Genomic DNA, 126349 nt, shown 5'->3' with positions numbered 1-126349 from the left:
CTCAAACCTATTTTCTGTATATATTGTCATTCCCTTCTCTTATTCATCCTTCCACCTTCTCCACTATGGTTTCTGCTGATTAATTCTACCAAACAAGCTGTCACTAAGCGGCCAATGCCATCTCTTTTCACAATGGAGGAGCACTTTCCATCTACATTTTCACGAATGCGTTGAATCTTCTAAGCATTTTCAGTCTTTCAAACATGGTCTTCTCAACTTTCTCTCTTGTCCTGTTAACATATGGTCATTCCCCTTGCTTTCCTTTGTAGCGTTCCCTCCCTTTTAACGTTAAGGTCTTAGTATTCAATTTTCAGTCCTTTTCTCATTTGATACTCTCCTCCTATTTGATCACTTCTTCTGTTCCATGCTTTACACTTCATGGAATTGCTTATAAGTTGCCATCTCCAGTATCCAATGGACATTTGCACTGAAATGTCTACTAGTTAACTATAGGTAATATCTACTGCTATAATTTCTATATGCTCGCATGACATGATCCACCTTCTGCTGGGGGAATTCCATTTTCCCACCTTCTCACTGTAGCACTAAATTTAACTGATAGTAATTTCTACTACAAATTAGTACTATTTTAAAAATAATTAAATTTAATTGTGAATTAACTGATTTTTTAAAAATATTTATTTATTTATTTGGCTGTGTCAGGTCTTAGTTGTGGCACACGGGTTCTTCATTGCTGCGTGCAGGATCTTCATCGCGGCATTCGCGATCTTTGGTTGCAGCATTCAGGATCTTTTAGTTGTTTGCGGCATGTGGGCTCTTAGTTGTGGCATGCAGGATCTAGTTCCCTGACCAGGGATGGAATCCGGGCCCCCTGTATTGGGAGAGCAGAGTCTTAAACACTGTACCACCAAGGAAGTTCCTGTATTAACTGATTATTGTTTTTAGGTTACTTTCTTTTAAAAAAAAAAATCAAAGTTACCCAAAGCAGAATTGGATTAGTTATGTACACCTCTAGGTCCTGAGGGCAACACACGACCTGGCTAGAAGAAGTCTATTTTTGTTTCTAATGTGAAAATCGTAATGATGGGTCAAGGAATTGTAACATGCATTCTTTAATCAGGTTGCACATTCAGGCTTGGTGTGTGTTTCTTTTTTTTTTTTTTAGTGGTGCGCGGGCCTCTCACTGTTTTGGCCTCTCCCATTGCAGAGCACAGGCTCCGGAGGCGCAGGCTCAGCAGCCATGGCTCACGGGCCCAGCCGCTCCGCGGCATGTGGGATCTTCCCGGACCGGGGCACGAACCTGTGTCCCCTGCATCAGCAGGCGGACTCTCAACCACTGCGCTACCAGGGAAGCCCCTTGGTGTTTCTTTTTTAAAGAAAAAAAACAAAACAGGAAGTTTTCTCTAGTAAGAATTTAATGAACGAAGAAAACTCACAAACTGAGTTAATACAAAGTATATATTTTTTCTCTTAACCACATTGTATACATGCACATAATATTATGTAAATAAAAATAATTTAAATCTTTATAAATAGTAAAATAAATATTAAAATAGATAAATAAATATTTAAGTAGGTAAGTAAGTAGATAGATCAGCATGGGCATCTATGAGGGACGAGTGCCTGTAGAGTAGAACATCATGTTGCTTAATATTCCTGAAAACACTTGACAAATTAATTCAATTCAGGGCATGAGGAGAGCAGAAATGAGAGTCTTTGACACGGCAGCACAGGTGGAAGTGTGGTCTCGTTAGTGAGAATCATTTCCGTGTTGAACCAGGTGTGTGTCATTCCTTCCTCCTGAGTCTTTCTTGCAAGTTTGTTGATGAAGAGAAGGATCTCATGACTTCTGCTCTGACAATCTCCCAGGCACAAGGGCTGTATTTCTTCTCTTGCAGATAGACAGTGATTCTGTGGAAGTATTTCCTCACAGCCAGGATGGAGTCCTCCTTCAGCAGGGGAGTCCCTTCCAGCCCCGCCTCCTGCATCAGACAGGCTTGCAGGTCAGTGAGCTGCTGATAAAGTGCAGTGCAGAACTTGTCCAGGAGGGTCTCATCCCAAGCGGCAGCCGAGCCCTCTGTGCTGAAGAGCTGGAAGGTCTGCTGGATCATCTCATGGACGACAGCGATGGCTTGAGCCTTCTGGAACTGGTTGCCTCCAAACGCCTCCTGGGGGAATCCAAAGTCATTTCTGTCCTTCAGGCAGGAGAAGGGGGAGATTCTCCTCATTTGTTGCAGGAGCATCAGGGCCCTCGTGTTAGCCAGGCTGTGGGTCTGAGGCAGGTCGCAGCCCAGAGAGCAGTTGGAGTTGCAGCTGAGCAGCACCAGGGCCAGGAGTAAAGACAAGGTTGGGGCCATCGGGGACCCTGAAGATGCTGCCGGCCTGGCAGAGGTGGGGGGACTCTGTGAACCCTGCTCTCTAGGTTCTCTGAAGACTTTCCTTCAGGCCTGGGTCTTAAATGGGAATGAATTGGTTTCCATTTTCTGAATGTTCCCTCTTACTTTCTACTTCTGTTTTTGCTTTTCATTTTGCACTCTCCAGATAGGTTAGGGCAGCGTTTCTCAACCACTGTTTTTTATCCTTGCCTCCCCTTCTCCTGCCCACAGAACCTTTCTAGATATTTTTTTTCCATATGGCCCCCCTATGAAATTTTGATACACAGATATACGGTGTACATCGATATGTACTCCATGCATATCTCTACTTTATAAATAGAAAAAGAAAGTGAAAAGTTTTTTCTTTTTATTCGATGCAGGGGTGAGTATGACAAAAAAAATTAGGCTAAAAATTAGCTGTAAAAGCTACTGCAATTAATTTAACATTTTGGTTAAGGGTGCAGAATGACTTTTAATGTAATACATTTACTTAATAAATAGGAATGTATCAAATTACATATTCAATAAAAATTTATACAAATACTTCATAAGAATACCAATGTATAGATATATTTAAAAATCTATCAAAACTGCTAAAACCATTGAAAATTTAAATGATTTTCTTAACATTTATTTTTAAGTAATTATTAGTTTTGATTCATATCATAAAATGATTTCTAACTTCACTAGCTGCTAGATATTCCTCTAGATATTGTCAACAACTTTTTCTCTTTAGGACTAGACGTAATTATTGATCTCCTAGATAACTTTTTTAGAATTAAATAATAAAATACAACCTATTTGTGCTTAATTCCCGATGCCCACATCACACTGAGGCTCAAACATAAGCAAAATCCACAAGACAGACAAGGACAGCTCATAAGTAAGCAGAGGCCACCTCTCACATTATGACTTTGTGTTCAAGCATATGATGGAGAGAAAGTCCTCTAATGAAACATCAAGCCACCGTAGCTTGTAGCACTGATCCTGCATATTGTGTATCTTCCATGCACTCAATGTCATACTCATGCCTCTCATCTCATACACAAGAAAACCCAAAGAGAAAAATGAATACAAAGGAATGAGATTTTGCTGGATAGGGTTGAGCTTTGGAGTGCCACCCACCATTGTAGTAGCTAAGATTTGTTCGCACCCCTAAGAACTAATGTTTGCACCCGTGGGAGCGATCTGCTCCCAGATCACTGGGAGCAGCGATCTGCTCCCAGATGATTTAGGAATCATCATCGATTTGAATCTTTCTCTGTATTTTTGCATTGAATTTCAGATTCCCCAAAGGACTGTCAGAGGTTCCAATCCAAGCCTATTCTTTTCAAACAAAAGAAAACCATCTTTGTAATTAATTGAGAACTGGATAAATATTGATTGGTATCATGGAAAGAATTAACTTTCAACTCTGATCATGAATTCTTTTATTTTGCAGTGGATGTTCTGTGGCCTCAGCCCTCTGTAATTCCGATCTTTCAATAAATAATAGGTATGTGACTGTCTTTGGCAAATCAGCTCTGTAGCAACTGGACTCTTTCGTATTCTCTGTGGTATCCTCAGCACCAGGCCCAGTTTAATCACGCAACAGGTACTTTTAACTAAAGCAGTTTCTCAGATGTTCTCCTCCCACTGGAAGGCAGTTACGAATGACCAAGCTATTTTCCTTTATCACGGTCGTATTTGCTGGGATTATAATAGACAGTGGCTAGTATTCCCACTCTACTCCTACTGGTATCAGTCATGCCTACTGAGTTTGTTGCTAAAACCACTAGGATTCTCTTTCCTTCACGGTGCATATGGCTCTGGGGATTCAAGTTGTAAGAGCAGCACAATTTTCAGCCTTTGCCCGGCACTCTATTAAACTCAGGAGGATGGCCTCGTCGCTAATTTGTCCTGTACTAGGGCATGACAGAAAATAACCAGCTTGGTGTCACATACAGAGCCACGTATCTGAACTCAAACTCTCCCTGATTCACACAGGTCACAGCAACCAGACAATTAACCAGGTTACTCTTTGGTGGATCTTTACGGATGGGGCAATGACTACCTATATACGGAGATTCTTTGGAGACTCCTCACAAAGACTGATGAATGATCATTTTCATCCTGTGTCTTCATTCCCTTTCAAGGGACGATGGGGTCCATTTCAGTTTGATTTCCAAATTTTGACACATAATAATTAAAGCATTACTGCAGGTTGAAAATCAAGAGTTTGGATTCTGAGTCCTCGGTCTGCTCTTTTGGCCTGATAAATGGCTCATTCTTCTTTATTTACATGAATATATTCTGTCTTCTGGTTGCCAAGACATGTAGCCTTCAATGCCCTTTCTGGTCTGAATGTTTCCGTCCCCACAGAATTCGTATTTGGAAGTCCTAACCCCCAAAGTGATGGTATCAGGTGGCTGGCCCTTTGGGACTTGATTAAGGTGTGAAGATGGAGGCCTCACGAATGGAATTAGTGCCCTCATCAAAGAGTTCAGAGGTAAATGCCGCCCTCTCCTGCTGTATGATGATACAAGGAGAACTCTGCAGTGTGAGACCTGAAGCAGGCTCTCACCGGAACTGGACCACGCGGACACCCAGATCTTGGATTTCCAGACTCTAGAACTGTGAGCAATACATTTCTGCTCTTTACAAACTACCCAGTCTATGCTCTTTTGTTGAAGAAGCCCAAATAGTAAGACATGACCTGACCTATTGTGTCCTCAGAATACCTCGCAGAGGTCTGTAAAATACCTAAAGCGAGAGGCACCATCTTACCCAACCCCGTTTCCTAGACAGCTAGTCCAGTCCCTGTCATTTCAGGAGCTCAATCCATACTCATGAAGGGACCAGTGATGATAGTAATAGGAGAAGGAACAATACCAGCATATATTAGTTAGATATGATATGAGAGGACGATAATCTACAGAGACTTTGGAAATTCTTCATGGTTCTACAAGGGAAGTGATAATGGAATATTGTGTGAGATATTTTTTTAAAGATCATTTGCAGGAATATTTTCTTCTTCAAGTTTGCATTTTCAATACTTAGAAGATCAGGATGAGAGCCATGGGCCTGGACGCAAATGGAAGAGTTGCTCTCCATTTTTTCTTCAGTCATCCTCAAGTACTTGCAAGGAGCTGCCTGATCATACTTTCCTCGTCTCCCTCAGGCAATAAGGAAACAACTTGTGTCTACATTTGTGGATATTTTCCTCATAGGCTATGCCTTTGGGCATCAATTTGAATGCTCCTTTCCAACAGTCTATGATGCTGTGAACTCTTGAGTGACATCCGTGTCATCTTCCCCAAGCTGAACTTGTGGAATGAGAATTTGGGTCTGATTGTGGGTTTCTTTGTTTTTTTAAAATTTCTTTATTTCAGCAAATGAACAATAAAAATACATGAAATCATAATACCACTGAGTCTGAGAATAAATATCCAAACTTGACTGTTTTCTTTCTTTTAAGGCAGAACTACAGGATGAGATTTTTTTAACTTTTTATTTCATACTGGAGTATATTTGATTAACAATGCTGTGCTAGCCTCAGGTGTACAGCAAAGTGATTCAGCCATACACATTCATGCATCCATTCTTTCTCAAACTCTCCTCCCATCTAGGTTGCCACATAATATTGAGCAGAGTTCCCTGTGCTACACAGTAAGTCCCTGTTGGCCATCCATCCCAAATATAGCAGTGTGTACATGTCAATCCCAAACTCCCCAACTATCCCTCCCCCACCCTTCCCCCCTGGTAACCATAAGTTTCTTCTGTTAGTCTGTGGGTCCATTTCTGTATTGTAAATAAGTTCATTTGTATCATTTTTTTAAGATTCCACATATAAATGATATTTCTCTTTCTCTGTGGGTCAGATTGTTTTTTAATGAAGTGTGTGCAAGCAAGAACATTAGTTGTTCCCCTCCACCCCACCCAGAACTTCATTAGGACAAATAGTGTAAAGATGAAAAGTGGTCTTAGGCACTGAACTTGTCTCCTCGTCTATTAATCATCCAATAATTTGCCAACTTCTTTGCAGTGAGATTTCCACGAGGATAAAATCCAGGCCATGTAATGTGAGCAGAAGTGCTCTTGCCCTGTATAGTCCTGGCCCTTGAAAACGTCCCATGTGATGCACCAGACTTTTTCCCTTTACCACTGAGTGGAATAGACTCAAATACTGCAGAAAAATTTGCAGTCACCTGTTGATGATGGAAAAATCCACAAAACGGGGGGTACCCATGTCCCCGAATCACTCTTTGGAGAGCAACCTAGAACATCCATCTGATCAGGAATGCCTGCCTTGTGTTCTTATACCAGGGAAAGATAAGATTCTATTATGATCAAATTCCTGACAGCATTCTGTTTACCCGTTACAGCAGTCAGCATTAAGTTAACTGACAAATATCTTTAACACCACACTATCCAGAAAACCTTTCTATACTTCATGTGTTGAAAATAGCAAATACCTCTGCCAAAACTTAAAGTGATCTGTTAAATTACGTTATAAAATTATTTATACAGGAAAAGAGATTGTGTTCTGTCAAAACCTTCTTTAAAATCATGATTTTCATTTCAGACATTTTTCAGCCTGTGAGGAAACACAAGTCGAGATTGCTTTGGACTTGAACACTAATGTAATTGAATGAGAAGTGTCACGAGTATAAAAAATATTCTGTATTTGTTGACATTTCTTTGAGGATTCTTACATAAGGGAAAGGCACCTTTTAATTTCCACTCTGACAACCTCCCAGGCACAGGGGCTGTATTCCTTTGCCTTCAGATAGACATGGATTCCATGGAAATACTCCCGGGCAGCACGTCCCAAATCTCGACAATCCAGATGGTCTTTTTTCATCTGCTCCAGTCGGTGCAGCCTCAGATGAAGGCTAGAGAGAAGTTTATCGAGGAGGGTGTTGCTCCAGGCAGCACGGCTGTCCTCCGTGGTGAAGAGGTTGAAGATCTGCTGGAGCATCAGACGGTGGTGACAGGTGCCTTGAGTCACCTGGATTGGGGTGATATTCTCTCTTTTCCAAGGAAATTTGAAGTCGGTTCTGTCCTTTAGGCACCACTGAGAGGGGATCCTTTGCATCTGTTCCAAATGTTGGAAGACGTCCTTGTTTTCCTGGCTATGGCTTCTAGGCAAGTTCCAGCCAAGAGAGTAAGCAGGGATAGAGCAGAGCATCACTCCTGCCACTAGCAAATAGATCTGGGCCATTAAGAATGAGTGATTCACTAGACGGCCGCCAGGAGACGCGTGGGCACCGCCAAACAATTAGTGGGAAGCTTCCTTCCCTGGAACTGTGGACAGCGTCCTTCCCTAGGCGGCCGGTAGAGGGCGCAGGGCTTGTTTGGGAAACGCCGACTATTCAGTTTGCCTTCTGCAGCTCGAGAGACAGGGCGAAAAGTAGTCAGAGGCTGCTTTAATAATCAGCATAGGGCGCGAAACACCGTTTTCTCGGCGCTGAGTGTTGAAGAGGAAGCCTTGTCGCGGCCTCGCCACAGACATTTTTGTCTGGCTGGGAACAAGAACCTTGCATTTTCAGGCTTCCCCTGAGTTTTGCGCCTTATTTTCTCACAGAAAGTTGAGCGAGGCAATTTTTGGGAAAGAAGCCTTTTTCTGAGCGGTCTGAGGTGGGGAATCAGAGCGATTCCTAGCCTCAGAGAAAGGGGAGCCGATTTTTCAGATTCGGGCTCGTTTCTGGCGCGAGACAGCGAAGGCCCATTGAAAGGGGAACGCGGCGGCGGCGGCGATGGGACGACAGGACGGTGTTGGGGACGCCCTGAGGGGTGAGTCGGAGCGCGGCCACCACCGGGGCCGAGGACGCGGGAGCTGAGCGCCCGTGTAGATTCTCTGGGACTTCATGGTGTTTTTCAAGGATACAGCGTTAAAGTGAGGGAGAAAGTATTGAATATGTGAAAAGTAGGAATATTAAAAAAACTCACAGCCTTTTATTTTTTACATTTTAAAATTAATTTTATATTTAACTTAATTCATATCATATTTAAATTAAATATTTTAAATGTTTCATATTTTTATAAATTTATGTTAAAATATTTTCAATATTAAGCATAGAATATTAAAATGTATTTTCATATTAAAATATAGCATTTTATTAAACTTTATTTAAACTGTATTGTCTTTATACTAAAGTAAGTATTTAATATAATTAATTATTTGTTTATTTATTTTAGGCTGGGTTTATTTATTTTAGGCTGGGTTCAGTCTTCATTGCGGTGGCTTCTCTTGTTGAGGAGCACAGGCTCAGTAGTAGCAGCACATGGACTCAGTTGCTCCACGGCATGTGGGATCTTCCTAGACCAGGGCTCGAACCCGTGTCCCCTGAGTTGGCAGGCGGATTCTTAACCACTGCACCACCAGGGAAGCCCCAAGCATTGGGAAGCCCCAAGTATTTAATATAGTTTTACTTTTCTATCTTTAATGGAAGGCAACTCATTAATATTTTCAAGATTACTTTTTCACTTGTTTTTAATTGAGGGAATTACCATGTGTGACAATTTCTAATGACCCCGTGATAGCCTTAACTGATTTCTAACTCATGTTCCTGAAATGTCTTTCCCAGGACCTCACCTTGACTATAAGGTTAGAAAGAAGAGTTGGGGTGTACAAGCAGATTTCATTTACATCATGAAGGCTTACTTTGTAAGACTGTCAGGGCCATGCAAATGGAGGTCAACTTCATTTCTTTACTTAAAATTTTTATATTTTGTTCCTCGTGCATATTTTGGTATTAATTTTCATTTTAAAATATTGCATTAAAACATCCTTTATCTTAATGACTTAGATTTGGTGCCTTCTTACCATTCGTGCTTTAGAGAAGTACTAGCTTAACGTTGCCCTAATGCTAACCCAGGAAATAGCTTTTGAATTAGAGTATTGTGCTGTTCCATGGCTGAAAATCTAGGAATGCTTTAATTCTCATCATCTCTCCCCCATATATATATTTCTTACCATTTTCCTGGTCTCTACAACATTATTTTAATGTCTTTTTTTAAAGGAAGAAAAAACCCTTTTGACTGCCTTCTTCTCATTTTCTCAACTCACACCCCGTTGGCTATGGTAACCACAAATCTGATCTTTTTCTCTGAGGTTATGTGTTTGTTTTTAAGGTACAATTTAATCTGTGTCTTAAAAATTAACACCAGAGGTGGTCTGAAACAAAATAAGGTGAGGAAAAGGACTATTTATCTCATTTATACTAGTCACAGAGCAGCCTTTTTTTTTTTTTTTCTTGGGGGCAGGAGGTCAAAACACTTTCTTAGATGCTGCAAAGAGCTTCAGCTGCTGTAGGATTTCTCTCTTTAATGTACGGGGCACTGCTCTAAGGGTGGAGACTAGGTCTCTACTCCTTCACAGGCCTACAGGCAATCCCTCTCCTAGAGTTTGCATTTGGGGGCCTCAACATGCAGACCCCTGAGTGTTAAGGAACCTGTAGTCAGAGCTTCTCTTGGCTGGGCTGAGGGTGGACTATACAGGTTACCATTTGTTATATTAATACAAAAGGCTGCTATCATTCACTCTGTTCCAATTCTCAGCCTGTACTTTGCAAACTTTATTTTATTTGATCTAGGCAATGTCTTGTGTGACCACAACTAAAGGTGTCTCCATTTCTTAAAAGAGGAAATGAAAATCTGATGTCATTTAAATTCAGGAGCCCCAGATTTTTGTCAGAGTGGAGCCTTCTGCTGCTCCCAGGCCCTCCTCTTCATCAGCTCTGAGCACTGGCCCTCAGCTGCACTGAGCACGTGGTGCTTCCTTCATCCTAATCCTGCCTCTAAAGTCTGTCCTCCCTGCTCCCTGGAGGGCAGTCACCATCCCTGCCTCACTTTCCTGGAATCCACATTGCCAAGCGCATTGTCACATATATATGCAGTCAAAACATTTCTGGTGACAGAATGAAGAGAACTGCATGGATTCACCCTTGCTGTTCATTTTTATGTCACCATTATCTGTAAACTGTCAGAAAATGTGAGCTATGGTCCTGTAAAGAAATGTGGAAGAATTTAAATCTAATGTACGAGTCCCTTTAGAGGAGAATGCAGAGAGGTGAGGCTAGTTGTATTTTGGTGCAATTTAAGAAGTGGCAAAATAGAGTACAGGGTCAAAACTCTAAGTATTCGTATTAGAACTGAAAAAGAGATATATTGAGACTCAGGTTTTTATTTCAACCTTGGGTCTCATTTAGATGAATACATCCTATTGGACTGATACTCTTTCATGTTCCAGGAGTGTGTTTAATGTCCAGTGTAATAAAAGAATTGAAGTTGTGACATTCCATGTTGCCCATAAATGGCTTATTTAAGAATCTCATTTGCAGGCAGGTACTCAGAGCAGCTGGATACAGGCTCCCACAGCCAGACACCTGCATCACCAGGCTCACCGGGGCCTGCCACCCTCCTCACTGAGGACACCCAGGATGATGTTCTCCAGCTCTGTGTACACCCTTAGCTGTCACCTGGCCCAGAACCACAGCCTGCCAAAGCAGGAGACCCTCACAGTCCTGCCCCTAACAGGGAGAATCTTCTTTGTTTTCCTGCCTGAAGGACAAGAAGGTTTTCAGGTTCCATCAGCACCAGCTGGCTGACAGCCAGTTCCAAAACGCTCAGGCCGCCTCATTCTCCATGAGACGATACAGCACTTCTCCATCGTCTTCAGCACAAACAGCTGAAATTCCTCAGTGGGCTTGATCAACAGTGGGCAGATCTGGAGACTAGTTTGGTGCAGGAGATGGAGAGGAAAAGACCCTGCTGGGCAATGAGGACTCCAGCCTGACTTTGAAGAACTTCCAAAGGAGCAGGCTCGATCTGAAAAGAAAGTCCACAGCCGCTGTGCCCAGGACAATATGAGAGTGGCAGTTAAGGCGTGAAAATCAGAGTGTGCTTTCCCTGTATGTTCAACCTCAGAGAACCCAGGAGTGGGAAAAGGAGACCTGGACCCAATCTTCTACAATGGAGTCTTCTCTGCTTAAAGGTGGCCTCTAGCGTGTCAATATTCACTCAGATCAATGACTTTTCTTCTGATTCAGCTGTAAATGCATCGAGTCATCTCAGCACATTGTTTTTCAACAGTAAGTGGAAACAATACTTTTGAATGGGGAGAAAATTTATTTTTAATTTGTAATGATTAGAATTTATTTCTCTATGATGATTTTTATATTTACCACATTTATTCTTCATATTATGATATGGTCAGCTTTGTGTCTTGTTTTCCTTTGCTTTGGGGGTGCAAAAGGTATATTTTAAGTGTTAGGTTTAACTCATACTCTTAAAGAAAATCAGAGTGTCCTTAAACCTTTAATCTGCCTAAAAATCCAAAAGGAACATAAATAGTTTTATTCATTTCATTGGTTCTTAAAATATTTTGAAGTATCTCTGCTTTCGGGATTTTACTTGTGTTTTTTAATATATTGGTAGATAAGACAAAGATATTACTTTCTTAATGGAGCACTCTGTCAGAGAAGACAGGCCTTAAAGAGTAAAAAATTAGCTTGAAACCCTTTCTAGGTTATGAAGGAGATGCACAAGGCATTATGACAGGTTATAGCAGCTGGAGCTATTCTCTTTTACTTGTTCTTTCTTGGAGAAAGCATGTCTAATGGTTGCTGATTCAGTTTCAGCAGTTGCATGATCAATGAACTGTGAAATATATTATAGAGTCATGGAATTTAAACTTCAACAAAGAAGTGTGACTATCCCTTTTATTGTTGGCACTGTGGTGGGTGCCAGGTGCAATGAAAATAGTAGACACATTGCCCGCTGTCACAGAGCTTGCAGTCTGGCGGGGATATGGGTAACTAGGTGTTCAATGAAAGGAATGCTAATGCTGTGACAGGGAAAGTACAGGTTCTTGGGAGTATGTGGGCTTGCATGGATCAGGGAAAGCTTCTGCAAGAGCAGTTGGTAAGCTGGCGTCCCAGGGGCCTGCAGGGGTTTGCCAGGTAATTGCATGATGGTCAAGTTTGGCCATGTATGGAGATCATCTAGGGTAGCAGGTAAATATGAGGGTTTGGAGCTAATGACATATGTTTGGAGATGTGACTCTGGGTAAAGACATGCATATGGAAGTCAACAGTCATAGAGAGGACGTTTGGAACTATTTGGGGGGTTGAGACTATATGTGCAGAGAGGATGAAGTGCGGGACTAGCATAGATCTTTGAGGAACACCAATTCCCTAAGATGAGAGTGTGGAGTCAACAAAGGAAGGAGAGAAGGAGGGGCAGAAAAGCAGAGGATGGTGGTGACACGGAGACCAGATGAGCGTCAGACTTTAAAATGGCGGGTATAATAACAAGTATCTGATGCTTCGGACATGTCAGCCAAGGCTGCTTCACGTTGATCTCTAACCTCAGTAAGATGTAGCTTATTGGCAATATCTTATGACCTAGTAAGTATCTTAAGAAATTAATCTCAATTTTCAAGATATCTTTTTCCTCTCATTTGTTTTAAGCAAGGGTGTTAGAAGACCCTTAAGGCTTCATAGATTAAGCATTCAGCTTTATGTATATAATCAGTGGTTTTCATTGGACAGTTTTATTCACTACTTGAAAATGTCATTTTATATGGATAAGTTGCATAAAAATTTGTAATCTGCATCAAAATGCTTTTAATTTCAGCATGGTGTAAATTTAAACTTAATATATTACTTTCTACTTAATATTGGTAAATATCTTCTGTGCCAATGCACTGACTGCATTTTCTTTTGATGCCCACTAGAGATCCATAGGTATTTGTAATCTAGTGTTTGGTACATCTGTGGAATATTGCATTTGCTAGTAGAATTTAAAAATGTGTTTGTATGCTTTGCACAATACTTAAAATGATGATCCTGTTTTAATTCACAGAGGTAGAATTTTTGCATAACAAAATTATGAGCTCAGTAAAGCACAAATATGGCATTATATCAATATCTTTTGGGGACTTCCCTGGCGGTCCAGTGGTTAAGACTTCTCCTTCCAGTGCAGGGGGTGTGACTTCTATCCCTCGTTGGGGAGCTAAGATCCCACATGCCTCAGGGCCAAAGAACGAAAACATAAAAAAAACAGAAGCAATATTGTAACAAATTCAATAAAGACTTTAAAAATGGTCCACATCAAAGAAAATCTTAAAACAATATGTATCTTTTGAGTGGACATGAAATAATGGCTTTTACTCCTTTGTGCATACCTGTCACAATAACAACTATCATTGCTATGTTTAATATGTCCCTGGTGCTTAAAATAATCTGCTCACTTAAGATAACTTTATGACTTGTTATATTCTCATGATATAGAGCATATAACATGCGATGGTATGTTGAATGGAATATAGTAGTCTCATTATCCCTATTCTAAAGCTGAGAAAAGTGTACTATAGGAAAAAGAAAACAATTGCCCTAAATCATGCATGAAGCCGAAGGAAGGCTAAGGAGATGCCGAGCTAACAAATCTACTGGTCACCTGAGAAGACAAGAGTAACCCACAAGAGAAGATGCAGCAAGACTGTCATTTTCAAACAGTTTTACTGGCACAACTATGTTAAGCTTATTACACTTATCACTTTTATTCACAACTCTGAGGACCAATGATGTCCCTAACAGTGTGCAGGTTACTGGGTGGGAATAAGAAGTGTAGCTGGAGAGTGAGCTGAGTGCTATGGTACCTGATGTGGATGGAGATCTCTTTCCTAAGCCTGATAAGACTATGCTGTTCCACTCCCAGGTTTGCGAAGACCCTATACTGCACTGCCTCCCCTTTGGCCTCCTCTTGTCCCTGCTTGCTCAACCACAAACATGGCCAGGAGTTCTGCATCCCTGCTGCTCCAGAGCCTGTCCCATGAGAAAGGAAAGGCGAAAAGTCCTCAGCTGTACACTTTCATTAAGGCTAAATTGAGAACTGGGGAGCTGAGCTGCTTTGCCCAGCCTTCCTCAGGACGCAAGAAGGCCTTGGAGTTAGTTGAAAGTTATTCTCCATCAAAATATTTGGAGTCCTCTGGTTTGTTCCATTTCCTTCTGAACTTGAGACCTCAGGAATGCCAAATTCCAGTGCTGTTTTGGGGAATATGTGAAGTTTCTTGTCTCTGTTCCTAGAGGCTGATTGGGACATTTGGGAATCTATGTGCCTGAGTAACCCCAAACATTCCCACCCACGGCTGTTTACAGATCAGTATCATGCTGGAGAAGGGGAAGGACTGGGAAGTCCAGTTCCTGAGACTCGTTCTTTAATGGATTTTCTCAATTTTTAAAGCCCCTCAGCATTTGTCAAGTTCCTATGCTTTTGTATTTGCTTTGTGAAGGGCTGTATTCATCATGACACAAATGAAGGCGGCTGAGATGGTAGAGGGTGTGCCAGGCCACTGTCAGACTCCCTCCCTAACCTTCTTCTGCCTCAAACACTCAAAGTCAGCTCTCAATCAGAACTGGAGAGCCTCTTCTTTTCTCTAAACCCAGCTCCTGGACTACTGCATCCTTCCCCCAAATGCAGCAGAGACAAAAGAAAACACTCTTTTTTAGAAGAAACAATTTACTTGTGAAGAATGAACTTTGCTGTTTTTGAGAGAGACCATTTTGTTTTCAGAAGATGCCTTACCCCAAGGCTTCCTTCCATATTCTGTTCCCAATGGGACTCCCTCGTGTCAACCTCTTGCTGGACTAGGACCCTGGAATTCCACAGGGCCAGCTAGCAAGAGGGATGCCTGAGATAACAGAAGATATGAATCACCTTTCTGAAGAGAGGGTGGGGCTGGTGTCACATGAGTGCCTTTCAGGTGAGCTCTGCAAACCAAAAATAGGAGCCTGGGTGTGTCTAGTGAGAGTGGAAGCAAAGAGAGAGTGGAACGTGCTGAGTAGACTGTTCTACTGGGAAGAGATTCTTTCGAGATTAATGTGCAGGAACTAGAATTCGAGGTCGGAGGTTCATTGACATTAATAGTAGGGTCCATGTGTGTAGAGCGGTGTCATTTCAAAGCTCTTTCACACACATTGCCCCAGGCCATCATCACAACAATCCTGGACTCTCCCAGACACAGACTATGACACTCAGGGAGGTTAAGTTGTCTGAGTCATTACCCAAAATTTTGCCACCAAAACAGTCATTGTTCCACCACGTCTCACACTGTCACTTGACGGGTAAGTGCCATGGCCCAGCTTTCACATGGACGAGCAGAGCGTGGGTTAGAAGTGTCCCAGGTCCTGACTTCTTTGCTTTCTAGCTCTGAGTCTCTCCTCTGGGGGGCCATCATTTTCTGAGAGTACAGGCTCTAGGAGGTGACATTGCCAGCAATTATAGACCTGGGACTGTATGGAGAAGAGAACTAAGATCAAACCCGGGAGAGCCCAGGATTAGAGAGCAGAACCTTACCTTTCATAGCTCCTGCTTTTTTCTTCCTGATTCTGTGTTGCTGCTGAAAGCCCAAAAAATGAAAGAGTTCAGAAGCTATTTTGTGCCTATCTCATACTAAAGAAGCAACAAACATTATTAATGAAAAATGTTTGTGACTTTTTACATTATTTGAGGTCTCTGTTATTTCCATATTATTCATTTTTAAAGTAGATCTAAGTATTTTCTACTGATCCCTCTTTCTCAAAGAATTTTTACTAATTCCCAGAAAATCTTTCAGAAGTATAATACACAAGGACTTCCCTGGTGGCAGAGTGGTTAAGAATCCACCTGCCAATGCAGGGGACACGAGTTCAAGCCGTGGTCCGGGAAGATCCCACAAGTCGCGGAGCAACTAAGCCCGTGTGCCACAACTACTGAAGCCCGCGTGCCTAGAGTCCATGCTTCGTGACAAGAGAAGCCACCGCAGTGAGAAGCCTGCGCACCGCAAGGAAGAGTAGCCCCCACGAAGTAGCCGCAACGAAGACCCAATGCAGCCAAAAATAAAATGTAAATAAATAAATAAATTTATTTTTTTAAAAAAGAAGTATAATACACAGAAATTGCAAGTATCTTCAACATACAGCACAGGGAAATTTCACACACTGAATACATTGTGAAAGTAGCACCCAAGTTAAACGTAATAGATTTTGCCCAGGACCTAGCATGTTTCTTATGTTGCCTTCCAGTCGCTACCTCAGAGCAGCTCTCCTTCTCCTCCCCGATGGTAGCCACTCTGTGACTCTAACCGTCCTGATTATTTCTGACAGACACACTTGTATGCCTCTTGTGTATATTTACTCATTGAATCCTGAGAATAATCCTATGAAAAAATACTACTATTGTCCCCATATTAAAGATGAGGAAAGTAGGGAGCTTAGTGTTTGTGTTATTTGTCAAGGTCACACTGCTATTAACAGCAGAGCTGGGATCCAGTGCCATGAACCCTGGCTCCTTCTCAGAGGTTTTGAAAATCCTAGAGCTCTCCTTTCACTTGTGCTCTCTTCCTGTGGCTTTCACTCTAACAGAAACCTTGAAGCTGGAAACCTGCACAGAACCAGAGCAGCTGTGTGGCTGGTCAGTGAGTTGGAGGGACTGAAGGTATGTGTAAGGGATGAATGGTTCAGTAAAGCAGGGCCGGGGAGAAGGTGGGAGGAAGGTGCCAGGATTGGCCAGTCAACACCATATGTCACCAGCTTCCCTCGAGGAGATGACTCCTTCCCACAGGTATTTGCACCGACCACTCTTTCCTGGTGGTATAAATCAGTTACACCTATGACATCAGGACTAACCATTCTCCATAATTTCCAGGACTTCCCTCAATTCCATGGAATTCCACCTTTTGACAAGCATTTCCTGCAATGAAAGTGGTAGGACTGTTCCAAAGGACAAAATGGACAAATACTAGTCTGAAATAAATTTACATAGAAAAAAATCAGAATGTAGGTTTCAGAACTTACAAAACTCAAGATGTTTTCTCTCATAAGAATTTAATAAATAAAACAAAATGCAAATTTAATGAAATGGAAAGGTGAATATTTTCTAAATTTTAATACAATGTAAGTATAAATATATTTATATGAAAATATAAAAATAAGATACATAAATAAATAAATAAACAAATAAACAGAATAAATAAATAACAGGGTAGTCATTGCTTAGGGACTGATGCCCCTGAAGCGGAATAATTTTAACATATACTTGCTTATTACTACTGACAAAGTATTAGCTGAATTAATACAATAAATTCTGTGATTAAAATTGAAATAAGAGCCTTCTGAAATGACTAAAGACATGTGTGCAAGGGTGATAGGGCATCTTAGTCAATGAGAAACATTTCAAGGTGACCCCAGGTCTCCATCCATAGTTCTTATCCTTTCTTGCAAGTTGGTTGATGAAGACAGGGATCTCATGATTTCCACTCTGACAATTTCCCAGGCACAGTCACTGTATTTCTTCTCCTTCAGGTAGAGATGGATTCCCTGGAAGTACCTCTTCACGGCCAGTGTAGGGCCTGTCACTCCCAGGGCAGTTTCTTCATCTCGCATCGCCTGCACCAAGCAGCCGTCCAGGTCCTCCAGCTGCTGATGGAGTTCAGTGCGGAGTTTGTCCAGGAGGGAGGTGTCCCAGGCAGCAGGGGAGCGCTCTGTGTGGAAGAGGCGGAAGGTCTGCTGGAGCATCTCGTGGAGGACAGAGGTGGCCTGGGCCTTCGGGAGCTGGCTGTCATCCACCATGTCCTGGGGGAAACCGAAGTCTTTTCTGTCCTTCAGACAGAAGCGAGGGGAGATTCTCCGCATCTGGCCCAGAAGCATGAAGTTCTTCTTGCTGACCCACACGTGGTTCTGAGACAGGTCGCAACCCAGAGATCCACCAGGGCCGTAGCTGAACATCACCAGGGCGGTCAGTAGAGAGAGCACGAAGGCCATGGGGCAAATGAGGCTGCTGCTGGCCTGGCTGAGACGGGCGTCTGGGGGAGCCTTGGGGGTAGGTTCTCTGATGACATTCTTTCTAAGCAAGGCCATTAAGTAGGGAACACAGTAATTTTCATTTTCTAAACATTTCTATACACTTTTACTTCCTTTTTTTGATTTTCACATATCTTCTCGGTATGGTCTATGAAGATGTCATCATTGTAAACCATTGATTTTGCAAGAAGTTTAATTTTCCCAGTAATTTCAGATGTGCCCATCTAAATGGATATTTATTAATCAAATGAGAAAGGTTTTCGTCTTAAAGTCAGAAGAGATGTAGGTTTGTAAATACGCACATTCTATATCTCTTTCATGCATAAATGTTGGTCTTCTCTGTTCCAGGAACAAATTTTTAACCCTGATCTTAGGTTCCATTTTTACGTCTTACTTTACATAGGAAGGCAGCTCTCTCAGCCCTATTGTTTCTGTATTTGCATAGAGATTTACCAGATCACTCTGGCATAAGCTCTTTGAAACAAAAGATGGGTTTTGTTTAGTGTTTGATTTAGAGAAGAGGCTGATTATTATGAGTCCATGAGCTTCTCCCATGTTTCCTTTCCTTCTAGAACATGTTCCTTCATGTCCATGTGGTCATGCTTCAGGGGACCACGAGGTGAGGACTATTATAGATATTGTCCTTTCTTTCCACCATTTTCTTACTGGAGACCTATAGTCCTCCACAGGCTGGGCCAATACCCCCACCAGGAATCCTGGTTCTTTTCAGGAGAACATGGGTGTGGAGATCCTAATTCCAAGACAATTGTATTTCCCCAGCAGCACCTCAGTCACAAGGGAGAGATCACATGTAGTCACACCCTGTCCTCTAGAGTGACAGAGTCCCCTTCCTAACCTGGACTCCCACCCTGAGGGCAGGCTCACCACATCCCGAGGACTTTACAATCTCCTATCTGTGGAGGGGCTTGTTTATTTGTTGGGAAAATAATTCATCTTCCAGGACCCTCACGCTTGCCCCTGGAGTGTTTGTGTGAAGGACCCTAGTCCTCAGTGGTGACCTTCTCCCCTCCTGACCCACGTCCTCAGGTATCAGAAGTGTCAGCAGCCCTCCGATGCTAAGAGCAAAACTGTGTTTTCTCTAAGGTGGTGGAGGAGTTACCCAATTCTAATCATTTTATCCTGAGTAGACACATAATTTTTATTTTGCCAAACACAAATTTTATTATTCAACTCTTTTACTAAAACTAGTCAACACTTGTTATGCTCAAAGTTTCTGAGCTGGGGCCAGAGAATTCAGCGATGGTGTTGTCTCTCGTTAAAGCTTATGTCACAGAAACCAGTGAGGTTCAGTTGTTCATTCAGTCAGTTGATGCCAGTGGGCTTCTCCCTTCCTCTGTCTCTGTCTCCCTCTGAGAATGCAGGGCAGCGAGGCCCAGGATTAGGTCAGAGAGAAATCGCCTTCTTTCCTTTACTTGTGTGTAATGTTTCATTTAAAGTTTTTGTAACTAATATTCACTTAGTGACTTATTGGACAAGATTTGTCTCGCTGCTCCTGCATTAGTTCTGATTCATGATGAGGTAAGAGCAATAAAGGGAGGTAACGAAAGGCAAAGGGGCTCCAGTCTCTATCATATTCAAACTTTAAATTTTTTGTTTATCACTGCAACTGTCCTAGAAAGTAAAAGTCGACAGCTGTCTTGTGGGCCTAAAGAAAACAAATGTGAGTCTGAATGTCATGAATGTGAAAGAAGGGAAGTGATTTCCCCCTGACACAATGCCAGATTCTAAGTTAGCTAACTTCAGTGCAGCACAGTTGGGGACGAGGCTACGTCAGAGGAGAAGGATGAGGCCAATGTGAAAAACAGAAAGACAGGAACATGGTTGCTTCTGCCAGAAGCTCAGAAGAGACCAAGTCCTTGTTCAGTTGACGGCCTTCAGCTTCGCAAGACCAGCTCCCTCATCTTTCTTTCCTTTAATCCATGAATGATCAGTTTTGAGGAGAGAAGGAAGAAGTCACACCCACCAGCTCACAAGTGACTGGCAACCAGAACCCCAGTTGCCAGAACACTAACCCTGTCTGGGAGGATCAGCAAGATCAGTCTTGCTGAGCATCTGTCTAGGTGATAAATCCATTCCGGCAATGAGAAGGGTACTTTAAGAAAACTAGAATTAAAGGAAGGGAATTAGACGATTCCAAAAGATCCTGATCTTATCTGGTTAATAGTAATCGTGATATTAAAAAGTAAGAACTGAATGTTATTGCTTGCTACTAATGGACTAGCCACTCTCTAAGTTCTTTAAAATTTAGGGACTTCCCTGGCAGTCCAGTAGTTAAGACACCGAGCTTCCACTTCTGGGGGCACAGGTTCGATCCCTGGTCGGGGAACTAAGATCTCGCATGCCCCATGGCGCAGCCAAAAAATAGAAAAAAAAATTAACTCAACACTCTCAATAACCCTATTGGATCAAACTCACTTATACAACTGGAGAGAAATATAAGTCTGGACGAATGACCTGTTCCAAATGTACCAAAGATACAAGGGCAAACCTTAGGGTGCTTACAATGATTTGTCTGAAAGCACCCATTAAAGAAAGCGAAGGCTGCACGTGAACATGATATTTAGGAACCAACGAAATAAGCAGACAGAGGACAGTGAGATGACAAAGGACCCTTATTCCACTTAAGATGCCACAGGGTTACTGTCTATGGCTTTGTAGGACTACATGGGGTGTGGTTTGAGTCAACTGAACTGACTTTAAGTTCTAATCAAAATAGAGAAAATCACTATTAAGTAGTTAGAAGGGAATAGATTTTTATGCCTATTAAAAAAAAAAAAAAAAAAAAGGGAGTTTCCTACTGGCCTAGTGGTTACGATCCGGCACTCTCACTGCCGTGGCCCCGATTCAATCCCCAGTGAGGGAACTGAGATCACACAAGCCACGCAACGCCAAGTCTAAGATTTCGTGAGTGATTTCTTCAATGAAATATAGTAAAATAACTTTATTAACCCTAGAAGAGCTGACCCCTGGAATCTATGTATTTTTAACGCTTGAGTTTTCTTGTGAGTTTAAGAAAAAAAAAAGCACCTAACAATTTCTAGCCATGTGAGCTCTGACGTTTCTCCTTCAGGATGACAACTAAAAAGTCACTCACCATCTGGTTCTACAAGAATAAAGTCATTAGCCACAGCAGTCCCTTACCCCAACACGCCCTGACAGGAGTTCAGGAATGGGGCACCTTCTGCTCTGGGAAAACTGACAGAATAGGCCTGCAGGTAGTTAGATAATTTCCTGAGAAAATTCTATGAATTCAATTTTTTGCAACTTCTCATACTTAGAAAAGCACTAAAATCATTAAGAGTGACAAATGCTCCTCATGACTAGCAGCAACCTTCTACCAAGATGTGTCCTTGATTGCATGTATCCTCTTCACCACAATCACGTATATACTGACGTCCCCATTATGTGCTTGGAGAAATTCATCAGAGCTGACTGAGAGGCTGTCCTCCAGGCTATAGTCCTCAGTAAGTCCTCCCAAAAAACTAAACTCCCCGCTCTTATGTTGTTGTTTGTTTCCAGTCAACAAGGACCTCACTGATTTCCCAGGAGACCTCCTCAGGTCAGCCTGCTGTTCTCAATCTCAATGAAGACACCTCCATTTCTCACGTACAGTCCAGGCTGGACATCCATTTGTTTACTGATAGAGTCCAAATAAGAATCTCTACTCTTTATTGTTCCAACTGTTGGTTAAGACGTGGGTACCGAAGAGGCCTTATGTATGACCAAGACGGAAGAGCATACGCGCTTCTTAGACAGAAGCAGTGAAGGTTTTTAATGGGCTCCTTAGCAGGGAGAGTCTGGCTTGAACTCCAGAGTCACCCTCATGGCCTTGTATAGTTGTCTTTATTTAAATTTCTAGCCTCAGCCCATTAAAACATCATAATACTGAAGAATTGAAATAAAAAGTATTATTTAAAAAATCATTTGTTAATAAAATGATATTTTTAGCCGTAATATAGGAATGGTTTCTGCTTGTTTTAGGACCCTAATCCTTAGGAAGGTTTCCAAACCTCTAAATGTACTTTAAATGTCCGTCTGACTTTAAAAGTACCTACTCAGGGCTGTATGCACCAACTGGAAAGAACAGAAAGATGATTGATCCATCAGTGTCCCCTTTCCAAAGTGCCTAAATTAAATAAATGAATTTCCACTTCGCTCTTTGTTGCTTTTAGAAATTGTGACCTTCCAGTGTGCATGTTACTGATACATGCCCTGCTGGAAAGGCTCTGCCCCAGTTGTTGCTAAATATATTAAAATCCCTGCCTGTGTCCCTTCTATTCAAGCATGTTTTATTTTGTTTGTCTTTCAAAGGGGCAAAGACATCATGATGGAATGTAAGAAATTCCTTGGATTGCATTGTCCCCAGGAATATCCTTCCCTGCTCTGTGATTACTTGCTGGGTCCTAAGGACAAAACCAGTTTGCAGCTGGCACTGAGGTAACCCTCGTCCCTTCCAAGACTCCGCAGGCTGCTGTGGTATCAGTGCTGAGGACACTGCTAGTGGCCACATCCTTCTGGGAGAACTCTGTGCTATCGCATGCACCTCACTCTTTTCTTCTCTGAAAAGGAATGTTCTGGAGAAACACTTGCCTCAGTGCAGCTCATCTGTGTTCTTCCGTGTCCTGAGGACCTACCGCTGTTGCAGTGAACGCTTTAAATATCTCTGTTCTCCTTCTAAGTTCTCAAGCTGCTGCTGCCTTTCAATTTCATGTTTCCTGCCCTTTGGGCTTTTTGAGTCCTGAACCAGGTGAGCTCCTCCTAGTGCAGTCAGCACGTGGAAGTGTGCAAATAGAGGCACAGGTGGGCTCCTGGATTCTCCACCATTGTTCAGTGTTGGGCAGGGTGCCATCTATTTACTGTGTTTCTCTGGGAGTCTGGACAGTCTGGACCTGCAGTGCTTGGCAGGCGGAGAGTGTGGAGTCATATGAGAGTTTCTGACAAACCTAGAACTTTCACTCAGCTTCTGCTTTCCATTGGTGGCTTTGTAGTCTTAAGGGGAAATTGACAGCCAGAAACCCTAATGGAGAAGGAAACAGCTGTATGAAAGGGCAGTACAGCTTAATGCAGAGTGAATGGGGAGAGTACACTGGATTTCTACACTGGGAGGAACTGAATGATTGTGATATTTTAGTGAAAGAATGGGATCCAGGAAAACAGAGAGGAAGCGGAATTGTGCCATGTATCAGAATCAGCAGATAGATATATGGTATATTTTATATGTAGCATATTTTATACTATGTATTCATATATATGTACCATATATATATGTTACTGTATATAAAATTACATGCAATTGATGACACACTTTCTCCCAGTTCTGTTTTCTAGGCTGTCATTGTTTTGCAGTCAGTGACAGAGAGAGGGGGAGGAGAATTCATTATTCCCATTTAGACCTATATGAAAAATATAGGAAACACACTACCTGTTTAGCCCTCACTCTGTGGATGATACTCTGCTAAGTGTTCTTAAATATTCTAGTTGGTCTAATATTCAATACAACTCTAGGAATATTTTCCGTACTTTATATTTGAGGAAAATGAGACTCAGGGAAGTTAAGTGATTCCCCAGCATCACACGTCTGTCCTGGCAGAATCTAGACTCAATGCAGAAACCCATATCACATATAAATAATTATTTAACTTCCATCCTCTGTAATTCTCAGGCTCTTTGTTTTCTTCTTTGGTGCTTTCTGAAGATCATTTTTCCCTGGTTGACTCCTAAGTGCACTGGCTACTCCACCTTTGTGCCCTCTTCAGACTCTCCTTCTCTTTCTCACTCTTAAAAGTTGAAGGTCCTCATGAGCTTTCGGTCATCATCTCGTTCTACACTCCACTCCTAAGGAACGATATCCACATATGCTGCTTCCAATGGGAAGTCTGTCTTTAGATGTTTCTTGGCCACTTTATGCAGTCCATGTGCTTTCTCCCCTTCTTGAGATGCCTCATTCCAGATTCTGGTGAGAGAATCCCCTTTTCCCTATCTCTCATTGTAATAGGAAACTTAATTGAAATAATTTAGCATGATTACTGTTTTTATATCTTTTATGTCTTCCAAACTGAACTCTCCAGAAGAATAGGTTTGGCATTTTCTCTTTTCACCTCTGTATTCTCAGAACTATCATATATCTGATATAGAAATATGAAGTTTTAAAATATAACCTGGGACTTCCCTGCTGGTGCAGTGGTTAAGAATCCGCCTGCCATCGCAGGAGACACGGGTTCAATCCCTGGTCCGGGAAGATCCCACATGCCGCGGAGCAACTAAGCCCGTGGGCCACAACTACTGAGCCTGTGCTCTACAGCCCGCGAGCCACAACTACTGAGCCCACGTGCCGCAACTACTGAAGCCCGCACGCCTAGAGCCCGTGCTCCACAAGAGAAGCCATTGCAATGAGAAGCCCGGGCATCACAACGAAGAGTAGCCCCTGCTCGCCACAACTAGAGAAAGCCTGCGCACAGCAACTAAGACCCAGCAGGGCAAAAAATAATTAAATTTTTAAAAATAAAATAAAATATAAACCACTGAAATAAATGAATGATGAGTAGAATTTATCATCCATGTTTCAGTATGCCTTGCACATTAAAGCTACTTCTTTTTGTAAGACTAAAAAAATCCAAGATGTCATCTGGGGGAGAGTTTCATAAATTCAACAAGAAAATAATTTGAAACAATATAGAGGTAAGCATATTTTATTATATTGAATACACTATAAAGTTGAACATGATATTATATGAACAAAACTATTTTAAATACCATACATAGTATGACTGAGATAAAGTAGAAGAATAAATAGATGACTACATTAGAGCCCTTTGCACTTTAATCACTATCATTTTGACTCCTGGTCTGATCATTTCTAAATCTCTCCTGTATATGAGCCTAGTTCTGATACTTGCTCTGTCTCATCAAACTGTGTTTTTCACCTTTTAGTATGGTAAGTTTCTGTTCAAAGTTGAACATGATGTATGGGGTAAAAGGAACTGAGGTAAATTGGCCTTTAGGGTGAGGATTTACATTTATCTTGCTAAGAGGTTGGCTATGTTTACTTCTAGTCCTTGGCTCTGTTTCTGCCCTCTTTATTTTCCATATCAGCCAAGCTGGCTTATCCTTTGGGATTGGTCTTCTTGAAAATAGATTTATTAGACCTGTTTGACAAGTAACCACCATAGGTGACAGGTCTATATCTTGTTCACCATTTTATCATTAGTACAGAGTTCATAATAATTACTCCAAATAATTATTAACAAAGAGTATTCTTAGATTTTCCATTAGACCTCCCATCAGAAGCTTCTACTGACCTCGCATCAGAACCTTATATTGAAGTAATTATTAAGCATCATTAGATGATTCAGTACATTTCTACTGAGCCTCTTGGTTCATCATTCTCCATCTCACGGTGAAGACGTAGGGTGGTGAAAATGTAGGGCATAGGATGCTAGATAAAATTAGCCTTCTCTGCTTTCCTGGTGTCAGAGTCTTTGTAATGTTATATGTTCTTTTTCATTTAGTATTTTTCTGGGCGGGGTTTGTCTTGCTACTACTGAATTACTTCCTTTATCATCTTGAGTTGAGTATCTTAAGAGGGAAGCAAAAATGGAAACATAAAGGGCCCATACCATGATTTTCCATAATGTTCAATACATCACTGATGCTTCTCCTTTCAACTTTCTTGGAAAGCTGTCCTTGCATTTGATGTACTGAGGTAAAAGGAAAACAAATGCAAATCTGACTATGATGAGAGTGAAAGAAGTAAAGTGACTCCCCAGGTGAAATAATGACAATGGAAGTTCTTCCCTTGTTACCCTTCCACTTGCTCCAGTATGGGTTCTGCTGATTAATTTCAGCAAATCAGCTCTCACTAAGGTCAGTTCTATCTGTTTCCCTTGTAGTGGATGGTTTCAAGCGCAGAGCAGCTTACTGACATTCAACATCATATTCATCAAAATAATGATACATTATCACTGTAAGTGATTAAATGTCAGGATTTAAAGTAAATCAAATCTTGAACACTGATACGAGTTTTCAGTACATCAAATCCATGAAATCTCTTCAGAAGCAAAAAATATTTCAAAAAAGGAAAACAATGCAGAGAAAAAAATAATCCACATCCATTCTAGGTTCCACCCTATGTCTCTCCTGCAAATCAGACGGCAAATATCTCAAACCTATTTTCTGTATATATTGTCATTCCCTTCTCTTATTCATCCTTCCACCTTCTCCACTATGGTTTCTGCTGATTAATTCTACCAAACAAGCTGTCACTAAGCGGCCAATGCCATCTCTTTTCACAATGGAGGAGCACTTTCCATCTACATTTTCACGAATGCGTTGAATCTTCTAAGCATTTTCCGTCTTTCAAACATGGTCTTCTCAACTTTCTCTCTTGTCCTGTTAACATATGGTCATTCCCCTTGCTTTCCTTTGTAGCGTTCCCTCCCTTTTAACGTTAAGGTCTTAGTATTCAATTTTCAGTCCTTTTCTCATTTGATACTCTCCTCCTATTTGATCACTTCTTCTGTTCCATGCTTTACACTTCATGGAATTGCTTATAAGTTGCCATCTCCAGTATCCAATGGACATTTGCACTGAAATGTCTACTAGTTAACTATAGGTAATATCTACTGCTATAATTTCTATATGCTCGCATGACATGATCCACCTTCTGCTGGGGGAATTCCATTTTCCCACCTTCTCACTGTAGCACTAAATTTAACTGATAGTAATTTCTACTACAAATTAGTACTATTTTAAAAATAATTAAATTTAATTGTGAATTAACTGATTTTTAAAAAATATTTATTTATTTATTTGGCTGTGTCAGGGCTTAGTTGTGGCACACGGGTTCTTCATTGCTGCGTGCAGGATCTTCATCGCGGCATTCGCGATCTTTGGTTGCAGCATTCAGGATCTTTTAGTTGTTTGCGGCATGTGGGCTCTTAGTTGTGGCATGCAGGATCTAGTTCCCTGACCAGGGATGGAATCCGGGCCCCCTGTATTGGGAGAGCAGAGTCTTAAACACTGTACCACCAAGGAAGTTCCTGTATTAACTGATTATTGTTTTTAGGTTACTTTCCTTTAAAAAAAAAAATCAAAGTTACCCAAAGCAGAATTGGATTAGTTATGTACACCTCTAGGTCCTGAGGGCAACACACGACCTGGCTAGAAGAAGTCTATTTTTGTTTCTAATGTGAAAATCGTAATGATGGGTCAAGGAATTGTAACATGCATTCTTTAATCAGGTTGCACATTCAGGCTTGGTGTTTCTTTCTTTTTTTTTTTTTTAGTGGTACGCGGGCCTCTCACTGTTTTGGCCTCTCCCATTGCAGAGCACAGGCTCCGGAGGCGCAGGCTCAGCAGCCATGGCTCACGGGCCCAGCCGCTCCGCGGCATGTGGGATCTTCCCGGACCGGGGCACGAACCTGTGTCCCCTGCATCAGCAGGCGGACTCTCAACCACTGCGCTACCAGGGAAGCCCCTTGGTGTTTCTTTTTTAAAGAAAAAAAACAAAACAGGAAGTTTTCTCTAGTAAGAATTTAATGAACGAAGAAAACTCACAAACTGAGTTAATACAAAGTATATATTTTTTCTCTTAACCACATTGTATACATGCACATAATATTATGTAAATAAAAATAATTTAAATCTTTATAAATAGTAAAATAAATATTAAAATAGATAAATAAATATTTAAGTAGGTAAGTAAGTAGATAGATCAGCATGGGCATCTATGAGGGACGAGTGCCTGTAGAGTAGAACATCATGTTGCTTAATATTCCTGAAAACACTTGACAAATTAATTCAATTCAGGGCATGAGGAGAGCAGAAATGAGAGTCTTTGACACGGCAGCACAGGTGGAAGTGTGGTCTCGTTAGTGAGAATCATTTCCGTGTTGAACCAGGTGTGTGTCATTCCTTCCTCCTGAGTCTTTCTTGCAAGTTTGTTGATGAAGAGAAGGATCTCATGACTTCTGCTCTGACAATCTCCCAGGCACAAGGGCTGTATTTCTTCTCTTGCAGATAGACAGTGATTCTGTGGAAGTATTTCCTCACAGCCAGGATGGAGTCCTCCTTCAGCAGGGGAGTCCCTTCCAGCCCCGCCTCCTGCATCAGACAGGCTTGCAGGTCAGTGAGCTGCTGATAAAGTGCAGTGCAGAACTTGTCCAGGAGGGTCTCATCCCAAGCGGCAGCCGAGCCCTCTGTGCTGAAGAGCTGGAAGGTCTGCTGGATCATCTCATGGACGACAGCGATGGCTTGAGCCTTCTGGAACTGGTTGCCTCCAAACGCCTCCTGGGGGAATCCAAAGTCATTTCTGTCCTTCAGGCAGGAGAAGGGGGAGATTCTCCTCATTTGTTGCAGGAGCATCAGGGCCCTCGTGTTAGCCAGGCTGTGGGTCTGAGGCAGGTCGCAGCCCAGAGAGCAGTTGGAGTTGCAGCTGAGCAGCACCAGGGCCAGGAGTAAAGACAAGGTTGGGGCCATCGGGGACCCTGAAGATGCTGCCGGCCTGGCAGAGGTGGGGGGACTCTGTGAACCCTGCTCTCTAGGTTCTCTGAAGACTTTCCTTCAGGCCTGGGTCTTAAATGGGAATGAATTGGTTTCCATTTTCTGAATGTTCCCTCTTACTTTCTACTTCTGTTTTTGCTTTTCATTTTGCACTCTCCAGATAGGTTAGGGCAGCGTTTCTCAACCACTGTTTTTTATCCTTGCCTCCCCTTCTCCTGCCCACAGAACCTTTCTAGATATTTTTTTTCCATATGGCCCCCCTATGAAATTTTGATACACAGATATACGGTGTACATCGATATGTACTCCATGCATATCTCTACTTTATAAATAGAAAAAGAAAGTGAAAAGTTTTTTCTTTTTATTCGATGCAGGGGTGAGTATGACAAAAAAAATTAGGCTAAAAATTAGCTGTAAAAGCTACTGCAATTAATTTAACATTTTGGTTAAGGGTGCAGAATGACTTTTAATGTAATACATTTACTTAATAAATAGGAATGTATCAAATTACATATTCAATAAAAATTTATACAAATACTTCATAAGAATACCAATGTATAGATATATTTAAAAATCTATCAAAACTGCTAAAACCATTGAAAATTTAAATGATTTTCTTAACATTTATTTTTAAGTAATTATTAGTTTTGATTCATATCATAAAATGATTTCTAACTTCACTAGCTGCTAGATATTCCTCTAGATATTGTCAACAACTTTTTCTCTTTAGGACTAGACGTAATTATTGATCTCCTAGATAACTTTTTTAGAATTAAATAATAAAATACAACCTATTTGTGCTTAATTCCCGATGCCCACATCACACTGAGGCTCAAACATAAGCAAAATCCACAAGACAGACAAGGACAGCTCATAAGTAAGCAGAGGCCACCTCTCACATTATGACTTTGTGTTCAAGCATATGATGGAGAGAAAGTCCTCTAATGAAACATCAAGCCACCGTAGCTTGTAGCACTGATCCTGCATATTGTGTATCTTCCATGCACTCAATGTCATACTCATGCCTCTCATCTCATACACAAGAAAACCCAAAGAGAAAAATGAATACAAAGGAATGAGATTTTGCTGGATAGGGTTGAGCTTTGGAGTGCCACCCACCATTGTAGTAGCTAAGATTTGTTCGCACCCCTAAGAACTAATGTTTGCACCCGTGGGAGCGATCTGCTCCCAGATCACTGGGAGCAGCGATCTGCTCCCAGATGATTTAGGAATCATCATCGATTTGAATCTTTCTCTGTATTTTTGCATTGAATTTCAGATTCCCCAAAGGACTGTCAGAGGTTCCAATCCAAGCCTATTCTTTTCAAACAAAAGAAAACCATCTTTGTAATTAATTGAGAACTGGATAAATATTGATTGGTATCATGGAAAGAATTAACTTTCAACTCTGATCATGAATTCTTTTATTTTGCAGTGGATGTTCTGTGGCCTCAGCCCTCTGTAATTCCGATCTTTCAATAAATAATAGGTATGTGACTGTCTTTGGCAAATCAGCTCTGTAGCAACTGGACTCTTTCGTATTCTCTGTGGTATCCTCAGCACCAGGCCCAGTTTAATCACGCAACAGGTACTTTTAACTAAAGCAGTTTCTCAGATGTTCTCCTCCCACTGGAAGGCAGTTACGAATGACCAAGCTATTTTCCTTTATCACGGTCGTATTTGCTGGGATTATAATAGACAGTGGCTAGTATTCCCACTCTACTCCTACTGGTATCAGTCATGCCTACTGAGTTTGTTGCTAAAACCACTAGGATTCTCTTTCCTTCACGGTGCATATGGCTCTGGGGATTCAAGTTGTAAGAGCAGCACAATTTTCAGCCTTTGCCCGGCACTCTATTAAACTCAGGAGGATGGCCTCGTCGCTAATTTGTCCTGTACTAGGGCATGACAGAAAATAACCAGCTTGGTGTCACATACAGAGCCACGTATCTGAACTCAAACTCTCCCTGATTCACACAGGTCACAGCAACCAGACAATTAACCAGGTTACTCTTTGGTGGATCTTTACGGATGGGGCAATGACTACCTATATACGGAGATTCTTTGGAGACTCCTCACAAAGACTGATGAATGATCATTTTCATCCTGTGTCTTCATTCCCTTTCAAGGGACGATGGGGTCCATTTCAGTTTGATTTCCAAATTTTGACACATAATAATTAAAGCATTACTGCAGGTTGAAAATCAAGAGTTTGGATTCTGAGTCCTCGGTCTGCTCTTTTGGCCTGATAAATGGCTCATTCTTCTTTATTTACATGAATATATTCTGTCTTCTGGTTGCCAAGACATGTAGCCTTCAATGCCCTTTCTGGTCTGAATGTTTCCGTCCCCACAGAATTCGTATTTGGAAGTCCTAACCCCCAAAGTGATGGTATCAGGTGGCTGGCCCTTTGGGACTTGATTAAGGTGTGAAGATGGAGGCCTCACGAATGGAATTAGTGCCCTCATCAAAGAGTTCAGAGGTAAATGCCGCCCTCTCCTGCTGTATGATGATACAAGGAGAACTCTGCAGTGTGAGACCTGAAGCAGGCTCTCACCGGAACTGGACCACGCGGACACCCAGATCTTGGATTTCCAGACTCTAGAACTGTGAGCAATACATTTCTGCTCTTTACAAACTACCCAGTCTATGCTCTTTTGTTGAAGAAGCCCAAATAGTAAGACATGACCTGACCTATTGTGTCCTCAGAATACCTCGCAGAGGTCTGTAAAATACCTAAAGCGAGAGGCACCATCTTACCCAACCCCGTTTCCTAGACAGCTAGTCCAGTCCCTGTCATTTCAGGAGCTCAATCCATACTCATGAAGGGACCAGTGATGATAGTAATAGGAGAAGGAACAATACCAGCATATATTAGTTAGATATGATATGAGAGGACGATAATCTACAGAGACTTTGGAAATTCTTCATGGTTCTACAAGGGAAGTGATAATGGAATATTGTGTGAGATATTTTTTTAAAGATCATTTGCAGGAATATTTTCTTCTTCAAGTTTGCATTTTCAATACTTAGAAGATCAGGATGAGAGCCATGGGCCTGGACGCAAATGGAAGAGTTGCTCTCCATTTTTTCTTCAGTCATCCTCAAGTACTTGCAAGGAGCTGCCTGATCATACTTTCCTCGTCTCCCTCAGGCAATAAGGAAACAACTTGTGTCTACATTTGTGGATATTTTCCTCATAGGCTATGCCTTTGGGCATCAATTTGAATGCTCCTTTCCAACAGTCTATGATGCTGTGAACTCTTGAGTGACATCCGTGTCATCTTCCCCAAGCTGAACTTGTGGAATGCGAATTTGGGTCTGATTGTGGGTTTCTTTGTTTTTTTAAAATTTCTTTATTTCAGCAAATGAACAATAAAAATACATGAAATCATAATACCACTGAGTCTGAGAATAAATATCCAAACTTGACTGTTTTCTTTCTTTTAAGGCAGAACTACAGGATGAGATTTTTTTAACTTTTTATTTCATACTGGAGTATATTTGATTAACAATGCTGTGCTAGCCTCAGGTGTACAGCAAAGTGATTCAGCCATACACATTCATGCATCCATTCTTTCTCAAACTCTCCTCCCATCTAGGTTGCCACATAATATTGAGCAGAGTTCCCTGTGCTACACAGTAAGTCCCTGTTGGCCATCCATCCCAAATATAGCAGTGTGTACATGTCAATCCCAAACTCCCCAACTATCCCTCCCCCACCCTTCCCCCCTGGTAACGATAAGTTTCTTCTGTTAGTCTGTGGGTCCATTTCTGTATTGTAAATAAGTTCATTTGTATCATTTTTTTAAGATTCCACATATAAATGATATTTCTCTTTCTCTGTGGGTCAGATTGTTTTTTAATGAAGTGTGTGCAAGCAAGAACATTAGTTGTTCCCCTCCACCCCACCCAGAACTTCATTAGGACAAATAGTGTAAAGATGAAAAGTGGTCTTAGGCACTGAACTTGTCTCCTCGTCTATTAATCATCCAATAATTTGCCAACTTCTTTGCAGTGAGATTTCCACGAGGATAAAATCCAGGCCATGTAATGTGAGCAGAAGTGCTCTTGCCCTGTATAGTCCTGGCCCTTGAAAACGTCCCATGTGATGCACCAGACTTTTTCCCTTTACCACTGAGTGGAATAGACTCAAATACTGCAGAAAAATTTGCAGTCACCTGTTGATGATGGAAAAATCCACAAAACGGGGGGTACCCATGTCCCCGAATCACTCTTTGGAGAGCAACCTAGAACATCCATCTGATCAGGAATGCCTGCCTTGTGTTCTTATACCAGGGAAAGATAAGATTCTATTATGATCAAATTCCTGACAGCATTCTGTTTACCCGTTACAGCAGTCAGCATTAAGTTAACTGACAAATATCTTTAACACCACACCATCCAGAAAACCTTTCTATACTTCATGTGTTGAAAATAGCAAATACCTCTGCCAAAACTTAAAGTGATCTGTTAAATTACGTTATAAAATTATTTATACAGGAAAAGAGATTGTGTTCTGTCAAAACCTTCTTTAAAATCATGATTTTCATTTCAGACATTTTTCATCCTGTGAGGAAACACAAGTCGAGATTGCTTTGGACTTGAACACTAATGTAATTGAATGAGAAGTGTCACGAGTATAAAAAATATTCTGTATTTGTTGACATTTCTTTGAGGATTCTTACATAAGGGAAAGGCACCTTTTAATTTCCACTCTGACAACCTCCCAGGCACAGGGGCTGTATTCCTTTGCCTTCAGATAGACATGGATTCCATGGAAATACTCCCGGGCAGCACGTCCCAAATCTCGACAATCCAGATGGTCTTTTTTCATCTGCTCCAGTCGGTGCAGCCTCAGATGAAGGCTAGAGAGAAGTTTATCGAGGAGGGTGTTGCTCCAGGCAGCACGGCTGTCCTCCGTGGTGAAGAGGTTGAAGATCTGCTGGAGCATCAGACGGTGGTGACAGGTGCCTTGAGTCACCTGGATTGGGGTGATATTCTCTCTTTTCCAAGGAAATTTGAAGTCGGTTCTGTCCTTTAGGCACCACTGAGAGGGGATCCTTTGCATCTGTTCCAAATGTTGGAAGACGTCCTTGTTTTCCTGGCTATGGCTTCTAGGCAAGTTCCAGCCAAGAGAGTAAGCAGGGATAGAGCAGAGCATCACTCCTGCCACTAGCAAATAGATCTGGGCCATTAAGAATGAGTGATTCACTAGACGGCCGCCAGGAGACGCGTGGGCACCGCCAAACAATTAGTGGGAAGCTTCCTTCCCTGGAACTGTGGACAGCGTCCTTCCCTAGGCGGCCGGTAGAGGGCGCAGGGCTTGTTTGGGAAACGCCGACTATTCAGTTTGCCTTCTGCAGCTCGAGAGACAGGGCGAAAAGTAGTCAGAGGCTGCTTTAATAATCAGCATAGGGCGCGAAACACCGTTTTCTCGGCGCTGAGTGTTGAAGAGGAAGCCTTGTCGCGGCCTCGCCACAGACATTTTTGTCTGGCTGGGAACAAGAACCTTGCATTTTCAGGCTTCCCCTGAGTTTTGCGCCTTATTTTCTCACAGAAAGTTGAGCGAGGCAATTTTTGGGAAAGAAGCCTTTTTCTGAGCGGTCTGAGGTGGGGAATCAGAGCGATTCCTAGCCTCAGAGAAAGGGGAGCCGATTTTTCAGATTCGGGCTCGTTTCTGGCGCGAGACAGCGAAGGCCCATTGAAAGGGGAACGCGGCGGCGGCGGCGATGGGACGACAGGACGGTGTTGGGGACGCCCTGAGGGGTGAGTCGGAGCGCGGCCACCACCGGGGCCGAGGACGCGGGAGCTGAGCGCCCGTGTAGATTCTCTGGGACTTCATGGTGTTTTTCAAGGATACAGCGTTAAAGTGAGGGAGAAAGTATTGAATATGTGAAAAGTAGGAATATTAAAAAAACTCACAGCCTTTTATTTTTTACATTTTAAAATTAATTTTATATTTAACTTAATTCATATCATATTTAAATTAAATATTTTAAATGTTTCATATTTTTATAAATTTATGTTAAAATATTTTCAATATTAAGCATAGAATATTAAAATGTATTTTCATATTAAAATATAGCATTTTATTAAACTTTATTTAAACTGTATTGTCTTTATACTAAAGTAAGTATTTAATATAATTAATTATTTGTTTATTTATTTTAGGCTGGGTTTATTTATTTTAGGCTGGGTTCAGTCTTCATTGCGGTGGCTTCTCTTGTTGAGGAGCACAGGCTCAGTAGTAGCAGCACATGGACTCAGTTGCTCCACGGCATGTGGGATCTTCCTAGACCAGGGCTCGAACCCGTGTCCCCTGAGTTGGCAGGCGGATTCTTAACCACTGCACCACCAGGGAAGCCCCAAGCATTGGGAAGCCCCAAGTATTTAATATAGTTTTACTTTTCTATCTTTAATGGAAGGCAACTCATTAATATTTTCAAGATTACTTTTTCACTTGTTTTTAATTGAGGGAATTACCATGTGTGACAATTTCTAATGACCCCGTGATAGCCTTAACTGATTTCTAACTCATGTTCCTGAAATGTCTTTCCCAGGACCTCACCTTGACTATAAGGTTAGAAAGAAGAGTTGGGGTGTACAAGCAGATTTCATTTACATCATGAAGGCTTACTTTGTAAGACTGTCAGGGCCATGCAAATGGAGGTCAACTTCATTTCTTTACTTAAAATTTTTATATTTTGTTCCTCGTGCATATTTTGGTATTAATTTTCATTTTAAAATATTGCATTAAAACATCCTTTATCTTAATGACTTAGATTTGGTGCCTTCTTACCATTCGTGCTTTAGAGAAGTACTAGCTTAACGTTGCCCTAATGCTAACCCAGGAAATAGCTTTTGAATTAGAGTATTGTGCTGTTCCATGGCTGAAAATCTAGGAATGCTTTAATTCTCATCATCTCTCCCCCATATATATATTTCTTACCATTTTCCTGGTCTCTACAACATTATTTTAATGTCTTTTTTTAAAGGAAGAAAAAACCCTTTTGACTGCCTTCTTCTCATTTTCTCAACTCACACCCCGTTGGCTATGGTAACCACAAATCTGATCTTTTTCTCTGAGGTTATGTGTTTGTTTTTAAGGTACAATTTAATCTGTGTCTTAAAAATTAACACCAGAGGTGGTCTGAAACAAAATAAGGTGAGGAAAAGGACTATTTATCTCATTTATACTAGTCACAGAGCAGCCTTTTTTTTTTTTTTTTCTTGGGGGCAGGAGGTCAAAACACTTTCTTAGATGCTGCAAAGAGCTTCAGCTGCTGTAGGATTTCTCTCTTTAATGTACGGGGCACTGCTCTAAGGGTGGAGACTAGGTCTCTACTCCTTCACAGGCCTACAGGCAATCCCTCTCCTAGAGTTTGCATTTGGGGGCCTCAACATGCAGACCCCTGAGTGTTAAGGAACCTGTAGTCAGAGCTTCTCTTGGCTGGGCTGAGGGTGGACTATACAGGTTACCATTTGTTATATTAATACAAAAGGCTGCTATCATTCACTCTGTTCCAATTCTCAGCCTGTACTTTGCAAACTTTATTTTATTTGATCTAGGCAATGTCTTGTGTGACCACAACTAAAGGTGTCTCCATTTCTTAAAAGAGGAAATGAAAATCTGATGTCATTTAAATTCAGGAGCCCCAGATTTTTGTCAGAGTGGAGCCTTCTGCTGCTCCCAGGCCCTCCTCTTCATCAGCTCTGAGCACTGGCCCTCAGCTGCACTGAGCACGTGGTGCTTCCTTCATCCTAATCCTGCCTCTAAAGTCTGTCCTCCCTGCTCCCTGGAGGGCAGTCACCATCCCTGCCTCACTTTCCTGGAATCCACATTGCCAAGCGCATTGTCACATATATATGCAGTCAAAACATTTCTGGTGACAGAATGAAGAGAACTGCATGGATTCACCCTTGCTGTTCATTTTTATGTCACCATTATCTGTAAACTGTCAGAAAATGTGAGCTATGGTCCTGTAAAGAAATGTGGAAGAATTTAAATCTAATGTACGAGTCCCTTTAGAGGAGAATGCAGAGAGGTGAGGCTAGTTGTATTTTGGTGCAATTTAAGAAGTGGCAAAATAGAGTACAGGGTCAAAACTCTAAGTATTCGTATTAGAACTGAAAAAGAGATATATTGAGACTCAGGTTTTTATTTCAACCTTGGGTCTCATTTAGATGAATACATCCTATTGGACTGATACTCTTTCATGTTCCAGGAGTGTGTTTAATGTCCAGTGTAATAAAAGAATTGAAGTTGTGACATTCCATGTTGCCCATAAATGGCTTATTTAAGAATCTCATTTGCAGGCAGGTACTCAGAGCAGCTGGATACAGGCTCCCACAGCCAGACACCTGCATCACCAGGCTCACCGGGGCCTGCCACCCTCCTCACTGAGGACACCCAGGATGATGTTCTCCAGCTCTGTGTACACCCTTAGCTGTCACCTGGCCCAGAACCACAGCCTGCCAAAGCAGGAGACCCTCACAGTCCTGCCCCTAACAGGGAGAATCTTCTTTGTTTTCCTGCCTGAAGGACAAGAAGGTTTTCAGGTTCCATCAGCACCAGCTGGCTGACAGCCAGTTCCAAAACGCTCAGGCCGCCTCATTCTCCATGAGACGATACAGCACTTCTCCATCGTCTTCAGCACAAACAGCTGAAATTCCTCAGTGGGCTTGATCAACAGTGGGCAGATCTGGAGACTAGTTTGGTGCAGGAGATGGAGAGGAAAAGACCCTGCTGGGCAATGAGGACTCCAGCCTGACTTTGAAGAACTTCCAAAGGAGCAGGCTCGATCTGAAAAGAAAGTCCACAGCCGCTGTGCCCAGGACAATATGAGAGTGGCAGTTAAGGCGTGAAAATCAGAGTGTGCTTTCCCTGTATGTTCAACCTCAGAGAACCCAGGAGTGGGAAAAGGAGACCTGGACCCAATCTTCTACAATGGAGTCTTCTCTGCTTAAAGGTGGCCTCTAGCGTGTCAATATTCACTCAGATCAATGACTTTTCTTCTGATTCAGCTGTAAATGCATCGAGTCATCTCAGCACATTGTTTTTCAACAGTAAGTGGAAACAATACTTTTGAATGGGGAGAAAATTTATTTTTAATTTGTAATGATTAGAATTTATTTCTCTATGATGATTTTTATATTTACCACATTTATTCTTCATATTATGATATGGTCAGCTTTGTGTCTTGTTTTCCTTTGCTTTGGGGGTGCAAAAGGTATATTTTAAGTGTTAGGTTTAACTCATACTCTTAAAGAAAATCAGAGTGTCCTTAAACCTTTAATCTGCCTAAAAATCCAAAAGGAACATAAATAGTTTTATTCATTTCATTGGTTCTTAAAATATTTTGAAGTATCTCTGCTTTCGGGATTTTACTTGTGTTTTTTAATATATTGGTAGATAAGACAAAGATATTACTTTCTTAATGGAGCACTCTGTCAGAGAAGACAGGCCTTAAAGAGTAAAAAATTAGCTTGAAACCCTTTCTAGGTTATGAAGGAGATGCACAAGGCATTATGACAGGTTATAGCAGCTGGAGCTATTCTCTTTTACTTGTTCTTTCTTGGAGAAAGCATGTCTAATGGTTGCTGATTCAGTTTCAGCAGTTGCATGATCAATGAACTGTGAAATATATTATAGAGTCATGGAATTTAAACTTCAACAAAGAAGTGTGACTATCCCTTTTATTGTTGGCACTGTGGTGGGTGCCAGGTGCAATGAAAATAGTAGACACATTGCCCGCTGTCACAGAGCTTGCAGTCTGGCGGGGATATGGGTAACTAGGTGTTCAATGAAAGGAATGCTAATGCTGTGACAGGGAAAGTACAGGTTCTTGGGAGTATGTGGGCTTGCATGGATCAGGGAAAGCTTCTGCAAGAGCAGTTGGTAAGCTGGCGTCCCAGGGGCCTGCAGGGGTTTGCCAGGTAATTGCATGATGGTCAAGTTTGGCCATGTATGGAGATCATCTAGGGTAGCAGGTAAATATGAGGGTTTGGAGCTAATGACATATGTTTGGAGATGTGACTCTGGGTAAAGACATGCATATGGAAGTCAACAGTCATAGAGAGGACGTTTGGAACTATTTGGGGGGTTGAGACTATATGTGCAGAGAGGATGAAGTGCGGGACTAGCATAGATCTTTGAGGAACACCAATTCCCTAAGATGAGAGTGTGGAGTCAACAAAGGAAGGAGAGAAGGAGGGGCAGAAAAGCAGAGGATGGTGGTGACACGGAGACCAGATGAGCGTCAGACTTTAAAATGGCGGGTATAATAACAAGTATCTGATGCTTCGGACATGTCAGCCAAGGCTGCTTCACGTTGATCTCTAACCTCAGTAAGATGTAGCTTATTGGCAATATCTTATGACCTAGTAAGTATCTTAAGAAATTAATCTCAATTTTCAAGATATCTTTTTCCTCTCATTTGTTTTAAGCAAGGGTGTTAGAAGACCCTTAAGGCTTCATAGATTAAGCATTCAGCTTTATGTATATAATCAGTGGTTTTCATTGGACAGTTTTATTCACTACTTGAAAATGTCATTTTATATGGATAAGTTGCATAAAAATTTGTAATCTGCATCAAAATGCTTTTAATTTCAGCATGGTGTAAATTTAAACTTAATATATTACTTTCTACTTAATATTGGTAAATATCTTCTGTGCCAATGCACTGACTGCATTTTCTTTTGATGCCCACTAGAGATCCATAGGTATTTGTAATCTAGTGTTTGGTACATCTGTGGAATATTGCATTTGCTAGTAGAATTTAAAAATGTGTTTGTATGCTTTGCACAATACTTAAAATGATGATCCTGTTTTAATTCACAGAGGTAGAATTTTTGCATAACAAAATTATGAGCTCAGTAAAGCACAAATATGGCATTATATCAATATCTTTTGGGGACTTCCCTGGCGGTCCAGTGGTTAAGACTTCTCCTTCCAGTGCAGGGGGTGTGACTTCTATCCCTCGTTGGGGAGCTAAGATCCCACATGCCTCAGGGCCAAAGAACGAAAACATAAAAAAAACAGAAGCAATATTGTAACAAATTCAATAAAGACTTTAAAAATGGTCCACATCAAAGAAAATCTTAAAACAATATGTATCTTTTGAGTGGACATGAAATAATGGCTTTTACTCCTTTGTGCATACCTGTCACAATAACAACTATCATTGCTATGTTTAATATGTCCCTGGTGCTTAAAATAATCTGCTCACTTAAGATAACTTTATGACTTGTTATATTCTCATGATATAGAGCATATAACATGCGATGGTATGTTGAATGGAATATAGTAGTCTCATTATCCCTATTCTAAAGCTGAGAAAAGTGTACTATAGGAAAAAGAAAACAATTGCCCTAAATCATGCATGAAGCCGAAGGAAGGCTAAGGAGATGCCGAGCTAACAAATCTACTGGTCACCTGAGAAGACAAGAGTAACCCACAAGAGAAGATGCAGCAAGACTGTCATTTTCAAACAGTTTTACTGGCACAACTATGTTAAGCTTATTACACTTATCACTTTTATTCACAACTCTGAGGACCAATGATGTCCCTAACAGTGTGCAGGTTACTGGGTGGGAATAAGAAGTGTAGCTGGAGAGTGAGCTGAGTGCTATGGTACCTGATGTGGATGGAGATCTCTTTCCTAAGCCTGATAAGACTATGCTGTTCCACTCCCAGGTTTGCGAAGACCCTATACTGCACTGCCTCCCCTTTGGCCTCCTCTTGTCCCTGCTTGCTCAACCACAAACATGGCCAGGAGTTCTGCATCCCTGCTGCTCCAGAGCCTGTCCCATGAGAAAGGAAAGGCGAAAAGTCCTCAGCTGTACACTTTCATTAAGGCTAAATTGAGAACTGGGGAGCTGAGCTGCTTTGCCCAGCCTTCCTCAGGACGCAAGAAGGCCTTGGAGTTAGTTGAAAGTTATTCTCCATCAAAATATTTGGAGTCCTCTGGTTTGTTCCATTTCCTTCTGAACTTGAGACCTCAGGAATGCCAAATTCCAGTGCTGTTTTGGGGAATATGTGAAGTTTCTTGTCTCTGTTCCTAGAGGCTGATTGGGACATTTGGGAATCTATGTGCCTGAGTAACCCCAAACATTCCCACCCACGGCTGTTTACAGATCAGTATCATGCTGGAGAAGGGGAAGGACTGGGAAGTCCAGTTCCTGAGACTCGTTCTTTAATGGATTTTCTCAATTTTTAAAGCCCCTCAGCATTTGTCAAGTTCCTATGCTTTTGTATTTGCTTTGTGAAGGGCTGTATTCATCATGACACAAATGAAGGCGGCTGAGATGGTAGAGGGTGTGCCAGGCCACTGTCAGACTCCCTCCCTAACCTTCTTCTGCCTCAAACACTCAAAGTCAGCTCTCAATCAGAACTGGAGAGCCTCTTCTTTTCTCTAAACCCAGCTCCTGGACTACTGCATCCTTCCCCCAAATGCAGCAGAGACAAAAGAAAACACTCTTTTTTAGAAGAAACAATTTACTTGTGAAGAATGAACTTTGCTGTTTTTGAGAGAGACCATTTTGTTTTCAGAAGATGCCTTACCCCAAGGCTTCCTTCCATATTCTGTTCCCAATGGGACTCCCTCGTGTCAACCTCTTGCTGGACTAGGACCCTGGAATTCCACAGGGCCAGCTAGCAAGAGGGATGCCTGAGATAACAGAAGATATGAATCACCTTTCTGAAGAGAGGGTGGGGCTGGTGTCACATGAGTGCCTTTCAGGTGAGCTCTGCAAACCAAAAATAGGAGCCTGGGTGTGTCTAGTGAGAGTGGAAGCAAAGAGAGAGTGGAACGTGCTGAGTAGACTGTTCTACTGGGAAGAGATTCTTTCGAGATTAATGTGCAGGAACTAGAATTCGAGGTCGGAGGTTCATTGACATTAATAGTAGGGTCCATGTGTGTAGAGCGGTGTCATTTCAAAGCTCTTTCACACACATTGCCCCAGGCCATCATCACAACAATCCTGGACTCTCCCAGACACAGACTATGACACTCAGGGAGGTTAAGTTGTCTGAGTCATTACCCAAAATTTTGCCACCAAAACAGTCATTGTTCCACCACGTCTCACACTGTCACTTGACGGGTAAGTGCCATGGCCCAGCTTTCACATGGACGAGCAGAGCGTGGGTTAGAAGTGTCCCAGGTCCTGACTTCTTTGCTTTCTAGCTCTGAGTCTCTCCTCTGGGGGGCCATCATTTTCTGAGAGTACAGGCTCTAGGAGGTGACATTGCCAGCAATTATAGACCTGGGACTGTATGGAGAAGAGAACTAAGATCAAACCCGGGAGAGCCCAGGATTAGAGAGCAGAACCTTACCTTTCATAGCTCCTGCTTTTTTCTTCCTGATTCTGTGTTGCTGCTGAAAGCCCAAAAAATGAAAGAGTTCAGAAGCTATTTTGTGCCTATCTCATACTAAAGAAGCAACAAACATTATTAATGAAAAATGTTTGTGACTTTTTACATTATTTGAGGTCTCTGTTATTTCCATATTATTCATTTTTAAAGTAGATCTAAGTATTTTCTACTGATCCCTCTTTCTCAAAGAATTTTTACTAATTCCCAGAAAATCTTTCAGAAGTATAATACACAAGGACTTCCCTGGTGGCAGAGTGGTTAAGAATCCACCTGCCAATGCAGGGGACACGAGTTCAAGCCGTGGTCCGGGAAGATCCCACAAGTCGCGGAGCAACTAAGCCCGTGTGCCACAACTACTGAAGCCCGCGTGCCTAGAGTCCATGCTTCGTGACAAGAGAAGCCACCGCAGTGAGAAGCCTGCGCACCGCAAGGAAGAGTAGCCCCCACGAAGTAGCCGCAACGAAGACCCAATGCAGCCAAAAATAAAATGTAAATAAATAAATAAATTTATTTTTTTAAAAAAGAAGTATAATACACAGAAATTGCAAGTATCTTCAACATACAGCACAGGGAAATTTCACACACTGAATACATTGTGAAAGTAGCACCCAAGTTAAACGTAATAGATTTTGCCCAGGACCTAGCATGTTTCTTATGTTGCCTTCCAGTCGCTACCTCAGAGCAGCTCTCCTTCTCCTCCCCGATGGTAGCCACTCTGTGACTCTAACCGTCCTGATTATTTCTGACAGACACACTTGTATGCCTCTTGTGTATATTTACTCATTGAATCCTGAGAATAATCCTATGAAAAAATACTACTATTGTCCCCATATTAAAGATGAGGAAAGTAGGGAGCTTAGTGTTTGTGTTATTTGTCAAGGTCACACTGCTATTAACAGCAGAGCTGGGATCCAGTGCCATGAACCCTGGCTCCTTCTCAGAGGTTTTGAAAATCCTAGAGCTCTCCTTTCACTTGTGCTCTCTTCCTGTGGCTTTCACTCTAACAGAAACCTTGAAGCTGGAAACCTGCACAGAACCAGAGCAGCTGTGTGGCTGGTCAGTGAGTTGGAGGGACTGAAGGTATGTGTAAGGGATGAATGGTTCAGTAAAGCAGGGCCGGGGAGAAGGTGGGAGGAAGGTGCCAGGATTGGCCAGTCAACACCATATGTCACCAGCTTCCCTCGAGGAGATGACTCCTTCCCACAGGTATTTGCACCGACCACTCTTTCCTGGTGGTATAAATCAGTTACACCTATGACATCAGGACTAACCATTCTCCATAATTTCCAGGACTTCCCTCAATTCCATGGAATTCCACCTTTTGACAAGCATTTCCTGCAATGAAAGTGGTAGGACTGTTCCAAAGGACAAAATGGACAAATACTAGTCTGAAATAAATTTACATAGAAAAAAATCAGAATGTAGGTTTCAGAACTTACAAAACTCAAGATGTTTTCTCTCATAAGAATTTAATAAATAAAACAAAATGCAAATTTAATGAAATGGAAAGGTGAATATTTTCTAAATTTTAATACAATGTAAGTATAAATATATTTATATGAAAATATAAAAATAAGATACATAAATAAATAAATAAACAAATAAACAGAATAAATAAATAACAGGGTAGTCATTGCTTAGGGACTGATGCCCCTGAAGCGGAATAATTTTAACATATACTTGCTTATTACTACTGACAAAGTATTAGCTGAATTAATACAATAAATTCTGTGATTAAAATTGAAATAAGAGCCTTCTGAAATGACTAAAGACATGTGTGCAAGGGTGATAGGGCATCTTAGTCAATGAGAAACATTTCAAGGTGACCCCAGGTCTCCATCCATAGTTCTTATCCTTTCTTGCAAGTTGGTTGATGAAGACAGGGATCTCATGATTTCCACTCTGACAATTTCCCAGGCACAGTCACTGTATTTCTTCTCCTTCAGGTAGAGATGGATTCCCTGGAAGTACCTCTTCACGGCCAGTGTAGGGCCTGTCACTCCCAGGGCAGTTTCTTCATCTCGCATCGCCTGCACCAAGCAGCCGTCCAGGTCCTCCAGCTGCTGATGGAGTTCAGTGCGGAGTTTGTCCAGGAGGGAGGTGTCCCAGGCAGCAGGGGAGCGCTCTGTGTGGAAGAGGCGGAAGGTCTGCTGGAGCATCTCGTGGAGGACAGAGGTGGCCTGGGCCTTCGGGAGCTGGCTGTCATCCACCATGTCCTGGGGGAAACCGAAGTCTTTTCTGTCCTTCAGACAGAAGCGAGGGGAGATTCTCCGCATCTGGCCCAGAAGCATGAAGTTCTTCTTGCTGACCCACACGTGGTTCTGAGACAGGTCGCAACCCAGAGATCCACCAGGGCCGTAGCTGAACATCACCAGGGCGGTCAGTAGAGAGAGCACGAAGGCCATGGGGCAAATGAGGCTGCTGCTGGCCTGGCTGAGACGGGCGTCTGGGGGAGCCTTGGGGGTAGGTTCTCTGATGACATTCTTTCTAAGCAAGGCCATTAAGTAGGGAACACAGTAATTTTCATTTTCTAAACATTTCTATACACTTTTACTTCCTTTTTTTGATTTTCACATATCTTCTCGGTATGGTCTATGAAGATGTCATCATTGTAAACCATTGATTTTGCAAGAAGTTTAATTTTCCCAGTAATTTCAGATGTGCCCATCTAAATGGATATTTATTAATCAAATGAGAAAGGTTTTCGTCTTAAAGTCAGAAGAGATGTAGGTTTGTAAATACGCACATTCTATATCTCTTTCATGCATAAATGTTGGTCTTCTCTGTTCCAGGAACAAATTTTTAACCCTGATCTTAGGTTCCATTTTTACGTCTTACTTTACATAGGAAGGCAGCTCTCTCAGCCCTATTGTTTCTGTATTTGCATAGAGATTTACCAGATCACTCTGGCATAAGCTCTTTGAAACAAAAGATGGGTTTTGTTTAGTGTTTGATTTAGAGAAGAGGCTGATTATTATGAGTCCATGAGCTTCTCCCATGTTTCCTTTCCTTCTAGAACATGTTCCTTCATGTCCATGTGGTCATGCTTCAGGGGACCACGAGGTGAGGACTATTATAGATATTGTCCTTTCTTTCCACCATTTTCTTACTGGAGACCTATAGTCCTCCACAGGCTGGGCCAATACCCCCACCAGGAATCCTGGTTCTTTTCAGGAGAACATGGGTGTGGAGATCCTAATTCCAAGACAATTGTATTTCCCCAGCAGCACCTCAGTCACAAGGGAGAGATCACATGTAGTCACACCCTGTCCTCTAGAGTGACAGAGTCCCCTTCCTAACCTGGACTCCCACCCTGAGGGCAGGCTCACCACATCCCGAGGACTTTACAATCTCCTATCTGTGGAGGGGCTTGTTTATTTGTTGGGAAAATAATTCATCTTCCAGGACCCTCACCCTTGCCCCTGGAGTGTTTGTGTGAAGGACCCTAGTCCTCAGTGGTGACCTTCTCCCCTCCTGACCCACGTCCTCAGGTATCAGAAGTGTCAGCAGCCCTCCGATGCTAAGAGCAAAACTGTGTTTTCTCTAAGGTGGTGGAGGAGTTACCCAATTCTAATCATTTTATCCTGAGTAGACACATAATTTTTATTTTGCCAAACACAAATTTTATTATTCAACTCTTTTACTAAAACTAGTCAACACTTGTTATGCTCAAAGTTTCTGAGCTGGGGCCAGAGAATTCAGCGATGGTGTTGTCTCTCGTTAAAGCTTATGTCACAGAAACCAGTGAGGTTCAGTTGTTCATTCAGTCAGTTGATGCCAGTGGGCTTCTCCCTTCCTCTGTCTCTGTCTCCCTCTGAGAATGCAGGGCAGCGAGGCCCAGGATTAGGTCAGAGAGAAATCGCCTTCTTTCCTTTACTTGTGTGTAATGTTTCATTTAAAGTTTTTGTAACTAATATTCACTTAGTGACTTATTGGACAAGATTTGTCTCGCTGCTCCTGCATTAGTTCTGATTCATGATGAGGTAAGAGCAATAAAGGGAGGTAACGAAAGGCAAAGGGGCTCCAGTCTCTATCATATTCAAACTTTAAATTTTTTGTTTATCACTGCAACTGTCCTAGAAAGTAAAAGTCGACAGCTGTCTTGTGGGCCTAAAGAAAACAAATGTGAGTCTGAATGTCATGAATGTGAAAGAAGGGAAGTGATTTCCCCCTGACACAATGCCAGATTCTAAGTTAGCTAACTTCAGTGCAGCACAGTTGGGGACGAGGCTACGTCAGAGGAGAAGGATGAGGCCAATGTGAAAAACAGAAAGACAGGAACATGGTTGCTTCTGCCAGAAGCTCAGAAGAGACCAAGTCCTTGTTCAGTTGACGGCCTTCAGCTTCGCAAGACCAGCTCCCTCATCTTTCTTTCCTTTAATCCATGAATGATCAGTTTTGAGGAGAGAAGGAAGAAGTCACACCCACCAGCTCACAAGTGACTGGCAACCAGAACCCCAGTTGCCAGAACACTAACCCTGTCTGGGAGGATCAGCAAGATCAGTCTTGCTGAGCATCTGTCTAGGTGATAAATCCATTCCGGCAATGAGAAGGGTACTTTAAGAAAACTAGAATTAAAGGAAGGGAATTAGACGATTCCAAAAGATCCTGATCTTATCTGGTTAATAGTAATCGTGATATTAAAAAGTAAGAACTGAATGTTATTGCTTGCTACTAATGGACTAGCCACTCTCTAAGTTCTTTAAAATTTAGGGACTTCCCTGGCAGTCCAGTAGTTAAGACACCGAGCTTCCACTTCTGGGGGCACAGGTTCGATCCCTGGTCGGGGAACTAAGATCTCGCATGCCCCGTGGCGCAGCCAAAAAATAGAAAAAAAAATTAACTCAACACTCTCAATAACCCTATTGGATCAAACTCACTTATACAACTGGAGAGAAATATAAGTCTGGACGAATGACCTGTTCCAAATGTACCAAAGATACAAGGGCAAACCTTAGGGTGCTTACAATGATTTGTCTGAAAGCACCCATTAAAGAAAGCGAAGGCTGCACGTGAACATGATATTTAGGAACCAACGAAATAAGCAGACAGAGGACAGTGAGATGACAAAGGACCCTTATTCCACTTAAGATGCCACAGGGTTACTGTCTATGGCTTTGTAGGACTACATGGGGTGTGGTTTGAGTCAACTGAACTGACTTTAAGTTCTAATCAAAATAGAGAAAATCACTATTAAGTAGTTAGAAGGGAATAGATTTTTATGCCTATTAAAAAAAAAAAGGAAGTTTCCTACTGGCCTAGTGGTTACGATCCGGCACTCTCACTGCCGTGGCCCCGATTCAATCCCCAGTGAGGGAACTGAGATCACACAAGCCACGCAACGCCAAGTCTAAGATTTCGTGAGTGATTTCTTCAATGAAATATAGTAAAATAACTTTATTAACCCTAGAAGAGCTGACCCCTGGAATCTATGTATTTTTAACGCTTGAGTTTTCTTGTGAGTTTAAGAAAAAAAAAAGCACCTAACAATTTCTAGCCATGTGAGCTCTGACGTTTCTCCTTCAGGATGACAACTAAAAAGTCACTCACCATCTGGTTCTACAAGAATAAAGTCATTAGCCACAGCAGTCCCTTACCCCAACACGCCCTGACAGGAGTTCAGGAATGGGGCACCTTCTGCTCTGGGAAAACTGACAGAATAGGCCTGCAGGTAGTTAGATAATTTCCTGAGAAAATTCTATGAATTCAATTTTTTGCAACTTCTCATACTTAGAAAAGCACTAAAATCATTAAGAGTGACAAATGCTCCTCATGACTAGCAGCAACCTTCTACCAAGATGTGTCCTTGATTGCATGTATCCTCTTCACCACAATCACGTATATACTGACGTCCCCATTATGTGCTTGGAGAAATTCATCAGAGCTGACTGAGAGGCTGTCCTCCAGGCTATAGTCCTCAGTAAGTCCTCCCAAAAAAACTAAACTCCCCGCTCTTATGTTGTTGTTTGTTTCCAGTCAACAAGGACCTCACTGATTTCCCAGGAGACCTCCTCAGGTCAGCCTGCTGTTCTCAATCTCAATGAAGACACCTCCATTTCTCACGTACAGTCCAGGCTGGACATCCATTTGTTTACTGATAGAGTCCAAATAAGAATCTCTACTCTTTATTGTTCCAACTGTTGGTTAAGACGTGGGTACCGAAGAGGCCTTATGTATGACCAAGACGGCAGAGCATACGCGCTTCTTAGACAGAAGCAGTGAAGGTTTTTAATGGGCTCCTTAGCAGGGAGAGTCTGGCTTGAACTCCAGAGTCACCCTCATGGCCTTGTATAGTTGTCTTTATTTAAATTTCTAGCCTCAGCCCATTAAAACATCATAATACTGAAGAATTGAAATAAAAAGTATTATTTAAAAAATCATTTGTTAATAAAATGATATTTTTAGCCGTAATATAGGAATGGTTTCTGCTTGTTTTAGGACCCTAATCCTTAGGAAGGTTTCCAAACCTCTAAATGTACTTTAAATGTCCGTCTGACTTTAAAAGTACCTACTCAGGGCTGTATGCACCAACTGGAAAGAACAGAAAGATGATTGATCCATCAGTGTCCCCTTTCCAAAGTGCCTAAATTAAATAAATGAATTTCCACTTCGCTCTTTGTTGCTTTTAGAAATTGTGACCTTCCAGTGTGCATGTTACTGATACATGCCCTGCTGGAAAGGCTCTGCCCCAGTTGTTGCTAAATATATTAAAATCCCTGCCTGTGTCCCTTCTATTCAAGCATGTTTTATTTTGTTTGTCTTTCAAAGGGGCAAAGACATCATGATGGAATGTAAGAAATTCCTTGGATTGCATTGTCCCCAGGAATATCCTTCCCTGCTCTGTGATTACTTGCTGGGTCCTAAGGACAAAACCAGTTTGCAGCTGGCACTGAGGTAACCCTCGTCCCTTCCAAGACTCCGCAGGCTGCTGTGGTATCAGTGCTGGGGACACTGCTAGTGGCCACATCCTTCTGGGAGAACTCTGTGCTATCGCATGCACCTCACTCTTTTCTTCTCTGAAAAGGAATGTTCTGGAGAAACACTTGCCTCAGTGCAGCTCATCTGTGTTCTTCCGTGTCCTGAGGACCTACCGCTGTTGCAGTGAACGCTTTAAATATCTCTGTTCTCCTTCTAAGTTCTCAAGCTGCTGCTGCCTTTCAATTTCATGTTTCCTGCCCTTTGGGCTTTTTGAGTCCTGAACCAGGTGAGCTCCTCCTAGTGCAGTCAGCACGTGGAAGTGTGCAAATAGAGGCACAGGTGGGCTCCTGGATTCTCCACCATTGTTCAGTGTTGGGCAGGGTGCCATCTATTTACTGTGTTTCTCTGGGAGTCTGGACAGTCTGGACCTGCAGTGCTTGGCAGGCGGAGAGTGTGGAGTCATATGAGAGTTTCTGACAAACCTAGAACTTTCACTCAGCTTCTGCTTTCCATTGGTGGCTTTGTAGTCTTAAGGGGAAATTGACAGCCAGAAACCCTAATGGAGAAGGAAACAGCTGTATGAAAGGGCAGTACAGCTTAATGCAGAGTGAATGGGGAGAGTACACTGGATTTCTACACTGGGAGGAACTGAATGATTGTGATATTTTAGTGAAAGAATGGGATCCAGGAAAACAGAGAGGAAGCGGAATTGTGCCATGTATCAGAATCAGCAGATAGATATATGGTATATTTTATATGTAGCATATTTTATACTATGTATTCATATATATGTACCATATATATATGTTACTGTATATAAAATTACATGCAATTGATGACACACTTTCTCCCAGTTCTGTTTTCTAGGCTGTCATTGTTTTGCAGTCAGTGACAGAGAGAGGGGGAGGAGAATTCATTATTCCCATTTAGACCTATATGAAAAATATAGGAAACACACTACCTGTTTAGCCCTCACTCTGTGGATGATACTCTGCTAAGTGTTCTTAAATATTCTAGTTGGTCTAATATTCAATACAACTCTAGGAATATTTTCCGTACTTTATATTTGAGGAAAATGAGACTCAGGGAAGTTAAGTGATTCCCCAGCATCACACGTCTGTCCTGGCAGAATCTAGACTCAATGCAGAAACCCATATCACATATAAATAATTATTTAACTTCCATCCTCTGTAATTCTCAGGCTCTTTGTTTTCTTCTTTGGTGCTTTCTGAAGATCATTTTTCCCTGGTTGACTCCTAAGTGCACTGGCTACTCCACCTTTGTGCCCTCTTCAGACTCTCCTTCTCTTTCTCACTCTTAAAAGTTGAAGGTCCTCATGAGCTTTCGGTCATCATCTCGTTCTACACTCCACTCCTAAGGAACGATATCCACATATGCTGCTTCCAATGGGAAGTCTGTCTTTAGATGTTTCTTGGCCACTTTATGCAGTCCATGTGCTTTCTCCCCTTCTTGAGATGCCTCATTCCAGATTCTGGTGAGAGAATCCCCTTTTCCCTATCTCTCATTGTAATAGGAAACTTAATTGAAATAATTTAGCATGATTACTGTTTTTATATCTTTTATGTCTTCCAAACTGAACTCTCCAGAAGAATAGGTTTGGCATTTTCTCTTTTCACCTCTGTATTCTCAGAACTATCATATATCTGATATAGAAATATGAAGTTTTAAAATATAACCTGGGACTTCCCTGCTGGTGCAGTGGTTAAGAATCCGCCTGCCATCGCAGGAGACACGGGTTCAATCCCTGGTCCGGGAAGATCCCACATGCCGCGGAGCAACTAAGCCCGTGGGCCACAACTACTGAGCCTGTGCTCTACAGCCCGCGAGCCACAACTACTGAGCCCACGTGCCGCAACTACTGAAGCCCGCACGCCTAGAGCCCGTGCTCCACAAGAGAAGCCATTGCAATGAGAAGCCCGGGCATCACAACGAAGAGTAGCCCCTGCTCGCCACAACTAGAGAAAGCCTGCGCACAGCAACTAAGACCCAGCAGGGCGAAAAATAATTAAATTTTTAAAAATAAAATAAAATATAAACCACTGAAATAAATGAATGATGAGTAGAATTTATCATCCATGTTTCAGTATGCCTTGCACATTAAAGCTACTTCTTTTTGTAAGACTAAAAAAATCCAAGATGTCATCTGGGGGAGAGTTTCATAAATTCAACAAGAAAATAATTTGAAACAATATAGAGGTAAGCATATTTTATTATATTGAATACACTATAAAGTTGAACATGATATTATATGAACAAAACTATTTTAAATACCATACATAGTATGACTGAGATAAAGTAGAAGAATAAATAGATGACTACATTAGAGCCCTTTGCACTTTAATCACTATCATTTTGACTCCTGGTCTGATCATTTCTAAATCTCTCCTGTATATGAGCCTAGTTCTGATACTTGCTCTGTCTCATCAAACTGTGTTTTTCACCTTTTAGTATGGTAAGTTTCTGTTCAAAGTTGAACATGATGTATGGGGTAAAAGGAACTGAGGTAAATTGGCCTTTAGGGTGAGGATTTACATTTATCTTGCTAAGAGGTTGGCTATGTTTACTTCTAGTCCTTGGCTCTGTTTCTGCCCTCTTTATTTTCCATATCAGCCAAGCTGGCTTATCCTTTGGGATTGGTCTTCTTGAAAATAGATTTATTAGACCTGTTTGACAAGTAACCACCATAGGTGACAGGTCTATATCTTGTTCACCATTTTATCATTAGTACAGAGTTCATAATAATTACTCCAAATAATTATTAACAAAGAGTATTCTTAGATTTTCCATTAGACCTCCCATCAGAAGCTTCTACTGACCTCGCATCAGAACCTTATATTGAAGTAATTATTAAGCATCATTAGATGATTCAGTACATTTCTACTGAGCCTCTTGGTTCATCATTCTCCATCTCACGGTGAAGACGTAGGGTGGTGAAAATGTAGGGCATAGGATGCTAGATAAAATTAGCCTTCTCTGCTTTCCTGGTGTCAGAGTCTTTGTAATGTTATATGTTCTTTTTCATTTAGTATTTTTCTGGGCGGGGTTTGTCTTGCTACTACTGAATTACTTCCTTTATCATCTTGAGTTGAGTATCTTAAGAGGGAAGCAAAAATGGAAACATAAAGGGCCCATACCATGATTTTCCATAATGTTCAATACATCACTGATGCTTCTCCTTTCAACTTTCTTGGAAAGCTGTCCTTGCATTTGATGTACTGAGGTAAAAGGAAAACAAATGCAAATCTGACTATGATGAGAGTGAAAGAAGTAAAGTGACTCCCCAGGTGAAATAATGACAATGGAAGTTCTTCCCTTGTTACCCTTCCACTTGCTCCAGTATGGGTTCTGCTGATTAATTTCAGCAAATCAGCTCTCACTAAGGTCAGTTCTATCTGTTTCCCTTGTAGTGGATGGTTTCAAGCGCAGAGCAGCTTACTGACATTCAACATCATATTCATCAAAATAATGATACATTATCACTGTAAGTGATTAAATGTCAGGATTTAAAGTAAATCAAATCTTGAACACTGATACGAGTTTTCAGTACATCAAATCCATGAAATCTCTTCAGAAGCAAAAAATATTTCAAAAAAGGAAAACAATGCAGAGAAAAAAATAATCCACATCCATTCTAGGTTCCACCCTATGTCTCTCCTCCAATTCAGACGGCAAATATCTCAAACCTATTTTCTGTATATATTGTCATTCCCTTCTCTTATTCATCCTTCCACCTTCTCCACTATGGTTTCTGCTGATTAATTCTACCAAACAAGCTGTCACTAAGCGGCCAATGCCATCTCTTTTCACAATGGAGGAGCACTTTCCATCTACATTTTCACGAATGCATTGAATCTTCTAAGCATTTTCAGTCTTTCAAACATGGTCTTCTCAACTTTCTCTCTTGTCCTGTTAACATATGGTCATTCCCCTTGCTTTCCTTTGTAGCGTTCCCTCCCTTTTAACGTTAAGGTCTTAGTATTCAATTTTCAGTCCTTTTCTCATTTGATACTCTCCTCCTATTTGATCACTTCTTCTGTTCCATGCTTTACACTTCATGGAATTGCTTATAAGTTGCCATCTCCAGTATCCAATGGACATTTGCACTGAAATGTCTACTAGTTAACTATAGGTAATATCTACTGCTATAATTTCTATATGCTCGCATGACATGACCCACCTTCTGCTGGGGGAATTCCATTTTCCCACCTTCTCACTGTAGCACTAAATTTAACTGATAGTAATTTCTACTACAAATTAGTACTATTTTAAAAATAATTAAATTTAATTGTGAATTAACTGATTTTTAAAAAATATTTATTTATTTATTTGGCTGTGTCAGGTCTTAGTTGTGGCACACGGGTTCTTCATTGCTGCGTGCAGGATCTTCATCACGGCATTCGCGATCTTTGGTTGCAGCATTCAGGATCTTTTAGTTGTTTGTGGCATGTGGGCTCTTAGTTGTGGCATGCAGGATCTAGTTCCCTGACCAGGGATGGAATCCGGGCCCCCTGTATTGGGAGAGCAGAGTCTTAAACACTGTACCACCAAGGAAGTTCCTGTATTAACTGATTATTGTTTTTAGGTTACTTTCCTTTAAAAAAAAAATCAAAGTTACCCAAAGCAGAATTGGATTAGTTATGTACACCTCTAGGTCCTGAGGGCAACACACGACCTGGCTAGAAGAAGTCTATTTTTGTTTCTAATGTGAAAATCGTAATGATGGGTCAAGGAATTGTAACATGCATTCTTTAATCAGGTTGCACATTCAGGCTTGGTGTTTCTTTCTTTTTTTTTTTTTTAGTGGTACGCGGGCCTCTCACTGTTTTGGCCTCTCCCATTGCAGAGCACAGGCTCCGGAGGCACAGGCTCAGCAGCCATGGCTCACGGGCCCAGCCGCTCCGCGGCATGTGGGATCTTCCCGGACCGGGGCACGAACCTGTGTCCCCTGCATCAGCAGGCGGACTCTCAACCACTGCGCTACCAGGGAAGCCCCTTGGTGTTTCTTTTTTAAAGAAAAAAAACAAAACAGGAAGTTTTCTCTAGTAAGAATTTAATGAACGAAGAAAACTCACAAACTGAGTTAATACAAAGTATATATTTTTTCTCTTAACCACATTGTATACATGCACATAATATTATGTAAATAAAAATAATTTAAATCTTTATAAATAGTAAAATAAATATTAAAATAGATAAATAAATATTTAAGTAGGTAAGTAAGTAGATAGATCAGCATGGGCATCTATGAGGGACGAGTGCCTGTAGAGTAGAACATCATGTTGCTTAATATTCCTGAAAACACTTGACAAATTAATTCAATTCAGGGCATGAGGAGAGCAGAAATGAGAGTCTTTGACACGGCAGCACAGGTGGAAGTGTGGTCTCGTTAGTGAGAATCATTTCCGTGTTGAACCAGGTGTGTGTCATTCCTTCCTCCTGAGTCTTTCTTGCAAGTTTGTTGATGAAGAGAAGGATCTCATGACTTCTGCTCTGACAATCTCCCAGGCACAAGGGCTGTATTTCTTCTCTTGCAGATAGACAGTGATTCTGTGGAAGTATTTCCTCACAGCCAGGATGGAGTCCTCCTTCAGCAGGGGAGTCCCTTCCAGCCCCGCCTCCTGCATCAGACAGGCTTGCAGGTCAGAGAGCTGCTGATAAAGTGCAGTGCAGAACTTGTCCAGGAGGGTCTCATCCCAAGCGGCAGCCGAGCCTTCTGTGCTGAAGAGCTGGAAGGTCTGCTGGATCATCTCATGGACGACAGCGATGGCTTGAGCCTTCTGGAACTGGTTGCCTCCAAACGCCTCCTGGGGGAATCCAAAGTCATTTCTGTCCTTCAGGCAGGAGAAGGGGGAGATTCTCCTCATTTGTTGCAGGAGCATCAGGGCCCTCGTGTTAGCCAGGCTGTGGGTCTGAGGCAGGTCGCAGCCCAGAGAGCAGTTGGAGTTGCAGCTGAGCAGCACCAGGGCCAGGAGTAAAGACAAGGTTGGGCCCATCGGGGACCCTGAAGATGCTGCCGGCCTGGCAGAGGTGGGGGGACTCTGTGAACCCTGCTCTCTAGGTTCTCTGAAGACTTTCCTTCAGGCCTGGGTCTTAAATGGGAATGAATTGGTTTCCATTTTCTGAATGTTCCCTCTTACTTTCTACTTCTGTTTTTGCTTTTCATTTTGCACTCTCCAGATAGGTTAGGGCAGCGTTTCTCAACCACTGTTTTTTATCCTTGCCTCCCCTTCTCCTGCCCACAGAACCTTTCTAGATATTTTTTTTCCATATGGCCCCCCTATGAAATTTTGATACACAGATATACGGTGTACATCGATATGTACTCCATGCATATCTCTACTTTATAAATAGAAAAAGAAAGTGAAAAGTTTTTTCTTTTTATTCGATGCAGGGGTGAGTATGACAAAAAAAATTAGGCTAAAAATTAGCTGTAAAAGCTACTGCAATTAATTTAACATTTTGGTTAAGGGTGCAGAATGACTTTTAATGTAATACATTTACTTAATAAATAGGAATGTATCAAATTACATATTCAATAAAAATTTATACAAATACTTCATAAGAATACCAATGTATAGATATATTTAAAAATCTATCAAAACTGCTAAAACCATTGAAAATTTAAATGATTTTCTTAACATTTATTTTTAAGTAATTATTAGTTTTGATTCATATCATAAAATGATTTCTAACTTCACTAGCTGCTAGATATTCCTCTAGATATTGTCAACAACTTTTTCTCTTTAGGACTAGACGTAATTATTGATCTCCTAGATAACTTTTTTAGAATTAAATAATAAAATACAACCTATTTGTGCTTAATTCCCGATGCCCACATCACACTGAGGCTCAAACATAAGCAAAATCCACAAGACAGACAAGGACAGCTCATAAGTAAGCAGAGGCCACCTCTCACATTATGACTTTGTGTTCAAGCATATGATGGAGAGAAAGTCCTCTAATGAAACATCAAGCCACCGTAGCTTGTAGCACTGATCCTGCATATTGTGTATCTTCCATGCACTCAATGTCATACTCACGCCTCTCATCTCATACACAAGAAAACCCAAAGAGAAAAATGAATACAAAGGAATGAGATTTTGCTGGATAGGGTTGAGCTTTGGAGTGCCACCCACCATTGTAGTAGCTAAGATTTGTTCGCACCCCTAAGAACTAATGTTTGCACCCGTGGGAGCGATCTGCTCCCAGATCACTGGGAGCAGCGATCTGCTCCCAGATGATTTAGGAATCATCATCGATTTGAATCTTTCTCTGTATTTTTGCATTGAATTTCAGATTCCCCAAAGGACTGTCAGAGGTTCCAATCCAAGCCTATTCTTTTCAAACAAAAGAAAACCATCTTTGTAATTAATTGAGAACTGGATAAATATTGATTGGTATCATGGAAAGAATTAACTTTCAACTCTGATCATGAATTCTTTTATTTTGCAGTGGATGTTCTGTGGCCTCAGCCCTCTGTAATTCCGATCTTTCAATAAATAATAGGTATGTGACTGTCTTTGGCAAATCAGCTCTGTAGCAACTGGACTCTTTCGTATTCTCTGTGGTATCCTCAGCACCAGGCCCAGTTTAATCACGCAACAGGTACTTTTAACTAAAGCAGTTTCTCAGATGTTCTCCTCCCACTGGAAGGCAGTTACGAATGACCAAGCTATTTTCCTTTATCACGGTCGTATTTGCTGGGATTATAATAGACAGTGGCTAGTATTCCCACTCTACTCCTACTGGTATCAGTCATGCCTACTGAGTTTGTTGCTAAAACCACTAGGATTCTCTTTCCTTCACGGTGCATATGGCTCTGGGGATTCAAGTTGTAAGAGCAGCACAATTTTCAGCCTTTGCCCGGCACTCTATTAAACTCAGGAGGATGGCCTCGTCGCTAATTTGTCCTGTACTAGGGCATGACAGAAAATAACCAGCTTGGTGTCACATACAGAGCCACGTATCTGAACTCAAACTCTCCCTGATTCACACAGGTCACAGCAACCAGACAATTAACCAGGTTACTCTTTGGTGGATCTTTACGGATGGGGCAATGACTACCTATATACGGAGATTCTTTGGAGACTCCTCACAAAGACTGATGAATGATCATTTTCATCCTGTGTCTTCATTCCCTTTCAAGGGACGATGGGGTCCATTTCAGTTTGATTTCCAAATTTTGACACATAATAATTAAAGCATTACTGCAGGTTGAAAATCAAGAGTTTGGATTCTGAGTCCTCGGTCTGCTCTTTTGGCCTGATAAATGGCTCATTCTTCTTTATTTACATGAATATATTCTGTCTTCTGGTTGCCAAGACATGTAGCCTTCAATGCCCTTTCTGGTCTGAATGTTTCCGTCCCCACAGAATTCGTATTTGGAAGTCCTAACCCCCAAAGTGATGGTATCAGGTGGCTGGCCCTTTGGGACTTGATTAAGGTGTGAAGATGGAGGCCTCACGAATGGAATTAGTGCCCTCATCAAAGAGTTCAGAGGTAAATGCCGCCCTCTCCTGCTGTATGATGATACAAGGAGAACTCTGCAGTGTGAGACCTGAAGCAGGCTCTCACCGGAACTGGACCACGCGGACACCCAGATCTTGGATTTCCAGACTCTAGAACTGTGAGCAATACATTTCTGCTCTTTACAAACTACCCAGTCTATGCTCTTTTGTTGAAGAAGCCCAAATAGTAAGACATGACCTGACCTATTGTGTCCTCAGAATACCTCGCAGAGGTCTGTAAAATACCTAAAGCGAGAGGCATCATCTTACCCAACCCCGTTTCCTAGACAGCTAGTCCAGTCCCTGTCATTTCAGGAGCTCAATCCATACTCATGAAGGGACCAGTGATGATAGTAATAGGAGAAGGAACAATACCAGCATATATTAGTTAGATATGATATGAGAGGACGATAATCTACAGAGACTTTGGAAATTCTTCATGGTTCTACAAGGGAAGTGATAATGGAATATTGTGTGAGATATTTTTTTAAAGATCATTTGCAGGAATATTTTCTTCTTCAAGTTTGCATTTTCAATACTTAGAAGATCAGGATGAGAGCCATGGGCCTGGACGCAAATGGAAGAGTTGCTCTCCATTTTTTCTTCAGTCATCCTCAAGTACTTGCAAGGAGCTGCCTGATCATACTTTCCTCGTCTCCCTCAGGCAATAAGGAAACAACTTGTGTCTACATTTGTGGATATTTTCCTCATAGGCTATGCCTTTGGGCATCAATTTGAATGCTCCTTTCCAACAGTCTATGATGCTGTGAACTCTGAGTGACATCCGTGTCATCTTCCCCAAGCTGAACTTGTGGAATGAGAATTTGGGTCTGATTGTGGGTTTCTTTGTTTTTTTTAATTTTCTTTATTTCAGCAAATGAACAATAAAAATACATGAAATCATAATACCACTGAGTCTGAGAATAAATATCCAAACTTGACTGTTTTCTTTCTTTTAAGGCAGAACTACAGGATGAGATTTTTTTAACTTTTTATTTCATACTGGAGTATATTTGATTAACAATGCTGTGCTAGCCTCAGGTGTACAGCAAAGTGATTCAGCCATACACATTCATGCATCCATTCTTTCTCAAACTCTCCTCCCATCTAGGTTGCCACATAATATTGAGCAGAGTTCCCTGTGCTACACAGTAAGTCCCTGTTGGCCATCCATCCCAAATATAGCAGTGTGTACATGTCAATCCCAAACTCCCCAACTATCCCTCCCCCACCCTTCCCCCCTGGTAACCATAAGTTTCTTCTGTTAGTCTGTGGGTCCATTTCTGTATTGTAAATAAGTTCATTTGTATCATTTTTTTAAGATTCCACATATAAATGATATTTCTCTTTCTCTGTGGGTCAGATTGTTTTTTAATGAAGTGTGTGCAAGCAAGAACATTAGTTGTTCCCCTCCACCCCACCCAGAACTTCATTAGGACAAATAGTGTAAAGATGAAAAGTGGTCTTAGGCACTGAACTTGTCTCCTCGTCTACTAATCATCCAATAATTTGCCAACTTCTTTGCAGTGAGATTTCCACGAGGATAAATCCAGGCCATGTAATGTGAGCAGAAGTGCTCTTGCCCTGTATAGTCCTGGCCCTTGAAAACGTCCCATGTGATGCACCAGACTTTTTCCCTTTACCACTGAGTGGAATAGACTCAAATACTGCAGAAAAATTTGCAGTCACCTGTTGATGATGGAAAAATCCACAAAACGGGGGGTACCCATGTCCCCGAATCACTCTTTGGAGAGCAACCTAGAACATCCATCTGATCAGGAATGCCTGCCTTGTGTTCTTATACCAGGGAAAGATAAGATTCTATTATGATCAAATTCCTGACAGCATTCTGTTTACCCGTTACAGCAGTCAGCATTAAGTTAACTGACAAATATCTTTAACACCACACTATCCAGAAAACCTTTCTATACTTCATGTGTTGAAAATAGCAAATACCTCTGCCAAAACTTAAAGTGATCTGTTAAATTACGTTATAAAATTATTTATACAGGAAAAGAGATTATGTTCTGTCAAAACCCTCTTTAAAATCATGATTTTCATTTCAGACATTTTTCAGCCTGTGAGGAAACACAAGTCGAGATTGCTTTGGACTTGAACACTAATGTAATTGAATGAGAAGTGTCACGAGTATAAAAAATATTCTGTATTTGTTGACATTTCTTTGAGGATTCTTACATAAGGGAAAGGCACCTTTTAATTTCCACTCTGACAACCTCCCAGGCACAGGGGCTGTATTCCTTTGCCTTCAGATAGACATGGATTCCATGGAAATACTCCCGGGCAGCACGTCCCAAATCTCGACAATCCAGATGGTCTTTTTTCATCTGCTCCAGTCGGTGCAGCCTCAGATGAAGGCTAGAGAGAAGTTTATCGAGGAGGGTGTTGCTCCAGGCAGCACGGCTGTCCTCCGTGGTGAAGAGGTTGAAGATCTGCTGGAGCATCAGACGGTGGTGACAGGTGCCTTGAGTCACCTGGATTGGGGTGATATTCTCTCTTTTCCAAGGAAATTTGAAGTCGGTTCTGTCCTTTAGGCACCACTGAGAGGGGATCCTTTGCATCTGTTCCAAATGTTGGAAGACGTCCTTGTTTTCCTGGCTATGGCTTCTAGGCAAGTTCCAGCCAAGAGAGTAAGCAGGGATAGAGCAGAGCATCACTCCTGCCACTAGCAAATAGATCTGGGCCATTAAGAATGAGTGATTCACTAGACGGCCGCCAGGAGACGCGTGGGCACCGCCAAACAATTAGTGGGAAGCTTCCTTCCCTGGAACTGTGGACAGCGTCCTTCCCTAGGCGGCCGGTAGAGGGCGCAGGGCTTGTTTGGGAAACGCCGACTATTCAGTTTGCCTTCTGCAGCTCGAGAGACAGGGCGAAAAGTAGTCAGAGGCTGCTTTAATAATCAGCATAGGGCGCGAAACACCGTTTTCTCGGCGCTGAGTGTTGAAGAGGAAGCCTTGTCGCGGCCTCGCCACAGACATTTTTGTCTGGCTGGGAACAAGAACCTTGCATTTTCAGGCTTCCCCTGAGTTTTGCGCCTTATTTTCTCACAGAAAGTTGAGCGAGGCAATTTTTGGGAAAGAAGCCTTTTTCTGAGCGGTCTGAGGTGGGGAATCAGAGCGATTCCTAGCCTCAGAGAAAGGGGAGCCGATTTTTCAGATTCGGGCTCGTTTCTGGCGCGAGACAGCGAAGGCCCATTGAAAGGGGAACGCGGCGGCGGCGGCGATGGGACGACAGGACGGTGTTGGGGACGCCCTGAGGGGTGAGTCGGAGCGCGGCCACCACCGGGGCCGAGGACGCGGGAGCTGAGCGCCCGTGTAGATTCTCTGGGACTTCATGGTGTTTTTCAAGGATACAGCGTTAAAGTGAGGGAGAAAGTATTGAATATGTGAAAAGTAGGAATATTAAAAAAACTCACAGCCTTTTATTTTTTACATTTTAAAATTAATTTTATATTTAACTTAATTCATATCATATTTAAATTAAATATTTTAAATGTTTCATATTTTTATAAATTTATGTTAAAATATTTTCAATATTAAGCATAGAATATTAAAATGTATTTTCATATTAAAATATAGCATTTTATTAAACTTTATTTCAACTGTATTGTCTTTATACTAAAGTAAGTATTTAATATAATTAATTATTTGTTTATTTATTTTAGGCTGGGTTTATTTATTTTAGGCTGGGTTCAGTCTTCATTGCGGTGGCTTCTCTTGTTGAGGAGCACAGGCTCAGTAGTAGCAGCACATGGACTCAGTTGCTCCACGGCATGTGGGATCTTCCTAGACCAGGGCTCGAACCCGTGTCCCCTGAGTTGGCAGGCGGATTCTTAACCACTGCACCACCAGGGAAGCCCCAAGCATTGGGAAGCCCCAAGTATTTAATATAGTTTTACTTTTCTATCTTTAATGGAAGGCAACTCATTAATATTTTCAAGATTACTTTTTCACTTGTTTTTAATTGAGGGAATTACCATGTGTGACAATTTCTAATGACCCCGTGATAGCCTTAACTGATTTCTAACTCATGTTCCTGAAATGTCTTTCCCAGGACCTCACCTTGACTATAAGGTTAGAAAGAAGAGTTGGGGTGTACAAGCAGATTTCATTTACATCATGAAGGCTTACTTTGTAAGACTGTCAGGGCCATGCAAATGGAGGTCAACTTCATTTCTTTACTTAAAATTTTTATATTTTGTTCCTCGTGCATATTTTGGTATTAATTTTCATTTTAAAATATTGCATTAAAACATCCTTTATCTTAATGACTTAGATTTGGTGCCTTCTTACCATTCGTGCTTTAGAGAAGTACTAGCTTAACGTTGCCCTAATGCTAACCCAGGAAATAGCTTTTGAATTAGAGTATTGTGCTGTTCCATGGCTGAAAATCTAGGAATGCTTTAATTCTCATCATCTCTCCCCCATATATATATTTCTTACCATTTTCCTGGTCTCTACAACATTATTTTAATGTCTTTTTTTAAAGGAAGAAAAAACCCTTTTGACTGCCTTCTTCTCATTTTCTCAACTCACACCCCGTTGGCTATGGTAACCACAAATCTGATCTTTTTCTCTGAGGTTATGTGTTTGTTTTTAAGGTACAATTTAATCTGTGTCTTAAAAATTAACACCAGAGGTGGTCTGAAACAAAATAAGGTGAGGAAAAGGACTATTTATCTCATTTATACTAGTCACAGAGCAGCCTTTTTTTTTTTTTTTCTTGGGGGCAGGAGGTCAAAACACTTTCTTAGATGCTGCAAAGAGCTTCAGCTGCTGTAGGATTTCTCTCTTTAATGTACGGGGCACTGCTCTAAGGGTGGAGACTAGGTCTCTACTCCTTCACAGGCCTACAGGCAATCCCTCTCCTAGAGTTTGCATTTGGGGGCCTCAACATGCAGACCCCTGAGTGTTAAGGAACCTGTAGTCAGAGCTTCTCTTGGCTGGGCTGAGGGTGGACTATACAGGTTACCATTTGTTATATTAATACAAAAGGCTGCTATCATTCACTCTGTTCCAATTCTCAGCCTGTACTTTGCAAACTTTATTTTATTTGATCTAGGCAATGTCTTGTGTGACCACAACTAAAGGTGTCTCCATTTCTTAAAAGAGGAAATGAAAATCTGATGTCATTTAAATTCAGGAGCCCCAGATTTTTGTCAGAGTGGAGCCTTCTGCTGCTCCCAGGCCCTCCTCTTCATCAGCTCTGAGCACTGGCCCTCAGCTGCACTGAGCACGTGGTGCTTCCTTCATCCTAATCCTGCCTCTAAAGTCTGTCCTCCCTGCTCCCTGGAGGGCAGTCACCATCCCTGCCTCACTTTCCTGGAGTCCACATTGCCAAGCGCATTGTCACATATATATGCAGTCAAAACATTTCTGGTGACAGAATGAAGAGAACTGCATGGATTCACCCTTGCTGTTCATTTTTATGTCACCATTATCTGTAAACTGTCAGAAAATGTGAGCTATGGTCCTGTAAAGAAATGTGGAAGAATTTAAATCTAATGTACGAGTCCCTTTAGAGGAGAATGCAGAGAGGTGAGGCTAGTTGTATTTTGGTGCAATTTAAGAAGTGGCAAAATAGAGTACAGGGTCAAAACTCTAAGTATTCGTATTAGAACTGAAAAAGAGATATATTGAGACTCAGGTTTTTATTTCAACCTTGGGTCTCATTTAGATGAATACATCCTATTGGACTGATACTCTTTCATGTTCCAGGAGTGTGTTTAATGTCCAGTGTAATAAAAGAATTGAAGTTGTGACATTCCATGTTGCCCATAAATGGCTTATTTAAGAATCTCATTTGCAGGCAGGTACTCAGAGCAGCTGGATACAGGCTCCCACAGCCAGACACCTGCATCACCAGGCTCACCGGGGCCTGCCACCCTCCTCACTGAGGACACCCAGGATGATGTTCTCCAGCTCTGTGTGCACCCTTAGCTGTCACCTGGCCCAGAACCACAGCCTGCCAAAGCAGGAGACCCTCACAGTCCTGCCCCTAACAGGGAGAATCTTCTTTGTTTTCCTGCCTGAAGGACAAGAAGGTTTTCAGGTTCCATCAGCACCAGCTGGCTGACAGCCAGTTCCAAAACGCTCAGGCCGCCTCATTCTCCATGAGACGATACAGCACTTCTCCATCGTCTTCAGCACAAACAGCTGAAATTCCTCAGTGGGCTTGATCAACAGTGGGCAGATCTGGAGACTAGTTTGGTGCAGGAGATGGAGAGGAAAAGACCCTGCTGGGCAATGAGGACTCCAGCCTGACTTTGAAGAACTTCCAAAGGAGCAGGCTCGATCTGAAAAGAAAGTCCACAGCCGCTGTGCCCAGGACAATATGAGAGTGGCAGTTAAGGCGTGAAAATCAGAGTGTGCTTTCCCTGTATGTTCAACCTCAGAGAACCCAGGAGTGGGAAAAGGAGACCTGGACCCAATCTTCTACAATGGAGTCTTCTCTGCTTAGAGGTGGCCTCTAGCGTGTCAATATTCACTCAGATCAATGACTTCTTCTGATTCAGCTGTAAATGCATCGAGTCATCTCAGCACATTGTTTTTCAACAGTAAGTGGAAACAATACTTTTGAATGGGGAGAAAATTTATTTTTAATTTGTAATGATTAGAATTTATTTCTCTATGATGATTTTTATATTTACCACATTTATTCTTCATATTATGATATGGTCAGCTTTGTGTCTTGTTTTCCTTTGCTTTGGGGGTGCAAAAGGTATATTTTAAGTGTTAGGTTTAACTCATACTCTTAAAGAAAATCAGAGTGTCCTTAAACCTTTAATCTGCCTAAAAATCCAAAAGGAACATAAATAGTTTTATTCATTTCATTGGTTCTTAAAATATTTTGAAGTATCTCTGCTTTCGGGATTTTACTTGTGTTTTTTAACATATTGGTAGATAAGACAAAGATATTACTTTCTTAATGGAGCACTCTGTCAGAGAAGACAGGCCTTAAAGAGTAAAAAATTAGCTTGAAACCCTTTCTAGGTTATGAAGGAGATGCACAAGGCATTATGACAGGTTATAGCAGCTGGAGCTATTCTCTTTTACTTGTTCTTTCTTGGAGAAAGCATGTCTAATGGTTGCTGATTCAGTTTCAGCAGTTGCATGATCAATGAACTGTGAAATATATTATAGAGTCATGGAATTTAAACTTCAACAAAGAAGTGTGACTATCCCTTTTATTGTTGGCACTGTGGTGGGTGCCAGGTGCAATGAAAATAGTAGACACATTGCCCGCTGTCACAGAGCTTGCAGTCTGGCGGGGATATGGGTAACTAGGTGTTCAATGAAAGGAATGCTAATGCTGTGACAGGGAAAGTACAGGTTCTTGGGAGTATGTGGGCTTGCATGGATCAGGGAAAGCTTCTGCAAGAGCAGTTGGTAAGCTGGCGTCCCAGGGGCCTGCAGGGGTTTGCCAGGTAATTGCATGATGGTCAAGTTTGGCCATGTATGGAGATCATCTAGGGTAGCAGGTAAATATGAGGGTTTGGAGCTAATGACATATGTTTGGAGATGTGACTCTGGGTAAAGACATGCATATGGAAGTCAACAGTCATAGAGAGGACGTTTGGAACTATTTGGGGGGTTGAGACTATATGTGCAGAGAGGATGAAGTGCGGGACTAGCATAGATCTTTGAGGAACACCAATTCCCTAAGATGAGAGTGTGGAGTCAACAAAGGAAGGAGAGAAGGAGGGGCAGAAAAGCAGAGGATGGTGGTGACACGGAGACCAGATGAGCGTCAGACTTTAAAATGGCGGGTATAATAACAAGTATCTGATGCTTCGGACATGTCAGCCAAGGCTGCTTCACGTTGATCTCTAACCTCAGTAAGATGTAGCTTACTGGCAATATCTTATGACCTAGTAAGTATCTTAAGAAATTAATCTCAATTTTCAAGATATTTTTTTCCTCTCATTTGTTTTAAGCAAGGGTGTTAGAAGACCCTTAAGGCTTCATAGATTAAGCATTCAGCTTTATGTATATAATCAGTGGTTTTCATTGGACAGTTTTATTCACTACTTGAAAATGTCATTTTATATGGATAAGTTGCATAAAAATTTGTAATCTGCATCAGAATGCTTTTAATTTCAGCATGGTGTAAATTTAAACTTAATATATTACTTTCTACTTAATATTGGTAAATGTCTTCTGTGCCAATGCACTGACTGCATTTTCTTTTGATGCCCACTAGAGATCCATAGGTATTTGTAATCTAGTGTTTGGTACATCTGTGGAATATTGCATTTGCTAGTAGAATTTAAAAATGTGTTTGTATGCTTTGCACAATACTTAAAATGATGATCCTGTTTTAATTCACAGAGGTAGAATTTTTGCATAACAAAATTATGAGCTCAGTAAGACACAAATATGGCATTATATCAATATCTTTTGGGGACTTCCCTGGCGGTCCAGTGGTTAAGACTTCTCCTTCCAGTGCAGGGGGTGTGACTTCTATCCCTCGTTGGGGAGCTAAGATCCCACATGCCTCAGGGCCAAAGAACGAAAACATAAAAAAAACAGAAGCAATATTGTAACAAATTCAATAAAGACTTTAAAAATGGTCCACATCAAAGAAAATCTTAAAACAATATGTATCTTTTGAGTGGACATGAAATAATGGCTTTTACTCCTTTGTGCATACCTGTCACAATAACAACTATCATTGCTATGTTTAATATGTCCCTGGTGCTTAAAATAATCTGCTCACTTAAGATAACTTTATGACTTGTTATATTCTCATGATATAGAGCATATAACATGCGATGGTATGTTGAATGGAATATAGTAGTCTCATTATCCCTATTCTAAAGCTGAGAAAACTGTACTATAGGAAAAAGAAAACAATTGCCCTAAATCATGCATGAAGCCGAAGGAAGGCTAAGGAGATGCCGAGCTAACAAATCTACTGGTCACCTGAGAAGACAAGAGTAACCCACAAGAGAAGATGCAGCAAGACTGTCATTTTCAAACAGTTTTACTGGCACAACTATGTTAAGCTTATTACACTTATCACTTTTATTCACAACTCTGAGGACCAATGATGTCCCTAACAGTGTGCAGGTTACTGGGTGGGAATAAGAAGTGTAGCTGGAGAGTGAGCTGAGTGCTATGGTACCTGATGTGGATGGAGATCTCTTTCCTAAGCCTGATAAGACTATGCTGTTCCACTCCCAGGTTTGCGAAGACCCTATACTGCACTGCCTCCCCTTTGGCCTCCTCTTGTCCCTGCTTGCTCAACCACAAACATGGCCAGGAGTTCTGCATCCCTGCTGCTCCAGAGCCTGTCCCATGAGAAAGGAAAGGCGAAAAGTCCTCAGCTGTACACTTTCATTAAGGCTAAATTGAGAACTGGGGAGCTGAGCTGCTTTGCCCAGCCTTCCTCAGGACGCAAGAAGGCCTTGGAGTTAGTTGAAAGTTATTCTCCATCAAAATATTTGGAGTCCTCTGGTTTGTTCCATTTCCTTCTGAACTTGAGACCTCAGGAATGCCAAATTCCAGTGCTGTTTTGGGGAATATGTGAAGTTTCTTGTCTCTGTTCCTAGAGGCTGATTGGGACATTTGGGAATCTATGTGCCTGAGTAACCCCAAACATTCCCACCCACGGCTGTTTACAGATCAGTATCATGCTGGAGAAGGGGAAGGACTGGGAAGTCCAGTTCCTGAGACTCGTTCTTTAATGGATTTTCTCAATTTTTAAAGCCCCTCAGCATTTGTCAAGTTCCTATGCTTTTGTATTTGCTTTGTGAAGGGCTGTATTCATCATGACACAAATGAAGGCGGCTGAGATGGTAGAGGGTGTGCCAGGCCACTGTCAGACTCCCTCCCTAACCTTCTTCTGCCTCAAACACTCAAAGTCAGCTCTCAATCAGAACTGGAGAGCCTCTTCTTTTCTCTAAACCCAGCTCCTGGACTACTGCATCCTTCCCCCAAATGCAGCAGAGACAAAAGAAAACACTCTTTTTTAGAAGAAACAATTTACTTGTGAAGAATGAACTTTGCTGTTTTTGAGAGAGACCATTTTGTTTTCAGAAGATGCCTTACCCCAAGGCTTCCTTCCATATTCTGTTCCCAATGGGACTCCCTCGTGTCAACCTCTTGCTGGACTAGGACCCTGGAATTCCACAGGGCCAGCTAGCAAGAGGGATGCCTGAGATAACAGAAGATATGAATCACCTTTCTGAAGAGAGGGTGGGGCTGGTGTCACATGAGTGCCTTTCAGGTGAGCTCTGCAAACCAAAAATAGGAGCCTGGGTGTGTCTAGTGAGAGTGGAAGCAAAGAGAGAGTGGAACGTGCTGAGTAGACTGTTCTACTGGGAAGAGATTCTTTCGAGATTAATGTGCAGGAACTAGAATTCGAGGTCGGAGGTTCATTGACATTAATAGTAGGGTCCATGTGTGTAGAGCGGTGTCATTTCAAAGCTCTTTCACACACATTGCCCCAGGCCATCATCACAACAATCCTGGACTCTCCCAGACACAGACTATGACACTCAGGGAGGTTAAGTTGTCTGAGTCATTACCCAAAATTTTGCCACCAAAACAGTCATTGTTCCACCACGTCTCACACTGTCACTTGACGGGTAAGTGCCATGGCCCAGCTTTCACATGGACGAGCAGAGCGTGGGTTAGAAGTGTCCCAGGTCCTGACTTCTTTGCTTTCTAGCTCTGAGTCTCTCCTCTGGGGGGCCATCATTTTCTGAGAGTACAGGCTCTAGGAGGTGACATTGCCAGCAATTATAGACCTGGGACTGTATGGAGAAGAGAACTAAGATCAAACCCGGGAGAGCCCAGGATTAGAGAGCAGAACCTTACCTTTCATAGCTCCTGCTTTTTTCTTCCTGATTCTGTGTTGCTGCTGAAAGCCCAAAAAATGAAAGAGTTCAGAAGCTATTTTGTGCCTATCTCATACTAAAGAAGCAACAAACATTATTAATGAAAAATGTTTGTGACTTTTTACATTATTTGAGGTCTCTGTTATTTCCATATTATTCATTTTTAAAGTAGATCTAAGTATTTTCTACTGATCCCTCTTTCTCAAAGAATTTTTACTAATTCCCAGAAAATCTTTCAGAAGTATAATACACAAGGACTTCCCTGGTGGCAGAGTGGTTAAGAATCCACCTGCCAATGCAGGGGACACGAGTTCAAGCCGTGGTCCGGGAAGATCCCACAAGTCGCGGAGCAACTAAGCCCGTGTGCCACAACTACTGAAGCCCGCGTGCCTAGAGTCCATGCTTCGTGACAAGAGAAGCCACCGCAGTGAGAAGCCTGCGCACCGCAAGGGAGAGTAGCCCCCACGAAGTAGCCGCAACGAAGACCCAATGCAGCCAAAAATAAAATGTAAATAAATAAATAAATTTATTTTTTTAAAAAAGAAGTATAATACACAGAAATTGCAAGTATCTTCAACATACAGCACAGGGAAATTTCACACACTGAATACATTGTGAAAGTAGCACCCAAGTTAAACGTAATAGATTTTGCCCAGGACCTAGCATGTTTCTTATGTTGCCTTCCAGTCGCTACCTCAGAGCAGCTCTCCTTCTCCTCCCCGATGGTAGCCACTCTGTGACTCTAACCGTCCTGATTATTTCTGACAGACACACTTGTATGCCTCTTGTGTATATTTACTCATTGAATCCTGAGAATAATCCTATGAAAAAATACTACTATTGTCCCCATATTAAAGATGAGGAAAGTAGGGAGCTTAGTGTTTGTGTTATTTGTCAAGGTCACACTGCTATTAACAGCAGAGCTGGGATCCAGTGCCATGAACCCTGGCTCCTTCTCAGAGGTTTTGAAAATCCTAGAGCTCTCCTTTCACTTGTGCTCTCTTCCTGTGGCTTTCACTCTAACAGAAACCTTGAAGCTGGAAACCTGCACAGAACCAGAGCAGCTGTGTGGCTGGTCAGTGAGTTGGAGGGACTGAAGGTATGTGTAAGGGATGAATGGTTCAGTAAAGCAGGGCCGGGGAGAAGGTGGGAGGAAGGTGCCAGGATTGGCCAGTCAACACCATATGTCACCAGCTTCCCTCGAGGAGATGACTCCTTCCCACAGGTATTTGCACCGACCACTCTTTCCTGGTGGTATAAATCAGTTACACCTATGACATCAGGACTAACCATTCTCCATAATTTCCAGGACTTCCCTCAATTCCATGGAATTCCACCTTTTGACAAGCATTTCCTGCAATGAAAGTGGTAGGACTGTTCCAAAGGACAAAATGGACAAATACTAGTCTGAAATAAATTTACATAGAAAAAAATCAGAATGTAGGTTTCAGAACTTACAAAACTCAAGATGTTTTCTCTCATAAGAATTTAATAAATAAAACAAAATGCAAATTTAATGAAATGGAAAGGTGAATATTTTCTAAATTTTAATACAATGTAAGTATAAATATATTTATATGAAAATATAAAAATAAGATACATAAATAAATAAATAAACAAATAAACAGAATAAATAAATAACAGGGTAGTCATTGCTTAGGGACTGATGCCCCTGAAGCGGAATAATTTTAACATATACTTGCTTATTACTACTGACAAAGTATTAGCTGAATTAATACAATAAATTCTGTGATTAAAATTGAAATAAGAGCCTTCTGAAATGACTAAAGACATGTGTGCAAGGGTGATAGGGCATCTTAGTCAATGAGAAACATTTCAAGGTGACCCCAGGTCTCCATCCATAGTTCTTATCCTTTCTTGCAAGTTGGTTGATGAAGACAGGGATCTCATGATTTCCACTCTGACAATTTCCCAGGCACAGTCACTGTATTTCTTCTCCTTCAGGTAGAGATGGATTCCCTGGAAGTACCTCTTCACGGCCAGTGTAGGGCCTGTCACTCCCAGGGCAGTTTCTTCATCTCGCATCGCCTGCACCAAGCAGCCGTCCAGGTCCTCCAGCTGCTGATGGAGTTCAGTGCGGAGTTTGTCCAGGAGGGAGGTGTCCCAGGCAGCAGGGGAGCGCTCTGTGTGGAAGAGGCGGAAGGTCTGCTGGAGCATCTCGTGGAGGACAGAGGTGGCCTGGGCCTTCGGGAGCTGGCTGTCATCCACCATGTCCTGGGGGAAACCGAAGTCTTTTCTGTCCTTCAGACAGAAGCGAGGGGAGATTCTCCGCATCTGGCCCAGAAGCATGAAGTTCTTCTTGCTGACCCACACGTGGTTCTGAGACAGGTCGCAACCCAGAGATCCACCAGGGCCGTAGCTGAACATCACCAGGGCGGTCAGTAGAGAGAGCACGAAGGCCATGGGGCAAATGAGGCTGCTGCTGGCCTGGCTGAGACGGGCGTCTGGGGGAGCCTTGGGGGTAGGTTCTCTGATGACATTCTTTCTAAGCAAGGCCATTAAGTAGGGAACACAGTAATTTTCATTTTCTAAACATTTCTATACACTTTTACTTCCTTTTTTTGATTTTCACATATCTTCTCGGTATGGTCTATGAAGATGTCATCATTGTAAACCATTGATTTTGCAAGAAGTTTAATTTTCCCAGTAATTTCAGATGTGCCCATCTAAATGGATATTTATTAATCAAATGAGAAAGGTTTTCGTCTTAAAGTCAGAAGAGATGTAGGTTTGTAAATACGCACATTCTATATCTCTTTCATGCATAAATGTTGGTCTTCTCTGTTCCAGGAACACATTTTTAACCCTGATCTTAGGTTCCATTTTTACGTCTTACTTTACATAGGAAGGCAGCTCTCTCAGCCCTATTGTTTCTGTATTTGCCTAGAGATTTACCAGATCACTCTGGCATAAGCTCTTTGAAACAAAAGATGGGTTTTGTTTAGTGTTTGATTTAGAGAAGAGGCTGATTATTATGAGTCCATGAGCTTCTCCCATGTTTCCTTTCCTTCTAGAACATGTTCCTTCATGTCCATGTGGTCATGCTTCAGGGGACCACGAGGTGAGGACTATTATAGATATTGTCCTTTCTTTCCACCATTTTCTTACTGGAGACCTATAGTCCTCCACAGGCTGGGCCAATACCCCCACCAGGAATCCTGGTTCTTTTCAGGAGAACATGGGTGTGGAGATCCTAATTCCAAGACAATTGTATTTCCCCAGCAGCACCTCAGTCACAAGGGAGAGATCACATGTAGTCACACCCTGTCCTCTAGAGTGACAGAGTCCCCTTCCTAACCTGGACTCCCACCCTGAGGGCAGGCTCACCACATCCCGAGGACTTTACAATCTCCTATCTGTGGAGGGGCTTGTTTATTTGTTGGGAAAATAATTCATCTTCCAGGACCCTCACCCTTGCCCCTGGAGTGTTTGTGTGAAGGACCCTAGTCCTCAGTGGTGACCTTCTCCCCTCCTGACCCACGTCCTCAGGTATCAGAAGTGTCAGCAGCCCTCCGATGCTAAGAGCAAAACTGTGTTTTCTCTAAGGTGGTGGAGGAGTTACCCAATTCTAATCATTTTATCCTGAGTAGACACATAATTTTTATTTTGCCAAACACAAATTTTATTATTCAACTCTTTTACTAAAACTAGTCAACACTTGTTATGCTCAAAGTTTCTGAGCTGGGGCCAGAGAATTCAGCGATGGTGTTGTCTCTCGTTAAAGCTTATGTCACAGAAACCAGTGAGGTTCAGTTGTTCATTCAGTCAGTTGATGCCAGTGGGCTTCTCCCTTCCTCTGTCTCTGTCTCCCTCTGAGAATGCAGGGCAGCGAGGCCCAGGATTAGGTCAGAGAGAAATCGCCTTCTTTCCTTTACTTGTGTGTAATGTTTCATTTAAAGTTTTTGTAACTAATATTCACTTAGTGACTTATTGGACAAGATTTGTCTCGCTGCTCCTGCATTAGTTCTGATTCATGATGAGGTAAGAGCAATAAAGGGAGGTAACGAAAGGCAAAGGGGCTCCAGTCTCTATCATATTCAAACTTTAAATTTTTTGTTTATCACTGCAACTGTCCTAGAAAGTAAAAGTCGACAGCTGTCTTGTGGGCCTAAAGAAAACAAATGTGAGTCTGAATGTCATGAATGTGAAAGAAGGGAAGTGATTTCCCCCTGACACAATGCCAGATTCTAAGTTAGCTAACTTCAGTGCAGCACAGTTGGGGACGAGGCTACGTCAGAGGAGAAGGATGAGGCCAATGTGAAAAACAGAAAGACAGGAACATGGTTGCTTCTGCCAGAAGCTCAGAAGAGACCAAGTCCTTGTTCAGTTGACGGCCTTCAGCTTCGCAAGACCAGCTCCCTCATCTTTCTTTCCTTTAATCCATGAATGATCAGTTTTGAGGAGAGAAGGAAGAAGTCACACCCACCAGCTCACAAGTGACTGGCAACCAGAACCCCAGTTGCCAGAACACTAACCCTGTCTGGGAGGATCAGCAAGATCAGTCTTGCTGAGCATCTGTCTAGGTGATAAATCCATTCCGGCAATGAGAAGGGTACTTTAAGAAAACTAGAATTAAAGGAAGGGAATTAGACGATTCCAAAAGATCCTGATCTTATCTGGTTAATAGTAATCGTGATATTAAAAAGTAAGAACTGAATGTTATTGCTTGCTACTAATGGACTAGCCACTCTCTAAGTTCTTTAAAATTTAGGGACTTCCCTGGCAGTCCAGTAGTTAAGACACCGAGCTTCCACTTCTGGGGGCACAGGTTTGATCCCTGGTCGGGGAACTAAGATCTCGCATGCCCCGTGGCGCAGCCAAAAAATAGAAAAAAAAATTAACTCAACACTCTCAATAACCCTATTGGATCAAACTCACTTATACAACTGGAGAGAAATATAAGTCTGGACGAATGACCTGTTCCAAATGTACCAAAGATACAAGGGCAAACCTTAGGGTGCTTACAATGATTTGTCTGAAAGCACCCATTAAAGAAAGCGAAGGCTGCACGTGAACATGATATTTAGGAACCAACGAAATAAGCAGACAGAGGACAGTGAGATGACAAAGGACCCTTATTCCACTTAAGATGCCACAGGGTTACTGTCTATGGCTTTGTAGGACTACATGGGGTGTGGTTTGAGTCAACTGAACTGACTTTAAGTTCTAATCAAAATAGAGAAAATCACTATTAAGTAGTTAGAAGGGAATAGATTTTTATGCCTATTAAAAAAAAAAAGGAAGTTTCCTACTGGCCTAGTGGTTACGATCCGGCACTCTCACTGCCGTGGCCCCGATTCAATCCCCAGTGAGGGAACTGAGATCACACAAGCCACGCAACGCCAAGTCTAAGATTTCGTGAGTGATTTCTTCAATGAAATATAGTAAAATAACTTTATTAACCCTAGAAGAGCTGACCCCTGGAATCTATGTATTTTTAACGCTTGAGTTTTCTTGTGAGTTTAAGAAAAAAAAAAGCACCTAACAATTTCTAGCCATGTGAGCTCTGACGTTTCTCCTTCAGGATGACAACTAAAAAGTCACTCACCATCTGGTTCTACAAGAATAAAGTCATTAGCCACAGCAGTCCCTTACCCCAACACGCCCTGACAGGAGTTCAGGAATGGGGCACCTTCTGCTCTGGGAAAACTGACAGAATAGGCCTGCAGGTAGTTAGATAATTTCCTGAGAAAATTCTATGAATTCAATTTTTTGCAACTTCTCATACTTAGAAAAGCACTAAAATCATTAAGAGTGACAAATGCTCCTCATGACTAGCAGCAACCTTCTACCAAGATGTGTCCTTGATTGCATGTATCCTCTTCACCACAATCACGTATATACTGACGTCCCCATTATGTGCTTGGAGAAATTCATCAGAGCTGACTGAGAGGCTGTCCTCCAGGCTATAGTCCTCAGTAAGTCCTCCCAAAAAAACTAAACTCCCCGCTCTTATGTTGTTGTTTGTTTCCAGTCAACAAGGACCTCACTGATTTCCCAGGAGACCTCCTCAGGTCAGCCTGCTGTTCTCAATCTCAATGAAGACACCTCCATTTCTCACGTACAGTCCAGGCTGGACATCCATTTGTTTACTGATAGAGTCCAAATAAGAATCTCTACTCTTTATTGTTCCAACTGTTGGTTAAGACGTGGGTACCGAAGAGGCCTTATGTATGACCAAGACGGCAGAGCATACGCGCTTCTTAGACAGAAGCAGTGAAGGTTTTTAATGGGCTCCTTAGCAGGGAGAGTCTGGCTTGAACTCCAGAGTCACCCTCATGGCCTTGTATAGTTGTCTTTATTTAAATTTCTAGCCTCAGCCCATTAAAACATCATAAAACTGAAGAATTGAAATAAAAAGTATTATTTAAAAAATCATTTGTTAATAAAATGATATTTTTAGCCGTAATATAGGAATGGTTTCTGCTTGTTTTAGGACCCTAATCCTTAGGAAGGTTTCCAAACCTCTAAATGTACTTTAAATGTCCGTCTGACTTTAAAAGTACCTACTCAGGGCTGTATGCACCAACTGGAAAGAACAGAAAGATGATTGATCCATCAGTGTCCCCTTTCCAAAGTGCCTAAATTAAATAAATGAATTTCCACTTCGCTCTTTGTTGCTTTTAGAAATTGTGACCTTCCAGTGTGCATGTTACTGATACATGCCCTGCTGGAAAGGCTCTGCCCCAGTTGTTGCTAAATATATTAAAATCCCTGCCTGTGTCCCTTCTATTCAAGCATGTTTTATTTTGTTTGTCTTTCAAAGGGGCAAAGACATCATGATGGAATGTAAGAAATTCCTTGGATTGCATTGTCCCCAGGAATATCCTTCCCTGCTCTGTGATTACTTGCTGGGTCCTAAGGACAAAACCAGTTTGCAGCTGGCACTGAGGTAACCCTCGTCCCTTCCAAGACTCCGCAGGCTGCTGTGGTATCAGTGCTGGGGACACTGCTAGTGGCCACATCCTTCTGGGAGAACTCTGTGCTATCGCATGCACCTCACTCTTTTCTTCTCTGAAAAGGAATGTTCTGGAGAAACACTTGCCTCAGTGCAGCTCATCTGTGTTCTTCCGTGTCCTGAGGACCTACCGCTGTTGCAGTGAACGCTTTAAATATCTCTGTTCTCCTTCTAAGTTCTCAAGCTGCTGCTGCCTTTCAATTTCATGTTTCCTGCCCTTTGGGCTTTTTGAGTCCTGAACCAGGTGAGCTCCTCCTAGTGCAGTCAGCACGTGGAAGTGTGCAAATAGAGGCACAGGTGGGCTCCTGGATTCTCCACCATTGTTCAGTGTTGGGCAGGGTGCCATCTATTTACTGTGTTTCTCTGGGAGTCTGGACAGTCTGGACCTGCAGTGCTTGGCAGGCGGAGAGTGTGGAGTCATATGAGAGTTTCTGACAAACCTAGAACTTTCACTCAGCTTCTGCTTTCCATTGGTGGCTTTGTAGTCTTAAGGGGAAATTGACAGCCAGAAACCCTAATGGAGAAGGAAACAGCTGTATGAAAGGGCAGTACAGCTTAATGCAGAGTGAATGGGGAGAGTACACTGGATTTCTACACTGGGAGGAACTGAATGATTGTGATATTTTAGTGAAAGAATGGGATCCAGGAAAACAGAGGGGAAGGGGAATTGTGCCATGTATCAGAATCAGCAGATAGATATATGGTATATTTTATATGTAGCATATTTTATACTATGTATTCATATATATGTACCATATATGTATGTTACTGTATATAAAATTACATACAATTGATGACACACTTTCTCCCAGTTCTGTTTTCTAGGCTGTCATTGTTTTGCAGTCAGTGACAGAGAGAGGGGGAGGAGAATTCATTATTCCCATTTAGACCTATATGAAAAATATAGGAAACACACTACCTGTTTAGCCCTCACTCTGTGGATGATACTCTGCTAAGTGTTCTTAAATATTCTAGTTGGTCTAATATTCAATACAACTCTAGGAATATTTTCCGTACTTTATATTTGAGGAAAATGAGACTCAGGGAAGTTAAGTGATTCCCCAGCATCACACGTCTGTCCTGGCAGAATCTAGACTCAATGTAGAAACCCATATCACATATAAATAATTATTTAACTTCCATCCTCTGTAATTCTCAGGCTCTTTGTTTTCTTCTTTGGTGCTTTCTGAAGATCATTTTTCCCTGGTTGACTCCTAAGTGCACTGGCTACTCCACCTTTGTGCCCTCTTCAGACTCTCCTTCTCTTTCTCACTCTTAAAAGTTGAAGGTCCTCATGAGCTTTCGGTCATCATCTCGTTCTACACTCCACTCCTAAGGAACGATATCCACATGTGCTGCTTCCAATGGGAAGTCTGTCTTTAGATGTTTCTTGGCCACTTTATGCAGTCCATGTGCTTTCTCCCCTTCTTGAGATGCCTCATTCCAGATTCTGGTGAGAGAATCCCCTTTTCCCTATCTCTCATTGTAATAGGAAACTTAATTGAAATAATTTAGCATGATTACTGTTTTTATATCTTTTATGTCTTCCAAACTGAACTCTCCAGAAGAATAGGTTTGGCATTTTCTCTTTTCACCTCTGTATTCTCAGAACTATCATATATCTGATATAGAAATATGAAGTTTTAAAATATAACCTGGGACTTCCCTGCTGGTGCAGTGGTTAAGAATCCGCCTGCCATTGCAGGAGACACGGGTTCAATCCCTGGTCCGGGAAGATCCCACATGCCGCGGAGCAACTAAGCCCGTGGGCCACAACTACTGAGCCTGTGCTCTACAGCCCGCGAGCCACAACTACTGAGCCCACGTGCCGCAACTACTGAAGCCCGCACGCCTAGAGCCCGTGCTCCACAAGAGAAGCCATTGCAATGAGAAGCCCGTGCATCACGACGAAGAGTAGCCCCTGCTCGCCACAACTAGAGAAAGCCTGCGCACAGCAACTAAGACCCAGCAGGGCGAAAAATAATTAAATTTTTAAAAATAAAATAAAATATAAACCACTGAAATAAATGAATGATGAGTAGAATTTATCATCCATGTTTCAGTATGCCTTGCACATTAAAGCTACTTCTTTTTGTAAGACTAAAAAAATCCAAGATGTCATCTGGGGGAGAGTTTCATAAATTCAACAAGAAAATAATTTGAAACAATATAGAGGTAAGCATATTTTATTATATTGAATACACTATAAAGTTGAACATGATATTATATGAACAAAACTATTTTAAATACCATACATAGTATGACTGAGATAAAGTAGAAGAATAAATAGATGACTACATTAGAGCCCTTTGTACTTTAATCACTATCATTTTGACTCCTGGTCTGATCATTTCTAAATCTCTCCTGTATATGAGCCTAGTTCTGATACTTGCTCTGTCTCATCAAACTGTGTTTTTCACCTTTTAGTATGGTAAGTTTCTGTTCAAAGTTGAACATGATGTATGGGGTAAAAGGAACTGAGGTAAATTGGCCTTTAGGGTGAGGATTTACATTTATCTTGCTAAGAGGTTGGCTATGTTTACTTCTAGTCCTTGGCTCTGTTTCTGCCCTCTTTATTTTCCATATCAGCCAAGCTGGCTTATCCTTTGGGATTGGTCTTCTTGAAAATAGATTTATTAGACCTGTTTGACAAGTAACCACCATAGGTGACAGGTCTATATCTTGTTCACCATTTTATCATTAGTACAGAGTTCATAATAATTACTCCAAATAATTATTAACAAAGAGTATTCTTAGATTTTCCATTAGACCTCCCATCAGAAGCTTCTACTGACCTCGCATCAGAACCTTATATTGAAGTAATTATTAAGCATCATTAGATGATTCAGTACATTTCTACTGAGCCTCTTGGTTCATCATTCTCCATCTCACGGTGAAGACGTAGGGTGGTGAAAATGTAGGGCATAGGATGCTAGATAAAATTAGCCTTCTCTGCTTTCCTGGTGTCAGAGTCTTTGTAATGTTATATGTTCTTTTTCATTTAGTATTTTTCTGGGCGGGGTTTGTCTTGCTACTACTGAATTACTTCCTTTATCATCTTGAGTTGAGTATCTTAAGAGGGAAGCAAAAATGGAAACATAAAGGGCCCATACCATGATTTTCCATAATGTTCAATACATCACTGATGCTTCTCCTTTCAACTTTCTTGGAAAGCTGTCCTTGCATTTGATGTACTGAGGTAAAAGGAAAACAAATGCAAATCTGACTATGATGAGAGTGAAAGAAGTAAAGTGACTCCCCAGGTGAAATAATGACAATGGAAGTTCTTCCCTTGTTACCCTTCCACTTGCTCCAGTATGGGTTCTGCTGATTAATTTCAGCAAATCAGCTCTCACTAAGGTCAGTTCTATCTGTTTCCCTTGTAGTGGATGGTTTCAAGCGCAGAGCAGCTTACTGACATTCAACATCATATTCATCAAAATAATGATACATTATCACTGTAAGTGATTAAATGTCAGGATTTAAAGTAAATCAAATCTTGAACACTGATACGAGTTTTCAGTACATCAAATCCATGAAATCTCTTCAGAAGCAAAAAATATTTCAAAAAAGGAAAACAATGCAGAGAAAAAAATAATCCACATCCATTCTAGGTTCCACCCTATGTCTCTCCTCCAATTCAGACGGCAAATATCTCAAACCTATTTTCTGTATATATTGTCATTCCCTTCTCTTATTCATCCTTCCACCTTCTCCACTATGGTTTCTGCTGATTAATTCTACGAAACAAGCTGTCACTAAGTGGCCAATGCCATCTCTTTTCACAATGGAGGAGCACTTTCCATCTACATTTTCACGAATGCATTGAATCTTCTAAGCATTTTCAGTCTTTCAAACATGGTCTTCTCAACTTTCTCTCTTGTCCTGTTAACATATGGTCATTCCCCTTGCTTTCCTTTGTAGCGTTCCCTCCCTTTTAACGTTAAGGTCTTAGTATTCAATTTTCAGTCCTTTTCTCATTTGATACTCTCCTCCTATTTGATCACTTCTTCTGTTCCATGCTTTACACTTCATGGAATTGCTTATAAGTTGCCATCTCCAGTATCCAATGGACATTTGCACTGAAATGTCTACTAGTTAACTATAGGTAATATCTACTGCTATAATTTCTATATGCTCGCATGACATGATCCACCTTCTGCTGGGGGAATTCCATTTTCCCACCTTCTCACTGTAGCACTAAATTTAACTGATAGTAATTTCTACTACAAATTAGTACTATTTTAAAAATAATTAAATTTAATTGTGAATTAACTGATTTTTAAAAAATATTTATTTATTTATTTGGCTGTGTCAGGTCTTAGTTGTGGCACACGGGTTCTTCATTGCTGCGTGCAGGATCTTCATCACGGCATTCGCGATCTTTGGTTGCAGCATTCAGGATCTTTTAGTTGTTTGTGGCATGTGGGCTCTTAGTTGTGGCATGCAGGATCTAGTTCCCTGACCAGGGATGGAATCCGGGCCCCCTGTATTGGGAGAGCAGAGTCTTAAACACTGTACCACCAAGGAAGTTCCTGTATTAACTGATTATTGTTTTTAGGTTACTTTCCTTTAAAAAAAAAAATCAAAGTTACCCAAAGCAGAATTGGATTAGTTATGTACACCTCTAGGTCCTGAGGGCAACACACGACCTGGCTAGAAGAAGTCTATTTTTGTTTCTAATGTGAAAATCGTAATGATGGGTCAAGGAATTGTAACATGCATTCTTTAATCAGGTTGCACATTCAGGCTTGGTGTTTCTTTCTTTTTTTTTTTTTTAGTGGTACGCGGGCCTCTCACTGTTTTGGCCTCTCCCATTGCAGAGCACAGGCTCCGGAGGCACAGGCTCAGCAGCCATGGCTCACGGGCCCAGCCGCTCCGCGGCATGTGGGATCTTCCCGGACCGGGGCACGAACCTGTGTCCCCTGCATCAGCAGGCGGACTCTCAACCACTGCGCTACCAGGGAAGCCCCTTGGTGTTTCTTTTTTAAAGAAAAAAAACAAAACAGGAAGTTTTCTCTAGTAAGAATTTAATGAACGAAGAAAACTCACAAACTGAGTTAATACAAAGTATATATTTTTTCTCTTAACCACATTGTATACATGCACATAATATTATGTAAATAAAAATAATTTAAATCTTTATAAATAGTAAAATAAATATTAAAATAGATAAATAAATATTTAAGTAGGTAAGTAAGTAGATAGATCAGCATGGGCATCTATGAGGGACGAGTGCCTGTAGAGTAGAACATCATGTTGCTTAATATTCCTGAAAACACTTGACAAATTAATTCAATTCAGGGCATGAGGAGAGCAGAAATGAGAGTCTTTGACACGGCAGCACAGGTGGAAGTGTGGTCTCGTTAGTGAGAATCATTTCCGTGTTGAACCAGGTGTGTGTCATTCCTTCCTCCTGAGTCTTTCTTGCAAGTTTGTTGATGAAGAGAAGGATCTCATGACTTCTGCTCTGACAATCTCCCAGGCACAAGGGCTGTATTTCTTCTCTTGCAGATAGACAGTGATTCTGTGGAAGTATTTCCTCACAGCCAGGATGGAGTCCTCCTTCAGCAGGGGAGTCCCTTCCAGCCCCGCCTCCTGCATCAGACAGGCTTGCAGGTCAGAGAGCTGCTGATAAAGTGCAGTGCAGAACTTGTCCAGGAGGGTCTCATCCCAAGCGGCAGCCGAGCCTTCTGTGCTGAAGAGCTGGAAGGTCTGCTGGATCATCTCATGGACGACAGCGATGGCTTGAGCCTTCTGGAACTGGTTGCCTCCAAACGCCTCCTGGGGGAATCCAAAGTCATTTCTGTCCTTCAGGCAGGAGAAGGGGGAGATTCTCCTCATTTGTTGCAGGAGCATCAGGGCCCTCGTGTTAGCCAGGCTGTGGGTCTGAGGCAGGTCGCAGCCCAGAGAGCAGTTGGAGTTGCAGCTGAGCAGCACCAGGGCCAGGAGTAAAGACAAGGTTGGGCCCATCGGGGACCCTGCAGATGCTGCCGGCCTGGCAGAGGTGGGGGGACTCTGTGAACCCTGCTCTCTAGGTTCTCTGAAGACTTTCCTTCAGGCCTGGGTCTTAAATGGGAATGAATTGGTTTCCATTTTCTGAATGTTCCCTCTTACTTTCTACTTCTGTTTTTGCTTTTCATTTTGCACTCTCCAGATAGGTTAGGGCAGCGTTTCTCAACCACTGTTTTTTATCCTTGCCTCCCCTTCTCCTGCCCACAGAACCTTTCTAGATATTTTTTTTCCATATGGCCCCCCTATGAAATTTTGATACACAGATATACGGTGTACATCGATATGTACTCCATGCATATCTCTACTTTATAAATAGAAAAAGAAAGTGAAAAGTTTTTTCTTTTTATTCGATGCAGGGGTGAGTATGACAAAAAAAATTAGGCTAAAAATTAGCTGTAAAAGCTACTGCAATTAATTTAACATTTTGGTTAAGGGTGCAGAATGACTTTTAATGTAATACATTTACTTAATAAATAGGAATGTATCAAATTACATATTCAATAAAAATTTATACAAATACTTCATAAGAATACCAATGTATAGATATATTTAAAAATCTATCAAAACTGCTAAAACCATTGAAAATTTAAATGATTTTCTTAACATTTATTTTTAAGTAATTATTAGTTTTGATTCATATCATAAAATGATTTCTAACTTCACTAGCTGCTAGATATTCCTCTAGATATTGTCAACAACTTTTTCTCTTTAGGACTAGACGTAATTATTGATCTCCTAGATAACTTTTTTAGAATTAAATAATAAAATACAACCTATTTGTGCTTAATTCCCGATGCCCACATCACACTGAGGCTCAAACATAAGCAAAATCCACAAGACAGACAAGGACAGCTCATAAGTAAGCAGAGGCCACCTCTCACATTATGACTTTGTGTTCAAGCATATGATGGAGAGAAAGTCCTCTAATGAAACATCAAGCCACCGTAGCTTGTAGCACTGATCCTGCATATTGTGTATCTTCCATGCACTCAATGTCATACTCACGCCTCTCATCTCATACACAAGAAAACCCAAAGAGAAAAATGAATACAAAGGAATGAGATTTTGCTGGATAGGGTTGAGCTTTGGAGTGCCACCCACCATTGTAGTAGCTAAGATTTGTTCGCACCCCTAAGAACTAATGTTTGCACCCGTGGGAGCGATCTGCTCCCAGATCACTGGGAGCAGCGATCTGCTCCCAGATGATTTAGGAATCATCATCGATTTGAATCTTTCTCTGTATTTTTGCATTGAATTTCAGATTCCCCAAAGGACTGTCAGAGGTTCCAATCCAAGCCTATTCTTTTCAAACAAAAGAAAACCATCTTTGTAATTAATTGAGAACTGGATAAATATTGATTGGTATCATGGAAAGAATTAACTTTCAACTCTGATCATGAATTCTTTTATTTTGCAGTGGATGTTCTGTGGCCTCAGCCCTCTGTAATTCCGATCTTTCAATAAATAATAGGTATGTGACTGTCTTTGGCAAATCAGCTCTGTAGCAACTGGACTCTTTCGTATTCTCTGTGGTATCCTCAGCACCAGGCCCAGTTTAATCACGCAACAGGTACTTTTAACTAAAGCAGTTTCTCAGATGTTCTCCTCCCACTGGAAGGCAGTTACGAATGACCAAGCTATTTTCCTTTATCACGGTCGTATTTGCTGGGATTATAATAGACAGTGGCTAGTATTCCCACTCTACTCCTACTGGTATCAGTCATGCCTACTGAGTTTGTTGCTAAAACCACTAGGATTCTCTTTCCTTCACGGTGCATATGGCTCTGGGGATTCAAGTTGTAAGAGCAGCACAATTTTCAGCCTTTGCCCGGCACTCTATTAAACTCAGGAGGATGGCCTCGTCGCTAATTTGTCCTGTACTAGGGCATGACAGAAAATAACCAGCTTGGTGTCACATACAGAGCCACGTATCTGAACTCAAACTCTCCCTGATTCACACAGGTCACAGCAACCAGACAATTAACCAGGTTACTCTTTGGTGGATCTTTACGGATGGGGCAATGACTACCTATATACGGAGATTCTTTGGAGACTCCTCACAAAGACTGATGAATGATCATTTTCATCCTGTGTCTTCATTCCCTTTCAAGGGACGATGGGGTCCATTTCAGTTTGATTTCCAAATTTTGACACATAATAATTAAAGCATTACTGCAGGTTGAAAATCAAGAGTTTGGATTCTGAGTCCTCGGTCTGCTCTTTTGGCCTGATAAATGGCTCATTCTTCTTTATTTACATGAATATATTCTGTCTTCTGGTTGCCAAGACATGTAGCCTTCAATGCCCTTTCTGGTCTGAATGTTTCCGTCCCCACAGAATTCGTATTTGGAAGTCCTAACCCCCAAAGTGATGGTATCAGGTGGCTGGCCCTTTGGGACTTGATTAAGGTGTGAAGATGGAGGCCTCACGAATGGAATTAGTGCCCTCATCAAAGAGTTCAGAGGTAAATGCCGCCCTCTCCTGCTGTATGATGATACAAGGAGAACTCTGCAGTGTGAGACCTGAAGCAGGCTCTCACCGGAACTGGACCACGCGGACACCCAGATCTTGGATTTCCAGACTCTAGAACTGTGAGCAATACATTTCTGCTCTTTACAAACTACCCAGTCTATGCTCTTTTGTTGAAGAAGCCCAAATAGTAAGACATGACCTGACCTATTGTGTCCTCAGAATACCTCGCAGAGGTCTGTAAAATACCTAAAGCGAGAGGCATCATCTTACCCAACCCCGTTTCCTAGACAGCTAGTCCAGTCCCTGTCATTTCAGGAGCTCAATCCATACTCATGAAGGGACCAGTGATGATAGTAATAGGAGAAGGAACAATACCAGCATATATTAGTTAGATATGATATGAGAGGACGATAATCTACAGAGACTTTGGAAATTCTTCATGGTTCTACAAGGGAAGTGATAATGGAATATTGTGTGAGATATCTTTTTAAAGATCATTTGCAGGAATATTTTCTTCTTCAAGTTTGCATTTTCAATACTTAGAAGATCAGGATGAGAGCCATGGGCCTGGACGCAAATGGAAGAGTTGCTCTCCATTTTTTCTTCAGTCATCCTCAAGTACTTGCAAGGAGCTGCCTGATCATACTTTCCTCGTCTCCCTCAGGCAATAAGGAAACAACTTGTGTCTACATTTGTGGATATTTTCCTCATAGGCTATGCCTTTGGGCATCAATTTGAATGCTCCTTTCCAACAGTCTATGATGCTGTGAACTCTGAGTGACATCCGTGTCATCTTCCCCAAGCTGAACTTGTGGAATGAGAATTTGGGTCTGATTGTGGGTTTCTTTGTTTTTTTTAATTTTCTTTATTTCAGCAAATGAACAATAAAAATACATGAAATCATAATACCACTGAGTCTGAGAATAAATATCCAAACTTGACTGTTTTCTTTCTTTTAAGGCAGAACTACAGGATGAGATTTTTTTAACTTTTTATTTCATACTGGAGTATATTTGATTAACAATGCTGTGCTAGCCTCAGGTGTACAGCAAAGTGATTCAGCCATACACATTCATGCATCCATTCTTTCTCAAACTCTCCTCCCATCTAGGTTGCCACATAATATTGAGCAGAGTTCCCTGTGCTACACAGTAAGTCCCTGTTGGCCATCCATCCCAAATATAGCAGTGTGTACATGTCAATCCCAAACTCCCCAACTATCCCTCCCCCACCCTTCCCCCCTGGTAACCATAAGTTTCTTCTGTTAGTCTGTGGGTCCATTTCTGTATTGTAAATAAGTTCATTTGTATCATTTTTTTAAGATTCCACATATAAATGATATTTCTCTTTCTCTGTGGGTCAGATTGTTTTTTAATGAAGTGTGTGCGAGCAAGAACATTAGTTGTTCCCCTCCACCCCACCCAGAACTTCATTAGGACAAATAGTGTAAAGATGAAAAGTGGTCTTAGGCACTGAACTTGTCTCCTCGTCTACTAATCATCCAATAATTTGCCAACTTCTTTGCAGTGAGATTTCCACGAGGATAAATCCAGGCCATGTAATGTGAGCAGAAGTGCTCTTGCCCTGTATAGTCCTGGCCCTTGAAAACGTCCCATGTGATGCACCAGACTTTTTCCCTTTACCACTGAGTGGAATAGACTCAAATACTGCAGAAAAATTTGCAGTCACCTGTTGATGATGGAAAAATCCACAAAACGGGGGGTACCCATGTCCCCGAATCACTCTTTGGAGAGCAACCTAGAACATCCATCTGATCAGGAATGCCTGCCTTGTGTTCTTATACCAGGGAAAGATAAGATTCTATTATGATCAAATTCCTGACAGCATTCTGTTTACCCGTTACAGCAGTCAGCATTAAGTTAACTGACAAATATCTTTAACACCACACTATCCAGAAAACCTTTCTATACTTCATGTGTTGAAAATAGCAAATACCTCTGCCAAAACTTAAAGTGATCTGTTAAATTACGTTATAAAATTATTTATACAGGAAAAGAGATTATGTTCTGTCAAAACCCTCTTTAAAATCATGATTTTCATTTCAGACATTTTTCAGCCTGTGAGGAAACACAAGTCGAGATTGCTTTGGACTTGAACACTAATGTAATTGAATGAGAAGTGTCACGAGTATAAAAAATATTCTGTATTTGTTGACATTTCTTTGAGGATTCTTACATAAGGGAAAGGCACCTTTTAATTTCCACTCTGACAACCTCCCAGGCACAGGGGCTGTATTCCTTTGCCTTCAGATAGACATGGATTCCATGGAAATACTCCCGGGCAGCACGTCCCAAATCTCGACAATCCAGATGGTCTTTTTTCATCTGCTCCAGTCGGTGCAGCCTCAGATGAAGGCTAGAGAGAAGTTTATCGAGGAGGGTGTTGCTCCAGGCAGCACGGCTGTCCTCCGTGGTGAAGAGGTTGAAGATCTGCTGGAGCATCAGACGGTGGTGACAGGTGCCTTGAGTCACCTGGATTGGGGTGATATTCTCTCTTTTCCAAGGAAATTTGAAGTCGGTTCTGTCCTTTAGGCACCACTGAGAGGGGATCCTTTGCATCTGTTCCAAATGTTGGAAGACGTCCTTGTTTTCCTGGCTATGGCTTCTAGGCAAGTTCCAGCCAAGAGAGTAAGCAGGGATAGAGCAGAGCATCACTCCTGCCACTAGCAAATAGATCTGGGCCATTAAGAATGAGTGATTCACTAGACGGCCGCCAGGAGACGCGTGGGCACCGCCAAACAATTAGTGGGAAGCTTCCTTCCCTGGAACTGTGGACAGCGTCCTTCCCTAGGCGGCCGGTAGAGGGCGCAGGGCTTGTTTGGGAAACGCCGACTATTCAGTTTGCCTTCTGCAGCTCGAGAGACAGGGCGAAAAGTAGTCAGAGGCTGCTTTAATAATCAGCATAGGGCGCGAAACACCGTTTTCTCGGCGCTGAGTGTTGAAGAGGAAGCCTTGTCGCGGCCTCGCCACAGACATTTTTGTCTGGCTGGGAACAAGAACCTTGCATTTTCAGGCTTCCCCTGAGTTTTGCGCCTTATTTTCTCACAGAAAGTTGAGCGAGGCAATTTTTGGGAAAGAAGCCTTTTTCTGAGCGGTCTGAGGTGGGGAATCAGAGCGATTCCTAGCCTCAGAGAAAGGGGAGCCGATTTTTCAGATTCGGGCTCGTTTCTGGCGCGAGACAGCGAAGGCCCATTGAAAGGGGAACGCGGCGGCGGCGGCGATGGGACGACAGGACGGTGTTGGGGACGCCCTGAGGGGTGAGTCGGAGCGCGGCCACCACCGGGGCCGAGGACGCGGGAGCTGAGCGCCCGTGTAGATTCTCTGGGACTTCATGGTGTTTTTCAAGGATACAGCGTTAAAGTGAGGGAGAAAGTATTGAATATGTGAAAAGTAGGAATATTAAAAAAACTCACAGCCTTTTATTTTTTACATTTTAAAATTAATTTTATATTTAACTTAATTCATATCATATTTAAATTAAATATTTTAAATGTTTCATATTTTTATAAATTTATGTTAAAATATTTTCAATATTAAGCATAGAATATTAAAATGTATTTTCATATTAAAATATAGCATTTTATTAAACTTTATTTCAACTGTATTGTCTTTATACTAAAGTAAGTATTTAATATAATTAATTATTTGTTTATTTATTTTAGGCTGGGTTTATTTATTTTAGGCTGGGTTCAGTCTTCATTGCGGTGGCTTCTCTTGTTGAGGAGCACAGGCTCAGTAGTAGCAGCACATGGACTCAGTTGCTCCACGGCATGTGGGATCTTCCTAGACCAGGGCTCGAACCCGTGTCCCCTGAGTTGGCAGGCGGATTCTTAACCACTGCACCACCAGGGAAGCCCCAAGCATTGGGAAGCCCCAAGTATTTAATATAGTTTTACTTTTCTATCTTTAATGGAAGGCAACTCATTAATATTTTCAAGATTACTTTTTCACTTGTTTTTAATTGAGGGAATTACCATGTGTGACAATTTCTAATGACCCCGTGATAGCCTTAACTGATTTCTAACTCATGTTCCTGAAATGTCTTTCCCAGGACCTCACCTTGACTATAAGGTTAGAAAGAAGAGTTGGGGTGTACAAGCAGATTTCATTTACATCATGAAGGCTTACTTTGTAAGACTGTCAGGGCCATGCAAATGGAGGTCAACTTCATTTCTTTACTTAAAATTTTTATATTTTGTTCCTCGTGCATATTTTGGTATTAATTTTCATTTTAAAATATTGCATTAAAACATCCTTTATCTTAATGACTTAGATTTGGTGCCTTCTTACCATTCGTGCTTTAGAGAAGTACTAGCTTAACGTTGCCCTAATGCTAACCCAGGAAATAGCTTTTGAATTAGAGTATTGTGCTGTTCCATGGCTGAAAATCTAGGAATGCTTTAATTCTCATCATCTCTCCCCCATATATATATTTCTTACCATTTTCCTGGTCTCTACAACATTATTTTAATGTCTTTTTTTAAAGGAAGAAAAAACCCTTTTGACTGCCTTCTTCTCATTTTCTCAACTCACACCCCGTTGGCTATGGTAACCACAAATCTGATCTTTTTCTCTGAGGTTATGTGTTTGTTTTTAAGGTACAATTTAATCTGTGTCTTAAAAATTAACACCAGAGGTGGTCTGAAACAAAATAAGGTGAGGAAAAGGACTATTTATCTCATTTATACTAGTCACAGAGCAGCCTTTTTTTTTTTTTTTCTTGGGGGCAGGAGGTCAAAACACTTTCTTAGATGCTGCAAAGAGCTTCAGCTGCTGTAGGATTTCTCTCTTTAATGTACGGGGCACTGCTCTAAGGGTGGAGACTAGGTCTCTACTCCTTCACAGGCCTACAGGCAATCCCTCTCCTAGAGTTTGCATTTGGGGGCCTCAACATGCAGACCCCTGAGTGTTAAGGAACCTGTAGTCAGAGCTTCTCTTGGCTGGGCTGAGGGTGGACTATACAGGTTACCATTTGTTATATTAATACAAAAGGCTGCTATCATTCACTCTGTTCCAATTCTCAGCCTGTACTTTGCAAACTTTATTTTATTTGATCTAGGCAATGTCTTGTGTGACCACAACTAAAGGTGTCTCCATTTCTTAAAAGAGGAAATGAAAATCTGATGTCATTTAAATTCAGGAGCCCCAGATTTTTGTCAGAGTGGAGCCTTCTGCTGCTCCCAGGCCCTCCTCTTCATCAGCTCTGAGCACTGGCCCTCAGCTGCACTGAGCACGTGGTGCTTCCTTCATCCTAATCCTGCCTCTAAAGTCTGTCCTCCCTGCTCCCTGGAGGGCAGTCACCATCCCTGCCTCACTTTCCTGGAGTCCACATTGCCAAGCGCATTGTCACATATATATGCAGTCAAAACATTTCTGGTGACAGAATGAAGAGAACTGCATGGATTCACCCTTGCTGTTCATTTTTATGTCACCATTATCTGTAAACTGTCAGAAAATGTGAGCTATGGTCCTGTAAAGAAATGTGGAAGAATTTAAATCTAATGTACGAGTCCCTTTAGAGGAGAATGCAGAGAGGTGAGGCTAGTTGTATTTTGGTGCAATTTAAGAAGTGGCAAAATAGAGTACAGGGTCAAAACTCTAAGTATTCGTATTAGAACTGAAAAAGAGATATATTGAGACTCAGGTTTTTATTTCAACCTTGGGTCTCATTTAGATGAATACATCCTATTGGACTGATACTCTTTCATGTTCCAGGAGTGTGTTTAATGTCCAGTGTAATAAAAGAATTGAAGTTGTGACATTCCATGTTGCCCATAAATGGCTTATTTAAGAATCTCATTTGCAGGCAGGTACTCAGAGCAGCTGGATACAGGCTCCCACAGCCAGACACCTGCATCACCAGGCTCACCGGGGCCTGCCACCCTCCTCACTGAGGACACCCAGGATGATGTTCTCCAGCTCTGTGTGCACCCTTAGCTGTCACCTGGCCCAGAACCACAGCCTGCCAAAGCAGGAGACCCTCACAGTCCTGCCCCTAACAGGGAGAATCTTCTTTGTTTTCCTGCCTGAAGGACAAGAAGGTTTTCAGGTTCCATCAGCACCAGCTGGCTGACAGCCAGTTCCAAAACGCTCAGGCCACCTCATTCTCCATGAGACGATACAGCACTTCTCCATCGTCTTCAGCACAAACAGCTGAAATTCCTCAGTGGGCTTGATCAACAGTGGGCAGATCTGGAGACTAGTTTGGTGCAGGAGATGGAGAGGAAAAGACCCTGCTGGGCAATGAGGACTCCAGCCTGACTTTGAAGAACTTCCAAAGGAGCAGGCTCGATCTGAAAAGAAAGTCCACAGCCGCTGTGCCCAGGACAATATGAGAGTGGCAGTTAAGGCGTGAAAATCAGAGTGTGCTTTCCCTGTATGTTCAACCTCAGAGAACCCAGGAGTGGGAAAAGGAGACCTGGACCCAATCTTCTACAATGGAGTCTTCTCTGCTTAGAGGTGGCCTCTAGCGTGTCAATATTCACTCAGATCAATGACTTTTCTTCTGATTCAGCTGTAAATGCATCGAGTCATCTCAGCACATTGTTTTTCAACAGTAAGTGGAAACAATACTTTTGAATGGGGAGAAAATTTATTTTTAATTTGTAGTGATTAGAATTTATTTCTCTATGATGATTTTTATATTTACCACATTTATTCTTCATATTATGATATGGTCAGCTTTGTGTCTTGTTTTCCTTTGCTTTGGGGGTGCAAAAGGTATATTTTAAGTGTTAGGTTTAACTCATACTCTTAAAGAAAATCAGAGTGTCCTTAAACCTTTAATCTGCCTAAAAATCCAAAAGGAACATAAATAGTTTTATTCATTTCATTGGTTCTTAAAATATTTTGAAGTATCTCTGCTTTCGGGATTTTACTTGTGTTTTTTAACATATTGGTAGATAAGACAAAGATATTACTTTCTTAATGGAGCACTCTGTCAGAGAAGACAGGCCTTAAAGAGTAAAAAATTAGCTTGAAACCCTTTCTAGGTTATGAAGGAGATGCACAAGGCATTATGACAGGTTATAGCAGCTGGAGCTATTCTCTTTTACTTGTTCTTTCTTGGAGAAAGCATGTCTAATGGTTGCTGATTCAGTTTCAGCAGTTGCATGATCAATGAACTGTGAAATATATTATAGAGTCATGGAATTTAAACTTCAACAAAGAAGTGTGACTATCCCTTTTATTGTTGGCACTGTGGTGGGTGCCAGGTGCAATGAAAATAGTAGACACATTGCCCGCTGTCACAGAGCTTGCAGTCTGGCGGGGATATGGGTAACTAGGTGTTCAATGAAAGGAATGCTAATGCTGTGACAGGGAAAGTACAGGTTCTTGGGAGTATGTGGGCTTGCATGGATCAGGGAAAGCTTCTGCAAGAGCAGTTGGTAAGCTGGCGTCCCAGGGGCCTGCAGGGGTTTGCCAGGTAATTGCATGATGGTCAAGTTTGGCCATGTATGGAGATCATCTAGGGTAGCAGGTAAATATGAGGGTTTGGAGCTAATGACATATGTTTGGAGATGTGACTCTGGGTAAAGACATGCATATGGAAGTCAACAGTCATAGAGAGGACGTTTGGAACTATTTGGGGGGTTGAGACTATATGTGCAGAGAGGATGAAGTGCGGGACTAGCATAGATCTTTGAGGAACACCAATTCCCTAAGATGAGAGTGTGGAGTCAACAAAGGAAGGAGAGAAGGAGGGGCAGAAAAGCAGAGGATGGTGGTGACACGGAGACCAGATGAGCGTCAGACTTTAAAATGGCGGGTATAATAACAAGTATCTGATGCTTCGGACATGTCAGCCAAGGCTGCTTCACGTTGATCTCTAACCTCAGTAAGATGTAGCTTACTGGCAATATCTTATGACCTAGTAAGTATCTTAAGAAATTAATCTCAATTTTCAAGATATTTTTTTCCTCTCATTTGTTTTAAGCAAGGGTGTTAGAAGACCCTTAAGGCTTCATAGATTAAGCATTCAGCTTTATGTATATAATCAGTGGTTTTCATTGGACAGTTTTATTCACTACTTGAAAATGTCATTTTATATGGATAAGTTGCATAAAAATTTGTAATCTGCATCAGAATGCTTTTAATTTCAGCATGGTGTAAATTTAAACTTAATATATTACTTTCTACTTAATATTGGTAAATGTCTTCTGTGCCAATGCACTGACTGCATTTTCTTTTGATGCCCACTAGAGATCCATAGGTATTTGTAATCTAGTGTTTGGTACATCTGTGGAATATTGCATTTGCTAGTAGAATTTAAAAATGTGTTTGTATGCTTTGCACAATACTTAAAATGATGATCCTGTTTTAATTCACAGAGGTAGAATTTTTGCATAACAAAATTATGAGCTCAGTAAGACACAAATATGGCATTATATCAATATCTTTTGGGGACTTCCCTGGCGGTCCAGTGGTTAAGACTTCTCCTTCCAGTGCAGGGGGTGTGACTTCTATCCCTCGTTGGGGAGCTAAGATCCCACATGCCTCAGGGCCAAAGAACGAAAACATAAAAAAAACAGAAGCAATATTGTAACAAATTCAATAAAGACTTTAAAAATGGTCCACATCAAAGAAAATCTTAAAACAATATGTATCTTTTGAGTGGACATGAAATAATGGCTTTTACTCCTTTGTGCATACCTGTCACAATAACAACTATCATTGCTATGTTTAATATGTCCCTGGTGCTTAAAATAATCTGCTCACTTAAGATAACTTTATGACTTGTTATATTCTCATGATATAGAGCATATAACATGCGATGGTATGTTGAATGGACTATAGTAGTCTCATTATCCCTATTCTAAAGCTGAGAAAACTGTACTATAGGAAAAAGAAAACAATTGCCCTAAATCATGCATGAAGCCGAAGGAAGGCTAAGGAGATGCCGAGCTAACAAATCTACTGGTCACCTGAGAAGACAAGAGTAACCCACAAGAGAAGATGCAGCAAGACTGTCATTTTCAAACAGTTTTACTGGCACAACTATGTTAAGCTTATTACACTTATCACTTTTATTCACAACTCTGAGGACCAATGATGTCCCTAACAGTGTGCAGGTTACTGGGTGGGAATAAGAAGTGTAGCTGGAGAGTGAGCTGAGTGCTATGGTACCTGATGTGGATGGATATCTCTTTCCTAAGCCTGATAAGACTATGCTGTTCCACTCCCAGGTTTGCGAAGACCCTATACTGCACTGCCTCCCCTTTGGCCTCCTCTTGTCCCTGCTTGCTCAACCACAAACATGGCCAGGAGTTCTGCATCCCTGCTGCTCCAGAGCCTGTCCCATGAGAAAGGAAAGGCGAAAAGTCCTCAGCTGTACACTTTCATTAAGGCTAAATTGAGAACTGGGGAGCTGAGCTGCTTTGCCCAGCCTTCCTCAGGACGCAAGAAGGCCTTGGAGTTAGTTGAAAGTTATTCTCCATCAAAATATTTGGAGTCCTCTGGTTTGTTCCATTTCCTTCTGAACTTGAGACCTCAGGAATGCCAAATTCCAGTGCTGTTTTGGGGAATATGTGAAGTTTCTTGTCTCTGTTCCTAGAGGCTGATTGGGACATTTGGGAATCTATGTGCCTGAGTAACCCCAAACATTCCCACCCACGGCTGTTTACAGATCAGTATCATGCTGGAGAAGGGGAAGGACTGGGAAGTCCAGTTCCTGAGACTCGTTCTTTAATGGATTTTCTCAATTTTTAAAGCCCCTCAGCATTTGTCAAGTTCCTATGCTTTTGTATTTGCTTTGTGAAGGGCTGTATTCATCATGACACAAATGAAGGCGGCTGAGATGGTAGAGGGTGTGCCAGGCCACTGTCAGACTCCCTCCCTAACCTTCTTCTGCCTCAAACACTCAAAGTCAGCTCTCAATCAGAACTGGAGAGCCTCTTCTTTTCTCTAAACCCAGCTCCTGGACTACTGCATCCTTCCCCCAAATGCAGCAGAGACAAAAGAAAACACTCTTTTTTTAGAAGAAACAATTTACTTGTGAAGAATGAACTTTGCTGTTTTTGAGAGAGACCATTTTGTTTTCAGAAGATGCCTTACCCCAAGGCTTCCTTCCATATTCTGTTCCCAATGGGACTCCCTCGTGTCAACCTCTTGCTGGACTAGGACCCTGGAATTCCACAGGGCCAGCTAGCAAGAGGGATGCCTGAGATAACAGAAGATATGAATCACCTTTCTGAAGAGAGGGTGGGGCTGGTGTCACATGAGTGCCTTTCAGGTGAGCTCTGCAAACCAAAAATAGGAGCCTGGGTGTGTCTAGTGAGAGTGGAAGCAAAGAGAGAGTGGAACGTGCTGAGTAGACTGTTCTACTGGGAAGAGATTCTTTCGAGATTAATGTGCAGGAACTAGAATTCGAGGTCGGAGGTTCATTGACATTAATAGTAGGGTCCATGTGTGTAGAGCGGTGTCATTTCAAAGCTCTTTCACACACATTGCCCCAGGCCATCATCACAACAATCCTGGACTCTCCCAGACACAGACTATGACACTCAGGGAGGTTAAGTTGTCTGAGTCATTACCCAAAATTTTGCCACCAAAACAGTCATTGTTCCACCACGTCTCACACTGTCACTTGACGGGTAAGTGCCATGGCCCAGCTTTCACATGGACGAGCAGAGCGTGGGTTAGAAGTGTCCCAGGTCCTGACTTCTTTGCTTTCTAGCTCTGAGTCTCTCCTCTGGGGGGCCATCATTTTCTGAGAGTACAGGCTCTAGGAGGTGACATTGCCAGCAATTATAGACCTGGGACTGTATGGAGAAGAGAACTAAGATCAAACCCGGGAGAGCCCAGGATTAGAGAGCAGAACCTTACCTTTCATAGCTCCTGCTTTTTTCTTCCTGATTCTGTGTTGCTGCTGAAAGCCCAAAAAATGAAAGAGTTCAGAAGCTATTTTGTGCCTATCTCATACTAAAGAAGCAACAAACATTATTAATGAAAAATGTTTGTGACTTTTTACATTATTTGAGGTCTCTGTTATTTCCATATTATTCATTTTTAAAGTAGATCTAAGTATTTTCTACTGATCCCTCTTTCTCAAAGAATTTTTACTAATTCCCAGAAAATCTTTCAGAAGTATAATACACAAGGACTTCCCTGGTGGCAGAGTGGTTAAGAATCCACCTGCCAATGCAGGGGACACGAGTTCAAGCCGTGGTCCGGGAAGATCCCACAAGTCGCGGAGCAACTAAGCCCGTGTGCCACAACTACTGAAGCCCGCGTGCCTAGAGTCCATGCTTCGTGACAAGAGAAGCCACCGCAGTGAGAAGCCTGCGCACCGCAAGGGAGAGTAGCCCCCACGAAGTAGCCGCAACGAAGACCCAATGCAGCCAAAAATAAAATGTAAATAAATAAATAAATTTATTTTTTTAAAAAAGAAGTATAATACACAGAAATTGCAAGTATCTTCAACATACAGCACAGGGAAATTTCACACACTGAATACATTGTGAAAGTAGCACCCAAGCTAAACGTAATAGATTTTGCCCAGGACCTAGCATGTTTCTTATGTTGCCTTCCAGTCGCTACCTCAGAGCAGCTCTCCTTCTCCTCCCCGATGGTAGCCACTCTGTGACTCTAACAGTCCTGATTATTTCTGACAGACACACTTGTATGCCTCTTGTGTATATTTACTCATTGAATCCTGAGAATAATCCTATGAAAAAATACTACTATTGTCCCCATATTAAAGATGAGGAAAGTAGGGAGCTTAGTGTTTGTGTTATTTGTCAAGGTCACACTGCTATTAACAGCAGAGCTGGGATCCAGTGCCATGAACCCTGGCTCCTTCTCGGAGGTTTTGAAAATCCTAGAGCTCTCCTTTCACTTGTGCTCTCTTCCTGTGGCTTTCACTCTAACAGAAACCTTGAAGCTGGAAACCTGCACAGAACCAGAGCAGCTGTGTGGCTGGTCAGTGAGTTGGAGGGACTGAAGGTATGTGTAAGGGATGAATGGTTCAGTAAAGCAGGGCCGGGGAGAAGGTGGGAGGAAGGTGCCAGGATTGGCCAGTCAACACCATATGTCACCAGCTTCCCTCGAGGAGATGACTCCTTCCCACAGGTATTTGCACCGACCACTCTTTCCTGGTGGTATAAATCAGTTACACCTATGACATCAGGACTAACCATTCTCCATAATTTCCAGGACTTCCCTCAATTCCATGGAATTCCACCTTTTGACAAGCATTTCCTGCAATGAAAGTGGTAGGACTGTTCCAAAGGACAAAATGGACAAATACTAGTCTGAAATAAATTTACATAGAAAAAAATCAGAATGTAGGTTTCAGAACTTACAAAACTCAAGATGTTTTCTCTCATAAGAATTTAATAAATAAAACAAAATGCAAATTTAATGAAATGGAAAGGTGAATATTTTCTAAATTTTAATACAATGTAAGTATAAATATATTTATATGAAAATATAAAAATAAGATACATAAATAAATAAATAAACAAATAAACAGAATAAATAAATAACAGGGTAGTCATTGCTTAGGGACTGATGCCCCTGAAGTGGAATAATTTTAACATATACTTGCTTATTACTACTGACAAAGTATTAGCTGAATTAATACAATAAATTCTGTGATTAAAATTGAAATAAGAGCCTTCTGAAATGACTAAAGACATGTGTGCAAGGGTGATAGGGCATCTTAGTCAATGAGAAACATTTCAAGGTGACCCCAGGTCTCCATCCATAGTTCTTATCCTTTCTTGCAAGTTGGTTGATGAAGACAGGGATCTCATGATTTCCACTCTGACAATTTCCCAGGCACAGTCACTGTATTTCTTCTCCTTCAGGTAGAGATGGATTCCCTGGAAGTACCTCTTCACGGCCAGTGTAGGGCCTGTCACTCCCAGGGCAGTTTCTTCATCTCGCATCGCCTGCACCAAGCAGCCGTCCAGGTCCTCCAGCTGCTGATGGAGTTCAGTGCGGAGTTTGTCCAGGAGGGAGGTGTCCCAGGCAGCAGGGGAGCGCTCTGTGTGGAAGAGGCGGAAGGTCTGCTGGAGCATCTCGTGGAGGACAGAGGTGGCCTGGGCCTTCGGGAGCTGGCTGTCATCCACCATGTCCTGGGGGAAACCGAAGTCTTTTCTGTCCTTCAGACAGAAGCGAGGGGAGATTCTCCGCATCTGGCCCAGAAGCATGAAGTTCTTCTTGCTGACCCACACGTGGTTCTGAGACAGGTCGCAACCCAGAGATCCACCAGGGCCGTAGCTGAACATCACCAGGGCGGTCAGTAGAGAGAGCACGAAGGCCATGGGGCAAATGAGGCTGCTGCTGGCCTGGCTGAGACGGGCGTCTGGGGGAGCCTTGGGGGTAGGTTCTCTGATGACATTCTTTCTAAGCAAGGCCATTAAGTAGGGAACACAGTAATTTTCATTTTCTAAACATTTCTATACACTTTTACTTCCTTTTTTTGATTTTCACATATCTTCTCGGTATGGTCTATGAAGATGTCATCATTGTAAACCATTGATTTTGCAAGAAGTTTAATTTTCCCAGTAATTTCAGATGTGCCCATCTAAATGGATATTTATTAATCAAATGAGAAAGGTTTTCGTCTTAAAGTCAGAAGAGATGTAGGTTTGTAAATACGCACATTCTATATCTCTTTCATGCATAAATGTTGGTCTTCTCTGTTCCAGGAACAAATTTTTAACCCTGATCTTAGGTTCCATTTTTACGTCTTACTTTACATAGGAAGGCAGCTCTCTCAGCCCTATTGTTTCTGTATTTGCATAGAGATTTACCAGATCACTCTGGCATAAGCTCTTTGAAACAAAAGATGGGTTTTGTTTAGTGTTTGATTTAGAGAAGAGGCTGATTATTATGAGTCCATGAGCTTCTCCCATGTTTCCTTTCCTTCTAGAACATGTTCCTTCATGTCCATGTGGTCATGCTTCAGGGGACCACGAGGTGAGGACTATTATAGATATTGTCCTTTCTTTCCACCATTTTCTTACTGGAGACCTATAGTCCTCCACAGGCTGGGCCAATACCCCCACCAGGAATCCTGGTTCTTTTCAGGAGAACATGGGTGTGGAGATCCTAATTCCAAGACAATTGTATTTCCCCAGCAGCACCTCAGTCACAAGGGAGAGATCACATGTAGTCACACCCTGTCCTCTAGAGTGACAGAGTCCCCTTCCTAACCTGGACTCCCACCCTGAGGGCAGGCTCACCACATCCCGAGGACTTTACAATCTCCTATCTGTGGAGGGGCTTGTTTATTTGTTGGGAAAATAATTCATCTTCCAGGACCCTCACCCTTGCCCCTGGAGTGTTTGTGTGAAGGACCCTAGTCCTCAGTGGTGACCTTCTCCCCTCCTGACCCACGTCCTCAGGTATCAGAAGTGTCAGCAGCCCTCCGATGCTAAGAGCAAAACTGTGTTTTCTCTAAGGTGGTGGAGGAGTTACCCAATTCTAATCATTTTATCCTGAGTAGACACATAATTTTTATTTTGCCAAACACAAATTTTATTATTCAACTCTTTTACTAAAACTAGTCAACACTTGTTATGCTCAAAGTTTCTGAGCTGGGGCCAGAGAATTCAGCGATGGTGTTGTCTCTCGTTAAAGCTTATGTCACAGAAACCAGTGAGGTTCAGTTGTTCATTCAGTCAGTTGATGCCAGTGGGCTTCTCCCTTCCTCTGTCTCTGTCTCCCTCTGAGAATGCAGGGCAGCGAGGCCCAGGATTAGGTCAGAGAGAAATCGCCTTCTTTCCTTTACTTGTGTGTAATGTTTCATTTAAAGTTTTTGTAACTAATATTCACTTAGTGACTTATTGGACAAGATTTGTCTCGCTGCTCCTGCATTAGTTCTGATTCATGATGAGGTAAGAGCAATAAAGGGAGGTAACGAAAGGCAAAGGGGCTCCAGTCTCTATCATATTCAAACTTTAAATTTTTTGTTTATCACTGCAACTGTCCTAGAAAGTAAAAGTCGACAGCTGTCTTGTGGGCCTAAAGAAAACAAATGTGAGTCTGAATGTCATGAATGTGAAAGAAGGGAAGTGATTTCCCCCTGACACAATGCCAGATTCTAAGTTAGCTAACTTCAGTGCAGCACAGTTGGGGACGAGGCTACGTCAGAGGAGAAGGATGAGGCCAATGTGAAAAACAGAAAGACAGGAACATGGTTGCTTCTGCCAGAAGCTCAGAAGAGACCAAGTCCTTGTTCAGTTGACGGCCTTCAGCTTCGCAAGACCAGCTCCCTCATCTTTCTTTCCTTTAATCCATGAATGATCAGTTTTGAGGAGAGAAGGAAGAAGTCACACCCACCAGCTCACAAGTGACTGGCAACCAGAACCCCAGTTGCCAGAACACTAACCCTGTCTGGGAGGATCAGCAAGATCAGTCTTGCTGAGCATCTGTCTAGGTGATAAATCCATTCCGGCAATGAGAAGGGTACTTTAAGAAAACTAGAATTAAAGGAAGGGAATTAGACGATTCCAAAAGATCCTGATCTTATCTGGTTAATAGTAATCGTGATATTAAAAAGTAAGAACTGAATGTTATTGCTTGCTACTAATGGACTAGCCACTCTCTAAGTTCTTTAAAATTTAGGGACTTCCCTGGCAGTCCAGTAGTTAAGACACCGAGCTTCCACTTCTGGGGGCACAGGTTCGATCCCTGGTCGGGGAACTAAGATCTCGTATGCCCCGTGGCGCAGCCAAAAAATAGAAAAAAAAATTAACTCAACACTCTCAATAACCCTATTGGATCAAACTCACTTATACAACTGGAGAGAAATATAAGTCTGGACGAATGACCTGTTCCAAATGTACCAAAGATACAAGGGCAAACCTTAGGGTGCTTACAATGATTTGTCTGAAAGCACCCATTAAAGAAAGCGAAGGCTGCACGTGAACATGATATTTAGGAACCAACGAAATAAGCAGACAGAGGACAGTGAGATGACAAAGGACCCTTATTCCACTTAAGATGCCACAGGGTTACTGTCTATGGCTTTGTAGGACTACATGGGGTGTGGTTTGAGTCAACTGAACTGACTTTAAGTTCTAATCAAAATAGAGAAAATCACTATTAAGTAGTTAGAAGGGAATAGATTTTTATGCCTATTAAAAAAAAAAAGGAAGTTTCCTACTGGCCTAGTGGTTACGATCCGGCACTCTCACTGCCGTGGCCCCGATTCAATCCCCAGTGAGGGAACTGAGATCACACAAGCCACGCAACGCCAAGTCTAAGATTTCGTGAGTGATTTCTTCAATGAAATATAGTAAAATAACTTTATTAACCCTAGAAGAGCTGACCCCTGGAATCTATGTATTTTTAACGCTTGAGTTTTCTTGTGAGTTTAAGAAAAAAAAAAGCACCTAACAATTTCTAGCCATGTGAGCTCTGACGTTTCTCCTTCAGGATGACAACTAAAAAGTCACTCACCATCTGGTTCTACAAGAATAAAGTCATTAGCCACAGCAGTCCCTTACCCCAACACGCCCTGACAGGAGTTCAGGAATGGGGCACCTTCTGCTCTGGGAAAACTGACAGAATAGGCCTGCAGGTAGTTAGATAATTTCCTGAGAAAATTCTATGAATTCAATTTTTTGCAACTTCTCATACTTAGAAAAGCACTAAAATCATTAAGAGTGACAAATGCTCCTCATGACTAGCAGCAACCTTCTACCAAGATGTGTCCTTGATTGCATGTATCCTCTTCACCACAATCACGTATATACTGACGTCCCCATTATGTGCTTGGAGAAATTCATCAGAGCTGACTGAGAGGCTGTCCTCCAGGCTATAGTCCTCAGTAAGTCCTCCCAAAAAAACTAAACTCCCCGCTCTTATGTTGTTGTTTGTTTCCAGTCAACAAGGACCTCACTGATTTCCCAGGAGACCTCCTCAGGTCAGCCTGCTGTTCTCAATCTCAATGAAGACACCTCCATTTCTCACGTACAGTCCAGGCTGGACATCCATTTGTTTACTGATAGAGTCCAAATAAGAATCTCTACTCTTTATTGTTCCAACTGTTGGTTAAGACGTGGGTACCGAAGAGGCCTTATGTATGACCAAGACGGCAGAGCATACGCGCTTCTTAGACAGAAGCAGTGAAGGTTTTTAATGGGCTCCTTAGCAGGGAGAGTCTGGCTTGAACTCCAGAGTCACCCTCATGGCCTTGTATAGTTGTCTTTATTTAAATTTCTAGCCTCAGCCCATTAAAACATCATAATACTGAAGAATTGAAATAAAAAGTATTATTTAAAAAATCATTTGTTAATAAAATGATATTTTTAGCCGTAATATAGGAATGGTTTCTGCTTGTTTTAGGACCCTAATCCTTAGGAAGGTTTCCAAACCTCTAAATGTACTTTAAATGTCCGTCTGACTTTAAAAGTACCTACTCAGGGCTGTATGCACCAACTGGAAAGAACAGAAAGATGATTGATCCATCAGTGTCCCCTTTCCAAAGTGCCTAAATTAAATAAATGAATTTCCACTTCGCTCTTTGTTGCTTTTAGAAATTGTGACCTTCCAGTGTGCATGTTACTGATACATGCCCTGCTGGAAAGGCTCTGCCCCAGTTGTTGCTAAATATATTAAAATCCCTGCCTGTGTCCCTTCTATTCAAGCATGTTTTATTTTGTTTGTCTTTCAAAGGGGCAAAGACATCATGATGGAATGTAAGAAATTCCTTGGATTGCATTGTCCCCAGGAATATCCTTCCCTGCTCTGTGATTACTTGCTGGGTCCTAAGGACAAAACCAGTTTGCAGCTGGCACTGAGGTAACCCTCGTCCCTTCCAAGACTCCGCAGGCTGCTGTGGTATCAGTGCTGGGGACACTGCTAGTGGCCACATCCTTCTGGGAGAACTCTGTGCTATCGCATGCACCTCACTCTTTTCTTCTCTGAAAAGGAATGTTCTGGAGAAACACTTGCCTCAGTGCAGCTCATCTGTGTTCTTCCGTGTCCTGAGGACCTACCGCTGTTGCAGTGAACGCTTTAAATATCTCTGTTCTCCTTCTAAGTTCTCAAGCTGCTGCTGCCTTTCAATTTCATGTTTCCTGCCCTTTGGGCTTTTTGAGTCCTGAACCAGGTGAGCTCCTCCTAGTGCAGTCAGCACGTGGAAGTGTGCAAATAGAGGCACAGGTGGGCTCCTGGATTCTCCACCATTGTTCAGTGTTGGGCAGGGTGCCATCTATTTACTGTGTTTCTCTGGGAGTCTGGACAGTCTGGACCTGCAGTGCTTGGCAGGCGGAGAGTGTGGAGTCATATGAGAGTTTCTGACAAACCTAGAACTTTCACTCAGCTTCTGCTTTCCATTGGTGGCTTTGTAGTCTTAAGGGGAAATTGACAGCCAGAAACCCTAATGGAGAAGGAAACAGCTGTATGAAAGGGCAGTACAGCTTAATGCAGAGTGAATGGGGAGAGTACACTGGATTTCTACACTGGGAGGAACTGAATGATTGTGATATTTTAGTGAAAGAATGGGATCCAGGAAAACAGAGGGGAAGGGGAATTGTGCCATGTATCAGAATCAGCAGATAGATATATGGTATATTTTATATGTAGCATATTTTATACTATGTATTCATATATATGTACCATATATGTATGTTACTGTATATAAAATTACATACAATTGATGACACACTTTCTCCCAGTTCTGTTTTCTAGGCTGTCATTGTTTTGCAGTCAGTGACAGAGAGAGGGGGAGGAGAATTCATTATTCCCATTTAGACCTATATGAAAAATATAGGAAACACACTACCTGTTTAGCCCTCACTCTGTGGATGATACTCTGCTAAGTGTTCTTAAATATTCTAGTTGGTCTAATATTCAATACAACTCTAGGAATATTTTCCGTACTTTATATTTGAGGAAAATGAGACTCAGGGAAGTTAAGTGATTCCCCAGCATCACACGTCTGTCCTGGCAGAATCTAGACTCAATGCAGAAACCCATATCACATATAAATAATTATTTAACTTCCATCCTCTGTAATTCTCAGGCTCTTTGTTTTCTTCTTTGGTGCTTTCTGAAGATCATTTTTCCCTGGTTGACTCCTAAGTGCACTGGCTACTCCACCTTTGTGCCCTCTTCAGACTCTCCTTCTCTTTCTCACTCTTAAAAGTTGAAGGTCCTCATGAGCTTTCGGTCATCATCTCGTTCTACACTCCACTCCTAAGGAACGATATCCACATGTGCTGCTTCCAATGGGAAGTCTGTCTTTAGATGTTTCTTGGCCACTTTATGCAGTCCATGTGCTTTCTCCCCTTCTTGAGATGCCTCATTCCAGATTCTGGTGAGAGAATCCCCTTTTCCCTATCTCTCATTGTAATAGGAAACTTAATTGAAATAATTTAGCATGATTACTGTTTTTATATCTTTTATGTCTTCCAAACTGAACTCTCCAGAAGAATAGGTTTGGCATTTTCTCTTTTCACCTCTGTATTCTCAGAACTATCATATATCTGATATAGAAATATGAAGTTTTAAAATATAACCTGGGACTTCCCTGCTGGTGCAGTGGTTAAGAATCCGCCTGCCATTGCAGGAGACACGGGTTCAATCCCTGGTCCGGGAAGATCCCACATGCCGCGGAGCAACTAAGCCCGTGGGCCACAACTACTGAGCCTGTGCTCTACAGCCCGCGAGCCACAACTACTGAGCCCACGTGCCGCAACTACTGAAGCCCGCACGCCTAGAGCCGGTGCTCCACAAGAGAAGCCATTGCAATGAGAAGCCCGTGCATCACGACGAAGAGTAGCCCCTGCTCGCCACAACTAGAGAAAGCCTGCGCACAGCAACTAAGACCCAGCAGGGCGAAAAATAATTAAATTTTTAAAAATAAAATAAAATATAAACCACTGAAATAAATGAATGATGAGTAGAATTTATCATCCATGTTTCAGTATGCCTTGCACATTAAAGCTACTTCTTTTTGTAAGACTAAAAAAATCCAAGATGTCATCTGGGGGAGAGTTTCATAAATTCAACAAGAAAATAATTTGAAACAATATAGAGGTAAGCATATTTTATTATATTGAATACACTATAAAGTTGAACATGATATTATATGAACAAAACTATTTTAAATACCATACATAGTATGACTGAGATAAAGTAGAAGAATAAATAGATGACTACATTAGAGCCCTTTGCACTTTAATCACTATCATTTTGACTCCTGGTCTGATCATTTCTAAATCTCTACTGTATATGAGTCTAGTTCTGATACTTGCTCTGTCTCTTCAAACTGTGTTTTTCACATTTTAGTAGGGTAAGTTTCTGTTTAATGTTGAACATGATGTATGGGGTAAAAGGAACTGAGGTAAATTGGCCTTTAGGGTGAGGATTTACATTTATCTTGCTAAGAGGTTGGCTGTGTTCACTTGTAGTCCTTGGCTCTGTTTCTGCCCTCTTTATTTTCCATATCAGCCAAGCTGGCTTATCCTTTGGGATTGGTCTTCTTGAAAATGGATTTATTAGACCTGTTTGACAAGTAACCACCATAGGTGACAGGTCTATATCTTGTTCACCATTTTATCATTAGTACAGAGTTCATAATAATTACTCCAAATAATTATTAACAAAGAGTATTCTTAGATTTTCCATTAGACCTCCCATCAGAAGCTTCTACTGACCTCGCATCAGAACCTTATATTGAAGTAATTATTAAGCATCATTAGATGATTCAGTACATTTCTACTGAGCCTCTTGGTTCATCATTCTCCATCTCACGGTGAAGACGTAGGGTGGTGAAAATGTAGGGCATAGGATGCTAGATAAAATTAGCCTTCTCTGCTTTCCTGGTGTCAGAGTCTTTGTAATGTTATATGTTCTTTTTCATTTAGTATTTTTCTGGGCGGGGTTTGTCTTGCTACTACTGAATTACTTCCTTTATCATCTTGAGTTGAGTATCTTAAGAGGGAAGCAAAAATGGAAACATAAAGGGCCCATACCATGATTTTCCATAATGTTCAATACATCACTGATGCTTCTCCTTTCAACTTTCTTGGAAAGCTGTCCTTGCATTTGATGTACTGAGGTAAAAGGAAAACAAATGCAAATCTGACTATGATGAGAGTGAAAGAAGTAAAGTGACTCCCCAGGTGAAATAATGACAATGGAAGTTCTTCCCTTGTTACCCTTCCACTTGCTCCAGTATGGGTTCTGCTGATTAATTTCAGCAAATCAGCTCTCACTAAGGTCAGTTCTATCTGTTTCCCTTGTAGTGGATGGTTTCAAGCGCAGAGCAGCTTACTGACATTCAACATCATATTCATCAAAATAATGATACATTATCACTGTAAGTGATTAAATGTCAGGATTTAAAGTAAATCAAATCTTGAACACTGATACGAGTTTTCAGTACATCAAATCCATGAAATCTCTTCAGAAGCAAAAAATATTTCAAAAAAGGAAAACAATGCAGAGAAAAAAATAATCCACATCCATTCTAGGTTCCACCCTATGTCTCTCCTGCAAATCAGACGGCAAATATCTCAAACCTATTTTCTGTATATATTGTCATTCCCTTCTCTTATTCATCCTTCCACCTTCTCCACTATGGTTTCTGCTGATTAATTCTACCAAACAAGCTGTCACTAAGCGGCCAATGCCATCTCTTTTCACAATGGAGGAGCACTTTCCATCTACATTTTCACGAATGCATTGAATCTTCTAAGCATTTTCAGTCTTTCAAACATGGTCTTCTCAACTTTCTCTCTTGTCTTGTTAACATGTGGCCATTCCCCTTGCTTTCCTTTGTAGCGTTCCCTCCCTTTTAACGTTAAGGTCTTAGTATTCAATTTTCAGTCCTTTTCTCATTTGATACTCTCCTCCTATTTGATCACTTCTTCTGTTCCATGCTTTACACTTCATGGAATTGCTTATAAGTTGCCATCTCCAGTATCCAATGGACATTTGCACTGAAATGTCTACTAGTTAACTATAGGTAATATCTACTGCTATAATTTCTATATGCTCGCATGACATGATCCACCTTCTGCTGGGGGAATTCCATTTTCCCACCTTCTCACTGTAGCACTAAATTTAACTGATAGTAATTTCTACTACAAATTAGTACTATTTTAAAAATAATTAAATTTAATTGTGAATTAACTGATTTTTAAAACATATTTATTTATTTATTTGGCTGTGTCAGGTCTTAGTTGTGGCACACGGGTTCTTCATTGCTGCGTGCAGGATCTTCATCGCGGCATTCGCGATCTTTGGTTGCAGCATTCAGGATCTTTTAGTTGTTTGCGGCATGTGGGCTCTTAGTTGTGGCATGCAGGATCTAGTTCCCTGACCAGGGATGGAATCCCGGCCCCCTGTATTGGGAGAGCAGAGTCTTAAACACTGTACCACCAAGGAAGTTCCTGTATTAACTGATTATTGTTTTTAGGTTACTTTCCTTTAAAAAAAAAATCAAAGTTACCCAAAGCAGAATTGGATTAGTTATGTACACCTCTAGGTCCTGAGGACAACACACGACCTGGCTAGAAGAAGTCTATTTTTGTTTCTAATGTGAAAATCGTAATGATGGGTCAAGGAATTGTAACATGCATTCTTTAATCAGGTTGCACATTCAGGCTTGGTGTTTCTTTCTTTCTTTTTTTTTTTAGTGGTACGCGGGCCTCTCACTGTTTTGGCCTCTCGCATTGCAGAGCACAGGCTCCGGACGCGCAGGCTCAGCGGCCATGGCTCACGGGCCCAGCCGCTCCGCGTCATGTGGGATCTTCCCGGACCGGGGCACGAACCTGTGTCCCCTGCATCAGCAGGCGGACTCTCAACCACTGCGCTACCAGGGAAGCCCCTTGGTGTTTCTTTTTTAAAGAAAAAAAACAAAACAGGAAGTTTTCTCTAGTAAGAACTTAGTGAACGAAGAAAACTCACAAACTGAGTTAATACAAAGTATATATTTTTTCTCTTAACCACATTGTATACATGCACATAATATTATGTAAATAAAAATAATTTAAATCTTTATAAATAGTAAAATAAATATTAAAATAGATAAATAAATATTTAAGTAGGTAAGTAAGTAGATAGATCAGCATGGGCATCTGTGAGGGACGAGTGCCTGTAGAGTAGAACATCATGTTGCTTAATATTCCTGAAAACACTTGACAAATTAATTCAATTCAGGGCATGAGGAGAGCAGAAATGAGAGTCTTTGACACGGCAACACAGGTGGAAGTGTGGTCTCGTTAGTGAGAATCATTTCCGTGTTGAACCAGGTGTGTGTCATTCCTTCCTCCTGAGTCTTTCTTGCAAGTTTGTTGATGAAGAGAAGGATCTCATGACTTCTGCTCTGACAATCTCCCAGGCACAAGGGCTGTATTTCTTCTCTTGCAGATAGACAGTGATTCTGTGGAAGTATTTCCTCACAGCCAGGATGGAGTCCTCCTTCAGCAGGAGAGTCCCTTCCAGCCCCGCCTCCTGCATCAGACAGGCTTGCAGGTCAGTGAGCTGCTGATAAAGTGCAGTGCAGAACTTGTCCAGGAGGGTCTCATCCCAAGCGGCAGCCGAGCCTTCTGTGCTGAAGAGCTGGAAGGTCTGCTGGATCATCTCATGGACGACAGCGATGGCTTGAGCCTTCTGGAACTGGTTGCCACCAAACGCCTCCTGGGGGAATCCAAAGTCATTTCTGTCCTTCAGGCAGGAGAAGGGGGAGATTCTCCTCATTTGTTGCAGGAGCATCAGGGCCCTCGTGTTAGCCAGGCTGTGGGTCTGAGGCAGGTCGCAGCCCAGAGAGCAGTTGGAGTTGCCGCTGAGTAGCACCAGGGCCAGGAGTAAGGACATGGTTGGGCCCATCGGGGGCCCTGTAGATGCTGCCGGCCTGGCAGAGGTGGGGGGACTCTGTGAACCCTGCTCTCTAGGTTCTCTGAAGACTTTCCTTCAGGCCTGGGTCTTAAATGGGAATGAATTGGTTTCCATTTTCTGAATGTTCCCTCTTACTTTCTACTTCTGTTTTTGCTTTTCATTTGCACTCTCCAGATGGGTTAGGGCAACATTTCTCAACCTTTTTTTTCCCCATTATTGCCTCTTCGCCTGCTCACAGAGCCTTTTTAGATAGGTTTTTTTCCTAATTGCCCCCAGCATGAAATTTTCATAACACAGATATACTGTGTGTCTAGTTTTGTACTTCATGGGTATCTTTACTTTATATGTAGACAGTGAAAGTGCAAAGCTTACTGTTTGTATTCTATGCAGGGTTAAGAATGACATAAAATTGAAAGCTATAAATTAAGTGGAAAAGCTATTGAATTTTGTTATAACTTATGACTAAGTTTGCAGAATGATTTTTGAGGTAGGATATTTACTTATATAAATAGTAATGTATCAAATTACATATCCATATAAAATTTATATAAATACTTTATAATAATACCAAAGTATAGACATACTTAAAAATCATTTAAAACTGCTCAAAATCATTGAAAATCTTAAATTATTTTCTTAATATTTATTTTTCGGTAATTTAATTTTGCTTCATATCAGAAAATAATTTTTAATTTCACTGGCTGCTAGATATTCATCAGATATTATCAACATTTTTTTCTGTTTATCACTTGCCATAATTATGGATGTGTTGAACAACTTTAGTAGAATTAAACAATAAAATATCATAGAACCTTCCCTGGAACCCCGAACAGCACGCTTCTCTACGCGGTCGCAAGAGGGCACAGGATGTCTTTCGATCGGTTAGGGAAACGCCCACGTCGGAGAGTTGCAGGTTCCGCGGTTTGGGCAGCACGAGAGGGAGTGGGTCGGGTTCTCACGGAGCAATTTTATACTGATACAGTAGTGCGAAAAACCCCCTTCATTTTCGCGGTGCTGAGTGCTGCAGAGGGAACCTTAATGCGGCCTCGCCAGCGACATTTTTGTCTGGTAGCAAGCCCGGAACCTTGCATTTTCTGGGCTTCCCCTGAGTTTTGTGCTTTATTTTCGCACAGAAACTTGAGCGAGGCCATTTTTGGGAAAGAAGCCGTTTTCTGAGGGGTTTGAAGCTGGGAAGCGAGTTGGGGCCGATTTTACAGATTCGGGCTCGTTTCTGGCGCTGTGCTGCGACGGCTCAGAGAGGGGGGAACGCGGCGGCGATGGGACGACAGGACAGTGTTGGGGACGCCTTGGGGATGAGTCGGAGCGCGGCCACCACCGGGGCTGAGGACGCGGGAGCTGAGCGCGCCTGTAGATGCTCTGGGATTTAATGGTGTCTTTCAAGGATACAGCGTTAAAGTGGGGGAGGAAGTACTGAATAACTGAAAAGTGGGAATATTTTAAAACTCACAGTATTTTTTAATATTTTTAAATTAAATTTATATTATGTTTTATTTAAATTAAATATTTTAGAATTTTTTACATTTTAAAATATTTTCTGAAAATATTTTAAATATTGAAGGTAGGGTATTAAAATATATGGTTGTTAAAACACAGCATTTTATTAAACTATTTAAACTATAGTTTCTTCATACTAAAACAAGAATTTAATATAATTTTACTTTCCTAGCTTTAATGGAAGCAAACTCATTAATATTTTCAAGACTACTTCTTTACCTGCTTGAGAGAACTGCAGTGTTTGACAATTTCTTGTGACTCTGTGACAGTCTTAAATAATTTTTATTTAACTCGAGTTTCTGAAACACCTTTCTCAGGACTCCAGCTTGACTGTAGTGTAGAAAGAAGAGTTATTAGTGTCCTGGACAAGAAGCTGAGGACATTTACCAGGTCTGATCTTCTCATTTTCTCTGGTAAGAATTTTATAGACTAAACAGAAATTACCCAAATTTCACTGGCAATGTGAAGCCTTCCTCTGTAAGACTGTAAGCGTCATCCAAATTCAGGGTCATTTCTATCTTTATTTAAAATTTTGCTATTTTCTTCATCATGTACGTTGTGGTGTTTTCATTTTTATATATTGTCTTAAAATATTATTTATCTTGATCACTTAGATTTGGTGCCTTCTTACATTCCATGCTTGAGGGAAGCCCTCCCTTTCTTTACCCAAATAACCAGGAAATAGCTTTCAAAGTAATGTTGTGATCTTCCATAGCTAAAAATATAGGAATGTCCCATTTTTCATCACCCTCTGCCCCATCTACATTTTATAACCTATATCCTGGTCTCTATAACTTTTATTTTTTTATTTCCTTTATTTATTTATTTTTGGCTGCATTGGGTCTTCACTGCTGTGTGCGGGCTTTCACTAGTTGCGGCAAGCAGGGGTTACTCTTCCTTGCGGTGCACAGGCTTCTCATTGCAGTGGCCTCTCTTGTTGCAGAGCACGGGCTCCAGGCGCGTGGGCTCAGTAGTTGTGGCACGTGGGCTTAGTTGCTCCACAGCATATGGGATCTTTCCGGACAGAGATTGAACCCGTGTCCCCCGAGTCGGCAGGCGGTTTCTTAACCACTGCGCCACCCGGGAAGTCCCTCTATAGCTTTTAAAAACATCTTTATCTTAAAATAATATCACCAGAGGTGGTCTGAGACTAACTGAGGATGAGGGAAGGAACTGTTTATCTCATTTATACTATACATTTATACAGAGCAGCCATTTTTCCTCGATGCTGGTTCTCTGCAAATGTTTCAAGTGCTGTAGGATTTCTCTCCTTAATGTACCAGGCACTGCTCTAGGCCTGGAAACTTGGGCTTTGCTCTTTCACAGTCCTGCAGGCAACCCCTCTCCTAGAGTTTGCATTTGGGGGCCTCAATACGCAGACCCCTGACAGTGTTAAGGGAGCGGCAGTCAAAGCCTCTCTTGGCGGGGCTGATCATGGACTCTACAAGTTACTATATGTCACATTAATGCTAAAGGCAGCTATGTTCACTAAATTCAGATTGTCAGCCTATAATATGCAAACTTCACTTCATTTAACCTTTACATTTGCCTGTGTGACAACTACTTGAGTTGTCTCAATTTTTTAGAAGAGAAAATCAAAGTCTGATGTCAATTAAATTCAGGAGCCACAGATTTTGTCAGAGTAGAGCTTTCTGCTGCTCCCAGGCCCTCCTCTTCATCAGCTCTGAGTACTGTTCCTCAGCTGCACTGAGCACGTGGTGCTTCCCTCATCCTAATCCTGCCTCTAGTGTCTGTCTTCCCTGCTCCCTGGAGGGCGGTCACCATCCCCGCCTTACTTTCCTAACAATCCACATTGCCAAGCACATTGTTACACATATATGCGGTGAGTACACTTTTGGTGACAGAAGGAAGAGAATGGTATGAATTAGCCCTTGGTGTTAACATTTATGCCACTCTTATCCATAGACTATGTCTGAAAACATGAGCTATGACTCCTGTAAAGTCATGTAGAGGAATTCAAATCTAATGTCTTAACCCCTTAAAGGGGAAATGGAGAGAGGCGAGGCTAGTTGTATTTTGGTGCATTACAAAGCGTGAAAATAGAGTAAAATATCAAATCTCTAAGTACTCTTATTAGAATTCAAAAAGAGATAGATTGAGACTCAGGTTTTTATTTCAACCTTAGGTCTCATTTAGATGAATACATCCCATTGGATTGATACTCTTTCATGTTCCAGGAGTGTAATTTCCAGTGTAATAAAGGAATTGAAGTTGTGACATTCTATGTTGCCCATAAATGGAAGACAAATTGCAAAAACGTGGAAACAACAGTGGGATAAGTAGAGAAATGACAATCCCGGCCTATTTAAGAATCTCATTTGCAGGCAGGTAGTCAGAGCAGCTGGATACAGGCTCCCACAGCCAGACTCCTGCATCACCAGGCTTACCGGGGCCTGCCACCCTCCTCACTGAGGACACCCAGGATGATGTTCTCCAGCCCTGTCTGCACCCTTAGCTGTGACCAGTCCCAAACCATGGCCGGCCAAAGCAGGAGACCTTCACAGTTCTACACCTAAGGGGGAGAATCTTCCTTGTTTTCCTGCCTGAAGGACAAGAATGTTTTCAGGTTCCCTTAGGACAAGCTGGATGACAGTTGGTTCCAAAATGCTCAGGCTGCCTCATTCTCCATGAAATGATCCAGCAGTCTGAAAAGACTTCAGAGATCTTCAGTCTCTTCAGCCCAAAGAGCTGAAATTCCTATTAGGCTTGATCGCCCCTGGGAAGATCTAGAGACCAGTTTGGTGCAGGAGATGGAGTGGAAAAGACTCTGTTGGGCAATGAGGACTCCAGCCAGATTTTGAAGTACTCCTTCCAAAGGACCAGGCTTGATCTGAAAAGAAAGTCCACAGCTGCTGTGACCGGGACACTATCAGACTGGAAGTTGTGAAAGTCAGTGTGTGCTTTCCCCGTATGTTCAACCTCAGAGAGAACCCAGGAGTGGGAAAGGAGATTTGGATCCAGTCTTCCACAATGGGATCTTACCTACTTATAGGTAGCCTCAAGCGTGTCAATATTCACTGAGTTCAAAACTTTTTCTTTGCTTCAGTTGTTAACTGCATTGAGTCATCTCAGCAGATTGTTTTACAATAGTAAGAGGAAAGTATAGTTTTGAGTTTTTATTTGTAATAGAATTTATTTCTCTATGATTTTTTTTTACTTACAAAATTTATTCTTCATATTATTATGTGGTCCTTTGTGTCTTGTTCTGCTTTGCTTTTGGGTGCAAATGGTGTATTTTATTTTACTTTTAAATTTATTTTATTGAAGTATAGTTGATTTACAGTGTTGTGTTAATTTATACTGAACAGCAACCTGATTCCATTATAAATATATATATATACTTTTTCTTATTCTTTTCCATTATGGTTTATCACAGGATATGGAATGTAGTTCCCTGTGCTACACAGTAGGACCTGTTGTTTATCCATTCTCTATATAATAGTTTGCATCCACGAATCCCAAACTGCCAATCCAACTCTCCCCCTTGGCAACCACAAGTCTGTCTCCATGTCTTTGAGTCTGTTTCTGTTTTGTAGATAAGTTCATTTGTGTCATATTTTAGATTCTACATGTAAGTGATACCATTATGGTGTTTGTCTTTCTCTTTCTGACTTACTTAACTGAGTATGATAATCTCTACTTTCATCCATGTTGCTGCAAATGGCATTATTTCATAGTTTTTCGTGGCTGAGTAGTATTTAAATGGTGTGTTTTATTTTTCAATTTTTTTAAATTAATTTTTATTGGAGTATGGTTGCTTTACAATGTTGTGTTAGTTTCTACTGTACAGCAAAGTGAATCAGCTATACATATACTTATAGCCCCTCTTTTTTGGATTTCCTTCCCATTTTAGGTTACCACAGAGCATCCAGTAGAGTTCCCTGTGCTATACAGTAGGTTCTCATTAGTTATCTATTTTATACATAGTATCAATAGTGTATATATGTCAATCCTAACTCCCAATTCCTCCTACTTCCCCTCCCCCCGTGGTATCCACACATTTTCTCTGCATCTGTGTCTCTACTTCTGCTTTGCAGATAAGATCATCTTTACCACAAATGGTGTGTTTTAAATGTTAGGTCTTCTCATACTCTTAAAGAGATAGGAAGTGTCCTTAAACCTTTAATCTGCCTTAAAATCCAAAAGGAATGTAAATAGTTTTGTTCGTTTCATTGATTTTGAAAATATTTTGAAGTATCTCTGCTCCCAGTAATTTTCTTGTGTTTGTGAATATATTGGTCAATAAAAGAAAGATATTACTTTCTTAGTGGAGCATTCTGTCAGAGAAGACAGGCATTAAACAGTAAGAAATTAGGTAGGAACCCTTTTCAGGGCTGTGAAGGAGACACATAAGGCACTATGACAGGTTATAGCAGTGGAGATTCAATTAAAGGAATTCTAATACGGTGACAGGGAGAAAATAGGATACTGGGAGCATGTGGGATTGCATGGGTCAAGGAAAGCTTCCAGAGGAAGCAGTTGGTGAACCGGCATCTCAAGGGTCTGTAGGAGTTAACCAGGTAATTAACTAATGGTCAATTTTGGACATATTATGTGGAAATATTCTAGGGTAGCAGGTACATATAAGTGCTTGGAGAGGAACAAGTGTTTGGAGATGTGACCCTGGGGAAAGATAGGCATATGGAGGTCACAATCATAGAGAGGACATTTGGAACTATTTGGGAGGTTGAGAGTGTATGTGCAGAGAGGATGAAGTGTGGGACTAGCACGGAATTTTGAGGAACACCAGTTCTCTAAGATGAGAGGGAGCAGTCAACAAAGGAAGGAGAGGAGGAGGGGCAGAAAAGCAGAGGGTGGTGGTGACACGGAGACCAGATGAGCGTCGGACCTTAAGATGGAGGGCGTGGTAACAAGTGTCTGATGCTTCTGAGATGTCAGCTGAGGCTGCCTGACAGTGATCGCTGATCTCAGTAACATGTAGCTTATTATAAACCTTGGCTGAGCAGGAGAACAGGGAGAACAGGGAGGCTGAAGCCAAATTATAACAACTGGGAAAATGAGGTGCATGTGAAGTTAGGGATGGATATTGCAGAGAATGCTCAAGATGTTTGGATGTGAACAGAATGACAGAAGCAAGATAATAACCTACAGGTGGTTATTAAGAAATGGGCATATTTAGGATGAAGAAGATGAAAATTAAGCATATTAATATTGATCAAAACTAGACAGTAAAAAGGAAAATGTTGATACAGCAGAGAGAGGAGGTAACTGATAAAGCATAAGCATCTTATTGTACTAAGGCCTTCTCTACTTTGCATCAAGGGAATCTCTCCCAAAAGCTAAACCTTTTGGAATTCTCCCTCTGTTTGCTCTCACAGAGGTTTTTCACCCTGGTTCAGTGAACCGTGGTGAGGCTTGGGATGAGTAAAAGGTACTTTCTTTTTTCTTTTATAAAGTGATATGTGGTCTAAATGTGAGAATGGAAGTGGGAATGGAGATAGGCTAAATGTCCATCTCTCTTCTCAGGCCAATCAGTTCTATGCCAAGCATGATGGTGTTAAAAATCTGCTTAATGAAATATTTAAATAAATTTGAACACTTTTTAAAAAATATTATCTTCTGAATAATTTTTAAAAATACAGTTGTTTGATACAGGAAAAACAAAATTTTCCTTGTCATGTCAATAAGAGCGTTTGGATAATTGGTAGCTAGGATTTATTATTAACACCATGAATTAATAAACTCAGAGAAACATTTTGTTTGATACTTATGACAATCATATATTGATTAAATATTATATATGTCTAAATATTTATAATAATTTTAAACTTGTACAGAAATATATTGTACTACAGATCTTCAAACCAGTATATTACAAAGTATAAAATCAAAAAATGTTTAAACATTTAATGAATTTGGATTCACCAGTAAATCCTTTCTTTCCTTATTAGCCCCTGTCTGATAGATATTACACATCCACTTTTGGATTCAATTATATATCGGTTTACTAAGAAACCAGGCAAAATGACTTCCTGCCTTAATATTTGTCCCTGAGCAGATTAAATTTTAAAAATATCTTTTTCCTGGCATATTCAAAGATAATAAGAAAATAAAAGAAAAACAATTCAGAACCTGGAAACAAGTAGGTTCTCTTCTTCATTAACAAGTTGACAGGAAAACTCAGGAATTAAAGAAAAAATATTTTGATTGTCAAGATACTGAAGTTCACTGACTTTCACTGGTACTTGAAGTTAAGCAAATTGGCTAATTTCACTGCCCCCTTTCTGACTGGTTACTAATTAAAGGAATGGTTGATGCAAATATTTAGACCAAGCCATGGTTAGGGAACAATTGGTTAAATGGTTTTAAAAAAATCCAAACTTTTTTCAAATAATGAATTACAGTAAAAATTATTTTAGATATTTATTTGGGATTATCCCTTGGGAAGAACCAGACAAAGCGTATTCTTTCTTGTAGCCTCATTTTACTTCTTGCTGTTTCCTTTCTCTCATCAATACTCCCTGTCAGGTATGATTTGAACTTGAACTATTTAGACACAATCTAACTAGTGTATTATATGAGCTAAATGACTGATGCCGTGCATCTTAGTTCAGGCTGCTCTAAAAAGGTACCAGAGACTGGGTGGCTTATAAATGGCAGAGTTTTATTTGTCAAAGCCTGTTGCCTGGAAGTCTGAGATCAGCATGCCAGCACGGTTGAGTTCTGGTGAGAGCCCTCTTCTAGGTTGCATACTGCCAGCTTCTCTTTGTATCCTCGCATGGTGGAGAGCAAAGAGAGGAAGCAAACTGTCTTGTGAGTCTCATGAAGGCATTAATCCCATTCATGAGGGTTCACCCTCATAACCTCATCTACTCCTAATAACCTCCTAAATATCCCACCTCGTAATACCATCACATTGAGGGGTAGGGTTTCCATATATGAATTTTGGATACACACACACATTCAGTCTGTAAAGCGGTGATAAGAAGATCTGAAAGTATTGTGTTTATGGCAAGGATTCATTAGAATGTATTTCATCTTGACATTTATTTGAGGATAAAGAACACCTTCCTTGATGCTGCCCTTACTTTTAATGGCACATTAAAACCTGTACTGATTATTAATTAAATGTTACAATGCTACTGTGAACATGATTACCAAGGACCTGCCAGACAAATTCTACAGACTTTCAGTCTTTATCAAAAATGATGATGACAGCAACTACAAATTCCTTAGCCCTTATAGAGGACTCACTTAATCTTTCCAACATAGTTGAAACTGAGTTGTTAATATTCTAATATTCTCGTTTCCAAGAGTCACCTGCTAAGAGTTTATGTGTATAAAACAATCTAATAAGTAAATGGTAAGTCCAGGTTTCACAACCTAGTAGGTCATATTCCAAATTCCACCTCCCTATCCACACCTTAGACATCTGTGCAAACAGCATTTATTGAACCATAACTTATTTTCGGGAAAGCCCTATACTTTTCTCATAACGTTGATATTCCTTTGTCGTCTCATACTTCACTGTTACAAATTCTCTATATTTTCATAAGTTTATCGTCCACCTACAAATTTGTAGATGCGTTGACCAAATTACAAAGTGTCCTGATTATTTTACATAATAAACAAAATGAAATTATAAACTGGTAATTATTTCTGATAGCCTTAAATGTGATCAACAAAATTAATAATTCTAATTATTTAAAAATAATCATATTTAGCACAGGGAACTCTACTCAATATTCTGTAATAACCTATATAAGAATCTGAAAAAGAATGAATATATGTACATGTATAACCGAATCACTTTGCTCTACACCTGAAACTAACACTATATTGTAAATCAACTATAATAAAAAATTTTTTTAAAATCATATTTAATTGTCCAAGGATGATTCATATAGATTGTTCAGTTAATTCTCACCATAAATTTATGAGCTGCGTGCTAGACAAGACCCTTGAGAGTTTTGACCCCTGCACCAGATTGGATTACAAACATTTCAAGGAGTCCTCTGTAGACAACACCAAAGCTCTAGTGGATTCAGGCAACAAATACTTAACGCTACCAACTTACATGAATATGGGAAATGATTGGAAGAATATAAGACGATGTATACTAACGGATAATAAATGTGAGGGATGGAGCAGAGCATCCCCACGGCCATCAGCAGCGAGATCAGGAGTCCAGAAATTCAGCACTTCACCTGGACCACCGTGAAAGGGAGCTCAGGTCCTCCGCTAGGCAAAGCCCTCAAAGCTACCTTCGCTGCGCCCCAGCGGCCGGGAGGGGGCGCCCGAACTCGCCCCAACGGACCGACGGGCACCGCCCACCCAGCGGGACCCGCCTCCGGGTCCAGCTCCGCGAACTCCCGCGCAGCGCCCACGGGAAGAACCCGGGCGTCGCCGTCGGCAGGAGCCCCGGCCCAGGAAAGGCGCCGCCGGGGCCCAGGGAGCGCGTGGGGCCGCGAGAGCAGAGAGGAAACTTCCTTTTCGGGCCTGACTGCGGAGGGGAGCTTTGCCGCGGCTTCGCAGTCTTCATTTTCTGCACCTGCCTCTGCGTCCATCCTTCCCTTCCTGGTAGGAGCTTTTAGCCAGACCGGTTGACGCCGGTGCCCATTTATGCAGGGATTGACGGCTCGAAATCAGAGCATGTCGTGGTATGTGTTCAGATTAACACACTTTTCTAGGGAGAAAGGAAATCGGAGAAAGGGTAAACGCATCTACATTCTGGAAGGGAAGCTACTAGATATTGGGACCCTCCAGTGGGAAGACTTGGGGACAAGGCTGAGACTTAAAGGAGCCTCGTGGGAAAGGGGGAATGTGAAATTAATTAACCTTTAATGTAAATGGTTAATTTCTCGTCCAATGTTTATGTTGTTGAAAAAATATTTTTAAAAGTATTAAACTCACACTGTCTAAATATTTTATTTGTGCCAAAAGAAGACTTTATTATAAGTTCCTGGCTTCAATGGAAGCAAAATCATCAGTAATATTTTCAGAATTACTTCTTTGCTTATCTCATTTCAATTGAGAGAAGGCCGTATTTGGCAATCTCTTATGACCCAGTAACTGTCTTTAATAATTAATCTAAAGTTACAGAATCTTTTGGTCCTCTCATTTGTTTTACTTGGGTTTTTTTGTTTGTTTGTTTGTTTCTTTTTTGTTTTTTGGCTGCATTGGGTCTTCTTGCTGTGCACAGGCTTTCTCTAGTTGCAGCGAGCAGGCTTCTCATTGCGGTGGCTTCTTTTGTTGGCAGAGCACGGCTAGGTGCACAGGCTTCGGTAATTGCAGCATGCCGGCTCAGTAGTTGCCACACACGGGCCCTAAATCTAGCAGGCTTCAGTAGTTGTGGTGCGTGGGCTCAGTATTGCGGCACGCAGGCTCTTGGGCTCACAGGCTTCAGTAGTTGTGGTGCATGCACGGACTTAGTTGTTCCGTGGCATGTGGGATCTTCCCGGACCAGAGATCAAACCCACGTCTCCTGCATTGGCAGGCGGATTCTTAACCACTGCACCACCAGGGAAGTCCCCTCTCATTTGTTTTAAGCAAGTGTCTTCTATTAAACATTCAGCTTTATTATAGTCACGGTTTTTCATTGTAGAATTTTATTAACTTCTTCAGAATGTCATCTCATATGGATACGTTACATAAAACTTTGTAATCTGTATCAAGATGCTTTTAATTTCAGCATAGTGTAGATTTAAACTTAATATAACATTTTCTACTAAATACATAACTTCTGTGCCAATGCACTGATTGCATTTTGTTTTGATGCCCACTAGAGATCCATAGGTATTTTTAATCGAGTGTTTGGTACAGCCATGAGGATATTTCATTTGCGAGTAGAATTTAAAAATTTGTGTGTATGCTTTGTACAATGCTAAAAAAGATAACCCTATTTTAATTCACAGAGGTAGAATTTTTGCATAACCAGGTTATGAGCTGAGCAAGGCACAAATGTGGCATAATCATCTTTTGGGTGAGCATGAAATAATGGTTTTTACACCTTGTGTACACCCGTCACAGTAACAACTATCATAACTATGTGTATATGTCTCTGATTATAAAATGTACTCAGTTATGACAACAGTTATGAGTTGTATTCTCATTAAATAGAGCATATAGCATAAGATGGTACCTTCAATGGAGTATAGTATTCTCATTATCCCTATTTTAAAGCTGAGAAAAACTGTACAATAGGAAAAAGGAAACAGTTGCTCAAAATCATGCAGGAGGTTGAAGGAAGACTAAGGAGATGCCTGGCTAACAAATTTACTGGTCACCTGAGAACACAAGAGTAACCCACAAGAGAAAATGGAGGAAAACTATAGTTTTCAAACAGTTTTACTGGCACAACTATGTTAAGCTTATTACATTTATCACTTTTATTAACAACCCTGAGGACCAGTAATATCCCTAACATTGTGCAGGATACTGGGTGGGAATAAGAAGTGTAGAAGTGCTTCTACTCTGGGGAGTAAATCACAAGCATTTAAGTGACTCTCAGTTACAAGGCCTTGGGTGAGTATGTGCACAGGGAAGGGTGGGGAGAGGGGTTGAAAGTAAAGGGCAAGACCTTGATCTTGAAAAGTACAGGAGCATAGGAAATTATTAGAGTAATAAAAGCTGAAATGTCTTATATGAAACGTAGAAACCATGGTAGGATTTTGGGGAGTCAATTTTAATTAATTAACTCTGGCTCATTACAGTAGGGTTTGTAACCCCGTGTTCAAATCTCAGCCAAACCTCAGTCTATGGTGGTAAATAAATGATGTGCTGGGATTAGATGAGATGCTTTGACACATTGCAAATAGTCAAATATCAAGGTTCTAGCTTATATCTACATATTGACATTTGATTTATTATGTTTGATTTATAAAATGTGAGTGACGTGCATGTAAGTATCTTAATAGGCAAGGGAGACAGAGGAATGTAGGCTGGATTTAAAGGTAATATTTACAGAGATAAATAACCTGAAAAGGTGCAGGGAGGAGTTTTCACAATAATTAAAGGCCTTCCCACTCTTTCTTAGGGTCACCTTCAGCCTTTAGCTTTTAGAATTAGCAGGCGAATTCTTCAGGGAAGTATCTTAAAGAACTGGTAGAATAGCAAGCATGTCAGAAAACACCAATAAATGTGTTAAAATATTTTTGTCAGAAAACACCTATAAATATGTTAAAATATTTTTAACACATCATGGGATAAAGTGAAAAGTCATCCACCTTCTTTTTCAAGAAAAATAAACTCCTGGTTCAAGGATTTTAAATGGGTTCAATAAGAAAAGAAATTCAGATTAAAAAAACAACTATGGATGCATAACAAATAAAATATCAGTAAAATAAATAGGCATGTTAATGATTAATAAATCATATAAGTAGAATTTAATAATTCAAGGATGATTACAGAATAGCTATTAATATAATTCCGTAGGTTGAAGAAGTCTTGTGTTCAGAATGCAGAGCTTTACCAAGTTCTTGGATGAAAAACCTCAGTGGTGTAAAACTTTGGTTGCACTCAGACTGGTTGTGAGAGAGGAGCTGAGAATGATGTCATGTACTTTAACCTGAGAACCTGGAAATACAGAGTTGCCATTAACTGATTAGAGAACAATGAGAAAGGACGGGTTCTTGTTATTATTTTATTTATTTATTTTTTAAGGAGAGTTAATTTTGAATAACATAAATGTGAGATGATTACTAGATACCAGCTGTCAAATAGGCAGTTGGGTATGTCATTCCAGAACTTAGCTTTGGAAGACGTGAGTATCACGATTGTTTTTCAATCCCTGAAACTAGATTAGATCAGGACTTATTTCATGAGTTTAAACTGGAAAGAATTCTGGGCACAGAACACAGGAAAGGCACCAACGTTTGTGTCACGAATGAAACTCAGAATGGGCAGCCAGTGAGATGGGAGGAGCACAATGTGAGTGTGGCTTCTGGGATCCAGTTGAGGGCATGACAGACTATGTGTCTTCTACTTTTATAACACAAAGTTTGTATAAAAAATGAATAATGAATTTCTTTAAAGAGGTGAAAAAGTGACAATGCAAGAGCAGTAGGTGCATTGTGTATGGATAGGAAACTCATGGGGACTTCCCTGGTGGCGCAGTGGTTAAGAATCCGCCTGCCAGTGCAGGGGACACAAGTTCAAGCCCTGGTCCGGGAAGATCCCACACGCCACGGAGCAGCTAAGCTCGTGCACCACAACTACTGAGCCTGCGCTCTAGAGCCCACGAGCCACAACTACTGAGCCCATGTGCCACAACTACTGAAGCCTGCACACCAGAGCCCGTGCTCTGCAACAAGAGAAGCCACTGCAAGGAGAAGCCCGCGCACCGCAACGAAGAATAGCCCCCGCTCGCCACAACTAGAGAAGGCCCACATGCAGCAACGGAGACCCAACGCAGCCAAAAATAAATAACTAAATAAATAAAAATTTTTTAAAAAAAAAAGTAAATTCACAGAGGAAACTTGAATTTCCAGTGGACACTGTCACCTATCTTAGTGTGCTGGTCTTGAAGCTAAAGCCTCAGCTCCACAGCTATTCTTCTCAACTCTGCTCTGTGATGCTGGGGCTCCAGTTCTTTTGACTACATTTCTCCTTTGCCAGCAGATTTTTTTCTTCTAAAGTTCTTCCATACAAGTTGCAAGAGATGGACTAGAAGGCTGGAGGAAATTTTTCTGTTTTCCTGACTAGACTGTGACTGATAACAGCGACCATCAATTAGGAAAAGGACAACTAATGGTTGCTACTAGATGCTATCTGTCACCTATCAGGTTGGCAAAAACTAAAAAGAATGACAAGATTGTGTTTTGGATAATGTGTGGGAGCACATATAAACTTATATGCTCTTGAATATGGATCAACATAGCCATTTTATCGTGGAGAATTGGCGGTATGTATTTGCAATGTGTATGTATTTTGACCAATAAAATTGACTGATGGCACCTTCTTCAGAGAAAGACTCTTACTTGGGTATAAGACACCTGCATGACACTTGTAGAAGTCTCTCCTCTGAAAGCACTAAATCCTGGGAAGGACCGGCTCTAGGATGTGACATTGCCAGCAATTATGGACCTGGGACTTTATGGGAAAGAGACTAAGATTAAACCTGGGAGAGCCCAGGATTGGAGAGCAAAACTTTACATTTCATAACTCCTGCTTTTTTCTTCCTGCCTCTGCATTGCTGCTGAAAGACCAAAAACCAAAACCAGTTCAGAAGCTATTTTTTATCTTTCTCATACTAAAAAAGCAACAAACAGTATTAATGAAAAATACATGTGACTGTCTGCATTGATATGAGATCTCTGTTGTTTCCATTTTACTCACTTTTAAGGTAGATCAAAGTATCTTCTACTGATCGTTCTTTCTCAAAAAAGTTTTACTAATTCCCAGGAAATCTTTTAGAAGTATAATACACAGAAAATGCAAGTATCTTCAGCATACAGCACAAGGAAATTTCACACACTGAATACATTGTGAAACTAGCACCCAAGTTAAAAGTAATAGATTTTGCCCAGGACCTAGCATGTTTCTTATGTTGCCTTCCAGTCGCTACCTCAGAGCAGCTCTCCTTCTCCTCCCCGATGGTAGCCACTCTGTGACTCTAACAGTCCTGATTATTTCTGACAGACACACTTGTATGCCTCTTGTGTATATTTACTCATTGAATCCTGAGGATAATCCTATGAAAAAATACTACTATTGTCCCCATATTAAAGATGAGGAAAGTAGGGAGCTTAGTGTTTGTGTTATTTGTCAAGGTCACACTGCTATTAACAGCAGAGCTGGGATCCAGTGCCATGAACCCTGGCTCCTTCTCAGAGGTTTTGAAAATCCTAGAGCTCTCCTTTAACTGTGCTCTCTTCCTGTGGCTTTCACTCTAACAGAAACCTTGAAGCTGGAAACCTGCACAGAACCAGAGCAGCTGTGTGGCTGGTCAGTGAGTTGGAGGGACTGAAGGTATGTGTAAGGGATGAATGGTTCAGTAAAGCAGGGCCGGGGAGAAGGTGGGAGGAAGGTGCCAGGATTGGCCAGTCAACACCATATGTCACCAGCTTCCCTCGAGGAGATGACTCCTTCCCACAGGTATTTGCACCGACCACTCTTTCCTGGTGGTATAAATCAGTTACACCTATGACATCAGGACTAACCATTCTCCATAATTTCCAGGACTTCCCTCAATTCCATGGAATTCCACCTTTTGACAAGCATTTCCTGATAGTGGTAGGACTGTTTCAAAGGACAAAATGGACAAATACTATTTGGAGATAGATTCATATAGAAAAAATAAGGATTTAGGTTTTCAGAATAAAAAAAAAAACTCATGTTTTCTTTCATAAGAATTGAAAAAATAAAATGCAAATTTAGTAAAATAGGTGAATATATTTTCTAAATTTTAATACAGTGTACACATAAAAATATCTTTTACATTAAAATATAAATAAGATACAAGAATAAATATATAAATATAAATATAAGTAAGTAAACAATAAATAACATCAGGGCAGTCATCTCTTAAGGACTGATGCCCTTAGGGCTTAATAATTTTAACATATACTTGTGTATTATTGCTGACAAAGTATTAGCTGAATTAATACAATAAATTCTGTGATTAAAGTTGAAATAAGAGCCGTCTGAAATGACCAAACACGTATGTGCAAGGGTGATATGGCATCTTAGCCAATGAGAAACATTTCAAGGTGACCCCAGGTCTCCATCCATAATTCTTATACTTTCTTGCAAGTTGGTCGATGAAGACAAGGATCTCATGATTTCCACTCTGACAATTTCCCAGGCACAGTCACTGTATTTCTTCTCTTTCAGGTAGAGATGGATTCCGTGGAAGTACCTCTTCACGGCCAGTGTAGGGCCCGTCACTCCCAGGGCAGTTTCTTCATCTCCCATCGCCTGCACCAAGCAGGCATCCAGGTCCTCCAGCTGCTGATGGAGTCCAGTGTGGAGTTTGTCCAGGAGGGAGGTGTCCCAGGCGGCAGAGGACCGCTCTGTGTGGAAGAGGCGGAAGGTCTGCTGGAGCATCTCGTGGAGGACAGAGGTGGCCTGGGCCTTCGGGAGCTGGCTGCCATCCACCATGTCCTGGGGGAAACCGAAGTCTTTTCTGTCCTTCAGACAGAAGTGAGGGGAGATTCTCCGCATCTGGCCCAGAAGCATGAAGTTCTTCTTGCTAATCCGCACGTGGTTCTGAGACAGGTCGCAGCCCAGAGATCCACCAGGGCCGTAGCTGAACATCACCAGGGCGGTCAGTAGAGAGAGCACGAAGGCCATGGGGCAAATGAGGCTGCTGCTGGCCTGGCTGAGACGGGCGTCTGGGGGAACCTTGCGGGTAGGTTCTCTGATAACATCCTTTCTAAGCAAGGCCATTAAATAGGGAACACAGTAATTTTCATTTTCTAAACATTTCTGTCACTTTTACTTCCTTTTTTGGGTTTCATTTATGTATTCTCAGTGTCTAAGAAGATGTTATCCATCTAAACTATTAATTTTGCACTTTTCCCAATAACTTCTGATGTGCCCATCCAAATGGATATTTATTAATCAAATGAGAAATGTCTTTGTGTTAAAGTCAGAAATGCTACAGGTATGTAAGTACATTCTCTCTCTCCTTCTCACGCATAAATATTGCTTTTCTCTGTTCCAGGAACAAATTTTTAGCCATGACCTTAGTCTCCATTTTTACTGCCTTACTTTATATAGAAAGGCAGGCTTCCTCAGCCCTATGGTTTCTGTACTTTTTTAGGGATTTACTAGACCACCTCTGGCATTATAGCTCTTTGAAGCCAAAGAGGGGTTTTATAGCAGAGGCTGATGATTATAAGTGAATGAGCTTTTTAATGTTTCTCTTCCTTCACATTCATACAGGTCCATGTGGTTATGCTTCAGGGGACCACAAGGTTAGTACTAGTACCCTTTCTTTCCACCATTTTCTTACTGGAGACCTAGTCCTCCACAGGCTGGGCCAATACTCCCACCAGGAATACTGGTTCTTTTCAGAGAATATGGGTGTTGAGGTCCTAATTCCAAGAAAATTGTTTTTCCCCAGAAGCACCTCAGTCACAAGGGAGAGATCACATCTAGTCACACCCTGTCCTCTAGAGTGACAGAGTCCCCTTCCTAACCTGGACTCCCACCCTGAGGGCAGGCTCACCACATCCTGAGGACTTTAAAATCTCCTTTCTGTGGAGGGACTTGTTTATTGTTGGGAAATTAATTCATCTTCCAGGACCCTCACCCTTGCCCCTGGAGTGTTTATGTGAAGGACCCTAGTCCTCAGTGGTGACCTCCTCTTCTCCTGACCCGTATCAGAAGTGTCAGCAGCCCTCAGATGCTGAGAGCAAAAGTGTGTTTTCTCTAAGGAGGTGGAGGAATTATCCAATTCTAATCATTTCACCCTGAGTAAACAAATAATTTTTATTTTACCAAATACAAATTTTATTATTCAACTCTTTTACTAAAACTAGTGAACACTTGTTACACTCAGAGTTTCTGAGCTGGGGGCAGAGAATTCAACGATGGTGTTGTCTCTCGTTAAAGCTTATGTCACAGAAACCAGTGAGGTTCAGTTGTTCATTCAGTCAGTTGATGCCAGTGGGCTTCTCCCTTCCTCTGTCTCTGTCTCCCTCTGAGAATGCAAGGCAGCGAGGCCCAGGATTAGGTCAGAGAGAAATCGCCTTCTTTCCTCTACTTGTGTGCGATTCTACATTTAAAGTTTTAAAGTTTTTTATAAATTATATTCACTTAGTGACTTATTGGGCAAAATTTGTCTTGCTGCTCCTAATTAGTTCTAATTCGTGGTGAGGTAAGAGCAATACGGGGAAGTAAAAAAGGCAGAGGGGCTGCGGTCTCTATCATTTTCAATGCTTTAAATTTTTTGTTTCTCATTGCTACTTTCTTATAAAGTAAAATTCCACAGTTATTTTGTGGGTGAAAAGGAAACTAATGTAAGGTGAAATTCACGAATGTGAAAGAAGGGAAGTGATTTTCCACAGACACAATGACATATTCTAAGTTAGCAAAATTTAATACAGCATTGTTGGGGCAGGATAAAAGCCAATATGAATAACAGAAAGTCTGGAAAATGGCTGCTTCTGCCAGAAACTCAAAGAAGACCAAGTCCTGGGTTAATGGACTGCCTTCAGCTTTGCAAGACCAGGCACCTGATTTTTCTTTCATTT

At 41.5% G+C, this 126349-nt stretch overlaps 15 protein-coding genes across 16 annotated transcripts; 1 reads left to right on the top strand and 14 right to left on the bottom strand.

Annotated features, from left to right (window-relative positions):
* Window positions 1-1140: 1140 nt before the first annotated feature.
* LOC149748957 (interferon alpha-1-like) lies at window positions 1141-5609 on the bottom strand. The gene has a single exon (XM_089913166.1). It carries the CDS (start codon window positions 2316-2318, stop codon window positions 1749-1751), a length of 570 nt encoding a protein of 189 aa, XP_089769292.1. The 5' UTR covers window positions 2319-5609; the 3' UTR covers window positions 1141-1748.
* A 7-nt stretch (window positions 5610-5616) lies between these two features.
* On the bottom strand, window positions 5617-10170 carry LOC149748956 (interferon alpha-13-like). The gene has a single exon (XM_089913167.1). It carries the CDS (start codon window positions 7537-7539, stop codon window positions 7027-7029), a length of 513 nt encoding a protein of 170 aa, XP_089769293.1. The 5' UTR covers window positions 7540-10170; the 3' UTR covers window positions 5617-7026.
* A 7283-nt stretch (window positions 10171-17453) lies between these two features.
* LOC149748955 (interferon omega-1-like) lies at window positions 17454-20548 on the bottom strand. The gene has a single exon (XM_089913163.1). The coding sequence runs from the start codon at window positions 18215-18217 to the stop codon at window positions 17534-17536; it is 684 nt and encodes a 227-aa protein (XP_089769289.1). The 5' UTR covers window positions 18218-20548; the 3' UTR covers window positions 17454-17533.
* Window positions 20549-26989: 6441 nt separating this feature from the next.
* LOC149748954 (interferon alpha-1-like) lies at window positions 26990-31948 on the bottom strand. Its single transcript, XM_089913165.1, has one exon. It carries the CDS (start codon window positions 28655-28657, stop codon window positions 28088-28090), a length of 570 nt encoding a protein of 189 aa, XP_089769291.1. The 5' UTR covers window positions 28658-31948; the 3' UTR covers window positions 26990-28087.
* A 1318-nt stretch (window positions 31949-33266) lies between these two features.
* LOC149748953 (interferon alpha-13-like) lies at window positions 33267-36510 on the bottom strand. Its single transcript, XM_089913160.1, has one exon. It carries the CDS (start codon window positions 33876-33878, stop codon window positions 33366-33368), a length of 513 nt encoding a protein of 170 aa, XP_089769286.1. The 5' UTR covers window positions 33879-36510; the 3' UTR covers window positions 33267-33365.
* Window positions 36511-43793: 7283 nt separating this feature from the next.
* On the bottom strand, window positions 43794-48237 carry LOC149748952 (interferon omega-1-like). Its single transcript, XM_089913154.1, has one exon. The coding sequence runs from the start codon at window positions 44555-44557 to the stop codon at window positions 43874-43876; it is 684 nt and encodes a 227-aa protein (XP_089769280.1). The 5' UTR covers window positions 44558-48237; the 3' UTR covers window positions 43794-43873.
* A 5368-nt stretch (window positions 48238-53605) lies between these two features.
* Window positions 53606-54988, bottom strand: LOC149748951 (interferon alpha-1-like). The gene has a single exon (XM_089913157.1). It carries the CDS (start codon window positions 54986-54988, stop codon window positions 54419-54421), a length of 570 nt encoding a protein of 189 aa, XP_089769283.1. The 3' UTR covers window positions 53606-54418.
* Window positions 54989-56046: 1058 nt separating this feature from the next.
* On the bottom strand, window positions 56047-70111 carry LOC149748950 (interferon alpha-13-like). The gene has a single exon (XM_089913158.1). The coding sequence runs from the start codon at window positions 60205-60207 to the stop codon at window positions 59695-59697; it is 513 nt and encodes a 170-aa protein (XP_089769284.1). The 5' UTR covers window positions 60208-70111; the 3' UTR covers window positions 56047-59694.
* An 8-nt stretch (window positions 70112-70119) lies between these two features.
* Window positions 70120-71154, bottom strand: LOC111171093 (interferon omega-1-like). Its single transcript, XM_030763810.2, has one exon. The coding sequence runs from the start codon at window positions 70881-70883 to the stop codon at window positions 70200-70202; it is 684 nt and encodes a 227-aa protein (XP_030619670.2). The 5' UTR covers window positions 70884-71154; the 3' UTR covers window positions 70120-70199.
* A 6519-nt stretch (window positions 71155-77673) lies between these two features.
* Window positions 77674-120399, top strand: LOC149748946 (uncharacterized). Of its 2 annotated transcripts, XM_089913161.1 has the most exons (5): window positions 77674-87106; window positions 89656-90405; window positions 95720-95792; window positions 96659-97175; window positions 101481-120399. In XM_089913161.1, the coding sequence occupies exon 5, from the start codon at window positions 117294-117296 to the stop codon at window positions 117756-117758; it is 465 nt and encodes a 154-aa protein (XP_089769287.1). In that variant the 5' UTR covers window positions 77674-87106; window positions 89656-90405; window positions 95720-95792; window positions 96659-97175; window positions 101481-117293; the 3' UTR covers window positions 117759-120399. The 2 variants fall into 2 exon arrangements, with proteins under 2 accessions (XP_089769287.1, XP_089769288.1); XM_089913162.1 differs by lacking the exons at window positions 77674-87106; window positions 89656-90405 and adding an exon at window positions 92654-95201.
* LOC149748949 (interferon alpha-1-like) lies at window positions 77679-81315 on the bottom strand. The gene has a single exon (XM_089913156.1). The coding sequence runs from the start codon at window positions 81313-81315 to the stop codon at window positions 80746-80748; it is 570 nt and encodes a 189-aa protein (XP_089769282.1). The 3' UTR covers window positions 77679-80745.
* On the bottom strand, window positions 84326-89933 carry LOC149748948 (interferon alpha-13-like). The gene has a single exon (XM_089913159.1). The coding sequence runs from the start codon at window positions 86532-86534 to the stop codon at window positions 86022-86024; it is 513 nt and encodes a 170-aa protein (XP_089769285.1). The 5' UTR covers window positions 86535-89933; the 3' UTR covers window positions 84326-86021.
* Window positions 96450-99507, bottom strand: LOC149748947 (interferon omega-1-like). Its single transcript, XM_089913155.1, has one exon. The coding sequence runs from the start codon at window positions 97211-97213 to the stop codon at window positions 96530-96532; it is 684 nt and encodes a 227-aa protein (XP_089769281.1). The 5' UTR covers window positions 97214-99507; the 3' UTR covers window positions 96450-96529.
* On the bottom strand, window positions 106946-107908 carry LOC111163130 (interferon alpha-1). Its single transcript, XM_022551610.3, has one exon. It carries the CDS (start codon window positions 107643-107645, stop codon window positions 107076-107078), a length of 570 nt encoding a protein of 189 aa, XP_022407318.2. The 5' UTR covers window positions 107646-107908; the 3' UTR covers window positions 106946-107075.
* Window positions 120400-123791: 3392 nt separating the features above from the next.
* On the bottom strand, window positions 123792-124892 carry LOC149748945 (interferon omega-1-like). Its single transcript, XM_089913152.1, has one exon. The coding sequence runs from the start codon at window positions 124536-124538 to the stop codon at window positions 123855-123857; it is 684 nt and encodes a 227-aa protein (XP_089769278.1). The 5' UTR covers window positions 124539-124892; the 3' UTR covers window positions 123792-123854.
* Between the last annotated feature and the right edge of the window lie 1457 nt (window positions 124893-126349).

The sequence above is a fragment of the Delphinapterus leucas genome, chromosome 6 (assembly GCF_059928025.1).
Source record: "Delphinapterus leucas isolate spDelLeu-1000000601 "Yukka" chromosome 6, BTC_Dleu_Yukka2, whole genome shotgun sequence".
NCBI lineage: Eukaryota > Metazoa > Chordata > Mammalia > Artiodactyla > Monodontidae > Delphinapterus > Delphinapterus leucas.
This window is presented reverse-complemented; position numbering and strand designations above follow the sequence as displayed.

Bases quoted from the DNA above. Each gene is read 5' to 3' on its own strand.
- LOC149748947 (XM_089913155.1), bottom strand. From the start codon at position 97,213: ATGGCCTTGCTTAGAAAGAATGTCATCAGAGAACCTACCCCCAAGGCT.
- LOC149748957 (XM_089913166.1), bottom strand. From the start codon at position 2,318: ATGGCCCCAACCTTGTCTTTACTCCTGGCCCTGGTGCTGCTCAGCTGC.
- LOC111163130 (XM_022551610.3), bottom strand. From the start codon at position 107,645: ATGGGCCCAACCATGTCCTTACTCCTGGCCCTGGTGCTACTCAGCGGC.
- LOC149748952 (XM_089913154.1), bottom strand. From the start codon at position 44,557: ATGGCCTTGCTTAGAAAGAATGTCATCAGAGAACCTACCCCCAAGGCT.
- LOC149748955 (XM_089913163.1), bottom strand. From the start codon at position 18,217: ATGGCCTTGCTTAGAAAGAATGTCATCAGAGAACCTACCCCCAAGGCT.
- LOC149748953 (XM_089913160.1), bottom strand. From the start codon at position 33,878: ATGGCCCAGATCTATTTGCTAGTGGCAGGAGTGATGCTCTGCTCTATC.
- LOC149748954 (XM_089913165.1), bottom strand. From the start codon at position 28,657: ATGGCCCCAACCTTGTCTTTACTCCTGGCCCTGGTGCTGCTCAGCTGC.
- LOC149748948 (XM_089913159.1), bottom strand. From the start codon at position 86,534: ATGGCCCAGATCTATTTGCTAGTGGCAGGAGTGATGCTCTGCTCTATC.
- LOC149748946 (XM_089913161.1), top strand. From the start codon at position 117,294: ATGGAGCAGAGCATCCCCACGGCCATCAGCAGCGAGATCAGGAGTCCA.
- LOC149748950 (XM_089913158.1), bottom strand. From the start codon at position 60,207: ATGGCCCAGATCTATTTGCTAGTGGCAGGAGTGATGCTCTGCTCTATC.
- LOC149748956 (XM_089913167.1), bottom strand. From the start codon at position 7,539: ATGGCCCAGATCTATTTGCTAGTGGCAGGAGTGATGCTCTGCTCTATC.
- LOC149748949 (XM_089913156.1), bottom strand. From the start codon at position 81,315: ATGGGCCCAACCTTGTCTTTACTCCTGGCCCTGGTGCTGCTCAGCTGC.
- LOC149748945 (XM_089913152.1), bottom strand. From the start codon at position 124,538: ATGGCCTTGCTTAGAAAGGATGTTATCAGAGAACCTACCCGCAAGGTT.
- LOC149748951 (XM_089913157.1), bottom strand. From the start codon at position 54,988: ATGGGCCCAACCTTGTCTTTACTCCTGGCCCTGGTGCTGCTCAGCTGC.
- LOC111171093 (XM_030763810.2), bottom strand. From the start codon at position 70,883: ATGGCCTTGCTTAGAAAGAATGTCATCAGAGAACCTACCCCCAAGGCT.